The following is a 144,179-nucleotide window of genomic DNA, read 5'->3' as shown; positions in this document are numbered from 1 at the left end:
TCAAATGTTTGTCATTTTCCAGAGCTTTCAAACACATCTCATGGTTTTTATCAGCAGCTGAAAGTCAATTGAAAGCCAAGAAAATACTATCTCCAATGTCAAGAATGATGTGTTATGCTCAACATACAGTAGTGCATACTTGTAAGTCAATGAAAATCAAACACACTTCTTATAAGTTACAGTATTTGAAACAAATATGAACCTGTACTGTGCTCAATTTAATGTAAGCAATTGTTTTGTAAGGTGGGTGGCAATTTTTCAAGTGAGAATAATGTGTAAGTAAGATAGCTCCATCTATGCAAAGACATCAAGTGAGATAAACTCCCCTCATATGCATGATGAGTATGAATGGGGCCAAAAGTACCATTAAATTAGGATTAAACTACATCTGATTTTAGAGTTCTTATTAACTGAGAGATCACTTATCAAGGTCAACAAAATGCCACTGCTTGCCATTTCTGTGTTAAAAGTTACCAACAAAGTGACCAATGAATTATCAGAAGACAGCCAGGCACAATATTTCTCAACACACTCACACACATACACCCTCCATGCTGCCCACCACACCATCACTACCATCACTGTGTGTGTGTGTGTGTGTGTGTGTGTGTGTGTGTGTGTGTGTGTGTGTGTGTGTGTGTGTGGGTTGAACACAAGCATAATTGGAGTTGAGTACAGTTCTCTGAAGCACATTAGCACAGAGCCCACAGTGTACCAGGTTCCACAGAGGGCAACACAGCTGCACAAAAACAGGTATATGGAAAACCAAGCTGACAGAAAACAGAAACGTCTGAACAGAACAACATGGAGGGGCGACGGGCAGGAGGGGTACCTCCATCCATGAGCGGGGACCACCACAAAACGGACCCAGAGTATCCAGCGGGGAGAAAGTTCTTCAGATCTTTAGCCAGTATGCTAAGGGATTTCTGTGTTGCCCTACACGGAGGGACTGTTACAGCATGCTAGTAGAAAAACAAAAGATCCATCTTGATTCAGTGGTTTTAAAGAGACATGAGAAATGGTGATAGACTGATCCTTAAGTTGTCTTTGCCTGAAGGGTGTGCGGAGTGTCGCCATGAAAATCAGCCCTCATTTGACTCTTGGTGTTAGCTATTAAAAGAATGATGGATATGTTTTGACAGTGATAATAGCGCCCTGAAAGAAAACGGTGCACATTCATCAATTACATTCATAATTCTTACATGAGGCAGTTGTAAGCAATTACGGCTACCTGGTTACAGATCAGTATCAATGACTCCATTATGATTACCAAAGAACTCCAAGATTCCAGTAATGCTGTGTCAGTCTTAATTCAGCCTTCACTCTAGTTTGGCTCCACAGATCAAGAGCACAGCCCACATCTCAGTTTACAGAGGGTGCATCCTCATGGGTACAAAAATAACCCCAATAAGTTAAGGTTATGAAACAATCCGGGTCGTAGTTTAAAAAAGCCAATATTAACTGTCAGAAGGAAATGGGAAACAAAGCGGCCTCCAGTGGCAAGTCCCAGGTTTTGTTTACAAATCCATCTCTACGTAGGTTTTGTGGCTCGACAATAACATCATCATCCAACTTCTAAAGTCTAAATTGCTACGGTCTCTAGAGGCTCTTTGTCATTTGATCATAAATAAATGTTGTTTTTGGACATTTTCTGAAATTACTGATGCTGTTCCATTCCAGGTTACCTTCAGTCAGCATTTTTTGCATTCAAATTTGAATACTGAATGCCTCTACAATAGTTGAGCTGTAGCCTAACACCTCAATCTACATAAATTTACATTATTCTCCATTTGATAAAGCACCAGTTATTCAGCAAGGGTCATTAAAGCTTTTTGATTTGTTGTTCTTAAAAATCAGTATCAGGTAGGTGTTTAAAGACAAACCATGTGCTGCAGTGGAAGCAATGTTCATGTTTCTGGCAGCGGTTTCTTTTGAATAAACAGAAGTATATAGAAAAATAAAAGACCCACTGTTCTACAGATCTATAGCTACCTACAGAAGCTACACTGGCATCAACAGAGAATCCAAGGAAAAGACAACACAGCACAAGCCACATTGTTTGATTGACAAGTGAACTCTGGGAAGTACAGCACAGAAACACCACAGCAATGAATGCTTCACACCAAAGATGCTGCCAGAACGACAAAATAAGGCTCTTGTGGATTACCACTTGAACTTTTAACCAGATGAGCACAAACAGACACAAAAACCAAATGAAGTGCACTTCTTTCAGCATGTTATATCATCATCGCTGCCATAACCATATGGTCATGAAACCAGAGTGCAGCTACACATTTTGTGATTACACACATATGGTAGCGATTAAGCTCATGCCAGTCGGGCTAGCCTCTTGTGGGTAGACCTCATGGTAGTCACACCAGTTTCACTGAAGTCATAGTGCCAAGTATGGTTAGTGTCACAGCAGATGATTTGAACCTGACGCAGCCATGTCTTCACAGAACGAGTGCTGAAACCGTCTGGTAAGCTGTATGGTTATGTGCCGGATGACGGTGAAGTCGGATTAGTCCAATATCATTGTCTGAGTAACAGTTTCCAAAGATGTTAAGAGCAGCTTGATGAGCTTTTTCCTGCTGTCCGTTTTCCTGTCTAAAGGTTGTGGTTCACCACGGAGGGCGGGACCAGAGAGTTTGATTTCTTTGCGACAGGCACTGAGTCAAGTGAAGTGATGCAGGCTGGCATATTCATCCAAGAGTGCGGTGGCTGGATACGTGCTGATTTGCAGAGGCACACTAACATTTCCTCTCCTAAAATAGCTTCTTTCATAAGAAATTTATAGTCTCTTTCCCAATCAGTTTTAGTATGGGCCAGCAAAGGGATGACCAGCAAACATTTTGATATTGAACAACTGCACCACCTTAGAAGATGCATGTAAACACAAAACTCCTGAAACTCCTGTTTTATTTCTCACATCAGTGTCAGTCAATGCTTCTCAGAAGTTTGAAGAACCACCACATACACAAAGCAAGTTAACTCCCACAGATCCAGCTCAGCTATGTCTCGAAACTATTAGATTTATCAGTAATACCCACAGACCAGTGTTTCCCAGACTGAGTTCAGGAGTCACTGGGTAAATTTCTGCTGATGAACCACTTTGATTAAACTTCTTGTAACTCACAGGCATATGCAACCTGTGACCAGGAGTCACAAGCTGGGAACAAAGGTTGGGAACTACTGCCATTAATTTCAGAAAAAGAAAGATATCATATCTGGGACATGACTTTTGGATGACTGGATTTGGGTTTACAGTTTCCACCTTCATGGATGCTTAAATGGAAAGAAAATCCAAAATAGTGCAGTAAGCATGGAGCCTGGATAAGTGCAGCTGAAGTTGTTTGGAATGGTGACATTTATTAAAGAGACTGATTACATATAATTTTTACTTTTGTTGTTGTACACATTTTGTCATGCATGTTTTTTTTATCCACTGAAATTGTTTGTTGGGTTGGAGTTAGAATTTGCTGAGTTAGTAAGGTTGAAATTCCTTGATTTCCACTGTTCACCAATTCTCTCAATCTGTCATTGTTGACCATTATCATCCATCATGACTTGATTACTAAATGTCTGTTACTGTATGTTGTTTGGTAAACAAACTCTTGACATAAAACAAGTGTGACTACAATCACTGCATTATAATATTGTTTGAGAATAGCCCATGTTTATGCAGTGACAGCTTAGACATATTTTGGCCTCCTTGCCAAAAACTGTTTCCGTTTCTCTTCACCAAATGCAAGTAATTTTCCACACTCAAATTTCAGCGTGGAAAATTACCAAATTACCATAATATGGAGACAGAAGAAGAGTGTATCCTACAAACAGGAAAAGGTGTCACCCTTATTAAAGACAAATGGATTTATAATGACTTATTTTAAAACAGCAGGAGATGAGTACCAGACTGCTTAAATAAAGGCCACATCTACAGCTCAGGTAAACTACATTACCTGACTCATGGCAGTTTTGTTAGGCAATTTTCAGTAAAACACACCTCACGCATCTCCTCTTAAATAAATAAGTAATGGAAAGGGCAAGGAAGAATTAAGGGTAATTAAACCTAGAAACTGACAACAAAACAAACTGCAGAGAGGGAAGTTGCTTGGTTATTACTAGGGGAGGAGGCATGTTTCCTGTATCCAAACTTATCTTTCAGCTCCCTGCCACAAACTTCTAAACAGTGTCAACTGGTAAAACAGAATGTTTGTCTTGATGCTCCATAGTCAATTGTTCTTGTTGACTCATGCTCCTACTCCTCAGCTGCAAAGTATGCCACCATGCCCTCAGACACCCCCTCCACAGCCTATTTGTTTAATTTTGTTTTTGTGGAAAGTGACGGTGATCGAATTTCCACTTTTGCATTCAAAGAACAAATGAGAATATTTGTTCCAAAATTAGATAAGAACCATCCGAACTCTTTTATTGGCCTCTTCTTTTTTCACTCTCAATTGAAAATTAAAATGTTGTGTGATAACACATGACAGTGTTCTCCATTTTTTAGTTGAACTTTAGAAACTGATTTTTCCCTTCAAAGACTTCCTTTTGCCCCTAAGTGACATTTAAATGTTTTCTTTTTCGCTTTGGGGTAACATGGTTTTCAGATCCTTTTAGTTTTGGTAGTTTTAGCACAGTAGTAGTTTTTTACAAATAGACTGATCCTTTCCGTTCTTGATAAATGATTTGGCATTATAGCTTCTAATCTGCATGTCTTTCAACAGATGTAACAAGTGAAATTTCTGTGGCAAGTTGATGCATCACGCAATACCTTCTATTCATATATCATAGCAACCACAACAGATACTAACTGTGCAACAAACTCCTTCACCCGCTATGTACTGATATCAATCTAAACTCTGGCAGTGATAATTTCCTCTTTAACAATGCCCTTAAGATTGATGTTTATGCAGAGCAGTCCAGAATTACATTATCTAAACTAATAGTCTTGCTTTTAATGACACCAAACCTTTTATTCTGTGCCAAATTACACTAGTCGAACGCCTTTCGGGTGTTTCTTCCTACTATTGGGTTTCCAGCCCTTTATTTAGTTCAAATCAACATCCCCACCCAGAACAAATGGTCTACCTCAAATGACTCTCAAAACAGATCACACAGGATGAGTCCAGGTCTCCAACCGTGTTGCCTATAACCTTTTATAGCCCTCCGAGGAGCCTCTCCTTGTCAAGTGTTTCAGCGGACCAAAGGCAGATCAAAAGTTTTGATGTTTTTCTTTGCTGTGTGTTTCCTGTCCAGCCAGTTGACCAAATGACTTCAACTGAAAATGGTAAATGAAATAATAGTAATGTGGAGGGCACCAGAAAACTTGTATCTGTTGATTGGTACTCAATATCAGACATTTAATTCTGTTTAATTAGAGACTTTTCGAAGGGAACAAGGCAGGTGGGTTTTAGTTACACAAACATTTCTCTGAAGCAAAACAGGAGTCTGAGATAATCTCACTGGTTGAATTAAACCTCAAAACCACAGCAGGCAGAGACAAAGAACACAGTCAGCTATTGCATTGACTATATGAATGAAAGTGTCTTATCACTCATTCATGAAAGACTTATGGGCAAACTAGGGAAACTACTCTAGATTGTATTTAAATTGCAGCCTCAGGCAATGTGTTTCCTTCCTCTTCTCCTCCCTTGTGCAGTGCTCCCTGGACACCAGTCTGACATTACTTAGCCAGAAAATTTGAGGTTCTTTGGCATGCCCACTGAGGCTTGATTCAGCCAATGGGATTATTTAAAAAAGTTTGTATCTTATACCTACAACTTGTATCTGAACAGTGGTGATTGTGCAGAAAGGTGCAACCCCAAGGGTCTGTCTGTCAGATGCAGAGAGAGAGAAGAAGGAATGGGGAGGAGGCAGGAGAATCTCCCTCAGGGAGGATACGGCAGGGCAGGAGACAACATGGCAAAGGCAGCAGAATCGCTCAAAGCACATGGCCGACTGCCAAGGGTAGTTTGGCGGACCTCGGCTGACACAGCACTTCACTGCAGCGGCCACACAAGCTCTCTTTGGTTAAGGCTTACAGGGCTTTGCGCTGAAACAAGCTCCTCCTGTGTATGTAAACAGTGCACACACATCAAGCTCAGATGCAGTCAGACATGACAATACTCTTACAAAACCAATATGTGCACACTTGAGGGGCCTATATTAAGCTTTTAAAGTGCCATGCAAACACAAGGCATGCTGCCAGATAAACTAAATCGATGCCAGAACAGAGTATTACACAGACCACACAAAAACACACAGTGCACACCCAAACTTGTGATCATGTCAGGATTTTTATGGACTACATTTATTCTCTAACCTCTAACCCTTTCTGTCTCTAAAACACCTAACCACAACCTGTACCTTCTAAAAAGAAGTGAGAACATTGAAAGTTTCACTCATATTAGTGAAACAATGCGTACATAAAGTATTAAGGAAAGCACACAAATACCATAACGTACATACAGACTATTGAAATAATTCACACACATCAGTGAGCCACACTCAGTGACATGCACATTTCCTTGTGCTTCAGAATTTAGTCAAATTTGAAAGTCATACATGATTTTATGCAGACATGGACAGCTGTGGACGTGGAAAGCTGCAAACTTGCATGTGCCTCTATACATACTACAACTAGGGGTGTGCATAAGCAGATGTGTTCCCCACATGTGCTCTAGAAAACATGATGGTGACCTCCTGACAGCAAGAAGAATGGCTCCTTTTTTCAGTTTGGCTGAACACCACAAAAAACTGCAGTACATACATGCAGCACATGAAACAAACATCCAGTTCACTTTTCTAGTGCATGTGTAGTCGGCAGGCTTGCAGTACTGATAGTCCACTGCATGCAGACATCCACAAAGTTGTCAACAAGGGCCCTCCTGGTCAGATTATGAAATTTACATAATGCGGACCCTTGTGGCTACACGGACGAACAAACAATGAATTGATCGCACAATATACACTAACCTTTCCCAGCATGTCCTGGGTTTGTTTAGGGCTCTGCTCCTATATAGAAATGTCAGGAATACGTTGAACAAGTAGGTATCTGGGATACACCCTGATTTAGATGCCCTAAATCCACTTTAGCTGGTTACTCTCACTGAAGAGCAATAGTTTCACTTCAAGCTACTTCAAGAGTCCATCCTATGAATGAAACTTGTGGCAGGTGGCACATGAGGGATCTGAGAGACTGCACTTCATAAGGCAAATGCTTTCAGATACGGAGTTATTGTATACAAGTGACTTTGTGTATTTGTAAGTATCTTAATATATTTTGATACACCTTTACGTATGTGTGTGCCTCATAACTGTATTCAAGCCAAGTGTGTAATTTAAACAGTGCGCAAACATGCACGCACACATACACGACACACACTTTCTACACATAGTGCAAGTACAGTGTATCCTGATCCAGAAAAAACGTTGGTTTTGTAGCTAGATCTCTTCAATGAGCATAACAAGATAAGACAAACAGTTTGATTATATAAATCGAGCCTTAATCTCCTGGCATGTTTGAAGTTTGAAACCTGACAGTTTATGCTGTCAGTGTTCTTAAATGGGGTTAAGTAATGGGGAATATTTGTAATGACAGCAATAATTCCTCTGCAGCAAGTGGTTATTAACACGAACATTTACAAGGCCTCCAGTGACTAATTGTTCTCTTACTTCTCCTCCTAAAATGTATTTTATGTTATGTTGAGGGCAGCATTAAGTAATACTGCACAAAATAGAAACAGTCAATATTCTTACATGTTTTCTCATGTTTTATATTCCTCACATTATCTTTGGTTACCGTTGATATGTATGACATAGGCATTTAAGCTTATTCCAAACCAAAAATGGGGCAAAGAAAAGTGAGCCAAATAACTCAACTTTGTGAATATATTGCCTTACATACATAAAACACAATAAACCGCTGTCTATGTTGTGTATAACCTGGGTTGACCTTAGCTGTGCACATTATGGTGAACACAGCAAGGATGAGTTTTTTCCAAATATTTACCTTACATTATTGAACACACTCGACTAATTCAAGTCTGAGTTTTAAGGAACCTCTACTGTAAACACTAGAGTTTTAGATAATTTATCACTGAGGTGACAATGCTGACAAGAGTTTTAAATGAGCCATAAAAAATACATCCGATGACTCCAAATAAGTTTCTTTTGGCCTTACTACCTGTTTTTTTTACATCATAATTGCAACAATAATAGCTTCAGGGGAGAAGCTATGGCTTCTCTGCAGCGGAGTTTTTAGAGGTTTGGTTATTGTACAATGGCCAAACTGATCACAGCTCAGGTTTTGTCAGTTTTGCAACAGTGACATATGGCTTTGAAAAAGACAGACCTTACAATGGAACAACAAAAGAGGATGAATATATTGTTAACAGCAGTGAATGAGCAGGTGGATGCTCAATGTCCTACTCATAGGATAACATCACAGGCCACACAGTCAATGGTGGCCACAGACTAGCTTTATGTTAACGTGAACTCAGTGACAGGTGACATGGTGAGTTTGCCAGTGAGGTAAGGTAAGCTAATATTAGCTCACAATGACAAAGGAGCAATGCTGTCACCAAACTGCTTCATGGCCAATTACATGCCAAAGGAACCTTGCCGCTCTGGTGTTTGACACAACCATCCGGTGCTGTGCTGTTTTAAGAAACAAATGTCCACTTCCAGTGTTCGCTGCCAGCTGGTAGTGCAACGACAAATGATGGCAATAATTTAGAAAAAGCTCCTCCCAGATGTGAGGGCAGCTTCAGGTCTTATAAAATGAATAAGTCTTGCTTTTACAGCCACCCACTCAACGTCTGCCGAAAGGTTTCCCTTCCGTTCCACAAGTATATTGCTTATTTGGAGAACCTAATAACGATTATTCAAGGTGGCAGGGTGGCCCAGTGGTTATAGTGACCATCCCATCGTGTAGGGGACAAGGGTTCAATTGCAGTAACAGCCGTACGTCCTGGCCAAAAGCCCCTCTGCAAAATGCTGTAACCACTCATTCAGTCACTGAAAGTCACTCTGGATATGACTGCTCACCACATGTTAACATGCTCTGAATTAAGTTGAGTGTTTTTTTAAATTTTCAAATTAAATCTAGAACGTTAGGCCCTAAAGAAACATTATGACTCATGGAGCAGATAAACATGCAAAAAGAATTTATCACAACACTGCTGTCACCTAATATTAATACCACATCTCATTGATGAGAAAGACACACTTTATGGAATCAGAGTTCAGCTGTGAACTAGGTGAAGGAATAAGAAAAACAATGTAGGCATGAGTTTGGATGGAATAAGATAATGTCTTTATAATATGTCACATAGCTCAATGTCATAGTGAACCAAAAAATAATGAAAGCAGACATGGTTTTTCTTTACACTTAATGTAAATGTTCCTAGTGTATGGGGGATAAAAAAGACTTTCTGCAGAGAGCACAGGGTACAACCATTTTACACAATATTGATATAATTTTTGTTGTGAATAGCTGTCATCCCTAATTGTAATCACACTCACTCATTTTACTGTACTGTAATGTTATATGTACTGGAGGTTGTACTATATGAACAGAAGTGAAGTGCTAATTATGTAAGAACAAGATATTATGTTACAAACTTATTGTAACTTATGGTTTGCTATGCAGGACATTGAATGATGGAGGAGAAGAAGGTGTACTCATTGATCATACCTTACTTTTTGAACAGAAACAGATGCAGGCTCCCTTTGCATTGTAGGATAAGCATAGTTGAGGCAGTCTTTCTATCAGTCCTCGATTATGGTGATATTATCTACAGTCATGCTGCTGCCTGCTTCTGCTCTCAAACCCCTAGACTCAGGTTATCATTCTGCCCTCAGATTCATCCCTGAGACACTCACCATTGTATTCTGTAAAGCAAAGTTGGTTGGTTCTCTTGAGCGCAGAGGCATGATAAACACTTGAACCTTTTCACCGATAAAGCCTTTACTGGACATTCGCCACCAGCAACATCTATGCTGGACTGGACCACATAACTCTACCAAACTCGCTCTACTAACTGTCCTGATCTTCAAGTCCTGTGGGTTTACTTTGAAATTTGAAAATCTGCCCTTAGTTTTTGTGCATCAAACACATGGAATTATCTACAGTACACTCATGATCAACATGCTCACCACCCCTGGACAATTCAAGACAACAATCTCAAACTACTTCACCTCAGTTTGCTTTCACTGAATTTGAACTTTTAACTTTCTATGTACCTCGACATCGTTGCAAATGAGGGCAACCTCAATGATATTCAAGGCTTAAATAAATGAGAAAATGAGAGACGGATACAGACACATTCACACATACATACAATTTAGATCCTTCAATCAACCTAATCTGTATATTTTGCAGACTGGGCGAAAAACTGCATGAAACCCATGCATAAACATTTTGTTTACAAGCTATCAGACAAGACCCCTAGCAATTAGTGTTATTAATTAGCAAGATTCCTATCATGTAAAATTATTTAACCGTTCCCTTGTGTATGGATCGCTTATTAAGTGTGATGTAAGTGTAATGTCCTAGGAGGATCTGGAAGAATGAATGTTTGATTGCAGCACAATTTTGGCACTTTGCTACTGCTGTAATGCCTGTAGGAAGGCATGTAGACTGAGCAATCAGAGCAGAGATACTGACTTAGCTGCTATAGCAAAGTAAACAGAGATCATATCTGCTTTTATTTCCAAGGGAATTCTGCAAGTCAGAATATGTGAGAACCTAAACTAGAATGACAGGTGTTGAGCAAGAAAGTAATCATTACGGTGCTGATCTTAAACATCAAAAGCCAAACAAAGGAGTGTGGAGTATATTGCGCCAACAAAATGCCACAATATAATTTCAAAGCCTAAGGGTCCCGCAGAGAAGAAAAAAAAAATTGATGATAACACAAGAGCTTCCAATATTTCATAAGTTGGAGTCTGGAAACATTTCAAAATTGGTTCTTTTTAATAATTGATATTTAAAGCAAACAATAATTCAGTGTTCACATGCCCAGGGGACAGGGTATGTGAGGATAAAACTAACCAAACAACAGCCACAGTCACTTAGTAATTAGTAATTGTATGGTGGCTACTGTTTACATATTTAAGCAGTTTCAAATGCTCCCACATGGTGATACAGATCATGTGTAAAGTGCCTACAATTGTAATAGACAGGAAAATGAATTTAAGATTTTTAGTATTTTAGTTACTAATACTTAGCGGGTAAAGGTAGTAGGATTTCCATATTTACTGAAAACAAAAAAACACACACAAGACATAGCAGGACATGTACCTTGAGTCACAGCAATGTAGGACATTACTGGATTTTACAAACAACAGCAAAGCATGGGGCCCACTCATGGAAGAACAAGCATGATGTATGAGTTGGCCAATTATGAACATACTGTTGATATGTGGAACATCACTCTCTCCCACTGATTTGTGCTTTTTTATGCGTTTGTTGTTTTAGTTACAAATCCTCCAGATTAGTTGGTAATGAAAAAAAGCTGACAAACCCGCTCAGAAAGGGGGACGAAAGGAAATGCGGATGGGAAATGTGAGGTGGGCCCACGCCCTTGAGTATAATGCCTCAGACATGGACTTTATGGCCATTACCAGTCCCTAATTTGATTCGGCCTTATGATCCGGAACAATCAGGAACAGGCTTGTCTTTAAGGACGACGGTGAAACCCAGCCAACGGAAAAGTCAGTCTGCATAGCAACATGGAGACGATGCAAAAACAAGTTCGCTCAGACCCCTCATATGTCAGCTGAAACGTCAGGAGGAAAAAAACCTGACAAAACACACACCTGTAACCACTAGTATGGAAAAAGGCAGGAAGAAAATGCAGACAAAACTTCCAACTGGCCACTAAAAACCCACTACAACACAATTAATAGGACTACCTTACAGTAGAGAAGTCTATATGGCAGAGCAATATGTGAATCTCTTTGTAGCTACTTAGAACATGATGGAAACTTGTTCCTCATCCTCACTACCATGGCCATTTTAACAGCTTTTCCATGGGAACGCTCCCCAGTATACCCCAGCTGCCGGAAAGGAGCCAAGAGATGCAGGGTTTGAATGTGGGATAGGGCGAGCCTCCATTAAACTGGTGATCCCAGCATGGTGGTAAACCTCGGTGTGCTTCACTCCTTCCTACTGTAAAAGCCTGGTTAAGGCGTCAGGCCTGGCTAGGAGGAGACAGTCCCTTGCCCCTCCCTGGCTAAATACTGCACCTCCAATCTGATGCTAAAGCTGGAGCGAAAGCTTAACTTTCATCCCAGTGCAAATACTAGAACCCTAAGGGATCCTCAAGGAATTGATAAGTCTTAATAGTGGCTTACTTCGTATTGTTCATTCAGCTTTCTCAAAAATAAAAATGGATGTACTTGCAGTTTACCCAATCTGGGTAGACAACTTATTCTGACAGCGAAGTAAGAAAATTGTGCTTACCTTTCACTTGTTGCCATTAGCTTGTTTACAGTGCTGCTGGTTTATCTGAGTAACTGCTAGTCCCATCCGTTTCAGTCATACAGTGTTGTCAAAGCCAACCTTAGAGAAAATATTACATATAATAAAATTGTATTTTTTAAGTTATTTTCCTGTTGACAGGTACATCTTTAAAAAGGTATTTTATATCTATCATCTAGCAAAAATTATGAAATAATAATACACATAATAATGTATAAGCTAGTATTTAAATAAAGAATGTCACAATGTGATTAAGATTTACAATAATTCTATTCCTTTATTTTGTAATAATAAGTAATGTAAGCAACATCTAATTACATTATAATTACTAATGCCAGTAAAGGTGTTTGCTGTCTTACCAGGAATTTGGTCTCTCTTGGCCTTTGGATGTGTTGGCTTCATGTGGTGTGCCCTAAAATAGGGAGACTAGTGAGGGAGAGGGGTGAAGAAACCAGCACACCAGTATTAATGCAAATTAATAAAAAAGAAAAAAAGAAAAAAGCACCATTTGCATGGCAGTACACTCAGTCCCAGGGCAGGGTGGTTTTAACAACTTTTTAATTTTCTTTTTAATTACTGTACAACATAACTTGCATCTTGCATATGAAATACAGTCTAGATTTTTTTTTCATTTGTCTATTGTAGCTTCAGTAGTTCAGGGCCTGTCCTATCTCGTGGTTTTGTGCAGCCTGTCTTTCCTATGCTGAGTGTATCTCCCATGCATCTTGCTGATCTCTGCCTGGGCATCTTCACTTTTCACTTTACTGGCTGAATAAGCATTATGATTTTTCTTGTGAATTAAGAGCAAACATATCAAATGTGCAGTATGGAAAAATATCAAATAATCACCTCTATCAAAAATATTTACCTGATTAACTGACAATGACACACTCCAGTCGCAATGCAGAATCCTGCATTTTCCAGCCTCAGAGTTGTTAACCTTTCTTGGCTCATAGTCTGGACTCTAGTTGGGATGCGAAGGGGAGACTTTGGTCTTGATGAGTTGTAGCCGTAACACAAACAGCCACTCCTAACTTGTAACTATCAAGCTAACTGTGCTCCAGGCATCAGCCTCATTACTCTCCAGCTATGCACACAAACTACTTACTCAGCTAATCCTGGAAGGATTACAAAGGACCTCCACTACTTTTGTAACAATATTCTGTTTCAAACTTACTGCAGATCTTGCACAGAGATGATAAATCGTGTAATTTGCTGGTTTACATGCTACATGCTATGTCTACATGCCTCTCAATGCCAAGTTTAGTTTACACACGTCTGCGCATGCGTGTAATGCAGTAGCACTGATCTCAGAACGGTAGAAGCTGAGACAATTATGGGCCGGTTTCACGAAGATAGACTTTGACTATGGCTCAAATATAGCAAATAAACTTAAGAAAGACGTCTAAATTCATTCGTTGCACAAAGTAGTTTAGTCCTTGACTACCTTAAATTGAACTGCGGTACAACGAATTCTGGGTAAATTGAAACTTTAAAAAAAAAAAAAAAAAAAAAAAAAAAAAAATGGCCGACCAGTCACTGTTTCCAACCGCTCAACTCTCAACTTTCAGGCCAGCTGAAAATGTTTGTGCACTGGAAGTGCAGTTACAAGGACGTTTTACCTGGGTAATTAAGCAAAGAGTGTAACAATAAAAAGAAAAACTTAAATTGGGCGACAGTAGACTGTTGATCCCACCGCTGACAGGAGCATCAAAGACTTTCAAAGTGTGGTAAAGCATGGCAAAAGATGCAAAGAAAGAATTGTTTAAAAGAATAAATCCTAAAACGGGAGGAGGACCACGGAAAAAGTTTAAACACTACAAATATGGAACTTATGATACGCGATGGGCAGTCGCCTCTGTTTTGGGGGATAAACGATGGTCGAGAAAGCGGAGTATGTGGGGTCAACAGCGCTGCGACTGGAGCCCCACCAACCCACACCGGCTGGCGCTGACAGAAGCTAACTACCAGTCGATAGGAACAGACAGAAAACACAGGTAACATTAGGCTAATTATGCCTCTAGTGATTTATTGGGAGACAGCAGTCAAAAGATACAAAAGTTTTACTTTGTGACGGTGGTTTTGGTATGCTAATGGTTGAGCCGGTAGCTAGCTGCTAACGATTTAAATGCAAGTTACATGTCAACAAACACGGGCTTCAGAAAAAAGTGGTACTGTCGGTGTTTATTTTTCTTAGCGACCCTGTCTTTGGACGGTCAGAATGAGACAACAGAGAAGGACAGGCAGGGGGCAGCATAAAGGGGGCCAATTAATCAGATGGGGAGTAAGGGTCAGCTGCGTCTGGTCCGAGAAGAGAGGTCTGTCCCGCAGTGTCAGAGGAAACTACTGCAACTAATCTGCTTCTGGTCAGCACGTCACTGTCTGTGACCATTGTAACTTTGGTCTTTAGCCTAAGTTAGCCTGGGGGGTAAGGTATCAATCTATAGGCAAAATTAAGACGGGCCTAACACTACAGACCAATCTAAAATATCTTTGTGAAACTGGCCCAAGACAATTTGCCAAGCACATAGGTCGCTATCTAGTCACTTGTAAAAGATCCCGGGATTAACCTCAATGTGCATGTAACCACCCCCCCAACAAGATCCATCCTTTCAGAATGGAACAGGTCACAACCGTGAAAATGACAGAAGCGATTCATACTATAGCTGGTAATAAGCTAGCTTTCTTACACAATACCATGCTGTCACCACAAGGGGGCAGTAAATTGCATGGTGAATGCAAACAGGCATCTGATTATTTATGGGATAAAAAGCTGCTCTGAGTTTGGATATAAGGAGAGATATTGTCTTAATTGATGCCTATTTTTAGCTTTAACTGGGCAAGCACTGCTGACAGCATGCCACTGCTTCTTACACTGATAAAGTAAATGGAAATAACTTTAATGTCTTGACGAACTGTGGTAGCTAGCTAAACAGCTGAGTGCATTATCTGAAAACTGTTAAACAATAAAAGTACAAAATGTACATATTTTTTCATATTGAGCAACCATGAATTAGCAAAAATTATGAACAAACATTTGTTTACAAGTTTAGACTTTTTCGTGCACCATAAGCAGAACAAAGAATAAACACCTATCTTAAATGCTGACTGGGTTAGCCAGAAACAGCATACAAATACAAAACACACATACTTTTCAAATACTGAGTGTTGCAAAAATGATTAACAAACATTTATTTAAAGTTTTAACAGTGTTTTCATGTACAGTGATTACCTTGAATAGTTGAAATGATGATAGCAGGATGAAGAAACCGAGGGACAGCTCTCGCCTTCATTCGTAAATTGGCCAGCAGACGTTGTGACTTGTCAGGGTAAGAAAAGCACAGGTGTTACTAATAACATTAATTATACCAGGACCCTGCAAGTGAAACAGCTAAATGAAATCCAGCCATAATTAATTTTATTATTGACACCTGTGCTTTCCTAATGTACCATGACAAAGGTTATATTGAGTGAGTCATTACCAGCAGATAAACAAGTAACGATGTCTGCCTATGATTTGTAAGCTGCAGGGCAAGTTTGTTTACTTTGATTGTTGATCCTCTGATGGGGCAGTTGCTGTCAATCAAACACAGACACTAACATGCCCTTGAATATTAATTATATTTCTTTAATGTCAGGATTTTATTTTATTTTTTAATTAAAACTGTACTTTTAATTAAAAAATAAAATAAAATCCTGACATTATTTTTGACTGCAAAAAGGGATGACTAAATGAGATTTCAGGTAGACATAAGAAATTGCAGCCATTAAACTATCAACACTGACATTGATCAGCTGCTACTACTGCCAGCTCCTGCTCAGATTCATTGTCATATTGTGCAAAGAGCAAATAGAATATGACTGATTTAAGCTCTGTCTTGCTACTTAATCAAATATTATTTTGTTCTTGCATATAAACCTTTGCCACATTGCTTTGAGGATGGTAGGAAACCTGTAGGTTGAAAGCATGTATTCCTGGGTATAGCTTTCCTGGTTATAGTTTTTTTGCCCGCTTACAGTGGAGAGTGGTACATCCCATGGTTTACCTGTTTAATAATGGTCATCTGTTCACTGTGGACTGTCTTTCACAGCTGTAATTGTTACTTTATGTCAAGTTACTAATACTGTACGTACTGCGTAGTTGGTCACTGAGCTACTCATTCAGAACCCCACCCCAGTTTGCCTTAACTCTAATCCTAGATGGCTTCACTTGCTGGTTGATGGCATGTTTGTGGTTATTAGTCTATATAATGGTTACAATTAATTTGGAAGATTTGTAATTCGGTATGTGCCAGTCAGATAAAACATCATAATGTCTATGAACATTGACCAAAGTTGACCACTCAGCCTGGAACTGTCTTTGACCTCTGAATTATAATACAGACAGAGAGGTCACTTACAGGTTATGGTGCAGTTCATTCACAGCCAGTATATAGTATGTGACAGGAGTTTATGAGAGCGGTGCTTAACGCTGCTTGACGGCCCTAGTTTTCCTTTAATGTAGCAAATCAGACGCCCTTTCACAGCGCTTGGGTTACTGTCTCCTATCCTGTCTCATTTTAGGCTCAGCTATAGAGACGTACTGGGTGAAAAAAGATCTTTATTGAATTAGCTCCTGACTGTAAAGTTAACTGCCATCAATCTAGACTTTTTTCTCAGGTCTGAGGCCAACAGGTTTCTCTTGATGGGTGAGGATCCCAGACCTCTGCCTTGTCATTGCGCAGTGCTTTTGTGTGCAGTCACAAAAAGGTAAACAAGGCATTCACTTAGGTAAATCATACAATTAAATCAAATTTACAAGATTAAACAATATTACGTCTGCAAGATCATACAAGATTAAATCCATGCATATTAAATGAAACCTGAGGCAAATGAGTTTATGAGCCAAATCCAGACTCCTAAACACTTCGAACGTGTTGTATTCACCAACACAAACACTCGCTCCACAAAAGAACACAAAAATTACAGAATATGCAAATCACACACATACTGTAAATATAAAGAGTCTGTATTTTGCTCTGTGCTAACTTGCACATTATAGACCTGTGTGGCCTTTGCGCAGGTCTACCTAACTTGACGTCAGAGATCACCCACTAAATAGGAGGCACATGGAAGTTAGGAGTGAGGGTTATTTTGAAAACCCCATCACCCGACTGGCTTGGTTTGTCTGATTTGGGTTAGACCTCACATTGTCATCACGCCACTGGTTTGAAATTGCCCTGGTGTGCAAGTGGCTATCACGGTTCCAAGTGGCAGCTAGACTCCTAAATGCAGGTTTCAGTGAAAGGCAAAGCCATAATGGCACCTCATTTCCAGTCAGCCAGATCATTCCCTTGCTTTTCCAACAGAGTTTTTTCACTAAGAGAATCTGGCAATCTGGCATCTGGCAATGTAGGTTATGGTGACATGAAGAAAAATCTTTCAGTGGTATTATCACCAAAAAAAAAAAAAAATCCACCCTTCTTGCTGACTGATCGTGCTCAGAAATTGGAGGTATGGCGTTGCCTAAAACTGCTTATCTACCGAAAGCAACTCATGATATACAGCTGCTTTTTGGGGGTAAAGCCAAGATAAACTTTGCTCTCCTTATCTGCTGTCCTTGAGGAAGGAAGGTGTTTTTTTTTTTTTCAAACTCAAATACACAGCATGAATGTATATTAGCTGAGAGGTAAGGGCACAGGACTCTCCATTGATAGGTCTCCAGGAGCAGGTGCAAAGCTCAGTGTCTTGCTTCAGAATAGTTCATTTGGGATTGCCACTGTTAGGTTATTAAACCTGCAGCCTCTTGGTTACTGGACAGCTGTTGGACCAAATCAAATTTGAGCAAAAATAGGCTTAGGTAAGAGGCTTCAGTGACAAAGTAAAATGTTGATTACTTTATGTTTTTATTTCCAGTTAAAGACATATGGAAAAGTTATTGCACATGTAACTAGAGCTGAAACAAGAAATTGATTATCATGTAGTTGGTCAACAAAAATTAATTGCCATCTATACTTACAATCCATTAATCATTTCAATAATTTTTCAAGCAGATGGATTCTATTGTTTCAGCTTCTAAAATGTGAACATTTCCAGCTTTTCTTTGTCACATATGACAGGAAACTTGATAGTTAGGTGTTTAGGACTGATAGTGGAATAAACAAGGAATCTGAAGAACCCACCCCAGACTCTGGGAAAATATTAAATCATTCGATTAATTGAGAAAATAATCCTCAGATTAATCGTTAAGAAAAATAATAATTAGCTACATTCCTTCAAGCAACCAATTACAAAAACATTTCAAGATAATGAGCCCAGAATGTAGAAAATACATAATAAAATCAAACACAATAATAAGTGGTCAGTAGTTGTAGTAAGTGTGAAAAGTGGTAAATGGTATTAAACGTAAAGTGTATGTTTCTTAGTAAGTTAATTTTACAAGTGCATAAGATATTTATAAATAATTTCTCAGGTTAAAGCCGTGTTCAAACAGTCATGGAACGTCCTCTCATTCATTTACTTGCACCTACAAACATGCATGCTCACATTCTTGGTAGACTGCGTTGTAACATTAATTCTACTTTTCCCTTGTGTTTTTTGAGACAGAGGATAGAATGATTATCATTGTAATAACTTATCAGAGATATAAAACTCTTCCTTCTAGTATTAAGCCATTGAGCAATGTTTTGACATTTGATGAGCCTTCAAAGTCATTGATTTATGATTCAAATCGATCTTCCTGTGCTGCATTATATTGTCTCACCGGTACCTGAAACAACAGGCCCCCACCAACATAGCCCCTTGTTTTTCTGTTTTGTTCCGTTTGTTTTGTTTTGTTTTTTTTAACCCAGTGCTGTTTTCAGTTTGAACACCCAGCTTTATATTTTCAGGTCTAATTTTTATTTTTATATCAGTTCACAAGAGCGATTTTTAATACCTGTTTTTCATTATTCAATTAAAACACTGTTAAATTACCCTGTCGAAGACGCTTTGCTCATTGACTAATTTTAAGCAGCTCCTGGTTAGGAACATTAGCTAGATGCCCTAAAACCCTTTACCAAGCCTTTGAATTTCCTTTGTGGTCGTCCTGACACACATTCCTTGTTGTTTTTGAAGCGTTGTAAAGTAGTGACCTCACGTGAAGCGTCTACAGCTTTGTATTTTAACTTCAGCTGCTGTTGGGTTACATCACACCCTGCATGCAGTTTGTCATCAAACGTTACGACAGGAGTGATTTATAAATCATTTGTCACACAGAGAAGTTGTTTTTTAGTCGTAGGTCAAGTAATTGTATCACACCTTAGTGTCTTGGCTGGTTACATTTGCTTTCTCCTGTAATGGTGTTGTATTGAGTGTCACTTTAGTTCAGTGGTGCTCGAGAAGCAAATAAACCCATTTTTTTCCTACAAAATTCAGCACGCAACAGTTTGTAAAATGAACACCAATTAAATGATGCTCTACATGAACTGTTTGATAGTAGTCTGTGAGTATACTTTTATGTAGCTCGCTCTATACGACTATTAAAAGATTGTGTTTCAGTGGAATGGTGTACAGTTGAGTACAGCAGCAGGTTGGATTCTGTTGAGTGCAGAAAATGGCTTTTAATACTTGCAAAACCATAAATGACATATTTTACATCCTCATGACTCACTGCAAGTTTTAAAAGTAATTACTCATAAATTAGATATTGGGGAAATACTGTCCTCAAATAAAAATATAATTAGGGAAACAGTGTGTTACAGTGTGTTTGTGCTGCTGCAAAAAAGGACACTTCATTTACAGTCAAGCGAATTATTTGGAACCTTGATCCAAGATTATATATCTGCGATGAAATGTCCTGTTTCCATGTGGTTTTGTCACAGCTTGTGCCACCCAAACCCCAAACACGCATTTTTCCACATGGTTTGAAAAACACAAGTGACACACCAGTGTTAGAGTGGCTTAGAAAAACATTTCTGCCACCAAGTATGTGTGGCAATGCTGTGAACACTGGAATAAATGCCCTTTAGACAGTCTGTATATTATTCACTTTTATGATTTTAGTAGTAATGGTAACATTGGCAGTGACATCAATAATAACGGGGGCGATTTTAACATCTCAATAATTACTATTATGATTGTTGCTATCTATAAAAATGAAGCCATTAAGAGAAACATGCTGCCACACCGATATCATTGGCTCAGTATTTAGCGATGTTAGCAATTTGTGTATTTGCCGTTACTGTCATTTCAACTGCTAAACACAAACCCAGCAATATAAGAGCCAGACAGCATCTCTTGTGGTCCAGAAAACAAAATATGTACAAGAATAGCTCCTGACCTAAGAGCGTCTTTCATATGTCCTTTCCTTGTGCCTCCAGATTGGAATGTTTTTGCGACTGAGACAATATGCCATGAGAGCAAAAAATTACACACAATCTGTGGAGTATTTTTGGCAATAGAGTTAGATATATGAACAGCAGGCTAAATAGTCAGCAGTGGCATGCCATTACATGTAGCGCAGCATTTTCTAAATTAAAATCTTCACAGGGAACAGGCATTATTGTTCACTTTATCTTTTTTGCTGTCTCTCAGCATGCCTGTAATTTGGCCGTGGTTTTCACTTGCATTGCTTTGGCTGTTTTATGATATCATGAAATGTTAAATCTCACAGACAATTTGAGCATTTTGTAGATGACTGAACTTTTTCCGCTTTTTAGTCATCTCAGTGTCTCCTCAAAAATCATCCTCAGTATATTTTGGTTATGGAATTACAATAAAGTAAAAACACAAAGTGCATGTTTTGGAACGGGCAATAAAACTCTATTGTTCATATGAGGATATTCCACTTGTGGCTTCTTCGTCCTTTGTATTTGGCTTCATGCATGAGCAATGCTGAACAATATTTTGGCGGGGTTCCACCGTTCTGAAGAAAAGTCATCTGCCAGACTGTTGCACCTGCATTACTGGGTCTGTGACACATAACTGACTGGCAGTCTTAAAATCCATCAAAACGCATGTGACATTGTGGTTTTATAACAGGGATTCCTCTGTTATTCAAAGTACAGTAATTCCTAAAGAAGGATCTCCAGGCATCTATCTTTGATCCGTGGGGGTCCCTGGCAATCACATTTGTGATGTGATAGTGACTTTTATCAGAGTTCTTTTCAGTTTAGATTTCGTTTATATTCCTAGATGAGAAACAAAGTGATTTTGATCAAAGAACAATTGAATTAATATGTTGGTGCAACAGAAAACGTTGACACCATACAGCCAGGAGTTAAAAAAGATGTTCCCCACACAAACCTCCACCTTAGCAAACTGTACTTCAACCACTCCTAAAGACTCAGTAGCTGAGGGGAAGATGGCCTGTGAGGCCTTCTGTCCTCCAGTGAGAAAGAGGTTGAGACCTGCGTTGTATCATAACTTAACTAACTCAATCACTGGATCCTAAAATTGAAAGTGAAGAGAAAAAGAAAATGGTCACTATGTAAAGTATAGAGTGAAAAAAGTGCATGTTATTCACAATTTTTATAAGCTTTACAAATTCCCCTAAATTCCCATTTTCTGTGCACAAAGTCACAAAGCTGAAAGTCTCATGTAGATAACTTAAAGGTTAAATGTCACTGCCTTCTGATTAGCTACAGGAACAGTGATGTGATTGGTGGATGCACATTCATCCCTTCCAATGGAAAAACTGTGCAAAAAAGATGTGTCTGTGTTTGTATCCAACCACTGACAAACACACAAACCAAGATCTGTGACTCACAGCACAGGTCTTGTGTTAGTTAGTGTCCATTTGAGAATGATTTTTTATGCAAATGTTCACCGCTTTCCAAGGAGCATTTGTGCCAAAAGGTATTTGCATCTGTGTGTGGGTATGAAACTACAGAATGATACTAACACATGCTGACATTTTGGATCATCACATGCACAAATGGAAATTTACTGTACTCACAATACCAGTTTTACACTTGAGAGATCCAGTCGAATTTTTTTTTTAAATTCACAAAACCTTAATTACACTTAGATGTAAATCTAATACGTGCTCTATTTACACTCCACATAAAACAAATGTTAAATTTCTTAGTTCATTAAATCTGCCACCTAAAGAAGGCCACAAAACATGAAATCAAGAGGGAAAAACTGACAGTATTTCTGGAGAAAAGTTAATTCTTTACCATGGTAAGTGTGTATACATGAGTCTTAAGTAACCATCCCTCGCCACTGAAGGTAAGCCTGTTATTGGCAGATGCGAAAGCCTTCAGAGCACTTATGTAAAAAGCATTAAAATTCCCCTCGCAATAAAACCGTTATTTATAGGACCATAACAGCCTTGTAGTTTGTCTTACACAAACCCCAGAGGAGGAACCAAGACACTCAATCCTCCCATAGACACTCACTGCAAAGGCTACTGCAACACATGGCCAGTCCGATGGTTTGTATGGCTTCCTAATGCAAACCAGTCAAGTTGCTTCATTTTTTTTTTAACCACATGAAAGCTGAAAAATCTATTGAAAATTAAGCGGATAAGACTTTGTGGGAAAGGCAGAGTGAGAAGTGGAGGGAACAAAAGGACAGAGCAAAATAGGTGCTCTCAGTAACCCATGTGATGTCATCGGGAAAAGAGTGTAACATTGTTAAACTATACAAAAAAAGACAAACTTGTGACACAACACTTGCGGCATTAAGGAAGAATGTGTCACTTACTTGTTAAAATTCAAAATAAAGGATTTAGCAATCAGAGAAAAATGTTTTGCAAAAACCGGAGGAGTCGTCACGGACACAAGGTCAGCAGAGTTCACTAGCTTCACATTGTCGTCGTTGAGATATGAAGTGGCTTTCCCATGAGACCCAGCATCCTCTACTCCCTCTCACTACAGGTACCTCAGAGTGTGAGTGGGATTTTCCAGTTGCAGTTGCTGAAAGGGGCAAACCCTCAATTAGTTCATATAAAGAGCTCAATGAGACTTCCTTTCGTCTTAAGTATGGGAAACAAAAGCATCTCTCCTGACGATAGCTGGCATTGCGGCACCCCACTGCCACAAAAAGCTGCAAAAGAGCATGGAGTCTGTCATTTTTGGACAAAATCTTGATGACAGGGCAAGCCCAGGTCTGGAAACTTGCACTTGAACATATCAAAATTTTTCATGGGCCATTGCATCTAACTTTCTCAGCTCACCACAAACATACCGTATGAGTGTCAGTAACTACATTAAATGTACAGGGATAAAATGTGATGACTGATACTGTCCATTTTCCCAGCATATTCTTGTGCAAAAGAGCTACAAGCTTCTATGTGCATTGTAAGAGACAGTCAGGTAACAGATATGTCACTCAACACCACTGGGAGCTAACCGATTTCAAATAAAAGTGAATAAGAGCATCAGGTACATCCAAAATGGTTTATGCATTGTTTACCACACCCACATCTATGACAACAAACAGGCAACGTTAGTACCATTGCAATGTTACACACTCTTTTAATAACATTTATATATATTTTTCTTTTTCATAAAGCTATTCAGCATTTATTGCTATGTGGGCATTAGTTTAGTGTGAACACAAAAAGTGTAGATCATTACCATATTTCAAGTGGCCCACTCTTGCATTACTTTGCTCCAGCAGCATTCATTTGATTTCACTGTGTTTTTATGTCTCCGTGACAGCCGTAGCAGGAGGCAGTATGTTTTCGGTTTGTCCGTCCGTCCCATTCTCATGAAGGCAATATCTTAGTAACGCCTTGAGGGAATCCCTTCAAATTTGGTACAAATGTCACTCTGACTCAAGGATGAACTGATCAACTCAAGAATACACACACATTTTAACTGCAACTTGGCTGGTTGGCGGGGACATACAATGGCGAAGTGGGAGTGTTATTTTATTCTGAATATGATATTCGTAAAAGTCTTTATGCCAACTGTCGAATCAAAGTAAGCGATAACTTTGTAACTGTCATGGTGCCCCTGACCAAAGCACATCACCCTTACAATTCCCCACTGCAGTGGCTTAAAGGTAGAGGACTGCTCACACTGAGCAGGGAAATGTGTCAAACTGTGCCTCTGTGCTGTGTTATAAGAGGGCAAGGCGGAGGTTAAAAAAGTATGCATGTTCAGTAAATATTCTCTGAATTAATAAATTCACCTCTAATCTGCTGTTTGACGTGAACTCCTTTGTCCTTACAGACCCAGTTGGTGAACAAACACATACATGCAGGGAAGTTTCATTTTCCTTACACAATCATTTATAGTAAAACTGCAATATTTTCATATCAGCCTGGTTTGCTAGATACTGTTGCCGGTTGATACAGTATAACACAATAGTGTTTCCCAGTTCATGAGAGGTTTTGAGTCTGTTGTTGTAGTGTCTGGTTGCTCTTTCCTGGGAAAATTCTGCCCAGCAATTCTTCTATTTATTCCTGGGCATTCAGGAATGAATAGAAGAGCTGGGTAATGATAATCACCATGGCTGAGCAGAAGCAGAAGAAAAGAGCACCAGCCACTAAAACTCAAACAAGCATGACAACACATTGCTTCGTTCAGAAATAATCTCTTAGAAGTGCAGTGCAGAAGCACCAACCGCTGGAAAAAGAAAAGATTTTGAGGAGGAAGAAAGAATAAAATATTACCTATGGGCACACAACAGACGAGCCACACACAAGTCTGAATTCGAGTCTGACTTTTTAGGCCCTGCTTAATTTTTTTTTTTTTCTTTTTTGGATTTACATTTGTCAGACATGAACATAACTTTTTATATTACACTGCAAACAATGTAGTTTGTCTCCTGTCCCGTGTAACATGTAAAATATGTTTTCTTGGTGATATATTGGAGGGATTTTTGCCTCTTATAACAGTAAATATCAGATATTGGTTCCTTCCTGAGAAATGCAGCAGAAAAAAGATTAAACTTTTTACTTTTTGGCACATTTTACCATGTGAAGTCATGGCAATATTTGGTGGGTTTTTTTTCATGAAAAGTTCAATAAGATCATGGATATTTATTGTAAACTTTAAGTTACAATAAGTGACAATTCTCCTTATCAGTCATGCCCTGGTGTGCAACCAAAGAAAAAGAGCAGTACATGTTGGGAAGGCTGACATACAGTATTTAGGATGGCCTAAGCAAGTGGATGTCAAGGGCAACATCACTGCTGCTGTCTATCACACAAACACCACCTTTGTTGCATACAGTGCACTTTCTAGATTCACGTTTTAAGGCTGGTAAAACTCTAGAAGTAAAATAAATATGAACATCACACAGAAAATTTGGGATTTATGAATTTTTCTTTCATACCATGGCTTATGCCTAATCTGCTCTACCCCATTGGGATTTTCACATACTCGCAATTTACTGTGAACAAAGGCTTATTTTTACAGGATGGTATTGATCCAGTAAACATGCGACTACAGTATGATGGGGTATTCACTTTTCGGCACAGCAAATACTGCCACTCTGTGTTCCAAAACAGATGGTGCTGCCTAAGATTGCAGCTCTGCTCTGCAGGGCCCGGACGGCTCCGCAATCATTCCACACCGCAAAAAAAAGACCGTTTTAATGAGGCCTTTTGTTTCACCTCACAGTGTGTACATCATTTTCTTAATACAAGTAAATCAGTCTCTCAATGGGGTGAGATGGTTTCACTTCATGGCTCCTCAATAAGTTGTCGAACTCCTGACACCAGTAAAGTAATGTGCCAATTGTGACTTGTTTTAACACACTTCTAGAACATTCCTGCTCTGGGTGAAGCCGTAACCGTTGCATTTATAATGGAATATAATAATATTATATAATATAATATAATTTCTCCTAAAATTAGATGAGACTACGTGGTATTATATTAGATTAACAGATTAACAAATTCCTGTCACCAGGTAATCAAGCATCAATGATAGGGTCAACACTGTATCAGAGGATGAGTCTTTAGGGTTGTACTCAGTTCAACTTCTTCTATACTGCACCTCTTTGTTGCTACAAAGAATTTTCTGAAAAGCTTTCTCTTACCGGAAATAAGGCATCCTCAGCCTTTTACAATCATAATCATTGTCAGGTAGTTCACTAAGCACCCGAATATTTCAAGAAAGATTCAAACTCAAAGTGTTCTCTTCTGTTCTGGACCTTTATTATGCTCTATTGATGCAATATATATTCTGGACTGACACTGTAGGAGTAATTGTTATTAATGTAGGGTTCAGAAGCTGTAACATTAACAGAAGGTTACTAACCACAAGAGTCTCAATCAGCCTTCTTTTGTGTGCAGAGATCTGGATGGAGGCACATACAATAGCCTCAGTAGCCTCAGCCAAGTACCTAGTGCGATGCCACAGGTCTCACTGCAGTAAACACCAAACTACAAAATGTAGATCTCCAAGATCCACAAAGCCAGAAACATCACACATGAACTAAAGCCATCCAAATCAAGACACATTAATAATTCCTTTATGATGAGGCTTCCATCTCTTAACCACCAGATCCAGTTCACTATGACTGTACCATGGTGACACGTGTCACCAACTCAGTTTTCCAGTAATCTCTTTGCGCACAGATGCGTAAAAAGATACGTTGCAACACAAACGTGTTACCTGCATTCTTTCCATCAAACCGCAAAAGTCATATTCATTAACCAGTCATTCAGTTTCAGTTTGAGAGTTAAAATCTCACTTTTAAGGAGGCAAAGACATCCGTTTATTTCTGGTGCAATTTCACTTGTTTAAGATCGGTTCAAGAAAGTCTTTAGATTAAGAAAACTCCATTTGATCAGACGAACTTCTCGGAAAATATGTAATTATTTAGTTCCGGTGGCACAATTTCAATTTTCAATATACCCATCAAGTAGCCTAAATATGGCAGTCTCATTCGCACAGTAGAATATATGACTTGTTAAGATATTTCGCAGGCGGCTGGCATCTTAGAAGTAATTTATCTGCCAAAGTCGCTCTTCAGCACTTAACCATCAGCCTTTGAGATCACCTTTGATTTCAGCTGCTGTATCTCAGCCAGAGGTATAAAGTTAAAAAAAAAAAGAAAAGAGAAAAAAGTGCATTTTGATAGCTCATAGCCTATCTTGTTTCCCCCAAAGCCCCGATGACCGGAGCTTGTATCATTTAATTAATCCCTGGCATGACGCGCTCAGAGGCAGGTAGAGAAAACAGGCTTTTGGCTGGGAAGGAGGACCATTACGCAGGTTGTCATGACATCACCATGGGCTGGCTATAAAGCGGTGAGGACTAATACACAGAGTTAGAGGAGCACTTGAGGAGCTTTGGAGTAAAGGACGGACTGAAGCCTCTTATGTTTAACAGCTGACTGGCTGCTGTTACTGTCCCTCTTTCTGAACTTGAGCGCAGAGGAATCTCTTAAAGAACACGAGACTTGTCAAAATGAACTTGTCGTACTTGGTAGCTTGTGGACTTATGGTCACCCTGCTTTCTGTAAGGATGGGGGCAAAACCTTTATCTCAGGCACAGCAGAAGGTAAGAAGAGGTTACTTATATTCTTAATATTGAGAACTGAGGCTTCGCACTATTAGCTGATGGAAGCTGAATGCTGAGTGAACAGCTGTTCTGTGGTTCGGGCGCCCAAGACTGTTTGTTTTACGCATCATATTTCATAATTTCAGTCATGCCTAGCAATTCAACGAAGGCAATTTTTTCCACTCTCTCAATCTAAAACTTCCAAGCAAATTTTTTTCTAGCACTTTACTTCTAAAGAGACAGCATGTTTCAGTGATGTCTAACATCATCTCCACCGTATTTCTGCTCTCCAGCATCATTTGTCACTTTTAGTGTTTAAGCGCACACATTGAAGTAATGTGGCAACTCAAAAGGAAACAAAAAGAAGAAAGAAAGCATTGGAATTAAAAAAGGAACACTTTGAGCAACATAACGAACGACTTTCCGGGATAAAGCTATTCAGGTTCAACTTTGAATGAATCTTTTCCAATTGTTCGCCAATATTAAACTACAGCAAGCGAAACGTTTTGTGCGTAATTACCCCGTGGAATCAACTGAATAACACAGAATAAGTATTTGAAATAAGAATTTTAGTGATTAGCTCACATGGCAAGAATTTCGGACAACTGCATGTTGATAGAACAGCGTTCAGACCAGAAGAGCCGGCTACAGGCACCTGTCTTATATGACTCATTACTGAGGACAACAGTTATGTCTAAAGTGTCAGAGATGGTCTGTAGCTGTACTTAGTAAAAATGAATGTTCAGGATTTTCTAAGGATATTATTTGAGGTTGAATCTTGTCAAAACTTCATTTTTGGCCAGACAGAACCACTCTCCATCTCAGTCAGTCATATAGAGCCGTGCGTAAAAAAAATGGCAACATTTTTTTTTTTACCTCTTGGCCAATGCACACGTGTTTGAAAGTGCTTAATTACGCACTTAGTTGAGGTTTTCTCAAAATCAAACGTCATTGTTCTGCTCAAACAAGCACCGAGCATGTATTTCCATCTTATCAAAAGCATATCTCTTTGCACAACGTATTTGCCTAAGGGAGACATCGTTTTTATCTCTGTTGCAGTCTCTTAGAAGTTTGCTGGGCGAGGAGCTGGCGGAGTTTCTGGAGTCGGAGGAGAGGGAGAGGCGGCTAGATGCTGTGCGCTCTCGGATACGGTTACTGCGAGATTTACGCATGGACACCCGCGCCAGAGGGATGTGGGCTCGTCTCCTTAACGACCAACCCGCGCCGAGGAGACACAAATCGGGAAACAAGAAAGGGGGCTCCACGTCGCGGAGTGGCTGCTTCGGACACAAGATGGACAGGATAGGGACCATCAGCGGCATGGGCTGCTAGGGCTGGACCTGCGCTGTGATGGTGAGTGGTCTTTCAAATCACTGTCTCACTTCAGTTTTAGATAGATAACCTGACATACTGATAAATAAACAGAGCCAGGGTGGTAAAAAGGAAGAGGGAATGTGGAGGAATGAATGGAGGGAAGATGAGAAGGAGGAGTAAAGAAACAATTAAGAGAGAAATAAAAGATTGTGCAGAAGAACGAATGAATGGATGATACAAGTAAAAGAAGGAAACTAAAGAAGAAGAACACATCAAATGTACAGTAGTTACCAGTGGTCATCTAAGGATGAAAGGTGAAAGTGAAAGAATAAGAAAGGGAGAAAACGCTGAAGCTGTTTTCTGTGTTATCAAAGGTCTGCAGTGGGTCAAGTGTAAAGATGCAGAGAAGGAAGGAAGGAAGGAAGGAAGGAAGAAAGGGAAAGAGAAAGAAATAACCAACAAAGAAAAGATGTTCAAGTCAGATTATAGTGTTTTCTTGATGTCGTCTCAGGACACTGTGAGCTTTGCATCCACACTTAGGCCAGTTTAGACTAATCAGCTCTTAGTGACATCAATATACAGTACAACAAACAGACAGTGATGACTTTCAGGTGATTAATTCAGTCTGCATCAAAGGTCAGCTTGATGGGGGGAATCACATTAAGCACAACACATTGAACACACGGCTGTCTGACTGAATCCTCATAATCAGAGAACTTGATACTTGAGATCATGTTAAGATGCATGGAGGGGTCTAGCAGTGTTCTCCTCGGACAGGAACTCCCTTAAGACTGCAGGAAAGCCCACTTAGACTGATGAAAACTGATGTATGGGAAACAGTCCAGTGGGTTTTTAGGAAGTCAGCTCTTGTATTTATGCGCATCATTATGAATGGTCCCATCTGCTTGATCTAGAAAAAAAGAGGGATATATCATGTTCAAGATAAAAGAGGACAGGGAGGGATAGAGGAAGGAAGTGGTGATGCAGACCCACATACATTTATACACACACTTGAAAACACAGCACCCTGTGGTGGCCGGGACCTTTCTGGGAAACCCATTCTCTTTACTCAAGTGATTTGAGGAAAACAACAAAGGGGCTGTGGCTGTGAGTAAAGTAATGAGGAAGTTAGGTGGCGCACAATTAGTCCTGAGGCCTTTTTGTGGTTGTGGCAAGCTATGAGTTCCTGATGGGGAGGGGGGGGGGGTGTGATCTTGTGACTAACTTTAATGAGTATGTGTGTTTTTCATCAGTTGACACCCATCTCTCCTTCCAACAGGCTGCAGCGTATCAAAAATGTTAACGTCCGTGTTGTACGTGCGTTTGTCAGAGGTGAAATGGTTAGGTGAGGAGTCAGGGAGAGCATTTTAACGGAGCATAAAGCTGACAAGTAAATTTGGAGATTCCCAGAATGATCTAATGAGCAGGCATTAGATTAAAACTGCTAGATGAGAGAATAAATGAGCATGTGTTTATTTGTTTTTTTCTTAAAGCTCAGTCTAACCTCACTCCTCCTTCTTTCTTCTCTCTCTCTCTCTAGATCTCTGGACGATAGGTTTGGACACCAGAAGGTTCAGTTTGTTATCAACTGAGGGGGAAAAAGAAGAAAAACTCACCAAGTGACAGATTTTCGGTACGAAAGGCACCTCGACCAGCATAAACAAAGACTAAGATAACAATGCTACAAAACCCTCATATAAATATATATATATATATATTAAATATGCAGGTATATATACATATATGTATACCATACAAAATGGTCAACGGATACAAACACAGATGCATACGACAAGATGGCAGGCAAAGGTGTAAAAACTACAAACTGCAAAGCTGTATATTGTTGCTGCTGCTGTACATTCATGTACTTCATCTTCCCCTGCATAAATGTATTTATGTTTAAAAAAAAAACTATTTATATGTTTATAAAAAAAGAGATATTTATAAATATGAGTTTTATTTATGTAACATTTTGAAAATGGACGCAAACTGCAGGTCAATTCTGTTTGTAACTTTTTTCTTTTGTCTCAAATAGTTGTAAATGTTTTCAAAAATGATAAAGAGAACATTCCATGTGCACTTACATGTATGCTCTCGGGGTTTTTATGTTTCAATGAAACTGGTAAATTTTAGTTACTGAACATTTTCTGCATGGCTTCCAAGTGGAAAAAAAAAACATATTCTGAAGAGCTTGTTGGATGCTATGAAAAAAGCTACATTGTTTTCAGCCTGACCACCATTCATTTCTATGCAGTTCAGATTTTGAAAAGATTTCCACAGGGAGTGTAACAAAAGTTTTCACACCACTAGGGGCATGTGTACCAGTAAAATCTTCAAACTGAGGAATGGCATCTACCGCGTGTAATAGGAGTGTTCTACAGGAGTATACTACACTCAGAGTTGACTATGATGGAATACCCTAAGTTGGATAGGTCATTTATTCGACCTGGTCCTCAGGCAGTTGGAGCTGTATGAATGGCATCATACCCTTATTAGGTGGCACTTTTACAGTTGGTGCAGAGCAACTGTTTAAGCATCTTTAATCGACATGACATACCATACAAACGAAATATCAAGCCACTTTGAAAATAAATCACTTACTGAGGTATTCACAGATGATTAATACAGAGAAAACATTTTGTACACACACTGTGACCTGGAGGGAAACTGAGATCAACAGTATAATAAAGCTTAATTACCAAATCGCCAATCATCTAATAGTAAGGAAGTCAGTGGGTCTCAAAAGCAGACAGGTTCATGAAGCTCTTTTGACCCAGAAGAAGAAGCAGAAGAGAGGAAGAGATTCTCTAGGCACTAGCACCTATTTGTAATGACCTTTAGGCTACTTCAGCAGCTTTAAGTGTTATGATAATGGTCTGGTATGGTACGGTATGATATGTCTTTATTAATATGGCAATTATCTAAAAGCAGAGTTTCCTAAATGAAAGGGATAAAGTAAAACATCGTAATCATAATTAGTTTTGTCCTTCGTGTTGAAGAACACATAGGAAAATGTTCATAATATTACAGCAGTTTTATTCATACGATTTTATTCATGAAAATGCAATTGATTATGATGAATATGACTCATAGATTCAGAGGTTACTGACAAACAAGACAGGGTGAGAAAACCCATTTTATTTTATTGTGGGAGGCTCAAATTCATTGTGATACAAACTTCGACTCATACACATACAAGCACATGATGTGGTCTTAATGGAAAAGTACAAAGATAACACTGTACTTGCTCAGTACACTGACTGTGACAATAGCAGCTAAGTGCCACATTTACACTGAAAAATACAAGGGCAACACACACACATACACACATACACCTCATATAGTTGTGGCCCAACTGAACACTGATCACAAGAACCTGAGAAAAGAAAGGAAGCAATGTGGGCAATCATGATAACACCTGTCAAACATGGATAAAAGCTTCTCACAAGCTGAAGCACACCAACAGAGAAGGGCATACGCTGAACAGGATAGTTGCTAAAATGTACCCCGCAGAACTAAAGCAGCACCGGTGCTCCGTGTTGTGAGCTTTGTTAAGCTGATCCCTGTTATATTCATTAAAAGTTTGCATCAAAGGCCAGCGTCAAATATAAATTACCTTGAGAGAGAGCACAACTGTAGATCCTCATAGGAGCTATGGAGTCTGACAACTGCTCTGAATGGTTGCATAACAAGAGGGTAATATGGGTAATATTTTATGGAACTGGTTTCTCCCTATGGCTCACACACCGTACCCCCACCCCCCCACCCCCCCACCCCCTACCTCCACAAAAAAACCTCCTTGCTGAGGTTTTTATGACCCTTCTTACAATGCTGGAGTATCTCTAGCCATATATTTTCATTTCAATATCACAAATCACTTTTAAAAAAAACTTCTTCATTTTTGTATATGATTATCTTTCTATTATTCCATTTTTTAAAAACCCTAGATTATTCTGAATCATGTTTTTGAAGTATTTCTGGCTGAATTGTTTTATAAAATGTGCCTTATATACAAATTTGAGGCTGTTGGTTTATTATGTCTGAAGCCTAATAATAAGTTCATGAGCAGAGTGAGAAGATATTCTTTAAAACTCAGAGAACTGCAGATATTCCTTGTTGAAAAAAAAATGTCCCAGGAGGAGAGAGAGTGAAAGTGTTCTAAAGACAATGGGTAGATCTAATCCTTGTGCTTACTTTTAGATGTTTATATGTTTCTGTTATTTTGTCCACCCCAAGTGATACTTTGATTATGCAATGTTGCTGTTTTTTTTGATTTTCTAGCGCTTCTCCAGTCAATAAAGATATAACAGATAAGCGTTTTTAGTAATTATCTCCATTAGCAAGGTTGCAGACGCTGGCAAAAATTATTGACATTTAAGGAAATATTACCAAGGATTTACCTCTGTGTGTTTAAATATTACTATGGACCATTTTGGGTGGTTGCCTAGAAATAAATGTGCATTTTCATGTGATAAAGGAAATCCCTTCTGAACTAAAATCCCTCAATGCATTAATTCCCCTCTATATGCTCTCTATTCATTGGATTCACTCAATTTAACCCTGAAAACAGCAGAGAATAGCAGGTACAGACAGGGTGGGTAGAAGGGAGTTTAAGGAGAAGAATTGCTTTGTTCATCTTGCAAATTCAACATAGTTCATTTGAAAAACAGCAAGAAAATAGTAATTAAACGCATGAAAGCAACAGCACTAAAAAAAGGACTGATATTGTATCACATAGCCAGGAGGAATACAACACACAAAGAGGCATTCATTTTCATATCAAATAAACACTGAAATGTTAGCGAATTTGAATTCTGAAACACATTGCTCATGTTGACTATGTGGTTCAAATCATGTTTGTCAAACTCGCCTCTACTGCTTGCTGCATCAGCAATCTAACATCGGTTTGTTTTATTTCTCTTTGAAAAATATCATGCTATGTGTGTGTGTGTGTCATTGCGTAAAAAAAAGGTTCAATCCGCAACTCATTGTAAATAGTTATTTAATAATTTGCACTTAAACAACAAATGACAATAAAATTGAGTAGAGATAAAGACAAAAATGTTGTAAAGACTTTGTGAAAGTCTTGTGAAACACGAGGAATACATGTTCTTGTATAGGCCTACATTAGCAAGGGATGTAAGCATCTTCGACAGCAGGTTGGGTGGACCTTTTTCACACTAGACATTTTGACTTGTTAAGGAACGCCGATGTAGCTCATGACATTAAAGATGGCTCTAATCCATCTTTATGTTCCAGCATGCCACATCAGTGAGCAAGGATGCACAATATCAGGGTGTTGAAAGCCTACATGCTTTATAGTATTAATTGCACCTGTGTTTATCATCCTATTGCAGATCAAAAAATAATTACGAAGGGAAAAAGATATTATTTTCTCAACATGATTTATTTACTTTACATACTTTACACATGGTTTAATAATAATAATTATCATACACCTTTTCTCTTTCAAGGGAACTCCCATCACATCAGTTCATGACCAGTAATTTAAATTTGTTTATATGGCAGAAAATACTTTATATATACAACACTTCATTATCATTAACATCCTACATTATGCATTATACGACGTACTTATCTCTCTGTGCGAATCGAGTAATATAGCTATACAATGAAAGCAACAGGGTGATTGAGGTGGAATGGTTTGCTCCACCCTGTGCTTTGTGAAATAAGTGAGGGATGTAAAATGCAATGCTGCCTCTGTGTGGTGTTGAGGGTTAATTACTCAAATGTGCTGTTCAATGTCCCTTGGGAATCAACTGGCTGACTGAAATACTTTATACCTTGTACACACACACAAACACACACACAGACAGACAGATACATAGAAGTTTTCTATGAAGTTGCTTCAAAGGAAGATTGTGTAACAGGATCAAAAGCTCCAGAACAGCTAGGTAGCGATTAAATGGACCTTGTGTTGAGATGTTTTGTCAATTACTGTTTCCAAAATGAATAATGAACTTTCAACATCAACATTTAAGTCAACATACACTAGATGAAAAATTTAAAATGCTCTGAAAAACGTTATCTTTTTTAACTTACTTAACTTTATTTTATCAATGATGGAAGAACATCTTATAACATTATGCTATAGTCAAACTATTCTAGAAAGTACAAGTAGAGATGTGCTATGCAGCAGCAAAATTGGAGTATTGTAGTAAAGCATAAGCTCAAATTCGTAAAACGCTTAATTAAATTCAAGTTATACCACTATTTCGTGTTCATCCGGGGTAATATACAGCTGGTAGCACATTGCTCCGCGTGGTAGACTACACACGTGGTTGATGGTTGATGGCAACTTGCCCAGACCACGTGGTTGATATAAACAGCTGCATGGGACATAAAGACGGTATAGTGATCATACAATGCACAGTGAGGTACAAAAGTCGAAAGCGTTCTCAGACTTTTGGACCCCACTGTATATAATTGTAGCATCTATGAAAATGTGTTTTTCTCTAAACATTTAATTCCTACCATGTGGAAACAAATTCAGTGTTGCTTGTTAAATTAATTTAGTTATTACTTTCGGCAGTAAAACATTGCTCTTTGATAATCCATTATTTTACTTATTTCATGTATGCGTTTATACGTGTTAACTATTTGTCGCTTGTTTTTGTACAGTAATAAAAACCCACGTCGCTTGTCTGAGTAGGCGAGGCGCGGGCACGATGCAAATATCCTAACTTGTGATTGGTGAGCAAAGTCATGTGGGCGGGTCGGCGTGGACGCGCAGAGTAGGAGAGTAAGGAGCGCGTCTTCGACTAGTCTGTCTTTCCTGTCCAATGTCCCACCGAGTCGGCAGAGCCACGTGCATGTGTTAGCCATTTCGTTACTTGTCTCCAAACGTCCAATTCATTGTGTTTCTGTGAAACACACGACAGCAACATGGTCAAGTTAGCCAAGGTAAGACAAAATTACGTGTATTTCACCGTGAAATTGCGTGTGTTTGATAGAAATGAAGCCGTGTGTTTCTGCGCGAGGCCTATACAGAGAAGTTACTGCGTTTGTGGGTAAAAAGGAAACTAACACCGGCAGAAAATATTTCCTCGACTCCCAAAGCTTGTGCTTTCTGCTAATTAATTACACCGTGTCTGTAAGAGTATGCTTGGTCGAAACAGTATGGGGGAAATTGCACTAGTCCTAAACGTTTCTTTGGTCGAGATCAGCCATGTTTGTGCCTTGCTGGTGGTTTTCTGGCCTGCTAACGTTAACCGACTACTCAAGATGGCATTCATGCGCGCTCTCGATTTATAAGCACGGGATTTAGAGATACATAGAGAAGAGACTGAATTAAATGAATTAATGCCTACAACTATTTGATAAGTAGGTTAAATAAAATATTTGTGTTATATTAGCTAACACGTCGTTGGTTAACTGTTAGCATTAGCACAGTGGTTAACGGATGCAGAACCGAAGCTTATTCCCTCCGATTCGTTAGCATAAGTACAGTTGATGGTGTTTACTTTATCTGGCCTTAACAGTTTAAATCGGTGCCGGTTGCAATTGTATTACAGCCGTCGTGCGTTTAAAAGCTCTACAGGAAACGGTAAAATTGCTTGCTAGCTTCCCCACCTCCTGTGCTCCACGTGGGTTGTGCGCCTGCTCCGAGAGAGACACGAGGTGAAAAACCAAGAGCAAATTGCCGCCCAGACAGCTTTCACTAAACGGGGTTAGTGTGACCCACCTAAATCAATTGGTAAAATGATTAATTCTAACATTTTTATAGAGGTGGGCTTACTTGTGGTCTTCGCTTTTAAGTACCACATGGTGTAATCCCCACCCCCATACCTCAAATGTTAGCAAACATGCTGAAGCAGCATGCATGGAGTACCATACGTCTGTATTTCATTCAGTAGCAAAACATGCTTTGATAAGTATGATTAATCTTAAACGATTTCCTGTAATTTATCCCGTTTCTTGCAGGCAGCAGCCAAACAAGCAGCGCAAAAGAAGAAGGCCCCCCCACCCCCTAAAGATGTGGAAGAGGAATCCAGTGAAGAGGAAAGCAGTGATGAGGAAGAGGTACAGTATGTTTTAACTTTGATGTAGTTTTCAAGAATTTGTGGGGGTTTTTTTATACACGTTTTTGTAAGTCATCTTAATAAAAGTGTTTTATTTATTACAGACTCCTCCACCTAAAGTGGTGAAGAAAGCAGCACCAGCTAAAGCTACCCCAGTCGTCAAAAATGGCACTGCTGCCAAAAAAGCAGAAAGTGAAGATGACGACGACGATGATGATTCAGGTAAACAATTAAATTCAACACACCTAAGATATTTTGATATAGGAGAAAAAGAATTTGCTCAGGTTTTGATTTTATTTTTTTTGTGTGTGTGGCTACTTCACTAACAGTGGGGATTGTACATGTCATATGATCTTTAAATGAGTTTCATATCATGAAAGTGAACCGATGGGATTTTAGCTTAGTACACCTTAGTCAGATGAAATTTAGCATTGCATTCATTCATGAAATTCAGCAGCTGGATTTCTACTGGTGATGGATATATTCTGAGTATTGAAGTGTGTGATTAAGTCTCATGCTTTCACTCCATTTACAGAGGAGGAGTCTGAGGAGGAGGCCCCACCACCAAAGAAGACCCCTGCAAAAGCAAAACCTGCACCAGCCAAGGCAGCCCCTGCAAAGGCTGAGGAGTCTGATGATGATGATGACGACGACGATGGTAAGACCTGCAACATTGTGATAAAAGAAACTGTGTATTGGTTTGTTTGTTTTTGTTTTTTGTTTTTAAACTGGTTAGTTTCAATAAATACTATTATTGACCTAGCCTTTGGCCATTATTATATAATTGGCTAAAATAATTTCAATACATGTCAAATATTTGCAACCTATGTGAAAATGACCACATAACCTCCATTTCTTGGCATGCATGTGGTTGTTAAGTACCCATGTGTGTAATGTAAGGAGGAAAAGTGAATGCAGCGCTATGTCTTCGGTGCCGGTGTGTGTTATCGTCTGCCGGTTCTATCCTCAATCGCTGTGACATTATTGCATTTAATGGCTGTTGGTGGAGTCTAAAGAGGTTTTTCCTCTGCAGAAAAGATGAAATGCCGTCCACCTTTTTATTGAAATTGACTATGTAGTGTGTATCGTCTAGATGAGTCGGAAGAAGAGGCCCCACCACCCAAAAAAGCAGCCAAGCCTGCTGCTAAAGCTGCTGCCAAGCCCACAGTGAAGGCCCAACCTGCAAAGGAGTCCTCTGAGGATGATGAAGATTCAGAAGAAGAGGCTCCACCTCCCAAGAAGGCTACTCCAGCTAAACCAGCAGCCAAACAAGCTGCAAAGGCCAAGCCTGCTAAAGAGGCATCTGATGACGACGACGATGACGACGACGACGATGATGGTTAGACTGAGCCTTTGATTTATTTTTTGTTTTTACCTTTATTTTGGTGATACTAAGTCAGTGTGGAGTTGCTGGCTTGAAAACCAGTTAAAACTGTATGATGATCAACAAGGGACTTAATACTGATCATGTATGATGTCACCTTTTTTTATTGTCTGATGCAGGTTGTCATAGGTTTGAATTTGGTCACACTGACCATCTGATTGAACTGTTAACAATGTTTCTGCTTTTCAGACTCTGAAGAGGAGATGGATACCACTCCTGCTCAACCAGCCACCAAGGCAAAGAAGGCAGGCATGGTTAAGGCCAAGGAGGAGTCAGAGGATGAAGACGACGATGATGACGACGATGATGATGACGACGACGAGGAAGAAGATGGTGAGTCTTAATGGAAACTTGAATGTGGGCCAACTGCCAAAACTTCTATGCTAAATCAAGCTAACAATTACATAGACATGTCGTCTAAAAGATTGACAATCATTTTTTAAAGGCACATTTAAGATTGTTACACGTCGCCTTTTTACTTCAAAAATGCGAATGGTAAATAAAAATTGAAATTCATTTGAAACATGGTTGAGATGGAGATGGTGCTATATTAAGAGATTAAAGAAGAAAAATACAAATGGCTTTGTAGGATAAAGAAATTTAACATGTTTCTGCTTGTTCCACCTCAATCTAACCAGTGCACATATTTTTAGACACTTAATGTCAATAATACATGAAGCATAGTTATGGTAAAGCTTTCAAGTCCAAAGTTTTAACACCATTTGCCTGTTTCATTCTATTTCTGTATTTGCTGGACAGCTATAAATTAAATAATGCATCACTCGTATCTCAATAGAAGCCCCTGTGACCCCTGGAAAGAGGAAGGCGGAGAGCAAGAAGGACACACCTCCTGCCAAAAAGGCAAAGTCAGAAGGTGAAGGTAAGAATAAATGCACTGACCTATTAATAAAATTTCAATATTTTATTATGATGATCAACAAGGGACTTAATACTGATGTGTGATGTCACCTTATTATTCTGAATCTGACACAATTGATGCAATTAATAGAATTTTACACAAAGAATAAAACTCAGTGGAACTTTGCTGTCCCATTTTCCAGGGTTCTGTCTGTTTGTTGGAAACTTGAACTCCAACAAAGACTTTGACGAAATCAAATCATCGCTGAGGAAATTCTTCTCCAAGAACAGTCTTGAGGTTGCTGATGTCCGGTTAGGAGGATCCAAGTAAGCAACTATTAAATATTAATAAATACTTATTATTATTATTATTATTATTATTATTACTACTACTTTTTTGTGTACATACAGTTGGTTAGTACAGGTTGGGTATGGACAGAAATGGCATTGTAAAACTGTTCAATTTTGTAACTTTAAATAAACACATTGGCTGGTACATTCTGACAATTTCCTTTCAATTCATAGTGAAGACAAAATGAATCCCAGTAAAAAGTGAAATAGATGGGCAGATGCAGCCCAAGTCATTGCTATATGAAACTACAAGTTCTTGGGGACGTTGTTTCTTTTTTTAAAACAAGAATGTATAATTGTTCTTCCATGGCTTGCCTCAACAGGAAATTTGGCTATGTGGACTTCTCAACTGAGGAGGACATGCAGAAGGCACTGGAGCTTAATGGCAAAAAGTTCATGGGTCAGGAGTTGAAGTTGGACAGGGCCCGCAGCAAAGACAGTTCACAGGAGGGGAAGAAAGGTAAATGACTCGTTTTCCTCTGCACATCTGGTGAAATTTAAAGGGAAAAAAAAAAACTGGATTATTTCCAGGCAGTTGGCTTTGGCAATTAAAAAAATTCCTAGAAGAGTGAAAATAAGTAAGTCCAATTACATATGCTGACATTGATATGTCTTCTAGAAAGGGACTCAAGGACACTGTTTGTAAAAAACCTTCCCTTCTCTGCGACGCCTGATGACCTGAGGGAAGTCTTTGAAGATGCGGTTGATGTCAGGTTACCTCCAGGCCAGAATGGTTCAAACAGAGGGTAAGAACAAGCCAGCATGTAAGACAAGAAAACTACATGAGTACTAAAAGGGTATATGAGAATCCTACAGTGTAAGAGACTGACTTGCCTTGAGATTGTGGTTGTAGGAAATGGGTTGTCCCCATCAGCTTCACAATTTTATAAAATAACATTTTATAGAATACAATTGAATCTAGTTTTTGTGTCTTATTACTCAAACTTACCATCCATTTACAACTGAGCTGAATTTCAGCTAACAATACTAATCATCCCTTCTCCATTGACAGCATTGCCTACATCGAGTTTAAAACTGAGGCTGAAGCAGAGAAGATGCTGGAGGAGGCCCAGGGAGCCGATGTACAGGGGAGGTCCATCATGATTGACTACGTTGGAGAAAAGAGTCAGAAAGGGGCGAAAGTAGGAGGTAAACTCTTCAGACATCATGTAAAACCATGAAAGCTACATTGGTATTGAAACTGAGACTTAATAAAAGGTTGTGGTGTAATTCATTACTCGTTTGATTATAGGAGTAGAATTTGTTATAGCAATTGAATCATAATGTTTTAACAGTAAGATGCTGTGTATTTCACAATTGGGTATTTGAGAAGTGTGGGCCGCTTCAGGATAGTATAAAATAGCTCCTATAGGTACAAGTTAGCCCTGAATGCTAACTTACTTCATTGCATTCAAATGTTTTGTATTTTCACCTTGATCACTGACACCACGGTGTATTATGTATTAAAAGGCCTTCATTTTTCCTCAAACCAAATTTCAAGTTATTATAATTACTATGTTGATTTCAAAGTTCTGGACATGTATTCATGTTCCATTGAGCCTCATAATGAATATTTCAAGAACCTGCATTTGAATATGGCCAGACTTGCTGGCGCTACTTTGTTTTTTTTGTCTTTGGGTAAAGATCTTCAGGAGAATCCAGTATTGATCTGGTTCAAGTGTCATATGAAATAAAGAAAATGCTCCATCTTATTTGTCTCACTAGTCCCCTTCCTCCTTCTCTCCCTGTAGGGGCAGGAGCAGCCAGTAAAACACTGGTAGTGAATAATCTTGCCTTCAGTGCCACAGAGGAAGTCTTACAGTCCACATTCGAGAAGGCTGTGTCCATAAGGATTCCACAGAAAGATGGTAGAGTCAAAGGGTAAGTGTCTGTATTGACTGGTAAAACGGTCTGTTATATTGGATTTGATTTTTATCCTTGGCATTAAATCTCAAACTGCTAGACCTTCTCATGAGCTCCTCTTAATCTTACCCATGATTCTGCATGGATTCGCACGAGAAGCAGAGCCAAAGCACAGTTAGAACAGGCTTGCCCTGGTCTCATATGGGTGTTGCTTATGTCTGGTGTGCAACAGATAGAAAAGTCTAACTTGAGGAATTGTTTCACAGTAAAATTGGATCACAAACAAACATTGGAATGTTTTTGTTTTCTCCTTTTCCTAATGTGTTGCTTCTTTCCATAGTTTTGCTTTTGTAGAGTTTGAGAGCACAGATGATGCTAAAGAAGCTTTGGAAAATCTTAACAACACGGAAATTGAAGGCCGGTCGATTCGACTGGAGTACAGCCAGAACAGCGGTGGCAGAGACGGGGGAAGAGGAAACTCAGGTAACTCTTCAAAGTGAAAATTGTGGTCTATCTGGTGTTTGACCCGAGTTGACTTGGCCAGATATGATGACAACTTGACCTCCTGAAATTCTGTGATGATTCAAAGATAGTCAAGTCCTGATCTGGTTTGATCATGAGATATAAGCTGGTTGTATCATTTGTATTTTTCAAAATAATGTGTTGATTTAAAAATCAAATTGAACCCTAAAAGTTGTAGATTTAATGATGGCTTCTCTTTGCCCAGGTCCAACAAAAACCCTCTTCGTCAAGGGACTCTCTGAGGACACGACAGATCAGACCCTTAAAGATTCCTTTGATGGCGCCGTAGCAGCCAGGATAGTCACAGACAGAGACACAGGCTCATCTAAAGGGTAAGTTTGGAGAATTGTAAATACACCGTCTGACTGTTCACGCTTCTCGTGAGCACCGCTCTGTCCACTAGTGACAGTGTACGGATTCGCATGAGAAGCAGAGCAAACTCGCAGTTAAACAGGCAGCTACCTTAGTGGGAGTTGCCCATGTCTGATGTGAAACAAAGGCAATACAATGACTGATTGGAATTTAAAGTACTGTGAAAGGCAGTCATACTTTCTTAGGTTAAGTGTTAAATCAGCTTAAACAATCAGCTCAATTTAATCTGATTGTTTAAACTAATTAGTTTTTAATGTTAGGGTTATAATTATAATAGGAATTCCCCTTTTCGGTGACTCCAAACCACTCTTAAGTTTCCACGTTACTTTTGATGAAACATAAGTAAGCCCTTCTGTCTTGCCTTGCAGCTTTGGCTTTGTGGACTTCGACAATGAAGATGACTGCAAGGCAGCCAAGGAGGCAATGGAGGACGGTGAGATCGATGGGAGCAAGGTGACCCTGGACTATGCCAAACCCAAGGGTGAAGGAGGTTTCCGCGGAGGCCGAGGTGGCGGTGGATTCGGTGGCGGATTTGGTGGCCGCGGTGGGGGCAGAGGAGGTCGCGGTGGATTTGGTGGTTTTGGAGGCCGTGGCGGCGGTGGTAGAGGAAGGGGAGGCCCTCGTGGAGGTGGACGCGGAGGCGGACGTGGCGGCTTCGGAGGTAAAGGAAATTATTGGATTTGAAGTGGAAAGCAAAGAAGTTAGCAATTTTTGTCCACAAAGCAGTGGATAGAATGTGCTCAGATACTAGGCTAGATTTGTAAGCAATAAAATGTTTTCTGAAAATATTTTTTAAAAGGATAATCAGAACACCTGCCAAGGCAAAATATAAGAAACTAGTGATAACTAACTCTACTGTATGCAAAATGCCCTTCAGAGTTGAAGCAGAATATTCTTTATATTTTTAGCATGTTTGGTGCTGCTGGCTGTTAATCAGTTGCCTTTGTTTTCATTTTAGGTGGAAGAGGTGGTGGTGGATTTGGAGCCAAACCCCAGGGGAAGAAAATCAAGTTTGATGACTAAATCCTTAGTCTATTTTACTTTTTGAATGGACTCTGGTTTCATCAATTTTCAGAGCTTTTGGACATTCCAGAAAGCGTCATTGATATATATTTAACTGTTAATGGGCATTTTAGCCCTTTATTTAGATCCCTCAACCTTCCCCACCCTTGTGTGCCAGAATGGTACTTTTGACCTTCTCAGCTCAAGTACTACGTGCAAGTACTGAATGTCCCGAATGCAAACCTGCACCTCTTGCCCTCATTAGCTTACTTGCTTTTCCGAAGGAGTGAAATGGAATGGGTCTGGCAAACAAGTTTGCTGTGAAAAATATGCGCGTCTTTGTCAGATACATTGTGTAAATTTAAACAGTTTGTATGATTTCATTTTACCTTTTGTAAAAAAAAAAAAAAAAAAATACACTTGTATCAATATGTTTTTGTTTTTATTTTGTTTGTCATTTAGTTTGCTTTAGGTGCCAAGTTTTACTGTAATGTGCAAAGCATATTTTGATAGGTTTGAGAGTTGGGTGTTAAGAGAAAGGCAAAGATGTTTTCATGTTTGTTTTGGTGGGGCACCAGTCAGTGCCTGAGTCCGAGGATGAATGACCTTATCTATGTAACATAAAATATTTGTAGTGCATTGACTAATTTTTCCCATCTGAGAATCTCAAGATTTTCATGTGATTGAATAAAACCTTGTAGGTGGTGATTTTTAAATGTCTGTCCTCATTGCACTCATCAGTCCCACAGGTTTGAATATAGTTTCAGTCGATGTTGAACACAGTTGTCAAGTATGGTACATTTACTGAGTTGCTACTTTATATCTCCCTCACTTAAAATCTTATTGCATCTAATACAATACACCATCCTTGCAATAAATCCTACCTTTTTGAAGCTTGTCAAGATATGTTGTCAGTTGTTGAGTCAGCTCTAGTAATTATGATGCAATTGTTTTGCATCATGTTAAATGTCCAACCCAGTGACAAATGGGAATGGACAGATCATGAAAAAAATGCTGTTTATCATTTATTCTAAACCTGTCTGCTCTGGAATCGATTGGAAATTGTTGGTTTACAAGCATCGGTGACAACTGAACTGCCCGATTGAGTTTTGTTGCGTTTTTAAATTGCTACATCACTTGCAGACAGGTGACAAAGGGAAAACAAACATTAGTAAGGTGCTGGGCCATCATGTGCTGTCAGAACAGCTTCAGTGCATCCTAGCATTGATTCCACAGCTGGAGGGACAGAACGTCTTCCAAAAGATATTCTGATTTCATGTTTTGATAACGGTGGATGAACACGTTGGTCCAAAATCTCTCTGGTGTTCAGTTGGGTTGAAATCTGGTGACTGAAAGCCATAGCATATAATCCACACTATTTTCCCACTCAAGCCATTCAGTGACCCCTCCAGTGCCCAGTATTTGCTGTGTTTTTCTATTCAGATTTTTCCTTTCATTTGTCCACATTAGTAAATAGCTAAATTATTAAACTGAAAACAGCTGATGGATGGCAAACATTTTCCACCAGGTGGCAGTCTCCATCAGGTAGCCTTTTTGTCTGACACCTCAGACAATGGCCACAATGGGGAAACTGCAGTAGTTGCATGTAAACGATGCTGAATTAGGCACTGTCATTAGAAAAACAGGGTGCCCTGAGTCTGGAGAGTATTGCATATACATTCTACCAATACATAGCAAATCTATCTCCAAAAGCTGACTCAGGCCATTGACACAAGTAAGGTCCTGAAGGTTTGACATCAGACATGCAGATTTGTTAGTGTAATTTTTCAAATCTCACAGCTAGCAGGGAGGCTGTGGGGCGCAGGCAACGGTCTAATAAAATGTTCTCATGAAGTTGTGCCCCTAAATCTCAGCAAGCATACAAGGGCTCTGTCACAGACCTTTTGAGCCTTTCAGTCACATATTGTAAATCCTGGCGGTGAGTAGTTCGTGAAGTGAAGCGGGTGACATTTTAGACATTGTGGATTGAACCTCTTAATAAATGTAAATTTAGAGCCTTTAGGAAATCAGACATAATTTTTGCTATTGTATTTAATACATGCAGTGTTCCCAGTGTGTCAGTGATGCCCCCCAGACTTGCTTGAAAATGTATAACTGATGAAGGACTATGAAACTGCAGTAGGTAGGCCACACCTCATGTTAAAACTGATTAGGGCTTTGCTACTGGCCAACAACCCTATCAGCACCTCAAACATCAGATTCAGAATCATCGTAACAGTAGAAGTAATCTCAGGCTTTCTGATGTCTCACTGGGAAGAGGACTGACCCTGAGCTGCTGGGTAGGTGTCTCTTGTCAGTGACACTACCAGACAGGGGACAGCAGTATGCTGTCATCCCATGGCCCCGCTAGCTGAACAGGGACCTTTGTTCCTGAAGGTGCCTGGGCGGGAAGCACTGATGATGGCACCACTGAATACCTCTATTTAGAGATTTGTTGCCCCCCGCCTTGAGCGGTGACAGGGGTCATGCTAGCTTTTCTCTGTGGCGTTATGTCAGCCATCTAGAATGACCTTTGTGCTTTCTTCTCTATCTCTGTATTCATCTTGGAGTGCTGTTTTCTCTTCAGCTTCATTTCATATTGCTGTATCATTTCTTTTGCTTTCATGCTGTTTTATTTTTTTATGTTTCTTATTAAACATAGTCATCCACAGGGGCATGCAGTAGAGCTTTGAACTGGATGATCCAATCCACATGCAACCAGTAATAAATAACAGGACTTGCAGGCAGCTGCCTTGTAATTCACAATAATTATATGAGGAAGAAGCTCACTGAAAAAATTAAAAAAAAAAAAAAGGTTTTGCCATAGTATAGGAAGGTGAGTGCTAACATTTTACTCTAGAGTTTTCAATTCTTTAGAGTCAATAGGGCATTGTAAAGAGGAGAGGACAGAGATTGATACTTTATCTCCTTTGTTTAGTGGCTGGTCTTTAAATGGGAGTATACTGCTCAGAATACTCTTCACAATGGATCTTTGTCAAGTACATGGTGTCCTATAGCAGAAGTCACATTGCCTTGGCCTGTTTTCCATTGTGCTATGTGGAGTCATGATAATTTATTTTATTTACACTTCCTGGATATACATGATAAATTCTGGAGAACATGTGTAATCATTACCTGACCTCACCCATTAAGCTGAAATTCAACGGAATTATTGGAGACTTAGATAAAAAGATAGATAAGAAGGTAACTAATTAACAAATTTTTTTTTTTTTTTTTTTTTTGTGGCCTGTGTGAGCCTCTTTGAGACCATGCGGTTAGTCCAGGTGAGGTGGCCTGTATTGTTTGCTTGTATTGAATTGGTTTGTAGTGTGTCTTTGGCTGTTTAGGTGAGTTTGATTGTTTGTTTGTTTGATGTCTTGGAGAGTGGGGGAGTAGGGGGGGTAGAGCACAGCCTAACCCGGCGGGGGAGAGTTTAGCTCAAAAGGCATCTCTCCTTGACTCTACCTCCCTCATTCAAAATGGCCGCCACTTTCTCCAACTGTTTAGGGGAGTTTGTTTGCTGAATCTGCTTAATCTGCTAGTGTGTTTTGTCAGAGTTGATAATGGTGTTGTTTGTGGTAGCATAGGCAAGATAAAGAAAATAGTCGTGGTGTGAGGAGCAGTGATGGCTGGCATTAGGGGAGTGACCCTAGGATGCCAGTGATCACTGTCTAGCCTCCTGGAGGTGTCGTGGGACCAACTAGACGAAACACTGGTGAAAGGAGGTTCCCACCTGATGACCCCAAAGACATGTTAGTTATCACTGCTCATTAGTCTGTATAGCTAAATTAATAGTTATCATAGGACATGTTAAGCTTAGGGAGCTATTCGCTGAGTCTGGTCCATTTTCTGTAGCACAAGCTTCTTGTGTTTATCTTAAATTAAAACTGTTCCCAGACAAGAAATAGGCACACAACTCCGTTTAACCACAATGTGTTGTTTTTATGTAAAGGAAGTGCCAGCGCTTGGTTAGCGTAGCCTAGCACAAAGACTCGATGGATCTAACTCTTGGCAAGAAAGTGCATGTCCCTTTAACTGCAGCAAGCTGGTAATATTAAGTGTGTTTGGGACACAACCTTATTCTTCATTTTTAATGCATGATCTCAGTTTCTTCTCATCCCCCCCATTTATCATTCACATTCTCTTTACTGATGCTCATGGTGCTTTTTTTTGGCTCCTCCATTTCTTTTTTTCCAAATGATTTATAGGGTAGGATGTAAGTGTTTTTGCATGGTTGTGTAAATTTTTCAGGACAAAAGTCGACTTGATATTTGCTTGAAGTCTTGCATAATCCATCCATTAAACTATACTATTTTTATTGGATATAAAATCACATTCAGTTATCTGGAACACTATGTTTATTAAAGTGGTCTGCAGCAACATACTCTTCAGTACGCATGATTTGTAATAATTGGCACTGCATGCTGTGTGTGAGATGCTCTGTGATGCCTGAGCTGATAGCTGTAGCTGTACTCAACAACCTTTAGGTTGAGGAATGTTCTTTTTAATTTAAGCCCAAGCAACAATATTCCCATCTTTAGCCGTGCCAAAGATGGTGCTCCAGAGTCGTTTGAAGAAAGTCGAGGGTTAGTGTGAAAGCTTGCAGCCCCTTCCAGCTGACCAACTGACCACGCTGACATCAAAAGCTTCCTCCAATTAGTGTCAACAAATATGCCGCTCGCGGTCTACAGGCAGGTTGGAAAGCTGGGTGTGTGTACTCACATACAGTCAAATATCATCACTGAAGTGGGACATTTACACTAGATGACGGTAAATTTTGGCTGGTGGTTGATAAGTCAGTTCTCTCAGCCACAAAGGCAGTTTTTTTTTCAGTCTCTTCGTCACATTGGGAATGATTGTTTAAAGATCATGTGTTACATGAAGGTAGAGCATAAATTAAGTCTCCTAACATTCAGTGTGGTCTTTAATAATGTCTTTTGTCTGTGGGTTGGACAGACAAAAGGAAGTGGATGAGACATTCATTGGGTAACCATTCTTAGTTTCCCACAGACACATACAGTACACACTTGAGCAATGACCATTGTTCACTATGACATCCTACCATAAAACTTCTGACATCCTATTGTACCTTTTTTTATAACCTTTATTTGTTCAGGGTAGATACACAGGCACACGCTGACTCATTACTCTGACTTTCATCATTTCTTGGAGACTTACTCTAACCTTAACCTAAACCTAATCTTAACCTAACCTTGTTAGGTTTTTAGGAATTTTGAGGAGAAAGTGAAAGTGGTGGCCCGACAAGTTGCAGTTCCTGCAACGCTTTTTGAGAGCTGCCAAGTAATGTATTCCAAAACTGCCAAAGTACGGGTTTAAGAGATTGTTCTTGAACCATGGATAATAAAACTACTGTTTGTCAGTGTTATCTATGTGAACCACAATTCATGGACATTTGTTGGAAAGAATTTATACATAAAAGCGAAATACAAATCTTATTTGAGCTGTGACTAAACACTGTTTGGACAGCGTTGGAGTTATATGCAATGGTTGTACTTCCTTACCACTTCCTCTCCTATCAGCTTGAGTCTGGCGGCACTGCACACACTGTTTACTGACATTGGTATTACACAATATCTGGTAAGGATGTCCAAAAAAATTAATTCTCACACAGTAACATCCTTGTGTGGCTTGTGCTTCTTTGAACGTGGAGCTGTAGGAGAAGATTTCACTTCGACTGATAACCGACTTGTCAACCCCAATTCACATCCTCATGTTGCCAGTATCTGCACGCCCACGTCTTGAAACACAGACGATTGAGGAAATTAGAACCTGTTTAAAGCTCACACACTTTCTTACTATTGCTGTGTTCAATGGTTTGTTTTTGTTTAACAGTCTCAAATGGTAGGTATATTCTCTGTTGGGGTCAGATTGCATAAACCACGCTGATCAGAATAATAGAGATCATTCATCTTATTTTCACTAGGTTTGACTCCACATCACTGTACATTGAGTTTAACAAAGAGAACAGTTGAAAGAGATAAACCTGTTTAAGCTATGCATCTGTATCTGGCGAGTGCACCCCTCATGAAACACAATACAGAGAAGATCCCCTTTCTATAATGCTTTCTTGTCTTTTTCCTATAAGAGATTGTGAAGAACAACAGGAATGCGTTTGTTTTGTTTTGCAATGTCTTCTTCGTCTTTTTGGGCCAACTTAAATCTCTAAACAATATCTCACAGTGTTAGCTGGCAATATCAGTCTCAGCAGTTGCGTGCAGTGAGCAGTCACACAATATTTGACTGGAACACTTAACATAAACAGCATGAAATTTCACACCAAGTCAGAAGCATGTACAGCTGCTTTCTTCAAACAAATACAAAATGTTGGGTTGAAAAAATATTTCCCAAACAAATAACCAAACATTACAGTGGAAAGTTGTGTCATATTTATTTTTAGCTTCTTTCTCAGGTTTGACTCTTGGACCATAAATTTCACTGTGAGCACGATAATGCAGAACTCTTCAAAGTGATTTACACAAGTAAAAGTTCTCTGACATTTTGTCACAGTTGCAGAGAAAGCAGAACACACTCTTTGGTTAAGCTGCTGAACACTCATCAAGCAAACACTTCATATATTGTTTTGATTAAACCATTATTACTTTCATGGTTGTTTGAACATGCATGTTTTCTTCACTGTTCAGTTGTGTAAGTGATACCCATACATCAACACTGGACACTATTGTTGGGTGACCTGATATGGATTTTCACATAGATGTTTGATGCTGATAAGGCCAAACACAAAAACAGCCAATCTAGGACAGATTTTCAAAGACGACTGCATTGTCAAGATGTTTATTTACAAATGACATCCTATGTACATTTTGATTTTTTTTTACACATATTTACATCACCGAGACATAATCATCACCCCGCTACACCCGCAACGTTCAGCTTTATAATCATCGAACATCCCATTAATATGCTCATCTGTTGCTTTAAATTAAACACTAGAACGCCACATTTGCCCCCCTTTTATTGGGGAGGCGATTAAATTAACATGACATATGCTCGTACCAGCATTTGTTTTAGTTCACAGTGTCGTTGTAAAACCTCTACCAAATTCATGTCAAGTATATCAGCACATTCAAATCCATGGACAGCATACATGTAAAAAGTTTGCACAATTTTTTCTTTTTTTTTTTTTTTTAAGGTTTCCAGTAGTATAGGAGCAGTAGAAGTCCAGATCAAGTCAGTCACATTACAAACAAACGAGTGCAAGGACCTCTATGATACAAAAAATGATTCAAATCTTTCCTTAAGAATGTGTACTGTGTACGCAGATAATGGTATCAAGGTTACATTTAAATAGAAATTGTGACCAATGATGAAATGAAGAGTTTTCTGACCAAATCACTGAGGTAGAGAGAGTTGTTTCTTTCTCTTACTTGAAGCCATTTGTAGCCAGTGCAGCATGCCATACTGGTCCAAGTGAAGGCAATACATAACACTTAATACATACCCAAAATGCTAGCATGACAGTAGCATGTGCAATGACTTTCGAACACTAACGCTACAAACTAAACCAACCATTATTTCCCTCTGACCAATATGAAAGTACAATATGCTACCGCAATTAAAACATTTTTCATGGTTTTATTTACCACTTGTCCCCCACAAGAAAGTTAAAAAAAAAAATCTTTAAGAGTATTCACATTAATGGTTTTACTATCATTGGTTATTTTGGGGGGAGCTCGCTGCCACAAGGCTCAAGGCCAAGAAAAACCTTCACCATTTCTAAGCAGAAAAAAGAGGAAGAATAGGTGTTGGCCACAGTGGAAGGGAAGAGCTGGGTGTTTGTATGAGTGCTGTAAAGTATTTAGCATCAGGGCCCACAACAGATTATTAATACAAGAGAATACAAAGCCTGTAACTGTAGAGTAAGTAAATGTCCTCCTTATTGTGCCCATTGATGCAGCAGCCTCTCCACATAAAGGAGATACATTGTACTGTACTTCCTACAGGTATCCACCAAGGTTTAGCTCAGCTCATTGGTGCTGTCCTTACCTGGTGCTTTCGTGAAGCTATAGGATCTCCACTTTCTGTGCGCAGACCAGGTCACTGTTAACCAGATTCCACATGTGCATGAGGTCCGACGGGAGCAGCTTGTGCACCACAATCATGCTCTTAAAGAAACACGGTTCTCGGTTTAACTTACTGTTCTTATTTTTCACTAAGCCAAACGTCTTAAAGGCATTGTGTTTTACAGGTGTGACCTGAAGCACCTCCAGACACATGCCCAAGAAGACGTCATCGATGGGGTAAAGCTCCAGATTGTCTGCGACCCAGTGGAGCCTCCTTGCCAGAGTCCCATCCATCAAAAAACCCCCTCCACCTGCATATGGAGGGTACAGAGTCTTATTATACAGAGCTTGGGGTATGTAGTATTTGTTTTCTTTTCTACGAATGGGCTTAGCCTTAAAAATCACATCCCCTACAAACAGGTTCTTTTCATGGTCGCTGCTGTCCAGGAACTCAAAGATGTTCTCCACGCTGACAAATACATCGTCATCCCCCTTAAACACATAGCGCACGCTGGGACAGTAAGTGTGGAACCACTTGAGGAAGTGAGTCTCTTTAAGTGTGAGGTTGAAGAAGCTATCCAAGAAATCCCACTGGAGGATATCCCCATAGATGTAGTCCTCGTACTCCACAAGCTTCTGATGGTTCGCTCTCTCTGCCTGATTGGAGGGTTTCCCAAGAAGGAAGAGGGTCTTTATCCTCTTGCCATCCACCACCTGCTCTTTGCCCCAAGTTTTTCGAATGACCTCCCTGCGGTCATGCTGGGTGGCCACTGATTTGACTACCATGAGCAAATATATCTCCCCTGTGCAACTCTTCGGGTGGTTGAGAAGCATGGGGAAGTAGCGACAGTGTCGATAAAGCATGAACTGCTTGAAATTGTCCTCCAGGCTCTGGAACCAGTCCTGGCTTGTGAGGTTGAGGTTGGCGCTGCAGTTGGAGCTGGTTACATCCCAGGTTCTGGGGCTGCTGTTGTCAGTGCTTCTGGGCTCCTGTGTGGTGGCAGCTTTAGGCTGTGGCTTGTGTTTACTAGCTTTCCAAAAGGCTTTTTTCCCCAGTTTCATGCCAGATTTCTCTTCCAGTGCAGCTCCAGGCTCCACTCCCTCAGAGGTATCCATGCGAGCCTGCCTCTGGAGTTCAAAGGGAGCCCCCATATTGATGGTCCCTCTCTGGACAACAGTCAGCGCCACCGCGGCCAGGAAAAACATGACACTCACCTTCTTGTACACCCTCCAGCGATCTCTGTTGTTAATCCTGAGTGAAGACAAAGATCACAGATGCCAGTCAGATAGGGGAAAAATATCTAACCCAAACAAAAGATAAATATTGAATTGTATTATTATCATGCTGTGTTGTTTTTAGGGAGTTTAACATTCACACAAGTACCCGAGTATCAAACAAGAACTGAATTTAAAAAAAAAAAAAACTTAAAAAATGACTCCCCTGGTCCAGAGCCTGAAACAAAAGCATGCACTAAAATGGGAATGGGTCTCTTTGAGATTCTGATACTAGCTCTAGGGCGCCCATGGCCACCAGAGGGCCCACAAGAGTGCTCAAAATGTCCCATAGAAGAGCGTGAATTCTTTTTTTTTTTTTTTTGTAATACATCATATAAATGGTAATCATACAAAATTGCAATGTTATGTTAATGGACTGGCTAGCTAATACTACTGGGTTCAACAATTCCTGCTGCTTCTGACAGACCAAGACAGCCACAACTGATACAGTTGATTATGGTTGTGTTAGATTTTACAGTAAGAATGATCAAGCATTGACAATAGTCAAAAGTATTGGTGGCACTGAGGCAGTCAGGGGCCCCAAAATCTAATTCTGTTTAGGACCCCATATAGGCTACGGCCGGCCCTGTGCTAGCTTCCAATTCCAAATTCCAAAACCACAGCTAAAAAGCAGTGAACCTAAGCTGCTTAATGTTCCAGTGTCAACATAGTTCATATAGATAGAAAAAAATATTGATAAAAATCAAGAATAATCCATACCACAAAAAGAAAAAAATACTGAGATTAAACTTCATGGCCATATCACCCAGCCCTACCTGAGGGGAAATGATTACAGTGTGCTCTCTGTTAGTAACTTTTGCATACACAGTGTACAATAAGTCATATAAAAACACAGACGACACTAAAATGTAAATTTTTCCTCCCTATGAGTTGTAGTGGTTTTACCACTACTTTTCCCAAACAAATCAGCCTACACACAGCTTTGAGATATGTACTTCCCTTAGTTTTTTATCTTACCACAGCCAGATAAAGTATTACTTGTCACGTTTTATTTAACCAGTGTCACTTCTGGAGGAAGATGTGGAATGTTCTTGCAAAATGAAGTAACCCATGCACTTCAAATTCTCACATTTCCATCATGTCATGCCAGGGCTCGTTGCATTCATGACCCCACAGACACTCCCAGGGGGAGTGGGCCCCTCAACCTTTGAAGGAGAGTATTTTTTTCTCTCTCCCCAATAACCATAAAACAAGGTAAATCAAAGTCAAGTCTGGGATCAGGTTAATCCAACACGCGGCTAAAAAATGGGTCAATTTAGTCATTAAATTAGAGACAGTTACACTCTATAGCCTATCTTGAAACAAAGGTAAAATTAAAAAAAAAAAATTAAGACCCTCTCACTACTTAAATAGGCTACCTGCTACATCACCACCTTCAAAGTTTGTCTGAATATACGAATTAGCCCAATGCACACCCACTCTTTTTTAAAATGTTTTTTTAAAGATGTTTAGCACAATTTGCACTTAATTGCGAGAATCATTTTCTTCATGAGTGACTTAAATACAGTTAGAAGATGTTTCCTTATCTGCTACCTTTGCATGGACAGTCAAACAAACGGATGAAAACTGTCAGCCAGGGATCAGGTAAAATTAACACAGTAGCCTACAATGATTCAAACATTAAAGAGGGTGCCACTTACATTTTGTCTCTTTTGCTTTCGACGATCTGTGATGGTTGCTCTCAGGAAATCAATGGCTCAAATAAAGTGCTGATTATCGAGAGCAGTGAAGTAGAATGGCTTGACGTTATGTCTCCTCGGCTTTTGGACAAAATGATAAAAAATATAATATTAATCCTAGTTGAGTTGCAAATAGTTGTTGCGAGAAACGAGCGGGGATCTTAAGAGTGTTTCTGCCTGATGATGCAGACGTGCGCTGCGTCATCCGCGCTGCTGCTACTGCAGGCTGCTCTCACTCCCCCACTGAGATCCATGCGCTTTTAAAAGCTCACACCAAACACACACACACACACACACACACACACACACACACACACACACACACCACACACACACACACACACACACACACACACACACACACACACACACACAGGACGCAGACGATGAATGAACAAGGAGGCAGGAGTCCGTCGTTTACACAAGCATAATACTTCAAACCCCAATGTGAACACTGGATTTCTTCTGTTTCTTCTACATTACTTACGTATGTGCGATAAAAATAATGAAGTTTACTTTTGTTTTCATCGTAGGTTCTTATTGAACATCATGTGTTTGCCATCTACCATATTAAAATACCCAGAGTCCAAAGTCCCCACCCGTCTGTAAATTGTCCTTTGTTACATTCTAAAACATTAATTAAAATATAAATTTGCTTATAGAACATATTCCGCAGCTTTGGCTACATGAGTGCCTGAATGCTGTTTCAAAGCCTTAAAGCCAGGAATATACAGGTAATTGCGATGAAGAAATATTGTGTGTAATTTATGATTTTGAACTGAAACACAAACAAGTCTAACACTGAAAAAATCTGACCTCCTGGGAAAAAAAAACTCGGCATTTGTAATTTTTGTGTATTTGTAGAATGCAAACTCCTCCCCTTAGGTCATTAACCCCCCTAACTCAACAACACTGTACATAACCTCTGATAGCTTCAGCTTCACATTTGTTTCTCACTTGTATAAAACTGGTGAAATAAAATACACACACACACACACACACACACAAATATATATATATATATATATATATATATCTTCATTTACAAGTATATGTCTTGCATTCAGGTTTTTACTTAAAGTCCAAAATGTACTTAAAGTATCAAAAGAAAAAAGTACTTGTGGGCCAAATGGACCATTTCGGTTACATTATTATGTATACTATATTTCGGGATTGGTGACATGAATGTGTAAGCATCAGTCGTTTACTGTTGTAGCATATTGAGGAGGAGCTAATTTTAAGAACTTTATTTTCTCCTGGGTACTTGAGTCCATAAGGATATTCCATATATTATAACATGATCATATTCATGTGTAAAATCTCCTGTGAAGTAATCAATAACTAAATCCACAGATAAGGTTAGTGTAGTAAATGGCACAACAATTTCCCATGAAACGTAGAAGAGTTGAAAGTACAAGTACTTAATAAGCCTTAAGTGGTTGAGTATATATAGTTAGTCTTTCTTTCTACCACTGTTAACATTTGACCTTGCTGTTCCAGAGATGTTCACATGTGAGAACCGATCAACGAACACAAAACACCTTTCCATACAGTGTGTCAGTCCTGAAGAAGTACTTTTTAAAACCATAAAAACTGCTGTGGTAAGGTCCAATCTCCACTTTCACAACTCAAAGACAATACAGCCACAGTACTTGGCCTACATGTAGCTGTGTACTACGCCGCAGACAGTTAATAACAGGCTACTTTGTTTGCTAAATAACAATACACTCTTGCTACTGTAACTCTGTATTGTTTCAGGCCACACAGTGTGTCACTTTGTTTCACTCTTAACCCCCTGATTTATTATCCTAACCGACATTATTGAAATGAATCATTTTAATATTCAAAGTTATATTAAGGCTGAAAGGCTCATATTCACAAGGCTGTCCTGTACAGCGACATCGTAGATCATTGTTGCAAACAGCTTATTAAGACCCACAGTTCAACAACTATAACTGTATGTTTATTGCTGTAACCATGACGACGAATGTCCTTTAACCTTAAGGAAATTATTATTTTAACCTAAACTTCAAGCTTTTCCTAAACCTTTTTTTGTGCCTAAACCTAACCAAACTGTCACTGTTCCATAAGCTTAACCACATTTCTGATTGTGACTATGATGAAGAAGGTCCAGTACTCCTGCTGCCGTATATGGATGCCATTTCAGGAGTTGCTCCTATGGGGCATATCTGAGGGTAGGAATAAATGACATATATAGTGATATATACATGGTTATATGGTATATGGTTGTTCAGAATTAAGGTTAGTTGCTTGTTAATGCTCATCTGCTGCTCAATGTGTATTAGCTTTTTAGCCTCTTTTAGCTCTTTTTTCCCCCACATTTGATGTATGGTTAAGTCTGACATGCTCTCCATACCCCTAACCCATTTCCAGCAAAATAATGAACCTACCATATGCAGCAGGTGCAACGATGTTGAAGACCAAAACAGGGCAAAAAGGAGAATGAATACTTGGTGACTGAGATTTATTAGGTGGTCCAAAATATGAATCCAAATGAGTGCTAATCTTACTTTATGTCTTTCAGAAGTGTAAGCATAGGCAATTGCTTGCAAACAAATTTGCCATAAAAACTTTAAAAGCAGGGATATGGTGACAACTACACATTTGTCAACTTGTTTCTGCCACACTCTCTATTAGCCACAATTTGATAATACAACTTTAAGTAAAGGCAACTATAGAAAGTGACCAAACACCTCAAATCAAAAGGTCTGTCATGAAGTGTTTTACAAATTAAAAGGATACAGTATGAATACTGACGCTATCTAAACACCTAACACAAAGGAAGAATTGCGTCTTAATTTGAGTGCGTCAGTTGTCAATATTTGCACAATGGAAACTTGGGAATGTGCAGTTAAGAGGTTTATATGAACCTTTGGCTTTTAATGTTGGCCTTCAGGCAACAACCTCAACAAGTACTGCACCACAATGAATTGCAAAAGTATTAGAAATGTTATTCAGTCCATAAAGTGGACTTTCTTTTATGCATCTGACATCAGCAGACAGAATGAGCTGTCACAGAACAAACAGGTTTTTATCACCTAGCCAGCCTTTCACTGCAGCTGTGTAACTAAGGATTTCATGTATTTGACAGCCTATAAAAGTGACATACCGTATGTCACTTTTGAAAGGAGCGGTCAAGTAAGGTGAACGCATTCCTACAAGACGACTCACAGTTACTGGAAATCAAAAGAAAGCCAGAGTTATGTTTTCTCTCATGTGATACGGTCTGAGGAAGCACAAAGATACCGTATTGTGGGGCCATATCACCAACAGAGGAGTTATGGGAAGGTCTCTTAGCCTGAAAACTAAATCAGGACTGGTGATGGCCGAAATGCTGATTGCACAGCTATCACCACCACAACTGCACTCAACCCTTACTGTGGCAAACTGTGTTCTTCCGCCTCTTTATGGTCTGGGAGAACAACAAAATGTCTTTCTGTGCTTCAAAACAGGAATTTTTCAGTTTGAACACAGCTGCGATCCAAAATCTCTCCTTCCTATTCTTCTCTCTCCATTTCCTGCATCCAACCAGCCATCCTTCTCAGGGCCATGTGCATCCTGTTGCCTGCTGGCTGTGTTTTTTCCCGTTTTGATTTTTTTTTTTTTTTTTCCTCTCTGTGGATTCGTGCTCTGCAAGTGCTGCGGACAAGTGAAGTGGTGATGGACACCACTGTCCCTCAGTTTTACCTTGGCTGGAAAGGCAACATTTGTCACTGATATCTAACAGAGGCAACAGCCAGTAAGGAAAACTGAGCTCTGTGACTCATTGTCGCGTGATTTGTGTCAGGATATGACCTTTGTTACTGCAATTTTGTTGATTTTAATGGGGTCACTCTTAGTGATGTACCCAACTAATGGTGTTTTAGTCCTTTTGAAATGAACCAAACTCAGTCCTCTTACAGTGGACCAAAAGTGGACCGACAGGAAAGGAACTCAGTTCTTTTTGCGTTCACAGCGTGAAAGAGGACTCAGTTTTATGGTCCACTTCAGCTCTGATGGAGCCTCAGTCCTCTGTCTGTCCACACTATAATTCCTCTGGAACTCTTTGAGCTTTACTCTGGTTGTTTCATGTGTTCTAACCCTGCAGAAGTAGTCAGTAGTGGCATCAGCCATTTTCTATGGTGTGGTCTGCGGGGGCAGCAGCATCTCCACTGCTGACAGGAAAAGACTGAACAGACTGATCAAGAAGGCCAGCTCTGTTCTGGGATTCCCCCTCGACCCATTGGAGGTGAAATGGGCAACAGGAAGATCATGGCTAAATTATCATCCCTGTTGGAGAGCGTCTCCCACCCGCACTGAGCAGCTCCTCCAGAGACAGACTGCTGCACCAGTGGTGTGTGAATGAGAGAAACCACACGTCTTTCCTTCCTGCTACTGTCAGACTATATAACAAACACTGCACACCAAGACACACCAAAAACGTACAATTCACCATGTGCAATAATAATTCACACACACCAACTGTGGAATTTCCCTTTTCTGCTGCTATTTTTGATATATTTTTATCTACTATTTAGATTGTTTTCTATTGAAATTTTGCAGTTTTCCTCCTTTGTACTTTCCCCTTTGCTGCTACTGTGGGACTAATAAAGTAATATTTTATCTTATCTTATCTCCTCAGACCAAACTATTCCTCGTCCACCAGTCTTGCTATCGTTACCAGCGGCCATGGGTCCATCCATGTTTTTTCGGGCATCTCTGTGCAATAACATGTGATCTGTCTACAGCAGGGCTTAAAATACACAAGGCCAAAAGGCGCAGAGAACCTTGAGCGCTTTGTGCTCACAATGAACAGGTTAAACGAACTTGAAGCGAACTGAACTCAGGAGTGTTCACATAAAGTGCTGAGTCATCGCTCTAATTCGTTTTGAAGGCTGAAAGTGTGAATGCACCCAAAATTATCACTTCACTGTGTAGTTGTACTCAGCTCTACAGATAATTTTTTTGTCTCTTTCAGCTTGTTTTGGTTTTAGGGCTAACTCCAAATGAATGCTAATGTTGCTCCCTGTCTGTCTGATGTGAAAATAGGCAAAAAACAAACAAAAAAAACATTACTTACTGCTGAACCTTAACTTAAAGTCCCCCTCCACTCAAGAATGTGTTTTAGTCAATATTGCTTCCCTTAAATGTTTGACCTTCACTGTACAGAATGATGCATGTTCAGAGTTTGACACTAGAAGGCTGTTTTCAAATGAATCTGTTGAAAGTGAAACATTTCTCTTCGCTTATCTAAAAACCAAATAACTGGACAAATGAGTTAGAAGGTATGATTAAGGTCTAAAGATCAAGACCAAGATATTATAAGGTTAATGATTACAGAGGTATTCGGATAAAAGACCACCTGTATGCTGGGAAATGGTGGTAGAGTTGTGAAATCTCAACATGTGAAATTATACAATATGACTCAGCCTTGTCATACTTAGCTCTCCTTCCATTACTACATCAGTGGTAACTTTACACACCTTTTCACCTTATTGCTTATGCAAGAATGTGGGAGTCAAGGTGGGATGGGGGCTGGAGGGTTGGAGGGCGGTAAGAAAAACACACTGTTAATAAGAAATGGAAAACTTTGCTGCTACTTTTGACATAGAGGAAGTATGTGCTAATCCTTTGTTGGGTTTGACACACCTGAGGGACTTGGGAGAGGATTACCTTTGGACTGTCCGACACTCGTCAAGTGACTGACTGGAACGAACGGGCCTTCATCTGTCCCTCCTCCCTTTGATAAGTGAGGGGCCCTGGCTTCTGGCTCCTCAGTCACCATGAAAGAATTTACTGGCATGATAGAAAAAGTGGCTCTGCCGGGATCTTTTTCTTCCCCCTCCTTTTCCACTCAGCCGCCACTTGAGGATGTTCTTCCCTGAAAAGACTGATAGAACAAAGGAGGTGTGATCAAGCTGTCTTATGAATGTCCCTGTCAGCTGTGGTTAAAGGCAAACACTTGCTTCCTTTCTAAAAAAAAGAAAAAAAAAAAAAAAAAGAGACCCCTATTGGTTTAGTAACACAGTCTAGTAAGATCAGCAGCAGCAAGCTTCACAACACAGTCTGAAATACTTGTTCTTACTCAAAAATCTGTCATCCTTATGCTTTGCTGATATTGCCAACTCGAGTTTCCAGAGAGACTTTGGTAGTGCTGACACACCTTCCTGTTTTGTTGCAAATACATTAGTGATTTAGGTCAACTTAAGTGTCCCATTGGCAAAGTCATAAGAATGACATTAATGATTACAGGATGTTATTTTGGGAAACCTGGTGTGTTCCTTTAGTGATTAGCATACTACAGCATCAAAACACTTTGAAAATTTGACCGAACTATGTCAAGGTCCACTTACTCATTATTCCAGAGCTTTTAATGTCATCAGCAGAGGTTGTTTTGTCAATTGCCATCTGAAAGTTCAAGCATGAACAATCAAGCCTTGCCTTACTACTAGTGTAGCATCTTTTTCACCTATTACCCACTGGTACATCACAGTGTTGCTGAGAACCGCAGTTGTAGTTTGTGTTTTCCCCAACGACCAAAAGGGGCCACAATGAGCCCATCCCACACTTAAAAACAAACTTTGCTAAGCGAAACAAATGTGAGATTTATACTTTTACACAAGGAAAGACTTCAAGGATGAAGACTAATTGTGTTTTTGTCAAATGTACATCTGGTGAACTCCCCCCACTTCCGTTAAAGAGCAGCACACAGTAGCTTCTGTAACCTTTTCTATGAGACCTGGGCTATATCAAGCAAAGCTTGAAGTCCAGGATTGAAGTCCTAAAAGTGCTCAGAATAATGGAAAGTTTGAAAAGCTCCAGTTTTGTGACATCTGAGCAAACTCCATCTCATCAGGTCAAAGGCTCCAGAACGAGAAAATGAGTGGCTCATGAGTGGAGATTGTTTTAGTCTGTGGCGTTTGGTGTCAGAAGTCAAGTGTCGTGCTGCAGAAACGATAGTGTCGTCCACGGTAAGTCACCCTCACTGGGTGCAGATAAGCCCAGCGGAAGGCGGCTACCCTGGCTTGCTGTTAAACTGATTCAGCTGTGATAGTGATTAGTCTTTTATCCTCCTCCTGCTGAAGAATCACCAGCCTTAGACTGGCATTTACCATGTCCCACAAGACATTCTAACCCACAGTTTGGATTTGCACATAGTGTACATAGAGAAATAGTGTAGCTGCATTCATGGTAAATGTTAATGGGTAGTTTGTGAGGACATTCCTGAGAAGGTCAAAAATATAAAAGGTGAATTCCAAATAAGCTTTAGACTTTTAGCCGCGTTGACCTTAAACATTAGAATGTTTTTGAAAATACCCAAAGCTTTGGCAAGAATGTCTCCTGTCAATATTTAATGGTGTTTTTTTTTGAAAGAGTGTCTTTTGCTTAGTTGGTGCAAATGACAAAAATACCAAACATGGGCCTGAAAGGAAAGGCACACAGCTTAAATGTTTACGACAAAAGGGCAACTGTGGGAGTCATTTTGATCTATCTATTCAAAAGGACTGGTCATGAGGAAACAGGAGGCGCAGGAGACAGAGACACAGTCTCTTCTTGGTTGGCGTCACCTTTTATCAGTTGTACACATGGCTGTCTACTGATAAACGCATCTGAAAAGGGTGCCGTGATCCTGATGACACTCAGGGCTCTTCAGAGGATGCCCCTGTCTCACCAGATTAATTGCACAGATAATGGGGATGTGGAGCAAATCCACTTTCATTCACACTTTGAAATGGTTAAACTTGGATCTCTTTTTTCATTCTAATGAACTCGGCTGCAAAGCAGTGTTGTGCAGAGTTGACGACTCGGATCTTTGCTGTGAAATGCTAAGATCTGAGTCGTCAACTCTGCACAACAGTCAACTCTGTGAGTAAATCTGCCATGATCACCCATGGATGTGATGACAAGAATACTACCTTATCTGGGATTTTAACAGGGACACTCTAAAAGACAGGACCTCAAGGTGAGGTAATAAGGCAGACATACCTAAAGGCCTTAATCATGTCAACTTTTAACCTAATTAGATAAAAATTAAAAAAGTAAACCTGAAGCTTTTCAGGGATTTCTGAAGAGTTGACATTAGAATAGCTTTTACAACTTGGTTGAAACGGTTTTATAAAACTGAAATAACAAGTCCCATAAGCCCTGGAGGTGAACACAGTCATGGAATAAGTCTGATTCCCTTCCACATCAACCATTTGATATTTTTCTTTATCTGGAAGCCCCACCCCCTAGTCTTTATCAACACTTTTGTTTGGATAGAAAACAGCAGCTTCCTCTCTGTCACCGTTACAGCCTGACAGTACCAGCGTGGCTCGAACTTGGGGTTGCACGGCCACCTGGCCGCAAGTGCGTCACTGTTTCATGCGCAGCCTGTTTCCTCACATTGTGCTGCTGCTCACTGGCAGCATCCACAATATTCATTTCTGAATATGTCATCTCTCAGGGGCCAATGTGAGAGTTAGTAAGAACTGCTCAGCCAAAACTAACTGTGTCAATCCTTTAGCCTTTATATATCAGGAGGAAGTTGACTTACCATCTGTCTGTTATTAAGAAATGTCCTGGCTAGGTGTTAACAAGTTATTTTGGGTGCTAACGTCTTGATCACAGGAACATAACTTGTAGATTCTTGTGATATACTGCACAATGAGTCTTTTAATGTGGTAGTTTAGCTTGTGTGTGGAAAGACATAGGCCTTTTTCCCAGCAAACATTGGCATTAAGGATGGCTCTATTCAACTGTCCCAGTAAGTCATGACAGTGTGACAGTGAGCCAGCATGATCTACAAGAGGACGCCGAGATTGAATAGGCTAAATGGAATTCAACCATCGCCCACTTCATGATTTACAACTGTGCGTATCTGACTGTGTGACCTGCCATGAAAAAGGTTCACTGGACGGTCAGCACTGATGTCACAAATAGCAGACGACTGGACCTGCGGGAACACCAGGAGAGCAAAAGTCAAGTTGTTGAGTCATAAATGAATGGATTTCACTTGCTTCCTCTCAGTCTCCTGCCATTTCAGGTTTTAAAACTTGCTTCAGGTGGCAGCTTCTCTGAGTTTGGGTTGACTGACTATTAACATGTAAGAAATTTGCTTTCCAGCCACAGCCAAAATGAAAAGACGAGCGTTACCACAAGAATTCTACAGCCAAGATCGAGCCTGTGGCAGTAATTTCAAAGACTGTTGACTGTTTACTGTTTAGGATCCCCATTAGCTTCCACTGATGTGGTAATTAGTCTTCCTGGGGTCTGTTAATATGCACAAATAAACACAAGACAAGATCTACCCACGGAAACATGAGGAATATAAAATGGAATAAAATAAATGAATGGATAACATACTCAGTTGAAAAAAAAAAAAGACCCCAAAAAAGATGGAAGTTAGATATTCATGCAACACCATATCAAATAATATAAACAAAATTCGCTTGCAGTTTGAAACTTTTTGGATTATAAATTGATTTGATGTAGATTGATAACAAGTTCCAATCTGAGGAATCTCTGAATAAAACCGTAACTAATTAGTTTTCGATCTTAGAAGACATAACTGACCATTCTCAGACTTTCTACTGAAATTGTGGCTAGTGTGTTTAAAAGAATTCAGGTTCAGAAGTTGGTTTTCTTGATGAACAAAAGCATACTTAAATGAGGTTCGGTTAAGCCGGGCAGTAAGGAATGCATTTTCCATTTTGACAATAGTTTGAGCCACCAACATACTGTAGCTGTTTAAGCGGCGTACATCCTGGATGGTGACAATCTCCGCAGTTTTGTTTTTTACCAATTTCCATTTAGTAGATTTAGTATCTTCTGCATTTCTTTTAAAAAGCCATTTACAGACTTTCATCAGTGATCAGTACAATGTAACCTGAAAGCAGAGAGAGGAAAAGGTGCTGCCAGCAATGTCACATCACCTTAATGCTTAATTATTACTCTTAACAACAGTATGAATCACATCATTGCACTCCACCCTGTTGTGCTTTCCCACCTGCCTCTTCACCACGCTGACTGTTTCCAACAAAAACAAACTAAACAATATCAGACATACCACTTCCAAAATCTACACCTGACCCCTTAGACCTCAACAGCAGAGCCATTACACACACTCAATCAATCACTTATGTCAGATACAGGACTTTAAAAACAGAGGAGGGCTTTGTCCATTCTGCCATGGCAGCCCAAATAAATCTATATATCTATCCATCTCTCCCTGTAGTAACCTAGTACTATAAATTAAGTAACAGGGTGCAGGAGTAAACAGATTGCAAGTATCTGGCAGTAATCAGTGACATCAAATCTGAAGTGTTTATCTTGAACGCTAATCATAATTGTTCATGAGAACTTTAATGAAGATTTAAGCATGTCCCCAAATCAAAAGTAATCCAACTGGAAAATTCAATAACTTTATAGCAGGTAATAGGGAATTTATTTTACACAGCAGAATACAGGTGACATGTCACACATTTATTTAAAACCACTCAAAAACGTATCAAAATCAATTACCATTACAACAAAAATGTAGTAATGAACATAAATACACATCACAACACCTGGAAAACAGGTTAAAAGGTACAATGCAAAATTGCTGGATTTGGACATTAACACAATTTCAAGTTTTTTGTCAGACATTGTATGGACAATAGTCGACTGTATATCAATAATAATAATCTGTTTTTAATATCATTTAAAAACATACACTAGCCTGACAAGTTATGTCAGGACCTGTGTCATTCTTGTAAACATTTCTGGAGCATAAGTTAAACAAGAGCAGCTACTCTGATATGAGCTAATGTTTTATATTTGAAGTAAAGCTGGTACAATTATTTATTCATGTGGGCAGATATTTTTCCACCAGTCAAAAATCAATATATACAGTACGTAGTGAAATTCAGAGGATTATAGATTTGTAGATCAAGATGAGAACTTTACGAATGAGGTTTTGTGTTACCATTACTGAAAAAAAAAGTCTTTGTGGTGCCTCATATGAGATTAATTAATCCCTTTGCGGTAATCACAGAGAGATTAATAAACATTTTTATCTCCATACCTGATCATATCAGGTTTCCTAAACTCTTAATCCTCTGTTTACATGTCATTAAAAACAACTAAAACTATACTGTGCTTAAGTTTGAACGCTTCATCTTGTCTCCAGCTGTAAGTGATGATATTGAGGAGTTATCCACAAAAAGAGGCATCTCTGGGATGTGTGCCAACTATCCTCTTGATGAGAGACTGGAGAGACTGATGGCTTACTAAGGCTACAAGGTGCACAGGGTTGCACGGCTGGGGGTTGTGATTATTGTCTGACCTCATATTATGTTACAGAAGGAAGTCTGTGCTGAAGCCGAAGGGGGGAAGAAAATGCAGAGCCACAATCCTTCACATTGTTCCTGCCCCTCCTCCTCCTCCCTCCTCCCTCCTCTCCCTGCCGATCCTCGACCATCTCTGTTGCCCTGACCCTGATCATAACCTGGGGGGATGATGTTACAGGAAGCCTGATGCTCCAGGGGAGATAGCGCTACTCCACGGTGACAGCTCCCTCTTCACCTCCTCTTTGACTGGCTGCCTGGAGGAGGAGAGAGATGGGGGAGGGATATGGGGTGGTTGGGGAGAGAGATGGTAGAGGACAGCCAGATTACAACTCATCAATAAAAAGCTCATATTCTTGTGATATAAGATATGTGACATCTAAAAACACTCAGCTTGGAACAGTTATTTATGTCTGATATAGTTTTTCCACAAAAAGTTATATTATCTTGTTAAAAGCTCTTAAAAGAATATCTTTTCCAGAATCTATGAATATGATTTTTTTTTGTTTTCAAAGGTTTACCAGCTGGTAACTCTCTTACTTCGTGTATGTGCACCGGAACCTAGATTTTAGTTTAATCATAGCCCTCCTACATAAAAATCTGATTTCCTCATCACATTTATCATCCAGGGCCAGAGTGACAGTCCTAAGAGATACTACTGCACTTCCTATAGCTCCTCACAGGGACCTGTCATCACGTGAAGTCAGCGTTGTCAACATGACTTGGGTAGAATAATGCAGTTTTTTCCATCCTCCCCACATGGCATGGCAGCAGCGGTTGCCTCTCCTTGTTTGCGCTGGCTGAGTGGGTGGCCCACTCAGCTACACAAACGCACCCTCTATCTCTCCTCAGCGAAAAGGAGTGTCTCTGTCAGTCACAGCGGATGCCTTTACCAAATGTGGGGGTCTTGCCTCAGCGTGCAGATGGTGTTTCCTCCCTGCAGCCAGACTCCACCAAGCAACAAATATTACACATAATAACAGTTGACAGTCAGCAGAAGTTGCTGTGAAAATAAACTGAAAAGATGGTTATGGGCTCAAACTATGGTCAATAAGATTTTGATCTTGTAAAGTGAAGTTCACTGATGTCAGTGGTGACGCTGTGAAAAAAGAAGTGCTTTTGTGAACATCTGTTCACAGACACAAATCAGAAAACTGTGTAAAACTCAGCACTCCAAGTACGAATTTTGATCTTGTCTTTACACCTGAATCTGATTGGCCAATGAAAATCCAATCACAAAGCAGAGTGCAATCAGAGGGAAGGTGGTTCTGTTATCTTCATCTCCGCTGCAGGTCCTTAAAGGTGTCGTAGATTTTTAAGATGGATGACTGTGTGGGCTGCTCCGCTACCTGTACATACACAGCATATTAAATGTTTACCATTATTTTCTACAGCATCTGTAGAAAATAATCTTTTAACAGATTTTTTCTAAAAAAAAAACCCAAAAAAACCCCTGAATTTTATCAAGCAAAACAAATAAAAGCAAGAGCTTCCAGGAAGCATACCAATAAAAGCAACAGAAACTCACAGTGAAACTGGCCTTATTTTGTTTGCCACGCCATGTGCGTATGCTTATTTCCCTTTAAGCAGAGCTATGATTAAGTGACTTCCTTATGAATCAATAGATGTCTGACACTTGCCAGACCTCAAAAGTACAACACACACAGGATGTGGTAGCTTTGAGTGACCATTAGGCGCTATTACATGCTTTATGGTAAGGGTACCCAGCGTAAGAGCCGGAGGTAATCGCTCATCAAATGCAATTAAGATGCATGAGAGCATCGGGAGATGTTATCACCCAACTAAGAGCACCAGAGCAACTGATCAGGCCATCTTCGCTGCAATGACTCAACTTGTATGTTAAGGATGTGAAGTTGACAGCAAATAAATACGGGACCGTGGTTAGGTTGGGCTGACTGGTGCCTTTGTTCAACAAAAAGTAACAATTTGGTTTTCACATTTCATAAAAGATGATTTTGTTTTTTTTAATGTTGTGTAACAGTGATGAGTGACGTATTGTTCTGTTTGCAGAAATTGCCACCTGAACAGACTTCAGCAAACTAAATTTATACTATGATTATTGTTATTGTTATTATTATTATTGTTAAAGGATCTATGAGGTTGTTTTATTTTTGTCACCTGATAAGTGAGTGGTAGAATACTGACAGCTACATAAACACAGAGTTTAAGCTTTGAAATAAAGTAACAGTAGATTTTGTTACAGACTTCCAGTTAAAACTGCTGAGATCCTCATGTGTAACTCTAACCCTGAGCTGCAGGGAAACAGAAGCATGATTTGTCATTATCATTATAAATTCCACTGCTTTTGTGTACACTTCTGGTAAAACAGGTTTGTAAAGAAGGAGGAAAACTACAATATTTCACAGATGTAAAACAGGTGAGAGACGGAGAGGGAAAGAGAAGTGCCAAAAATGATATAATGTCATGAAGCTGAAGCTCAGACAAACTATGACACTGTGGCATATTTATATCATTCAGCTGTCAGACTTTACAGCTCTTGCTACTGCCGTAACACTGAAAATTTCCCGGCTGCGGTATCAATAAAGGATTATCTTATTTATGATGTAGCTTATCAGATATCATGTACAGAGCTGTATAGACATATAACAGTCAGCCTCAATCCTGTGCTTATTTCAGCTGATGGCAATGTTGGCTGAAATGATGACTGATATTGACTGATATAACTGGTAGAGGTTTTACTGTAACATTTAGCTATCTCTTCAATACCAATGGTTATATTACATCATCACAAGCAAAGCTACAAATCTATGAGCACGACTGCTTTATGGTAATATTGCATTTAGAGGACTCTTGTATCAATGACTTTGTCAGATGTGCCAGATTAGCCTTAGTGATTATTTTCTGTGGTTAGATTGCCAGTGGAATTTATTTTTATTTATTTATTATGTCACAATATTAGTATAGAAATATAAAATGTCAAATGTCAGGTGGCGGCTTGTCAATGCAAGATTTTTTCCCACACACAGATTTATTACCCACACCTACCCATTGTTCAACTGGCATGCTGGAAAAATGGGACAAGGACTGATAAACAGTCACAGAAAAGTTCCTGATGTCCACTCAGACAAGCTTAGTTCATCTTGAATTACAACTGAGTGTTTCGAAGCCAACTTGCTTTTCTTATAAACACTGGACTTCCAAATCACGGCTGGCTATTTTCCAATGTGACTGGCAAAGTAGACAAAGTTACCAACTGGAGCCAAAATTCACCAACACTGGCTGGCATCCCGTGTTCATTTCCCACCCTTAACATATGCTTACCTCCACTTTGGCGTCCCCCTCCTCCTGTGGAGCTGGCAGAGGAGCCTGGCCGGCTGCTCTGCTGTGGCTCCGACTGAGAAAACTGGGGGGCCAGAGCCAGGCCGCGAGCCTTGTTCTGAGCCTTGTTCTGGCTGGCTGCTGTGTCAGGTGTACGGGGAATTTTGGGCTGGCTTGCAAATGCAGGGATATAATCACCACTGTTGACAGGAAACAGAAGAGGAAGCAGGAAAAGAAATAAATGATGAGTAAAGCTTTATAATTTTTTTATTTACTTTTTAATTACAGCTCTGATTTCTCACTTGCAAAGGTTCAGGTCATCTTTTTATCTGATGTACAGTCATGAAATCAGATATCATAGTTGTCCTGGGTACTTTACCAGCCTTTTACAAGATTTTTGTCCTTGAACCTTGATAGCATCACTTGTTTCCGTCGACCGCCACCATTTCTGATGATAGCGTGCAGATATCAGCAGGATCATCTACAGCATACAAGTTCTTTAGGTGCTGATTTATCTTGTATTATAATTCTATAATATTGTGATTTTATTTATATTTAATTAAATTTTTTCATTTATTTTACATTTAGTTTAGAGACAATGCAGGTAATTTATGCTATGAATATAATAATAATCAATATTATTAGTAAGAGGTGTAAAATAAGAGACAGTGTGCCTTCAGTTTTAAGATTTCAAGATACATATTTGGGAATGATCAAAGCAGATCTTATAGGCACGTTTCAAGAGTCCAATGTTTCTTCCCCAGCAATTCACTATAGATATGATATTTAGTGAGATGCACTTGACTGCTGTTTGTACTTGACTTTGCCATATCATCATTCATAGCATTGCCAGTGTTTTTACTTTCTGTTCAACCTACTAGGTAAAATAGAACTTTAAAGGTAAAAGTTAAATACACAGTAAAATTACACTGTATTTTGCTGATAATTTTCATCAGCTGATAAAATAGTAAGCACTGGAAAAAAGGCTTTATTGTGTGACTAAAACCACAAATAGGAAAATGTTCCAGTGAATCTGATGAACAGGATCACAGCGAGCAAATGGCACTTCTGCCTGCAGCCACACACTGAAGGCCCAAACTCAATGTGGTTATCAGCCACGCACCAAATGACTTAAATCCTGTGGAGAAATACTATACCCATACTATACCCATATCCTACCCTTAAAGTCAGCAACTTGAGCAGCAACAGGGTGACAAGAAAAACTTTCATGTCTGAATGAAAAAAAAAACCTCACCACAGGTGTAACTTTGTGTATCTGAATTAGTCTGAAGCAGAGCTTTGCTAAGAAATAAAAATAAGTGTTCATTAACAAAGGCAAAAACATGCTCATTTGATATTTGCCCAATTGTATTGCTGTATTGCTAAGATCCTATTCACCTAAATATCTATGACTGTCCTGAAATCTCTTCTCACTATAAAAATCATCAGTCTCCAGACTGGGGGTGAGATGAGGCTACTGAAGTCTGACTCAGCCAGTCTGTATTGTAGAGGTGTTTTACATTCCTGGAGGATGGGGGGGAGGATAACTGAAGTGGTTCCCTGGGTCTCATTACTGTTGGTGGGATTCAGGAGTCAAGTTCCTCTGGGATTTTAAAGAAGAGGAGAAGCAGGGGAAGATTCATTGAATAGGTCTCTTTGTGGGCACTGCTCGTTTAAACGCATGTCACAGTCTCAGAGACCAGCTTGGCAGTGCTGAGTCATCGATCGGTCGAACAACACTCTTGCCAAGTCTCTCCATAGACACACAAATACACTGACACACATCTCAGAGTTTTGCAGGAAGCTCGGCTGAATCTTTTTGCATAATTTCCCTGATCCTGAACAAAATGTAGACTGTAAGACTCCCCATTGTGTTATTACAGTTTTTATATTATTGTTGTGTTCAAGTGTTGTTGTGCGTCTTTTGAAGTCAAATAAATAATGTGTGTAGTTAATGTTTGTGTGTCAGTTTACCTGGCAGAGTGTCCATTGTGTTCCTCCCGGAAACGACCTTTTGCAGCTCGCTCTTCATACGGCCCGTCCAACTCTGACTCCTGGGACAACCGGCCACACTCTGAGTCTGAGTGTGTTTTTGTGTGTGACAGAGAGGAAGGAAATATTAGAGCTTCATCACACTAATTTTGGATTCATACCAAAATGGCTGGCTTCCAAATCTAAAATGAACTCAAAACTTTAATAAAACAATACAGGTGTACTGTTATACACTAACGAACACATGAGCAACAACTTGATGCCATGCTGACATGGCTTGTTTTATGGAAAGCCAAAATGCGTCATTAGCCATTTGGTGCCCATTTTGCTGAGTCTTTATCCCTTCTGCTTTCTGAGGAAGTTACTGGAGCTTCCTTGCCTGGAAGTGCCTCATGTTCCTTGTGGACACTGGGCATCACTTCAAATAAATACAATATAAATCAAATAAAGAGCAGCAGGTGGAAGGGAAATTAAATTGTCCCACAAATATGCAGTTGATTTACAATGTGCACAAAGTGTATTAAGCATGAGAAATCTGACTGCAAACATCTGATGAACAGCCACAGCATTTCGGCATGGTCACAGCAGCATTATTTTACTATTTTGAATTTCTACTTCTAGTCAATGTGCAAAAAGCATTCGAGTATTGATACACAGAATTTGGAAGATGTACACAATACACAAAAATGCACAGATCTACCCACCGATGCTGTGACGTAGAGAGTCAGCAGTGCTGGGGCGACTGCCGGAGTGCGTAGGAGGTCTGGAGCTGTATCGGGAAGGAGGTAGGCTTCCTTCCTCGCTCTTCTGTCTGCTCAGAGGGTATTCCCTATCCCCGCTAACCTCACCTCCCTGACTGCCAGCTCGATAATCCCTACACATGACACATAAACACAAACAATATAGCACATGTTTTGTAGGAACGTGCATGAGGACGTTCACATTATCACATCTTAATGGCTTTATTGCCCTTCATCTGTGTCAAGTGAGAAATACTGTATAATAATTAAAGATTAGTGTTACTATCGTTAGTAAGTCATAAGATTGTATAAATTACTTCCTGTGAGTTGATACAGTCTTATCTCCAGGGCACTGATCCCTCATTGCTGTCATATCCATTACTCTAAAATAATACTGTCTTTTATCTGTGTTGTCTAGCTTACAGTTTGTATTGACAGTGATCTGCCTTTCATTACAAAGAAACCCCCGTTCCAGTCCCCTCCTGCTGACTCATTAACAATAATGTCAGGCTTTGTGGTGATTAATGGCAAAATATATTTTAACCCATTCTTGCTATGACCTACTGCACTAGTTTTAACGGCTATAGGAACTTCATTATCCATGTGGTTTAACAAAAGGGGCAGCAAAATCATTGTCAAAATGACCTTTAGGTTGAGCTAGGAGCTATTTGTGCTGTTGTAAATGGGTCAGCCTTGAGAAGGAAGAGGCCAAATGTCTGGTGTCGCACAGATGCTTTGCATGAGCAGGTCAGCTTAAGGCTAATTTGGACTGTCTGACAGTACCTGTGTGTGTGTAAGTTACTTACACTGTGTTGATATTACGATGAGAACTCGGTGTGACTGGTCGTTGTAGGGGCTCATCAACACTTGGTTGCGGCAGAGGGGTAGACTTTCTCTTCACTTTTGTCATGTTGGTCATAATCTACAAACCACAAACACAAGATTAGTTGCATAGTAGCAACACAGGTTTGAAACAGGGATACCAAAAATCCTTAAAGCTATAATAAAGCTATAATATGCAAGATGATAGCATATTAGCATAATGACATGAAATCTTGCAATTTCCCAGGGGCTCAAATATTGTGTAATGTCCTGTAGTGTGCGCGCGCACACACACACACACACACACACACACACACACACACACACACACACACACACACACACACACACACACACACACACACACACACACACATTTTCAGATCCACTTTTTTAAGGTATTCTTTCCTTTAGCTGCTTCATCTTGATGCAGAAGGAATTGTACAGCAGACACAATCTGCAGACTGCCAGCCTTTAGTGAGTAACTGATGTTGTTTCCTTAAATGTGTATAGGCTTGAACTTGGTGCCTGTTTAGCTACCAACAACTTGCTTGATTAAGTTGTGCAGAGTGATATTATACTCTCTTACTCCCAGGTACTCAGTGGTGAGAAGACTCTCCCCAGACAGTTCCCTGGGCTGCGGTTGGAGAACTTCCTCTTTGTCAAGGTCTGTCTCCATTAAATCCTCCTGTAACAAGATAATGACAATGAATCAGTTAAAAAAATACATAATTTGTGGTGGACATAAGTATGCAGTGTCAATAATTCAGATTTTGTGATAATATACAATCAAATAATGAAATCAGTACAGCCAACAACATGGCCTCTGCTTTGTTTCTGCAACTTTTATGCAAAGCATCCCTGGCTTTAACACCAATATGTTATGTCTAATTTACTCAGCTATATTTAAAATGAACTTGTATGAAATAACATTGATGTGAGTTGCATACAATGCTTGGCACCAATCCAAAAGGTACCAACAAGAGAGCAGTGTAGTCTACACCTTTGGCAAGTGGGCAACATTATATCTATTCCCTGCTATAGCCATGGTAATTGGATAGGAGGTACAAAAAACACCAGCTCTGAGATCAAAAGAATAAAGGCACTTACACTCAAACCCTCAAACACACACACACACACACACACACACACACACACACACACACCCGCACGCGCGTGCACACACACACACACACACCTGAGGGACTGTAGCCATTCCCACTTTAACTTACTACCATATACCTTATCTTGATAACCCACTGTCCCACTAAATCCAATCTGCCAGGCTCATCACCCCCTACACACATGAACAAACACACAGGTGGGTGACACCCAATATCTGTGTCATACTAAGATTGCCATCTACGAGTTGGGGAAAGGTGTCAAATATGAGGTGTTCTTTTCTTGTTGTTATTTCTCTCACCCTCATTTTTGCTCTTTTGATTTGTTTTTGTTTATATATTCCTAAGGTTCTGCTGAACTAATGTGGAAATGAGAATATACTATGACGGTGAAAAACATCATCACATCATTGTCTAAAGAGAGGAGGACTTACATCATTGTCATCCTCTTCCTCTTCATCGTCTGATTCTGGCCCCTCTTCCTCAGCTGGGTGGAACAAAGGTCAACGATTAAAGTCAGTAAAACTTCCAAAAAACATAAGCAACAGATGTCATTCACTGCTTCACTTTGGAATATAATTCCAAAAGGCTCAATTTTCTGCTTTGTAAAGCACCTTCTAACATTAGATTGACTACTAGCACATCACTACTGTCAGAATCAGAATCACAAGGAATTTGTCTCCGGTTTTACAATGCTACTTGGTACATACATATAAATATAAATATATATACAGTTAAAAACAAGACAAGACAAGAGTGTTGGATGGAGACAAGAGTGTTGATATAATTATATTGTTGTATTTTATGTTTCAGGTATAAACAATGCTGCCACTAAACAACAGCTCAGACTGCAACTCTGCAAAAGAAAAAAACAATTATCGCAATATTTGAAATGATTGAATATTGGCCCATGCCTAGCATACATATTCATTAAGTATCTATTGTAACAGTAAATTTGAATTCACTCACCTGAATTCAGCTGCTTAATGATGAACTCAATCTGTCTGTTGAGGTCTGGGTTCTCCTCTTTGCTGTAGCATCGAAGAATCTCCTCTACACTCTACACACATGAGGGAAACACATGTCACACTGGTTTATGCACATAACTTTATAGCAGACAGACAAACGGAGGGGCCGTTGCTAGCTTCAAAATCAAGATCAGTGACTCAGTATTCAAAGGCAATATACACTGTAATAACATTTAGCTGTTGGCAAAAGTGCTCAATTCAGTGGGTGTGAGCTAATTATAATGCATTGTAAAAAAAAAAAAATATGGTCTTCAATTACATAATGATAACTGTCTGATGTCTGAGGCTTCCGCCTAAATATGATATTTGCTGGACAGGATGGACCCAGCCCCTTCCACATGCTCCTGCAGCTCCAAATGTCATTGCATGAAGAACAATTACATAAGTTTTGAGTCAGTTTGAAGCACTGACACAAATACAACCCACAGGCTCAGCATTATCTGGGTACAGTTACTGTGTCTTATGACTATGAACACCTGTTGGTTCACCATCAAACTGGCTGTGTGATGACTTGAAGGAAGACAAATGCAGAGCAAAAAAACAAACTGCGTCTGTTTCCTCAAAACAGGTGAAGACATTTAACTGCTATCTCACCATCTCTCTGGCTTCCTGCCTCACAGATGGAATACACAGGATACTGTACAGGGCTCCATTCACATATGGTCGGACCTGAGGAAAGAGACACAGACACAAACACACAACCTCTTTTTTTATGGTCTCAGGCCATATGGTAACAGATTGTATGAACATGTAGCAGCTAGAATGATACAAAGGATACAAAGAGGAAAAATACAATAGATGTGAAAACCAGTATATATATACAGACCTGTCTGCTAACATATATATACAGACCTGTCTGCTAACATAGACCTACAGTAATTATAGTAGGTAAAAAGATTTAAAGCAATAGTGAAGCTGAAACAGCTTGACAACATACGTTTTTTATAACTTATGATAAAAATGAACAAAGTCAGTGTTTATTTTTTTCTTACTTTCTAGGTCAGATTGTGATTAGATCTTAGTTTCCATTTAGTGCTGACAAATGCTGCCAACTGCACATCTATTGTTTTCTGCCCTATACTGCCCGTGTTGATATATGTTGGATCTATGTTTTATACCCTCTGTGAGTGTGTGCCTCCTATGTACATTGTGGATGTAACAGCTGTGTGCAACTGTTGATGGATGTGTGTATCACCTCGTGATTCTCATGTCCAAGGAGGTCAGTTAGAACCTTTAGAACATGCTTGGCGTTTTCTGCACACTTCCTTTTTCCTGTACAAAGACAGCAATCCAACACACATGCACAGACACACAAACATAGATACATGCTTCAATTTAAACAACCCAAAAGTCTTTTTCTGCTTATCCTACAATGAGTGGATAAACTTTCACTCAGATAAATAATTTCTTCCAGCCTAATATATTTAAATTTTCTTTGCATTTCATCTTCCTGTGTATTAAATAGTAAAACTGCTGATAAATCAAATGCAGTGCAGCATTTTACTATGGCAATTTTATAAAAAGCAGGCCCCCGAGCAACTGAGAAAAAAAAGTCTGTGTTCAGTGCGTATGTAAAGTAAAGGGGGCTGATGTGAACAAAGATACACTCTAGATATGATATAAAAGGAAATAAATAACAAGCTGTAAAAGCAAAATTTTTTTATTGAATTCAAACTTAAACAATAATGGCCTTTACTCTGCCCCTTAATCAAATCATCAAAAAGGAAGAAAGCTGGACAGAAAGTCCATGTGATTTTAAAAGAGATAAAATTGATTTACAGTGACATCATGGACTGCTAATATGCTCAGATTTTCTTCCATATTTTTCCTGCATGCACTTCATGAGACTTTTGATATAGTATTGCAAGGCCATTCGGGTACTGTATTGTATGTATCTTTAAAGGAATAATTTGACATTTTGGGACATACACTCATTCATTTTTTGGTGAAGAGCTCGATGAGAAGACTGATACCGCTCTCATGTATTGTAAATATTAGGCTATAACTAGAGGTATGGCTAGAGGCTATATATATGGTTGACTGGCAACTACTTGCTGAGTTTCAACTACTTGACTGTTTCTTGCTGTTGCAAGAAACAGTCCCAAAATGTCAGACTATCCATAAACCCACATTGGCCTGCACCTCTCTGTGTGTGCATTCCCCACAATTAGAAATTGTTAAATGTGGGTAAAATTGAATTGTTATCATTTAGATCAATTTTAGATCACCTTTTTCAAAATTCACTGTGCGTTTTTTCTGTTGGTCAGTTTTAAACAGCCACATTAATTGTACTTTGAAATATACATAAATACATCCACCGGGTTGAAGGGGTCTCAGAAGGGTTTGGTGTATGCTGTTATTCAAGCTCTATATACCCGTGCCTCGCCTTTACCTTTCGTGCGCAGACATAGGTTCATAAGCAGAGCTGCAGAATACTCCAGGGTGTAGTCAGTCAGGCAGTCTGAGTCTTGTAGCTCATCCACCAGCCAGCCTATCAAATCATCTGCTATCATAGCCGTCTGCTGGCTCCTCCTGCCAATACATGATGAGGAATGATGGATTTAAAGCAAATTAAACACAAATTTTTGTTTCCCTCAACATGACAAGAATTTTGGTTCATGCCTAAAAAGAATTGCATGTAAAGTTGTTATTGTAAAGGTTTCTGATCATCACATGTTAAGAGAAAATGTAATCGTCAATTTACCTGTTTGAGCCCTGTGTCACTTAAAATTTGAGAGACACAGGTTTATGATGATTCTAGGCCGTCTACTAGTCAAAGTAATAAGAAAATCTCACTTTGAGGAAGACATCTGCTCTCCAATTGATTGCTTTATGTAGTCTCCAAACATGCACACACAATTACAAATTATTTAAATCTATCCTGAGTAAGACTTGAAAAATAACTTAATTTCAACTGCCTCCTGACTGGTTGTTCAATAGAAAAACTGGTATGTAATCTGGTTTCTAAACATGCTGTTAAAATTTACCTGTGGATAAGGGCAGTGACTGGTTAGCCTCTAAGGAAAATGAAAAGGCAAGGCTTTAAAAATACACTTATTTTCAAATTTACCTGAGACTGAGTTTCTGCAGGGCCACTAGTACGTTCTCTCTCGACAGGGAGTCTTTTTCCTCCTTCCTGAGAGCCTCTGTCAGAAGTTTCAGAAGAATGGGGATTTGGGAGAGGTAAACCCGACCTACAAGCGTCAACACAAAACGGAATAATAATCAAGACTAATGTTATACTCTCACTGGACATCATACTCTGAAATATACAACAATGTTATTTCAACTTACAGGTATTTTCAACAATGAAAAGACATACCTAAATTTGGTAATTAACTTCAGGTACAACTGTGAACACTAGTGAGGACATTACAAATACAACAGCATTAACTCCTAAACTAAAAAACAATGGATAAAACAACCCCCACCTGTTACTGAGGAGAAATCTAGCTCCAGGGAGTTCACAAATGACCAATGTCACCTTACATTTTTTCTTAGTATTTAAGTTGTTCAAACCTTTTAAATTCAAAAACCTGTTTTCCTTTTCCAGTTGAGACTGATTCTGAAAAGACATTACAGTGATGCTACCACTTCAACTTTTCCCTGTTGTTGAGAATAATTGTTAACTAATTACTTTCTCATAAAATATTGTTACCATAACCACTTACTACGTAACAGTAAGTCATCTGTCTCAGCACAAATGATATTTTTCCTTAGAAGATGTCCTCCATAGTTACTGGCATGCTGCTGCTGCGGATCATTAGTGGTTTTTAAGATTCAATAAAAGGTCTTCCATGAATCTATATGTCCTCGAATGCATCCAGTTAGACAATGACTCATCTTACAAAAGAAATAATTATGCTTGACCAAAATGTACTGGCAGTTGAGCACTTACCCTCTGCAAGGGAAGCGAATGCATTGATGAGACGAGCCATGTATTGGCGGACAATCTCGTTCTTCGACCTCATTAAATGAAGCACAGATTTCTATGAAAAAACACAAAATGTAAGGTACTTTAAAACTATCTTTAGTGCTAACAAGCACAATCAGTAATATTTTATTGGTACTTTGAACAAAATGATCATAACTTATGAGCAGGCCTTACAAGTCCTGCTGATTTATGCAAAACACTCGTGTTATCTCAACAGCTGCCGATATTTCAAGATTTAAAAAAAAGGAAATTTGGACTGTGAAAAATAATTATGAAAACTGATATAAAACTAAAATTATATATAAAAAAATATACTGTAGCTAGTGTTGCCAACATAGTCAGTGCCTTTTATATAGTGAATATAGAGAATGTCTTACAACATTAGTATTTTATGAACACCCAACAGCACCCTTATTGTACCTTTGCTGGACAGTTTGTCACTTTATACAAAAATGAAAATTTGAATGAAGCATTCTAGCATTCTATTAATATTTTACTTCTAGTTCAAGTGGTATGGCTTAAGAAACCACCCAAACAGCTTTATGGAGCTGGCCTGGTCAAACCTAAAAGGGACATGATGGCCCGGCGATGTAAAACCCATCGCATTGGGTAAACTCACTTTTCAAAAGTCATTTTCGCTTTTGGCTATTGTTGAACACAGAACATTTATGGTTGTGATTTGATTACAAGAAACTGACACCCTACTACTGTTATTGTGGCTCTCTACAGTAAATGACCCACGTGTTGTTCAGAGGTGGCTTGGAGCACCGTGGCAAGTACATGGACAAAGAACTCATCTGTGAAGTGAGGATCATTTACTGTTCTGTAAAGGGATTATCTTTAACATGGCGCCCCACAGCTAAAGGCTAGGTGAAGGGAATTTGAAAAGAAAACAAAAGAAGAAAAAAAACAACAATAAAGCGTGTAAGAAAGAGATTCTAAGGCCTCTGAAAACCTTTTGAGAAGGTGAAATCTGGAATATAATGTTTCTTACTCCGCGCCTTTGTTAAGATAAAAGGAGAAATTGCTCAAGAATGGTACTCAATCTGGAACATTTCATACAAAGTCTCAGATGAAAAGACTTACATTGATAACATTTTGGAAATTTGGATTAATTGCCAAGACAATGATTAGGTACAAGTGGCTCTAACTATAGATGACTTAACCATAGAATACATGATGATGGCTAAGGCATTGTTAGTACAACAAATATTTGAAATGGTGGAACTCTGTTAACATTATTTTATTGTATAAAAGATCTCCGGTTGATGAAACAATTTATGGCAAACATTTCTGTACAGATTTTTGTGACGTAATAGAAACAGTGCGTCCCTAGGGGATACATCCAGCTCCAAACCTCTCATTTTGATGTTTGTGGTACATATTGACAGGTCAGTGATAATGATCACACAACAGCCACATGTGGGTGGATTTACATTCTTCCATTCTTAAAAGATATTTATCAAAGTATAAAGGGATAGCATGTCATTTGGACAGCATCCCAGACGGATATGGATGATATCTGAGATGCTATGTCTGGTTTGTCTCCTGTCTATGACCTTCACCCACATTGTAACATTAAGCTGATAGTGAGAAACAAACCTGTGTGCACCCAGCAAAGGTGCCAATTCACCAGCTCAGATGTGCATGAAATCAGTGCCTTGGGATTAATTATACAGAGTGGCCAGTGGACAAGAAGTTATTTTTTACTTTGGCTCTGATGACTGCATGGAATATAGTTTGGGCTTTGAAATGTGGGGGAAATAACCTACATAATAAGAAAATCTTTCAATGATGTAAATATTGTTGCTTAAAAATTATTTTCAAAGATAAGTAAGTTGACCCTGATCACATGAGTTTGCATGGCAATGGAAGATCAATCACTGGCATTTTCAGTTTATGTCAGAGGCCATGATTTAGACGGAAAACCTGCACTACAATTAACAATATGAAAAACAGCACAAAATGCGATTACAATAAAAAGGTCTAGGTCCCACCTGTTTAGTGCTGTAGCGTTCCAGCAGATCATTGCTGATATAGGCTTGAAGCACGGTGTCTCTCTGTTCACCGGGGAGTGAGCGAGTCAGTCTCTAAAAAAACGTGAGAAACAAACCCAACAATGAAGTCTCTAAATAATACAAACTGACTGTGAATAGTACTCTCCTCTCCTTCATACTTACAAAATGCTGTACTTATGAGGCGCCCTTGAGCAAAACATAGCTATATTGGACTGCTATGTAATGGATTGCTTTGCTAGCCTGCCTTAAAAATATTATATAAATCTAACACCTACTATATATTACACTGACCTCCCTGTAACATGATGGCTCGTATTACTACCAGGGGCACAGTCTAAATAAATAATATACTGTATAGCTCTGAAGAACAGGAATGATTCACGAAGGCTTCACTACGGATCGGGAATTGATTTGATTTCAACGACTGTAATGACTTTTCCCTTTCAAGATCATTATTAATACCCTAATATTTTACTATAAACATACAACCACAGTTTAATCAGCCCCAAATAATGTTTAGCACTCGATAGCAAAACAAAATAAAACACGCTTGCAAGGACAAAAGTCAAAAAAATATGGACTACAACCTTAAGAGAGTGGGAAAAGGCAAGATGCAGTGGCTGTAGACATTAAAGACAAATGACTGTGAATGTGTGCAAAATGTGACACCTGACATAAGAGGAATAGGATTATGAATCAACTCACCCAGCGCAGTGCCTGAAGCAGCAGGGACGTGAGTCTGTCTGAGCCTTCAACCAGGTCTTTCTTCAGCTTCTCATAGTCCAGTGAGGGCAGCATTGGCACCTCCTTGGATCTCCTGGAGATTAATCAAAGAGACATGTCAGCCATGTTTTGTCAAGGCACTCATCAAACCCTGACCAGCAAAAAGCGCAGTCAAATTTAACACTTACTGTGGTGCAATGGATGCTCGTAGCATAGAGGAGGCCTACAAGAGAGAGCAAAATCGAGAAAGAAGACAAAGAGAAGCAGTATATATATATATATATATATATATCAGAATTTGATTATTTCAGACCACATTTATCACATTTCTATTTTAAAGTGTGGAAAACATAACCCAAGCGACTGTTCAAACTAATTCTGTCACATTCCATCGTTGTGTCTCTCTGGCTGCCATATTTACCCAGTAATGTTCTCCATCTAAAAACAACCAAGTTAGCTACTAATAAGTCATTAGTATTTTTTTGGACATGCATACATCATGCTTGTTGTACATGCTGAATCCCCGGACATACAGTATAGTGCTGTTTGGCAACATTGCCCATGCAGTCAGTGACAAATAGGAGATATTTCAACAATTTTAAACTATCACAGAGGGCAGGTTAGTATGAAACAGCCCCCCCAAATCCATTTTCACACCTCAGTTCACTTGTACTCTCGGCCTGTATGTAGTTATTTGAGGAAAAAGGAAACAGAGGCTTCTGAACAGTATAGTATAGTGGTGGGTGTGTATGTTAAGGAAAACTAATTACTACTGTTTTTCAGTATTGAAAGGGGATTTTAAGACTTGACATCGAATCTGAAGCCTGGGTGGTTCGGTTTAATGGGAGCAGCGTAAGGTCAGGGGAGCGGTCCGTGACGTCTAAGGTATCAGGTGGTGTAGCCACATTTTTGCTTTGGTGTGCAGTAGGTAATACAGAAGTGGGGGAGAACATTGAAACCAAGATTCTTCCCCAAATTCCTTTCTGTCTAAACATTTCAGCTGCCCTGACGAAAGCTGAAGGACATGGGGAAACGTTTCCCTGAGACATTTGACACTGATCTAAGGCCTGATTAAGAATGGCATCCAACTTAGGTTCATCACACATGCAGTATATATTATGGACAGCGAGTATTCTCAGTCTCTACAGCAGCTTTATAATAGGAGAATATAGAAAGAGTGGGTTCAAACTCAATCATTTTTTTGCAACAACGTCAGAAGGACGTAAAAAACTGCACAGCAAAATTCTCCCATTTTCAGTAAAACTTTGATTTTAAGGTCACATTTGCGCTCAGATTTCAGCTGGCCACCTACACAAAGCAAAGGCTTGACCTGAATTCTCTGACAATGCACAGTTTACATAAGAGGTGCCCTTACTCTCTTCACATTTTTAGTGTGCCTTCTCACTATTTACTCCTTTGTGACACTGGGGACAACTGAAGGCCATCTATTGTTGATATTATTGTCTAAGTAGACGGCTCTGCTCCTTGGTCACATCCAGGTTTTATCCTTTCAGCAAGCTAAACCATAGCAGAGTAGAAAAAAAAGAAAAACGTCCGTGACAGCCATTTCAATAATATGAAGGCAGAAAGAGTCTGATAATTATAGTCAATTATGGTGTTATGTTGCGATAAGTGGAACAGATTCTTGCCTATGTGAGGACAAACATGGTCCTGACTCAGCTCTCAGCCACAACTGAAACAAAATGCTTTTAATCCAGGTTATCAGGAATATTGACCATTGTCCACAAGCTCCTGACAATCAGTGGGAAATTAATATTAACTACTAAACGCTGCTAAGCAAATGCTGTGGCTGTTCATTCTGTTCTCGTTAAACAGTTAAAGTCCTGTTCTGAAATTCCATGGAAATTATTTAAATTAACATTATTATATTATATGTTTAACCTGAGTGCCTGCTATTAATGGTTTTAAGAACCATCACAATTAAATAAAGTGTTCTGGTTATGTCTTTTCAAATGACTGTAACTTGATCCACCCTGTCTGACAACCTGGGCGTGAGAGAAGGGCTTTTACATCAAAGCACCTTGTGTTGGCCATTCTTGTCCTGTCACAGCATCTGTCCAAATTCTTTCACAAACTGTAACGTTAAACAAATAGTAAGGGGAGAAAACTGAAACTGACAGCGTTTACCTTAAAAAAGAAGACTGACAGCCGATAAGCAGAGTTGAAATGAGGAACAATGACTGTAGTCTTTGGGAACAAGTGAATTTAATGATGAGGCGCATCCTGAAAGAGAAGCTCTTGTTTGGCTGAACAAGTAGCCTGACAAAAGGGGTCATTCTAACTATAAACAAGGCCAAACTTTAAACTAGGACAATCTAGTAGGAAAATGGCAGGGGGTATAGACTGGGTACAAAGGCAGGCCAAGAAATGTATAATTAGTAAAGAAATGGGAGGCAGACATAAAGACAAGGAGAGGAGAAGGTAGAGGAGACACGGCGAGTTGCAAGCAAGATGAGAGGTGAGGACGTGAGCGGTGACATGAAGTAAACTTGAAAACATATGAAACTTACATAGCCATCATCATAGGGACTCATAGAGTAATATCCCTTTGTGGACAAAAGCATCACACACGCAAAAACACAAACACACAGAAAGAAGTTGTTCAGTTCAAAACAGAAAGAAACCAGATTTCACAAGCCAGAGTTCAACACAATGAATGCTACTGATAGTAAGCGAGATTGTCGAGGTATCAGAGTTTTGAGTAATTCTCCAGTTTTTTTATGTATCTGTGTCATGGAGCCACACTGTAACAGCTATCAAAAAATGACAACAAGGATAAGTTAGATAAGATATGTTTCACCAGCTATTTGCTGCTTAATTTATGATGCAATCAACCATAAGGATAATTTTTATTCTAACAATTATACTAAGGTAGATTTAAAAAGTGCTTGATGAACTTCAGATTTTGTGGTGTTTGGAATTGTTCGTTTCCACTATTCAGAGTTGTGCCATGTGTATCTAACTTTCCAACAAGCCTTCCAAACAACTGTACTCAACCAGGATCCAGTTGACTTTTTCCAGGATACAAACTGAGGGATTATTACATGGCTTAAAGCTGGCTGCACAGTGGACAAAGCGGTACTTTGTGGCAGATAAACACACCTTTTTAAAATATCTTTTGAAATTCCTTTTCAAACACAACGTCGACTTGACCAGTATCTGTGACGTAATGTTCTGAGAGCAGTTTTCCCTGCTTGTATTTAGGTGGAAGACTGTGACTCCTATCAGCACTCCTCCCGACTTGACATTTTCCATGCTTTTACTAAAAGCATTGTGCCTTGAGGCCTTGTGTTTTTTATTCCTGAACCAGTAAGGTGTGAGGAGAGAAGGAGGAAGAAGAGAGGAGGCTGTGTGCTCTCACTCACAGTGCCAGGTCTGGTGAAGTCGGTGCTCTGTACCACGCTCTGCCTCATCTGGCTGCTGAACAGGCGAACACACACACTCTGCAGGTACTCAGGGGAGATCTGCAAACACACAGCATGCCCCTTGAGCTTTGTGGGTAGAGGGAAGAAGAGTAGGCTTTCCATTTTTGTGTCTCTGTTTAACAGCTGTGTCATGTAAATACAGAATGTGTATAAAAAATGTTTCCATACAGAGTATATTAACAACCATGTGTGTATACATACTGCATATGTGAGAAAGAACCTAATTAAAGCCTTTATGTGTCCGTTTAGTGTTTGTGTGTGTGTACCACTCATTAGCTCATTAGTGTTAGTGTGTGTGTCTTTTTGTGTGTGTTACCTTGTGCCCATCTCTGTGTAGTTTGTGCCTGTAGCTTGTGTGTTAGAATGTGTGTGTTTGTTTGCCCCACAGTCAAGCTGACCTACCATTTTTCCGCTGACAGTGGCTTCCAAAGAGTCGACCAGCTCAGCAGTGATTCCAATCAAGTTGTGGTAGTCGGCCTGCATCTTGTTGAATTTCCGAACGCAGCTGCCGATGCGTCGGTCTGATTCAACCAGTTGGAGCTGCAGCTGCTGCATGGCCTCTGCACAGTCACACACACATAGACAAAGGTTGCAGAAAACAGACACAAAGAAATACACTACATTCACAGCATGAGGGACATTCCTGTGTAACATAAGGTTAAAGTGTTTGTCATAAAATATGAAATGTTTCATTTGAAAATTCAAACAAAAATGAATGGATGGATGTTTATGTTAGTCAATATTAGTCAGTTGTCTATAAGAGAGCACTGAGTAATTATTAACCTCTATCTGCAACCACGTGCAACACTGACTTGCAATTTACTCACAAGAAATTTTCAGTTTTATTACAGAAAAATTAGTTAACAAATTAGAAATATGAATGATACCAATTATCTAGTGATGTATGTAATGAAAGCTGCATAATAAGGTCCACCCCTGTTAAGTGTGATCTGAGGATTTCAAAGAGTGAGGAGCTTTTGGTCCTTTCCAGAATATGGATTTGAGAGTTCAATGACAACCAAAAGAGTAACTAGCAGTAACTCGCACTGACAAACATAAGTTGCTGTGGTTTCTGTATTTTCACGATAGACATAATATGATGGAAGGGCAGATATAATGAATGCAATACACTGCAAAAAGTAGACTATTGAAGAGGGATAAATGTACCTTTAGTGCTCCTTCCACCCTCCTTCTGCATGACGTCTGTTAAAGATTACACACTGAAACTCAATTGAATACACCGACAGCTACAGACACACAGTATAAGATTATGTAAATGTCTTGCTTAAGTTTGACGTGACATAAGACAAACACACAGTATGTGTATCCTGCTTGAAGTGGGCAAAATCATCACAGAAACCATTTGTTTAGAATTAAGCTAAATCGGTTGACTGACTGAAGCAATATAAGTGTTCAATACTTGTTTGTTTTAAAGGAGGGATAGGCCTAGTTTACAAAAGTCAACCCACAGTTAATTTCACCTGTCAGTATGTTGCTGCCTGTTAAAGTGTTGGCACATTGAAAGATTAAGAATGCTAGATAACAAATTTGATTTTCCTTGGTCAGCCCTCAAGATAATAGTTGCCATGTTAAATGTCTATGCTTTGATCATTGGCCAGTAGGGACAGTGTTTAGTTTCATGAATGTGAAAGGAGGAAAGTCGATCCACTGGGTTTCCAGTAAAAACAACAATTTTTGTTATCCTTCACTTGCCCTTCTACTCTGAAGGGCTAAGCGTGAGTTAGTGTCACATTAGGTCGTGCCATGCTCAAACATAGCATGCATTTATAAATGCAAAACAAGACAGGATTTGGTTGTAGGATACGAAATGACCAGATCTGGGCAACAGTACGGCTTTTAACGAATTCTTTAGTCACCTACAGAAAGGCTTTTTATTTGAGATTTAAATGTCCAGCTCAACCAGGAGAAGGAATGGAAACCACTCTGTGCTTAGCCTGTGTTAAAAGCTCCAAGTTATTTCCCCCAAGATTTTGTTGTGTTTTCCCCACCAGCTGATTTATTATTTAAAGCCACTTTCTAAAGACCTTTGTGCCCTTTGTTCAGTCGACACAACTTTTAATTAATGTTGCTTAGTGAGCCACATCTGTGAGAACTGCCAGGTGCTGCATGTAGTTCTCGAGAGTTAAGAACTGGCAGTTTAGTAGGACACCACTGCCAATGAACCAATTCAATGGCAGTGTTGGACTGAGCATTTCATGGATTAAACAAATTGTTTTTCACTGTTACTATTTTGCGTTGGTGGCATGTTGTGTCATTTGTAATACAGACAGGTTCTGACACTATTAAATTTGCATAATTTGCATATTCATCTCACGCCACTGAAAGCAGCAAAGACAGTAAAACATAGACCGTATGTCATCACTTGATCTCAAAACAGAAATATAAAGTGACTCATCTGTACTCTGATCAGAAAGATATGAGAGGGTGCCATGATAAAGGATACATATAAATTCAGCAGCCGTGGGCTGTTGGACGGCTTCAGTGTCACTGACAGAAACTGTTCCAGCTTAGCCTTCAAATGTGGTATCCAGGAATCCTAAATATACCATTATATAGGTTGGAAGAGAATGTGGTTATGTTCATTCTGAAGGTGACACTGAGTAATAATGTTGCATGTGTAACAACTAGTTGACAATGACCAACTGGATAATGTTCCATAATCAGCCGAGCACCTGGAAAAGATCTTTGAAGGAGGGGTGGACAGTGGGGTTGGGAACGAAAGGCAAGGCATAGTAAGGCAGGAACTCTGTGGTCTGGCTTAGTGCTGCTCCTCGAGTCTCCAGGTACTGCTTGAAGTGTGAAATCCTCTCTTCAAACTCAGCTCTGTCCTGAAGACAGATTCAGGTACTCAAATGAATTGATTTATTTCAGGTTGCTCATTACATTATTAAAACACTTCCTCTGCTGAATAGACACATTCTCTTCAGTTACATGATTCTTTCTCTACCATCAACAAAAACTAAAAAAAAAAGCATCTGTCTTTAAAAAGTAAACCAAACAAAACAAAACATTGCATTCATATAAATATATAAACTGCAATGACCTACATAATGAAAGGCATATTACAGACAGATGACTATTTGTATGGTGCAACAGCCTTATCAAGAGGTCAGTGAGAAAAGCTTGTAGTGCAGCTTAGTGGACATTTTGCAAAATAGCAGATAATGATATTTAGTTTTACGGCACAGTTAGATTTCTTTGCAGATGCTCTCATAAAAAATGAATGCTCTTGTTAAATGAGAGTTTATAAAAAAAACGAAACAAAAAAAGTATGATCTACATACATGTCTACCAGGGTGCCTCCTCAGTGGGTAGATGGTGAAATGGATGTAAAGGTAGAACTCCAGGCTCTGGGCTTCTGCATCTGTGTCTTTTACCTCAGATGGAATATTCTCTACCCACAGTTCAAAGAATACCTTGTGATCTCCATCATCAAAAGAGCTAAGGAGGTCTTTCTAGAAAAATCACAGATAAAGAAGAATGGGTTGGGAAATGCAACAATTTATTAGTTTTTACAATAACATTATTTACATACGACATAATGATAATTGATTGATAAATATGTTTTAAAACAAGTGAGTTTGCCAGTCTCAACTCTCTGTACTCTGAAACATCCAATTCAGTTGTTAGGGACTACTCCATGAGGCAAGCTACTGAGTTTCATAAAAGTAAAAAAAAACATAGGATAATATTTCTCAGGCTGTAACAACTGCATATTAATAATTAGCAGTGTGTGGGCAAATTTCTGCTTTTCACCACTCTTCCTTTCATTCCTAGTTGCCACCTCTAAAAATAATCAACCAACCTGCAGGAGCATCAAGTTATAAGAATTGTATCATTTACCTGAATGACACGAGTCTTTGAGTCTCTGAAAGTACTTCCTTGAGGCTTTGAGACAAGCTTGCCTTTGCTTTTGCACTCCTTGTCGAAACTGTGCACTGTTTCTTCAAATTCCTCAAACTTAAGGTACTACAAAAGACACAAAACAAGCACAGGTGGCATTAACTCCACTGCAGAATGGAGCTGTGACTTCAAGTCATCAAAATTAAACAAGCTGCACAACTCTTCTCTCTCTCTATAATATCATGCTATATCCATAGTGGTTTCTTGAATAAAAGTTGTGCATCTTTCTTTTTTTTTTTTTTTTTTTTTTTTTAAATTTGAATGTGTTACCTCCTTAATCATCCCAAGAAGATCTGCTTCAGTTGCCAAGATGTCACCCATCTTGGCTGCCTCCCTGGAACTCATGTGAGTGCCCAAAACTTTCAAAACACCTACAAACAGCAAACACCTCTGCACTCATTAAATGGCATTTGTACATCCAGTGAGTATTCTGCAGAGCCTGCAAGGACATGACCGCACATTGCACTATTAATAATCATATGATACCACACAAAGAAGTTCATTGCTAAGCCCTTTTGTTTTAATAAGATGCAACTACTTTAAGAGTCTTTGTGTCTCAGTCTAAAACTCAGGTAAAGCTGCAATACAAAGGTTTTAGTAATATTTTTAAACAAATCACACACACATCCTACAGCTACAGCTTGAACACAGAAGTCAGATTTGCTCTGCTTTCGAATTTTAACATTATCTTCAACAGCCAAATTGAGTAAGAAAACATTTGGCAAGCTAGTAGCTACTTGCTGACAAGCTAATCAGTTACATTATCTGACGTCGAGGGTGGACAGCAACATCATCCTCAACATAATCATACATCACTTACTTGTTGATGAAGGCTTATGTCGCTTGCACCATGTTCATCCGTAACAGAAACCTGTACAATCCATTTTTGGCAAGGCTTATGGGCTTCATTTGCACTTAATGCTAGTCAGCTAACCATTAGCTAGCAACCGTACACACAGAGGACGCTAAAACACCTAGCAACCAAATGGTTGGAGAACGCATGCTGGAAAGTTGAGGTAAGTGTCGTAACACTGTACATGCTTTGGGAAAGCATGTCGTTTCATTAAAACCCTTTTATATACATTGTATAGTTCTACGACGAAGTGTTCTGCTTGTTTCTTATTTATCTAAAATGTGGTTATTACTGCGCGGACTCCTGAGTAAAATATCCCTAGTTTCAAAGTGTAAACTACAATAATGTCCGGTGTTCAGTAACGATAGATGGATAGTTATAACGTAAGTTAACGTTTACTTTTTTTTTTAAAACTATATTGCATATTTTTATCTGGCATATATAATAACAATATTCACATCTATTTAGAATATCAATATTGTTAGCATTACTAGCAATGAGGTCGTATTTTCAACCGGAAGCAGTTTGCGTGTCAAAGGTCGCGCACATTGTTCTTGCGCGGTACAGTCTGTTTCACATAGTAATGAATGAAGTGTTACTCAAATTAGATTTCTAGCACACAACCATAGAGGGAAATCGATTGACTACGACATTAAAGTGTGCACGGAATAATATAATATAAGAGTTCCATCTTATTTGAGGTAAGCTTGGGGGGAATTATGTACACAGCATGCTAACGCTAACAGCTAGCCCGAACAGGATACGCTGCTGAAGTTGTAGTTAACGTTGTAACTATGAAGGAGGATATTATAACTTTGGCTAAAACTCCGATTATGCCTGACAGCAACCTTGTTAGTTTAATGTTGAGTAAGTGTATATTAGTAGCCAACAACTTTTTCAGTTACACATTCATAACTAAGTACAGGATAAAGGTTGTGACAAACGTGTCTAGTGTTAGTAAAGCAGCTGGCAATGTGTGGTCTAGGGATTCACTTAAAGCCTATAATGTATTGTAGCTGAAATACAGTTGTAGTCAAAATCCCATTATTGGTGATTCTTCATCGCAGCATCTTGTTTGAAGTAATAAGGTGTAACTTGTTTAAGGTCATTTTTACAGGTTGTCTTATATTGAGCAGGTTCAAGCACCGCAATGCCTCAAATCATAAACACCCAGAAAATGCATTTAAAACATGAACACTAATTTATTTGTCTCTGCTCTGCTCTTTCTTTTCTTTTCCTTTTAAAGAAACTTAACTGAATAATTTCTCTTATTCCTTTCCAAAGTCATAGACCAGAACAGAGATGGCTGGAATTCTGTTTGAGGATATCTTTGATGTAAAAGACATTGATCCAGATGGCAAGAAGTTTGACAGAGGTGTGTGAAATGTCTTTATTAAAGAAGGCTGAAGGAGTTGGGAAATTAAGTTTATAAATACCAGTCAACAGCCATATGCTTGTATATTGAAGTAGTCTCTGTTCTCTATGAATGTATTGGAAAATTCTGCAGATAATCAATCATCATGCACCTTACTCTTTAAAAAAATCTCAAAAATCATGAATAAAGCATCTATCAAACTAAAGACCCAGATGTTTCTTAGTGTTAGTGAAAATCAAAACAGAGGTAAAAGGGATGTGATAATTTGTTGCAGTGTCTCGTCTACATTGTGAAAGTGAATCTTTCAAGATGGACCTCATCCTGGATGTGAACATACAGATCTATCCTGTTGATCTTGGTAAGAAAGTAACCTTTTTGTCCTTTGCTTAGTTTTAAGTTAAAGATTGGAAGTCATTAATTTGTTGATTTTGTTGATAACATAATCACAATTTGACAGTATACTCTATTATGAGAACATGTGGCTACATTATTTAATTTTCATACTTCATCTGAATAAATTTGCACTTTTTAAAAGTAAAGCCCTCCTCTAGCAAAGTGTTTTGGGTATACTCACTGGCTCCCGCAAAATCTGTCACACATTTAGCAGAGTTGTGTAATATTCTTTTCTACTTCCAACCAAAGGAAATCAACTGAACTGTAGAGATCAGTGAATCTTGAAATACCGGCACATTGAACCATGCATCAAAAACTCATCACTAAACCAAAGTGTCCCAATAGTCCAATGACATGATAAACTCAGTGTGGTCTTATGCGTGCATTTCATCAAGGTGACAAGTTCAGACTGGTTATTGCCAGTACGTTATATGAAGATGGAACCCCAGATGATGGAGAGTATAATCCTCAAGATGACCGGCCGTCTAGGTACGACATTTGCTCTTTTAATATATTGACACATATAATATTACCAACACATGCTGTTTGGTGAACATTTTTATTAAATGATGTAATAACATTTGTCCTTCTTAGTATGACTGTCTTGAGTGTTTTTTGCTAGTTTAGATTTGTGCTCTCATTTCACTTTGTTTAAATTTCCAGAGCGGACCAATTTGATTATGTGATGTACGGGAAAGTTTACAAGATTGAAGGTGATGAGACCTCAACAGAAGCAGCCACGCGCCTGTGAGTGATGTTATAGTATATGTGTTAATACAGTGACTTAGCCAAGAATGCCATTAGTATAATTGCAATAACAATTGGCATGGACTGGTAATGAATTTAGCATTTATGTGATAATTTACCTGCCATTTTTATTTTATGAAAAAGTAACATGGAAATTGTGTAAGCCAATAGTTGAATTCTAGTAGTTTTTCACTAACATAAATTCAAAAAGCAGAACTGACTGCTTTTGCAGCCTCCATTTTCAAATATAATGATAAATTTAACTGAGGTAACTAACCATATTTTACTTTGCCTGAAGAAAGCACTATACGTGCTTTGTAAGTAAATTATCATTATTATCCTATGATTAACTATTAACAGAAAGTCATTACAGTGAAGAGGGAATGCATGTGCCTAGAATCTGTTGAGACAATAACATTTACATCAGATGGGGATTGTGTTTGAAAAATGTTATAATCTATCATTTATTAGTTTTAATCCATGGACCTGTTCCTTCTTTCAGCTCTGCCTATGTGTCTTATGGTGGCCTCCTCATGAGGCTGCAGGGAGATGCCAACAACCTTCACGGCTTTGAGGTGGACTCCAGGGTTTACCTCCTCATGAAGAAACTGGCCTTTTAAAACCCAACTGTGCTCACCCACTTTCCCTGGTTCTTCCAATGCCACAATCAACCTTAAAGTCTAACTGAGCTGCGAACTGAAAACATTTATATTCCCAAGTCTGGAGCACAGGCCATCTCTAAGAGCAGCTCACAGACAGAACACATGGAGGCTGTAGAAAATATATTTTGTTTTTTTATTCTTATACGTTTCCTCCATGAAGATGGACTACAGACTAAAGACTGTGACACTTAAAAAGTACTGCAGCTTCCATCTGCTGGCAAACTGTAAATAAAGATTTCTTTTATACAAAAGGATTCTTTGATGTCAGTTGTTGGTCATCTTGGATCATATATTATTTTTTGTCTTGGCATATTTTTTCCTTGAGGTTTTCTTCCTATACCTCAGCAGCTGCTGAAGCGATCTTTCAAACATGTTGAATTTTGTTTTTTTTTTTACAAGTTCATCTGTAAGACTTTTTCTCAATATCTAGACTGCAGGCAAGTTGTGTGCTCTAATAAAGAGGGCAGGCAAAGGTTTCTTCAAGAAGGTGTGCTTACTGGGCCATGTAGCTCACAGGGTAATGGTCTTTGGAAACAATGTAATGGATATACAATATACATCAAATTTATATTTATTCTTAACCTAAATTAATACAATGTTTTTACTTGTATCCCTAAAATCAATGAAGTACTGATATACAACTCCGAAGGCCAGAAATGCTTTATGAAGATAGAAGATACTTCTCTTTTATAGTGCTACACAAACAAAAATGTAATACCTTTTAATTGTTGTTTTGTTAGTTCTTAAGTTCTCAGCCTCAACTCGAAGTCCATAGGGATTTAGATTGGCTACACACTGCTTTATTTTATATTTAAAACAATGGCACAGTGGACAGCATCTCTTTCCAGAAACAGGTTCCCATGTAAGGGACTATGGGTAGTAATTAAATGGTAAATGGACTGCACTTATATTGGGACAAACCATCAGGGGCAGTTTTGGGTTAAGAATCTTGCCCAAGGACCCCACCGCCCCTCTCATTAATGGACGATCCACTCTACCTCCTGAGCCACAGCTGCCCCTTTATTACAATTCCAATGAGAAGTGTTCACCATGAGGACAGTCTATACAGAGTAACAGGAATGTTATATGCAAGGTGCTGCTTCCAGTGAAAAGCAGCTTTGAAATCATTGTTTTAGGACTCGAGTAGCTGCTACCTTATTTGGTTTTAATCACTTCTCTTTTGTTTTATCTAAATCTGTTTTTTAATGCTTTGCATTCTTGAAAAATTTCCAGACCAAACAGCCTCTTAATGCTGAAAACATTTGAACTTAAGATGTTGACTTGATGCACTGACAAGTATTTTAGGAAATTAAATTATTTTGCTCCCAGCTCACAGATGGGAAGTTATTATCCGGGATGCCATAGGTTACTGTTCTATATTTGCGTGATTTGAGGCAAACTAAAATGTGGACTCTTGGGAGACAGAAAATTGAATTAAGGGTGAAGAGGCATCGTTTGTGTACAACACAGGCTCCTCAATGTCAGTGGTAATGGATGTCACAGGATGGGGAGTAACACTGCCAATAACTCACACAACTCCTGATATGTACTTGAAAAGATTTAAAGAAACATTTGAATGTAGTGATGCTGTAGAGTGAGTGTGTAGCCTTAAAAAAAAACTACAGTAATGTATATTGTTTAAGAAAGAAATTCTTAAACAATATACAACACCTGTACACCTGCTTATTCATGCAATTATCTAATCACCCAATCATGTGGCAGCTGTGCAATGCATAAAATCATGCAGGTACAGGCAAGGAGCTTCAGTTAATGTTCACATTAAACATCAGAAATTGGGGGGGGTGATCTCAGTGACCTCTAATGTGGCATGATTGTTGGTTCCAAATCAGCTGTTTTGAGTATTTCTGAAACTGCTGATCCCCTGGGATTGTCACATGCAAGAGTTTACTCCAGAGTTTTCTCAGAATGGGGCAAAACACCAAAGACAGTGAGCAGCAGTTCTGCGGTCGGAAACGCCTTGTTGAGGAGAGACGTCAGATGGGAGTGGCCAGAATAGTTGGAGTTGACAGAAAGGCATGGTCAGAATTTGGCAACAACATGAATCCATGGACCCAAACTGTCTTGTGTCAACATTCAAAGCTGATGGTGGTGGTTTGGGGAGTGTTTTCTTTCTTAAGGCCTCTTACTTCTTAGTACGAATCACAATTTACCATCTTCTAATGGCTACTTCCAGCATAATAATGCACCGTGTGGAAAAAAAAACAAAAGCCGTCTCAAACTAGTTTCATGAACATGACAATGAGTTCAGTGTACTTAATTGATCTTTGTAGTCACCAGACCTGAGTCCAGTATCCACATCTGTGCAGCTGACAATCTGCAGAAATTATGTGATGCAATCATGTCAGCATGGACCAGAATCTCAAAGGAAGGTGTCCAACATTTTGTGGAATCCATGCCATGAAGAACTCAGGCAGGTTTTATTCCTAATAGTGATGCTTGGTGTTTGGTGGTATACTGCATGCTTTTGAAAGTCAATAGCAATATTTCAGTCATGCAGCTGTAGATTCTGTAGCCGACTGTTCTAATGATTAGTGACTTGAAATTTAATAAATTTCATGTCCAAACAGTTAAAAGCATTCAGTGTTTTAATCAAATTAGTTATTTTAGGGTGGAAAGCCACAGAAACACCAATTTCACGATCATGGGATGCAGACATGTCTACCTGGTGACAAGTCTACCTTTTTCAGTGTAACACCTTGTGCAGTTTATAATAATGCGGTAGGCCTTTTTTTTATTATTGTGTTTATTTATTGTATATGAACATGTGTTAATGTCTTTCTTTAGGTTTTAGAACGTGCTTGACCTTTTTTTTTTTTTTTACTTTTTTATAATTTTCATTCATTTTATTGTGAAAATCAAATTAAACGTGTTCAAAAATAATTAATCACAGGCGCTCTTGTTTTGTCTAAATTTCATTATTACTGAATCACAGCACACGCAATAGTCACATGGAGCACTGGGTTCAGTTCTTGGGGCTCGGCCAAGGTGTTTGCTATGTTGAGACAACCGGAAGTGATGTAGGTAGATGTAGTTTGGATTTATATGCGCAGGAGCGTCCCGGGTGCGTTTGCTTGTGCAATGTTTGCAGGGCTGCGTTCTCAAGTTTAACCTGCTGAAAGAGTTTGCGACACCTCACGAACTGAAACCGTCGCAGTGCATTTGTTAGGACATGTAAAACAATATGTGTCTCTTTTTTAAGCGTTTTTCCTACTGGGAGCTGACAGGCTTGGTAGCATTCCCTTGCTGTCGGCTGTAATTGGAAGCATCGCACTCAGGATTATGTCAGATGCGGTTTTTTGTAGAGAGACAAGAATTAAAATGTATCTTGAAGAAGAATGAACGTGGACAGTCGAAGTATAGAAAGGTTATAGCAGACAAATACGATGGATAATCGACGAAAAAGGAAGCTGACATTCTTCACCATTGGGCTCATTTTTCTTCTTAGCGGCGTGGAATATGGTAAGATGTGTTTTTGGGATGTTATTGTGGCAGGTCCATGGACATCTAAATGCATTAATGCATCTGATAACAAGGTAGTCATATTTCATCACATGTGTCAAGTTATTGTAGACAAAGGCAGTCATATATTTTGATTAGTAATGTAGGAGTGTTAAATGCCATGTAGAGTGAACTTTATTGTTCACTGTCACACTTTGGGACTATGGAGCAGACAGTACTATAACTTAGTTTTTTGACAACTTGATCTGCTCATCTTTTTTTTTCTTCATGTCTGAAGAGGTGTTTTGAACACACATATGAGCCTATCTGGGAAAGAATACTTAGATTTACTAAGTACAGAAGTGAGTCAAAACTCCCCCCCTTGCAGCTTCACCCTTAAAAGAATTTTTCTGTTGATTGTTTTTTTCAGGTTGTTAAAACCCATAAATATGAGCCCCGTCTTCTCACCTGATTCATGCTCTAGAATGGTTAACATTTAACCGAAACTTTAGTCTTAGTCAGCACATCAGGCCTAGTTTACTCAAATTTTACTTGAGCCATGATTACAATTATGTTCTCAATACGTAAAAAAAAAAAAACAAGACAAAATAATTATGCCAAAAATTCTACCTAAAGCTCAAACTTTCAGTTTTTGTTGTGACTACAGCTTTATTTGTTGTGTGTTTGACTTTATTCACTGAACATTTTGGTGCTTTATTTTGAAAGGTGTTTAACAATCATTTGCACTTACAGTGGGGTCGAAATGTCTGAGACCACTTTCCCATTCACTTGCATGGGAAAGTGGGCTTAGACTTTTGGACCCCACTGTATTTATGAACACATGTGATGGGAACACCATACAAGTTAAAGCAATCTCAATGAGCAGCACCACTAACCACACTCTAGTTAATGCCAGCCCTTGTCTTACACTGTAAGTAAGGTTCAGAAAGATGCATACAAAATTGGTTACAGCACTGTTGTATTAAATTGCATTACAGTGTGCTGTAATGCAATTTAATACAACAAATACAACAAATCTACATGGGGGTTTCTATAATTTTCTGCTTGCTCACTGTAGATAAAATGTCCTAAAACATGTGACAAAGAAGCAAGAGTCCATGCGCATGACAAGTAGGTTCATCACTCCCACATACAAGTGTCTCAGTCAGGGTGATGCAACCATGGCATTCCTCCAGATGACAAGAAAATTTGAGCAATTATTTATTAACTCTGGAATTTGCTGAGAACATGCTTTATTGTGTGTCTTCTGACCCAGAAATTGAATTTGGATTGTATTGGGTCAGCACTACCCTTTTTCTATGTGATAAATAGGCTGGAAGCACTGACAGGGAGAGAGAGCTACCACTGCAGCCAGAGTTAACCTTTGCAGTGTATTCTTGCGGTGGCTCTTTCATTATTGCTAGCACTGACATGGCAAACATTTCAGACAGGCCTTGTTTCACACTCATCTTAGCTTGCTTCTAGATCTTAAGTCAAAACTGCATGCAACACAACACTAAAGCATTAATAGTTAAACATACACATTTTGATGGAAGGTAAAAAGTTAATCATGAATTTATGGTTATCACGGAAAATACGTGTGCAATGATAGTGAGATGATTTATTAGTGATATTGCACCACCTGAAGTGCTCAGGGGAGTCGCAGTGGTTGCAGTAAGGTGAGATGCCATGGTAATGGATCTTTGATGTGATGCTCTGTGATTTTGCTCACTTGTAGGTAGTCCAACAGAGGTACAGTGTAGTTGGGATATTTCCAAAGAGTCTGCATGGCTCCATAGAAGGGAAGACTGACTCAGAATCTGAATCCACCTCCATTTAAGCCAGTGATTCTGGATTAAATTCAACAGCTTTACAATAGACAATGTTCACATTATATGTGTTGTGTATTCCAGTTATGGCCCAAGACACATAAGGTGTTTTGAGTCCAGTTTTTTCATTTCAATAAGAGTATTTCAAAGCCTTTAGCTAATACATATTAATAGATAGATAGATAGATAGATAGATGGATAGATAGATAGATAGATAGATAGATGGATTATATTTACAGATCATAATATATGTTAGTTGTTTTTGAATAATAACAATAAACTTGAGACTAATTCCCCTCACATCTGTCTCCCCAGCTGTGATATTGCCCACAATATGGAAGTACTTGCAGACTTTAGATGCAGCACCTTACTTCCTGGGTTTGGCCCTGTCCGCATTCAGCTTAAGTGGCCTCCTGTCAGGGCCGCTGTTTGGCCACTTGTCTGACAGTACACGAACAACCAAGAAGATCATCTTGTTTGCCAATGTTTTTGAGATAGTTGGTGAGTCACTCATATTTTCTTTATTTACATCACCACTCAGTTTAGCCTGGTGGTGTTGCCTTCAGAGTTCCAAGCAAAGCATGTACACGAGGTCCATTTGAAGTGCCCATTTTAAATGTCATGCATATGAACCATCAACCTTATTTTTCTACTCCTTTTCACTCTCCAGGTAATTTCATGTATTTCATGGGCTACTCCAAGTGGCTCTTACTGTCAAGCAGATTGGTAGCGGGTGAGTATGTGCAAAGAAATACTGGGACTGGAAATCCATTTAGTAGATTGGATGCCTGTAGAATACAGCAAACCGCATAGCTTGGCAAGATGAAGTACTCTCATCTGAAAACATACAAGTTTACATCATGTAATGACGATGTTTATCCTTTCCGACCAGGACGCAGAGCTCCAGGTTTCAATCTCAATGTTTTAATGCTGATATTTTCTAATGAAATATGTATTTTCTTCAGGCATTGGCACGGGTGCTGGCTCATCTATCTTTGGCTTCCTGACCCGAAGCACTGCTCCAGAGGACCGTGCTACAGTATTTGCTGCTGTTATGGCATGTCGACAAGCTGGCCTTCTGATTGGTCAGTGCTCCTCTGCTCTCTGATGGCAAACACCAGAGACTGCCTGCTGATCATTTGATTTGAATGTTATGAATTGTAATGGCTTGTATTTGTATTCTTTACATGGAAAATATCACAAGATTCCAACAGCTTTCCAGATTTGAGTGGGCAGAGATTACTGGCCATCTAGCCTCCTGACACATTTCACATAATTATTGTTCATGGCACATCTGTTAAATGAAAGGTCATGGGCAACTACACATGATGAATCAAACAAATAGGCTGTTTGATTGTAGTTCCTCTTGAGATTTATTTGCTCTTTACCCAGACTATGTAGAATGATTCATTTGAAGGTTTTACATATAGTTAAAATGCATGTTTTAACTCTGTGGTTGATACAGGTCCAGCATTTAACATCTTCCTGAGGCTGTGTGATTTCCACATGGGCCCTTTTGTGGTTAATAAATACACTGCACCTGGGGTAAGAACCAAAATATGGCAATTTGACCTTTGGGACATATTCTTTTCCCCAACAAAGAAAAGCTGTAACACTCTTCTTCCGCCCCCTGCAGTTGTTCATGTGCCTACTGTGGATTCTCCTTCAGCTGGTGGTGGTCTTCATGTACTGGGACCTACCACCTCTGGAGAGAAGGAAGGCACAGGAGAGTTCGACAAGCAAGAGCGGGGAAGAGGAGAATGAGCAAGGGCTTGTGGAAGACGAAGAAGAGGACAATGATGAGGGAAAGCCGCTAATGAGGTCCCAAGAGCTGGTGGGGTCTTACGGCTCAGTGGTGACACCCAACCCCTCAGGAAACAACATCTCTGCTGCCTCCAGTGCCACGCTGAATCACATCTCCCCACCTCCCTCTCCAACACCATCAGACACCCAAGAGTCCTCCAGCCCCTTTAAGAATTTCAGCATATCCCGAGGTAAGTGACAGTTAATTAGCTAAATAAGTCATTTCTCCTCTTAAAGGATCAAAGCAGTCTGTTTACAAGTTTATCTCCTTACCTATAAACCATGTATAATTTACCTGTTGCTGGCAATTTGACCATTTTCAAATACATTCTGTACAGTTTGAGGTTTCTGGCTATATTTTCCCACGGTGCCAGACTGTCAATGATTTCTTTTCATTTCTGTAAAGTGTAAAAGTCTACTAGCAGACTTTGAAAACTTTGGATTGAATAATTGAGTAAACAGGTGAACGTGGAAAAAAAAAAGAAAAAAAGAGTAGCATTGTAGGTCATTCAACGAAATGGTGGAAATTCCAGTACATAATTTAATTTATCTCTCTCTCTTTGCTCGCTATTCTCCTACTCTTTGCTCTGACCTTGCGGTTGGTCTCCCACTCTTTGGTCTTTGTTCTCTCTCTGATTTTATCTCTGTCTCTGAAGAGTTCCTGAGAGAAGAGGTGGTTGTGCTGCTGGCTGCTCAGTTCATCACCCTCTTCAATCAGACTGCATTGGAGGTGCAGTAAAGCCACACAGACAGACACACATAAATATCATTTATGTTCCCTTTATACTTCCTTAGTCAGTCTTTAATCTAGTGCGGTGATCTCCAGTTTTTTTGAAAGATATTGACTTGAAATAAACAAACCCATGTAATTATATTTGTAAGCAAGAATAAAATATTTTTACGGCAAATGTGAGACTGAGAGACCAAAATGTCTTGTGTCAACTGTGCCAGAACATGTTCACCATTCCCTCCTCAGACCATGGTGACTCCATTGACTCAGAAGTACTTTGGCTACGGGGAGCTGGAGAACAGCGTCATGTACTGTCTCTGCGGTGTGGAGGTGATCGCCGGCTTCCTCTTTGTGCGTTGGCTGAGCCGGCGTGTCGCCGAACGGGTGGTCCTGGCCATTGGTTTGATCATCTGCAACATCTCTGGTGTCTGGTGCCTCATCTTCCTGGCTAACCCACTAGGTCCGACAGCACTACATTTTAAGTTGCTGTTGTTATCATTATTATTGCACCCCCAGATCTTTCCCAAGCCTCTCTTCTCTGATCTCCCTCTAAGTCTCAGTTTAACTGCAGAAGGTGCATTATTTACTCATGTGACTTTTGAGACCTTTCGTTAAAGCACATATACAGAGTTATCTGAATAACCCTGTAAGTATTCAACACCCTGAAATCTGGGTACACATACTCCACATATACTCTAGATCCAAAGTATCTGACAAGCAAGCTAATGGATATAGGAATCTTTGTGATCAAAAATGCCCCAGTAAAACATGTATGTATCATGCTTAATAAATGTTGTGTTGTTTTCTCTTCCATTGCACTTTGTGTTTTCTGCAGGTGGTTTTCCATGGCAGCTGACCGAGTTCGTCATTGGGGTGTTTCTGCAGGTTTTGGGTTTGCCATTTGTCGCTGTGGCTCAGGTTTCCCTCTTCTCCAAAGTCACTGCTGAGAGAACACAAGGTGAGAAACAGCACCATCTAGTGGACACAAGAGCGTATTGCTTTTTGAATAGATTTGATTTTTTTCTTTGCTTTTTATAGCTCATTGTAGCTGCAAAAAGTCCTGAAACCTTTTGTTTTTTGTGAGTGCGCCTTTAGTGCATTAACCATAGTACACAGTCTTTGATTGAGCTTTTGTGAATTTGTGTCTTGTCTCGGTGTTGCAGGATTCAGTCAGGGAGTGCGTCGCTCAGTGGGAGGTCTAGCTACCATCCTGGGCCCACTGTGGGCCGGTGGCCTCACTGAGAACATGTATATCATGTTGGGGGTGATGATGGCACTGCTGGCTCTGCTAACGGTAAGTTAAGGAAAATGAGATTGTGAGAGAAAAAAAAAACTAGAAAATCAGCATGTCTGTAGTTATGTTAAATACATGGACCCAGGTTTGTAAAGGAATTATAGCTGTTATTGTTTTGGGGAATTAACAGTTTATGTAACCATGTGAAGGCTTAGATGACTATTTCTCCACTCACAGTTTTGGCAGACATTATTGTTGTGCAGAGATTCAACCAAATCTAAATGAATGGAACCTTATTAACCACTAAGGCTGGGTATTGAACCATACTTTTTGAGTTTTGACCAACATGTATCTGTAGCATTTAGGATCAAGATACTAAAGCTGGTGTCAAATGCGTTTTCAGGTTTTTTTTTTTTTTTTTTGAATTGATCATATATTTCCTGATCTCAGAAAAACGTTCTTATTTTAGAGTATATTTTCTACAACCAAAGTTCTTTCTTTAATACTGATTCACTGAGAATTTTACCATATTTTGTTAACTGAAAAAATTGACTAAATTGTTTATATTCCTCAAACTAATGTACTGAAAAAAAATACAAAAACACAGGTTTTTTAATGGCACCAATGTCATAAATTTTCAAACTTGTCCCCAACCCATGAACAACTTAAATAAAACAAATGTAAATTCACCATTCAAAGGAACATTACCTTCCCTAGATTCCTCTCTGCAGTAGAATTACTGATTTTCATTTATTGGGCGTGAATGATGCGACTGTATGAGAGGATAATTAAGATTAATCCCCACACCCTCTTTTCACCCAACCCATTTGCTGTGCGCTCATATGAATAAAAATAGCAAGTACTCTTTGATTCGCCCCCATTGCCCGTGTGTCAATGTTTAAAATCAGACCCTGTAATTTGTGTAAATGTGCATCTCATTCCTTTTTCAAGCAGAAATTACAGTGAGAATCTAATTAGAACAAATAAGAAACAAACAAACCACAGAAAAGGGTTTAAAGTTAGGAATAGGAGATGTGAGCTGACATCTTATAGCTAGCAGCTCCCCTCGGATTAGGGAACAAACAAGCATAACAAAATGCTTATAAAGCTTGTAATGAAGCGTGGGCAAACCACAGCCCAACAAGCAAATGTTTCCACTATCACAGAGAAATAAGGAAAGAAAACCAGGCTGTGTGCCTGTGAGAGAAGCACTCTCACAAAAAAAGGTAAAAGGAAGCCAATCTTACAGTTCTTTCTTCCATATTGGATCGACCATAAACCTCCCTTCACAGCCCTTTTATAGCTTTTCTATTTAATACATTGTATCTTTGTGCTACAGTGTATTAAATAATAGTGTCATGTACAGTATTTTTCCTTGGTTTCACAGTAGCTCTTCTTCTTTCTGTTGTCCTTGGTGAAATCTTGAAAAGACCTTTTAGGAGTCAAACCTTTTGATTTAATCTGCAGAAACTTTGGAAAAAAAAAAATAGTAAAACAATGAACAGAATATAGACAACAGAAGAAATCATAGTAGAGAATCACATATTCATTTCCCTTGCCTAGCTTTCTCACTGAACAGCTTATTACATTTTATATTAATACTGATCTAATATTTTTAATGCAGATGATGCTGGCTTTCTCATATGAGCGTCTGGTTGAGCCTGCTGCTGAGGAGGAAGCTGACAGCCCAGACAGCTGTGGTTAATCCAACAGGAAAAGTGGATATGGAAGGTAGCTATTTGCAGATACAGTGCTAACAGACCTGTACCACATTTATACAACAAAATTGTTGTTTTTTTCCAGAAATGTACAATATGAGTTAGCTAGTTACTTTTTTTGAAATATGGGCCAGAAAGAAAATACCAGTATTTTAAGCTGTCTTCCTCCTTCAATCCTTAATTTTCCTCTTTCTGTGCACACACCCAACAGCACACACCTTACCACCGCCAGAGTGTTTCCCTAAAGCTTGGACTCCTCAGCTTTTGTGTGCAGAGGCAGATGAAAACACTGCTTTGCTGTATATGTATATTTCCCATGGAAATATAGAATCCTGATCGCACCACATGTGCAAGCTTTGGTTGATAATGGTTCCCGTCCTTTTGTGTTCTGCAGCACCAACTTGGTGCATTACACATTCTGCTTAACCCGTTAAATGACTGTTAAATTAATTAACATGCAAAATGGTTGTGGATTCGGCTGACCTCTTACTTTGTGCTGTAGGAGAATCAATTAGCTGTTTAGCCTTTTATACTTATTACCTCATCTTCTGCACAAACAGGCATTCAGAATATTTATCAGCTCCCTGAACAGAACCTTTTTATCTGTAAAGAGTTTCTTTGGCATGTAGAAAAACAAGGCTTTATTCTCCTCTTAAGTAAAATACTCAAAAGATTTGGCCAGACTTTTACTTAGCAGATACATCAGATGGATTTTAACCTTGATCAAACATTTTGACAATCTGCTTCTTGATTGACAATCATTTCATCTACATCTGATATAAAAAAGGTTTCTCCTTGAACACACCTAAATATTTACAAAAGCTCTCGCATGTGATTTTTGTGATTCTTGGTTTGATTCTTAGCAAATTGTATTTATGCATTTCAAAATTTCAAAGTGGCCTCTATCATTGAAGCAATGTGTTGGGTCAATCTTTGTAAAAGAACTACTAACACTAACCCAAAAGAATTGAATTAATGTGGATTTTAATAAAATTCTCAGGGAAACGTCAAATACTTGCAGTCTTGGTTGTGAAAACGGTCACATTAGGAGATATTACACTTTGGCTCAACATTATCTATTGGTAAATTAATTCTACAAATATTGGAATCTGCCTTATAAAAAAATCTACAGATATCTCTCAAAACTTAATTGAAGGAGGCTATTAAATTTTCAGATCTGCCTGGTGTAAAGGCTGTTAAATGATGAAACAAGTTTCCCGCTTTGAAAAGAGCTGAGCAATGCAAATTTGTGGTACTTTGATGGCGATGTAGTACATACTTTCAACACAGGTGGGTGCTCTCAGTCTTTTTTCCAAAGTATATGTTCCCCATTACTGATGAGTCTGATGTGTTGATGTGTGATCCTCTTCAGCCAGAAAATTCCAGTGCACTATTACAAAAAAAAACACATTTAGGGAAAAACATCTAATGGTTGTGTCAGGTGGTAACACAGAAAAACACATAGCTATCAGTCTAACAACAGTTTTTTTCCCTAAAATGCTTTAGATGTTTGTTTTTTATAATTTGTTCAAATTTTATATTCAGACACCAAAAATCTGTTATGAACTGAGAATATTTATTTCTTTATTTATTATGTATTTATTTATTAGATCTTTTGTGGGCACCTAACATGTACATTAATTTTTTGTACTCCTTGTCTCTATACAAAAACATAAACTTTCACCATACTTGACTGGCTTGTGTTTCGTTATTCTGCAGGAAAACCGAGTGTGTGTACACAGTAATTATAAGAGCAGAGAAAAAATACAATAATACTAAAAATACTACTAACAATAATGATAATAATACTTATATTATATAATTATTATACTTTATATAAATACAGTATAATTCACATGAGTTGAATTTTCATATATTTCTTTACTTGCAAGTTTTTTTTGAAGGTTTTTCACCTCGGAGAGGAAACCTACAAACTGACTGGAGGTTTATCAGAAATATTTTAAAATAAAGCCAATATTTAAAGTTTTTAAGGGAGTACATTTTTATATGTATTATTTACTCATCAAATTTAGAATGTTATATTTTGATAAAAGTAAAATAGTTAATAGTTATATAAAATAAATATTTTTGTATTTTGCCAGTAAACTTCATCCATTTTTTAAAATAATTTAGTATTTTGGTATTTTTACATATTTGATTATTTAATTTTTAAGGAACCATGAACAAAATATTAAACATAAATATTATTTAATTAATTTTTTTCTCTCTTTTTGGAAAATAATAGGGATAATTGCTTTTGTATTCAGTTATAAAAAAAAAAGATTATGCATTTATATATATTTTTTTTCATTTATCTTACAAACTCTAACTTAAAGAATCTGTTTCTGAAAATGTATTTCCTCAAGCATGACCTTGTATATACCACAGCATTTAATATACCATTGAGTAGAATAGATTTCACCAATGCACATATTTTTTAGTATTTTAATATGTATATTGTTTTTAACAAAATATATAAATGTATCATAAATAAAATTAAAATAAATAAAATTAAAAAAATGAGGCTAAATGAACATTGTAGAAATTCAAATGACAAACTATATTCATGTTTGCTGTATAAAAAAATGTAAAACATGCATGAATAAACATTCCCTTATCACAATATTCTCAGCTTGTAACAGAATAGATTTTGTTTACTAAACAAATAATTGATTTAGTCAAATTATTATTAAATCTGCAGAACTTGAATTAATATAATTCCGAAGTGTTTTTGCCATCATATTTCAAATCAGAAATCTGTATTTCATATGAATATATATATGTATCAATTTTCAAAACAGTTGTTGGTAACTGAATTTATAATTGTTCAAAAATAGAAAAAAAAAGTTAGCTAACAACAAATTTAGTTAAATAAACTGACAACAGGGATACATGAAAGACTAAAACATAGCCTACTTTATTTTTAAAAGCAACACAGAAAGCAGCTACAGGTCACAACAAGTGGACATGGCCCCACCGGGGGTCGCTGTAACCTAACTGACCTAACCTATTTTTCTATCATGACGACATGTTGTCTCATTGGTGACGTGGTAGCGAGGGGGCGGGGCCTCTACCATGAACTTTAGTTGAACCCGTTTTGATGTTGGGCGGGGGCATGCTTAGAAATGTTACGACACAGGGCCAGTAACAGAGATATTTTGGGGTTTTGATTTTTTTATTTATTTATTTTTTCCCTAGCTTGATTCCCCCACCCACCCCTTCACACCAATCCACCAACCCCCACACTCATCCATCACACACACACATACGAACACACACACACAAACTCCAAACACACTTGGCCTGCAGCAGCAGTCTGACCGAACAGCGACCCTGCATATCAGGGTCAGAAGTGCAGAACACGTCGTGTGTCATATTAACAGTAGTTGTCGGGGTAAGTTTGGTAAGCTTGCTCCTCCTCCCTCCCTGCCAATCACAGAGATAGGTTACGAGGCATATACAGCCAAATTCGGTGATGGTAATGGACATGAACTTTTGGTGAACTGCGTTTTTCCTAGACTGGGGGGGGACTACGAGGGCAGGTGGAGTTCAGTGGGACTTTAATGTTTTGTGTTTTTTTTTTCTTCAATCTCGTTCCCCAGGCTTGATCACTGATTGACCCTCACAAACTGGGCTTGGATAGATGGTAGGGATGAATTTGGATGATGCGCTGCAACACTGGTGCTTGCGGGACATTGCAGCTTAGTCTAACATACATATTTTACACTTGGGAGTGTGGACAGAGCCACACCGCAGCACCAGCCACCACTTTTCCCACATATCGCCTCTTTCTTGCCCTTTCACGTGCACTTTACAAGACCCTTTCCGTGTTCGTGGGACAACTTAGCAGGTCAGGAATAATATCTTCAACTTGGTCATTATAAGACTTTCATGAAGTGACCTGAGATGGGTAATAAATGGAGAGAAGTGCTCTCAAGCTTGAACTTCTGAGCTTTTGAGCTGCCAAGTGTATGAAATATTTAGTCGTGCACTGGTGTCACGGATTCTTAATGTTTGTGCAAAAACTTCTCTAGCCACAGTCAAATCAAAATGGTGGCACCAACAGAAACCTGTGAAAGTCTGTGAGTGTCCCTGCATGGATCGCACTTGAATTCCATGTTAATAATACATGTGTCGCTCCGAAGAGGTGCAACATCTCGAAAGCAAGGCTGGTTATGGGGAGGAAAAAAAAAAGAAAAAAAGGGAGACGCGGAGTGCTTGAGTTGTGGTATAATGGGGAAAAAAAGAGGATGCACTGCGACAGACACTCTGCCACAACAAAGGGTAAAATACAAGACATTCTCGTGCCAAAGTTAGACTTTAGCCTAGTTTCTATAGTTTAAAAGGTCATCTGTAGAGTCTCGTTTTGTTTGGTTTCTGCAAGAAATGGAACTCTTACAGAAAAATTGAGCTCAACTTCTGACACCCAGGGCTGTGTGACATGCAGAGGTTTTTTCTTTTTCTTCTTCATTGGTCCTATCAGGAAAGCAGAGTTGTGTAATGCTTCATCTGACTGAATGATTAATTAAGTCTGTGTAGCCTATAGCCGGGGCACCCTGGGCTGTGTTGTGCAAGCTAGCCAGCTGCTACTGCACAGAGTTCTGTTTTGCCAAATGGGTCACGCTTCAGCTTTCTTCAGCGCTGAAAGTTTTCTTCTAACTACATTCTTCCCCCTCTCTTTGATCTTAAAACATTATACACTTACTCTGGATTTGTAATTCTGATGGTCTTTTCGACCTTTGACTTCGCACTAGTTCTGTTTCAAGTCTTGACCTGTGTGGTCGATGAGATGAGAGCGGCACATGAGGGATTAAGGATACTTATGTCACTTTTTACACCTTTTCAAACCGTTTAATTAGTTTTCAAACTCTGTGAATAGAATACTAATTTCTACTTGTCATTAAAGCACCTTTTCCCCCTTTTTTAGTTCCTCTAATGCATCTCTGTCAGTCCTCAATTCCTCACATGAAAATTTTAGTCAGATATGTCATGTAGACAGGCCTGATCTGGAAGCATAGAAATAAGCGTTAATTGTTGAGGTAAACATTGGTGAAAGGAGCCAAAAAAAAAATTTTCTGGCTAAGAACTGAGCCCCACAAATGAAGAAACAAGGTGAGAGAGGAGCTTCTTAACAGAGAGAACATGAGACATATATCATTGCTGTATATTATTCCTTATTCCTTCCTTTGCCATTAAAGTTTACAAAGCTAGTTTACAGAATCTCTTGAAAAACAGGGGTTGTTATCTTTTGAAGTTTAACTTTATTACTGTTTCTGCAGCGGCGCCTCTGGGAAATATCATCCTAACCTAAATTTACACGTCCCCGCTTTTCATCACAAACTTTCCTCAGTTCGGTGTCGCCGTTTTAATTGTCGTTCTGATCACGACTATCCCACACCCGCACCCACCAAGCTAACCACAATGTACCTCCGCCCTCATCTGTCCCCTCTGCTCCAAGAACAGAGATTACTAGCCCATCTGTATCACCAGAGCCAGGCCACGCTAAGCCGGTGGGAGCCCTGCTCAGCAAGGCACCGCCGCAATTGTTAACCCTGATTAACTTGATGTGGCGTTCGGTAGAGGGAACAGTGTGAAAATCAAGCCAGTGCCGTGACCTAGTGCCCTGCCGCTGAACCGAGGGGGAATTGGGCAAACTTGGGGAGGGTGGATGAGAACGGGAGCCGGGAAAAAGAGAGAGGAGTGAAAAGAGAATAAGAAGAGAGACAGAATGATGCCTAAAGCCGCTTTGGGCTTCTACCAAAGATTGCACTGGAGGAGCTCGTATATGCACAGAAATATCTTCCTGTTTTAGTGCAGTGAAAACAGGGTGTCGGTTACGATACAGGCTCCTGCAGTACAATATAAATTGGTATGACTTTCAGTGACCGTGGGATGGGCTTCCTCAGGGCTGCCGGGTACAGCAGAGGACATTAAAGATTTAGTTATAACTACTATAGTGAGATTATCATTACACACAGAAGACAGTGTAGATGTTTGCTGAACAGCGTGAACTGGAGCATAGTTTAAAGATGGTAACATATGGAAATGCATACACAGTTGACTTTACTTCATGAATTAATGTTTCAGTCATGTTTTGTCTCCAAGGCACAACAGGCTTATACTACTTCTGCTTTTAACTTGATAAGAAATTCAGATGATGTCTGTCCTTTTAAATATCACTGCAGCCATAAGTCATTTATTCTGGTACATTTGCATTTGTAGGAAAAAATAATTAAATACAATAAAATTCCCTGTCGGATAACATTTGGACTCTTTATATTGGCTTTGACTTGATATAACACTTTTTTATTAAATCAGTGCTGTGCCATGGATAATGCTCTGTTATATGTGTTTCAGTCTGATCAGCTTTGGAGGATTCCTCCTCTCAGATGAGCCTGAAATGATTACTGTTTGCGAAGATGCATTTGAAAATCTAGTTTTTATAACCTAGAAATGCATCACTGACAGTGGCTCAGTTGAAAAGGTCAAGTTAAACCGTACGTCAACAGTAATGCCAGATTTGATATTTTGCTTATGACATATTGCTGGACCAAGTCGGCAGGAAACCATCATCAGGCACGTTGTCTGGCAGGATTTCAGCTTGTGTGTTCAAATGTGAGCTTAAAATACAGAAACACCCAAAATAGAATATTGTCCAGTGTGGCTTTACATAATGACCAAAAATCTACAAGCTCTGTTGCACCTCAATGAAGGAATATTTCAGTGATGTTTTTTTTTTTTTTTTTTTTTTTTTTTTTTACACACACAGTTGAAAGGCAATACATTTATTTTTTATAACTAGGTCAAATGTAGGTGAAAGAAAGAGATTTATGAAATGAATACAGTTTTTATTCAATGTTAAGCAGAGGCATCAACTGGGAACTGCCAATGTCACTCTAGTTAAAACAGATGAAGAAATGATTAAACATGGCTGTGGGGTTGAGAACGCCACATCCAGTGATGACTGACCAAGTGACATTCCCTCTCTGACTAATGCACGGGTCCTCTGTGCGGCAATATTCGTCTGGTCTGGATGGCCGTGACCTGTAAAAGACTATGACTACAGACCGCAGGGTCTCTTTCTCCTTCTCTATCTGTTGTTATATCTTACACATTTGAAACAGGGTGAGATTACCACTAACACTTGATTGAGTTAATTGATTGGGACAAATTATTCATGGTAAACTATTAGGGGGCAACATTTCTACTACATCTATATGATTTTAAGCACTCGATTGGCTAATGAACTAAACGTTACTTTGTCAGTCCATTTCTATTTCATTTTAAAGATTTCATTTTCAGTTTAGGTTTTTCCAGTACGTAGAAAAGGTTAACCCTCAGGATTAGGAGTGCAAAATTTTAATTTGAAGCTGTGTTAGATGTAGTCATGTTGCATTGAGTTTAAATTATTTTAAAATGTGCAGAAATGTTTTCATCCAAATATGCTAGAATGTTTATATAAAATCAATAAATAGGGATTAACAAAACTATGCTGCGAATAAACTACTCACGTAGTTTTCCTGTGTAAAATGAGAGGTGCAAAGAATTCCGCTCAACATAGCTGTCTCCTGTCTGTGTGATGTTGTGGTGATGTTGTTATGGATTAGGATGCTTTAAGAAAATAATACCTTTGCGCAACGGCAATGACACCCACAAACAAATGCAGAGATAATAACATGTTGAACCCTGTGACAACCCCAACAGGCCCCTCCCTCTCTGAGCTACTGGCCCTTTCTCCTTTGACCTAATAATTAAGCTGCTTTTTGGCATTATAAGTTGAGAAACAGCTCTGCCAATCTGCAATGACAAATCTCTCTCAACTGAACCACTGCTTCGTGGAGGCTGCCGCTGTCGTCCTTGCAATGCATGGATGCTTCCTTGCTCCCATCGTTTTGACTCTGAAATCTTTTATCCTCCCACTGAGAAAGTAATCCTACATTTGGAATCTGTGTGAAAATGAGTACCACAATATCATAAACAGCCAAGTGCTGAGCATGTTTCATAAGCTGACCATTTTGATATGATGTCATAAATGTGAGAAATTTTAATGAGTAAAATATAGAAGCTTTGGCTACATGTATGAGTGACTGTGGCGCTGTACTCGGAGCCTGTATCTACTGAAAGTCATTAAAATTGGAGTAAAGTCAGAGAAAAGATGGAAACATTGTGGTCGGATGGTACATGCTGTAACAAAGTGTGCACCTTTTACTTAACATCAAATATGCCTTTCATTAACAACTAACATGCCTGCAAACTATGCCGTAGGGTTACAGATTTTTTAATGTACATATTTGCCTTTAAGGCAGCCATTGATTTCCATTGATTTCCCCATGGCATAAAAATCACTCGCAGACTTTTGAAACTTGCTTACGTTACATTATCCATCACATTCAACATCAAGTCTGAACTGATTCCAATAAAGCTCTTTGATTGGAACGTGTGATTGGAGAAGTCTGGAGAGCGTTACCTCACATCGATAATGCAACTTTGACAAAAAGTGACAGACAGCAGCATGGTTTCCAAAAAGGTCCACATGAAAATAAAGTCAAAGGATTTGTAGTTAAGGTACTGAAATGCGCACAGACATTATTATAGTCCTTTAAGCATTAAACTGAAGCTGTGATAACTTGACTGGTTTACCAAATAGCTGAAATATTAAATATTCTATACGAAAACACTATTCAGGGAAAATATTTTGTGCATTTGTGTCGAATACAGTACGGTTGGACAGATTTATTCGAACAGGGAACAGGAAACGTAACACGAGCGCTAACCTCAGTTCAGCATGTTTGGTCAGGTGAGAACTGATGTTTTTACAGAACCAAATGAAATCACTGAAAAGCCCAAAGAGACGTCTTCAAAACTTAAATTTTGTTCATTAGCAGTGAAAATGTAATCTAAACTTACTTAGGGAAACAATCACAGGCAGGGTATGTGAAGGCAGTTGACATATTTTAGGCAGTGGCTGCTCATACTCGCCTACCCTATGAACGTAGCTTTGATTATCGCTCGTACTAAACTATTCCCCAGTTTCTTCTGAACACAATTTTTAAAAAAAAGTTCATAGACAATCTCAACTACTTGAGCTGAAGTTGCATGGCCAGAGATCAGATTCCTGTAGACCTGTAGGTGTGATTACACCCTGGGCTCAACAACAAACAGTCAAGGACATCCTTCTCCAAATGCATCTAGTCGTGTGAAAACATTGCTAACGTTGTTGGCGCAGTTTTTGGACAGGGGGTTTCTCAGCCTGCTCTGGGTTAGACAGGGCGAACGCTAAGAGAAACAGACAGGAGGGTGAGGGAGGAGGGAGAGACTGTGTGAGGCAGGAGCCAGCAAAGGAGGCTGGAGGAGCCTTGCAGAAGGGGGTGTCCTGGGACATGCTAGTATTATAAAGCAGTGACCCAGGATAAAGCGCAGGGGACAGTAGCAGTTTGATTTGATCGGGCAGTGCTGTGTTGTTAAATCGCTCATTAAATCCAATTAGGGGGAGGTAGAGGGAGACAGAACAGAGGGTGTGTAGGGGCGGTAGAGTCTTACAGCTCCTGTGGAAAATTGCGTGCCAAGGCGAGCAGGTGACAAACTCCAACTCTGAACTCCTGACCTAGCCGTGGGACTCCCCACTTCCTCACTCCTTCTCACTCCTCTCCTCCCCTCGTTCCCTCTCAGTTGCCCACTCGCAGCTTTCACCTGCGACCCCTCAGTCTTTGTACTGCTACAGTGAGGTGTGAGGGTGCTGGACATCCTGTGACACAGCGATGTGTGATGTCAAAGAGCAATCACTGACCGGCCTTACATGCAAATTAGACTGTCAGGCCAATTAATGTCTCATGAAATTAAAGAAAACTACTGCCTGAGTGTTGCTCTCATGTGGTGCCGAGTGCATTCACGCCAGAGCAGTGCCAGGACAAATGCCACACAATTACATAGCATAACACCACCCTGCTGTGGCCTTACAATAACCTCTCTCTAAACTTTCAGAATTTTTTTTTTTTTTTTAAATTAAATAAAATTAACCATGGACAAATGCCCCTAACCCTCCTTGATTTGATAATCCATCCCGTTCCTCCCACTCTTCATTTCACTTTCTTCCCTACTTAATCTTTTTCTCCAGTTTTCATGGTTTATAATGTTTTTGTCTCCGAAAATTGAGCGCAATGGTTTCGGGCACAAACAAACAAGGACGGATTACAAGAGACTTTGACAACTTAGTCATTCTCTTCATGAGGTCTCCTTTGGTTTGGTGATCTATGAGTTCACTCTTGTTTACTTCCCAGACTGTCACAACACTGCTGCTCTAAAGCACATTGTTTGTCCAACTCTTGCTCCTCTGTTTGTCCCTTATCTGTGATTCATGCGTCATGTCTTAGCGTTGCCTGTCCTCTCTTATCCAAATCTTCGCCACCTTTTTTCAAAGGTATTTTACCCTTTTCCTAAGACCTCAACTTAGAAAAAACACTTTCTTTCTGAGTGGACCTAATGCTTATATAACTGAATTGCAGTGGATACAATATGAAAAACACACAAATTGCCTTGGACAGCTAATTATTTTGTTTATGTGTGACATGGCTTTACAGCTGTACACTGGTAAGTAAAAAACCTAAGATAACAAAGTACCACCTGTCATGCCAGTTTATGGTATACTGTAACAGCATAGGAGAAACTATGGTTCTTAGTAAATGACAATGGGCTGGAAAATGTATTTATGCTGTTCACTATATGTGAAATGTCTGGCAAAGGGCTGGTTAAAAACAGTTGGGACTTCAGACATACTGACATGATTAGTTAAGGGCATATTTTGAAGAGGTCTAAAAAAGTTTCTAGTAATCTTGACTAGATTACTAGATTACTCTAGTAATCTGTTTTTATTTTAAGTAATTCAACTGTTCTATTATAAATTATTTGTATAGAGTAGGGCTGAACAATTAGTGAAAATATTATTGAAATTGCAATAAGGCCAAGTGCCATATCCAAATCAGAAGAGCTGCAATTGTTTGTGATAAAATGTGTCACAACATACCATATATGAAGCATTGTGCTGCCAAAGAGATATCATCATTTTTTTCAGAGGAAATAAAATGCAAAAATGACCATTTCAACTGAAATTGTGACTCCTATCGCAATATCTGCAAAAATAATCGCAATATGTTTTTTGAGTTTTTTTTGCATATTGTTCAATAGACCTTTTTTTATTCATTTAAAACAGTTGTATGTCCCACAGTGTAATAGCTGATTTTTCTACTATATTCTCTACTAAATTCTGGTAGGAAGATGTATTAAATGGCTGTATTTATTCGTTAATATTTCTTGCCCTAAACATTTTCACATTTCAGGACATGCATGCCCAAAAACATATTTGTATCTGACTGTAAAAAAAAAAAATTGCTATATGCAACTTTAAATTATGAAATGTAAACTGATTCAGGCCCCCAAAAAAACATTAATGAGGACACAGCCTGTGTGTCCTCATGAGTAGCTACAGTTTACAAATGTGGAACGGCCTAATGAAATAAAATGTGTTACTGCTACTGTGTTTCATAAAACAGTAGTGCAACACTTGGAGGAAGTTGTAGTTGGAGAGTTAATGTTTCTCATGTGTTGCTGAATTTGTGATTTCTACCAATTTTCTTATCAAATGATTTAAAGCTATTACAATTTATTACTGTTTACTTGTAATTGTCTTTGTATTGATATTTAAAAATGTTTAAATTACTAATTAATCAATCTGCCACATCTAGTTATTTGACTCATTATTAATAAAAAAAATACTGAAATATGGTGAAGTTTTAACTTTCAATTGTGTATTTCATAAGGGGATCAAAATAGGTAGCTATAGCACTCTGGCATTGTATTGTGTGACTGCCACACTAACGTTAACTAACTTGGCTATCTATAATTTACAGTGCATCATGGCTAACAGGTTACTCTGCCCTGTGGCTCTAACGCATTTCTCAGCAATGGACTGCAGAGTCTCTCCATGGCTGTCTTAGTTTTTTTCTGCCAGAATGTTTGAGGAGGGGTGATATTGTCTTGGATACCTGATTGAGTTAATTGAGGGTCATAAATGATATATGTCTCTAAATCCCTTTGATGGTGGCAATTAATCAAAGCTTTTGATTTCATTAAACAGGAACTTTTTTCACAAAATGTAAAGGGCCAGGAGTGGAACCTTGAGAAACACTTCAGTCACACTGTGTTAGCTGAGGAGCCATTTTAATTAAAAGTGCATTTATGATATTTCTGATACACTCAGGCTCCCAGAGAAAATCTATTTTCATCTGAGGGCAGACATGTGACACTTACTTTTATAGATATTTAATGGCAAATTTTGTCTGCACCATTATCATTGTATTGGAGTGGAGTCCAAGCTGATTTAGTTAGCATGCCAACCGAATAGCCCCAGCCTGGTTGGCCCAACTCGATACTTTTTGATAGTGAGTTGTTGTAGCCTGTCGCGGTGGTTCAGTCTGCCCTGAAGAAGTAGCGCTGCTCAGAGTGCGTATTATAAACTCCTGTATCGTAAACGCAATGATGGCTGAAGCTTTCGGCAAGACCGGTAAATAAACAGCTGTTAATGTTAATGGCAAAACTTACAAATAGCTTTAAATGTACATAGTACTATATAGTATTATAGTATTAGTATAGTATTAGTATTATATAAACTTGGAATGCAGTCCTTGTTGAGCCTGGTTTTCATTTAACAAATTTGCCTTTATTTGCATTCTTATTTGATGCACTGTGGTTAATTCTCTATTATCTGCATTCTGATCTTGGTGTTCCTTTATAATATATCCGTTTTACATGTGTAGCATCAAGTATGTTTATCACAGACTGTAAAACATTCACTCCTGGGTTTGCCTCATGTTCTCATTTATCTTCTTGTCCTTACTTTGTATGCAGACATTTACTGGTTCCTTCTGGGTCTGTATGCAGATTATTGGGGCTCTTATATCTTTAAAATCCTCGGTTGAAATGACTTTTTATGTCCTCAGGTGCTGCTTTGGTTATCTGTCCCTAAGGTCAGACTGGGTTACTCCTGGCAGAAAGGCTTTTAGGTTCTCTCTTTCCTTTTATAGGAGCCACAGCGAAATGATTTCAAACTCAAAGTCCTGCTTTGTCGTGATGGACTTAAACTGGCAGTGAAAGATCTAATGGCACACCCAGTATGTTTAACGATCTTAAAAAATGGAATGATAAAACTACCTTTGGCCTACGAGCCTGCTGATTAAGTAGGAATATTATTAACTGATGGAGGCAATTTGTTCCAACTTTGATACACTGGGCTTTATTTGTATTTCATATCCTTTATCTTTGCCATGTGTACATATGGTAAATGTGCAAATTGTCTGCTGATAAGTTGGAGTGTACTTTAAAACTTGTTATGCACATTTGTGCTATGACTTTTCTGCTTGTTGTCATACTGTGCTCATTGTGATTTGTAATTTTCTTGTCAATTTAAAGTTAAATAAATATCAATAAAACAATAATAACTTCACTCTCTCACTCTACAAAATTCTTATTAAGGGTATAAGCAAAAAATACACAACATTTTATAAAATATAGTGTTATAGTATAATGTAACGCATTGAAATAAACTGTTAATTAAATATATAATGAAATGACATTTTGGTAATAACAGTATTTACAATGATATTTGATGTTTACTGCACAATTGCAGCTACAGTAAATCCAATGCATTTTATATTTAATTGTACACAATATTTTATCACTATAACATTTACAATAACTAAATGATTAACTTCAGTCATATCTCATATAAGTAAATGAATAAATAAATAAGTTTAAAAATGAATTTAATAGATTCCAGTTAAATACATTACGTTAAATAGTATTATGTCTAAAATGTACTCGCCATTGACTCTCAATATTTGTGATTTGTGCTGTAATACATTTTATTTTAATAGTCACATTTAGGTATTTTGTACTTATCAAAAGACATTTTCTCACTGCACGTTTTTCCTTTGTTAAAATATAATATTGGTTTAAAGTGTGCGTTTCCATGGTACACACCAATGTTGGTGTCATAGAAACCCGTCGCTCATATGTCATCAAAGGATTCAGACTGTATTACAACATTTCGTCTGTGTCATTATGTAGCACCCGACCATTTAACTATAAAGTTTTGAAAACTAAGTCTTGTAGCCAGAAAGTCAAGTGTTCCCACCCTTAGACTAACAGCCCAGAGCAGAACAGTCTCCACAATAATCTTACTGGATGCCCCAGTTACATTGGGAGATGTGTCTTTGTGTGACCACCGAGGAAGTCCTCCAGGCTTCTGGAGTCACAATAAAAGTCAGCAGAGCTGTCGTAACCTTTTCTTGACCTCTGCCATTCTGTGCTGCGTTCACTGGGCTCTTGATCTTCAGTTCTCTCGTCTCTTGACTTTTTCCAGCCCAGAAAACAGACATACATAACAACTGACAAACTCCTCTTCATGTGTAGCACCACAAACGACCCAGAGAGCGGGCTCGATGGGGTTTCACAGCATATTCGGCGTATTGTCTTGCCTTCTTTTCCTGAATATGTATCAGGATGGCTGAGGGGGACAGTTATACCAAATCTCTTTGTCAATCCCTCAGGAACAGTAGAGAGATCTTTCCTAACAGGCTCTCAGTCCCAGAATAGATGACAACTTTGACACTGATGTATCATGTCTCAGTAGTTCAGACGTGGAAGGCGGCCTGCATACTGCACATGCAGCAAGCCAACAGAGGTGCACGCGGAACGTAGTGGGGGGGAGACCTATTTAAAAACAATCCTATCTGTGGATCCACTGTGGGCTAAACAAAGGATTGGGCCTCATTAAGATAAGAGTGTCCACGAAAGCAGACCAGTTGTTATGTGAACATGCTGCCAGTGAGGCCACCGCGAGGCAATGGCCCATTTATTTTCTCTCTCTCTCTCTCTCTCTCTCTCCCTGAATAACTGTGTGCCGTTCCAGTGCATCATATGTCTTTGCTAGTAGCGAGCGTTCTCATCAGCGTATCCCTTCCATCCCCCTTCATCACGTCCATGTAGCTGCCAGTCATGTGTATGTGTCAGGAGCGGGAAAACAATAATAAACATTGACAAACGGGCCCGGCTGTTTTCCTGATGTGCCACAGAGCAGAAGTAACACTGGGAGGTTGGGTAGAGCAAACTACTCCAAAAAAAAAAAAAAACCCAAAAAACCACTTGTTCTTGGAAATTCAAAAATAAAACTTGATTTTTGTTTTCCAGGTCAGCTCACTAATGACAACAGCATTAAAAATGTTCTGGATTGCAGTTTGGTCAGTCTGTAAACATCAGCATAGTCCTACTTTTGTTTGCTTGTTATTTTATGATTTTTTTTTTACTGTTTTCACTATAATTATTTTCAAATATAGTAATCATCTTCTCATTTGTCTCCAATGAATTCTCCGGTTACACATTAAATGCAAAAGATGGAGCAGCACTTTTTAAGAGATATTTATTAACAATTATAAATCTATCTAAATCATTATTATCAAGGCTATATGTGACAAAACAATTTGGATCCTATAAATTAAGTTAACACATTAATATAAATAATAATAATTAATTAAAAAAAAAAACTTTTATTATGTACATTATCACTAAAACGTCATTAATATCATATTAAGTGCAATTTACTATAACATTATGCATGACTAATTAATAAATATTGAATAACAGGTGCTCTTTGAAAACAACATTTCCTCCTTATGGTTTAAAAGATTACTAAGCTATGTATATTTAAAGAATATACAAACAAAATGTTTTTTTAAGGCATATAGGCTTATATTATATTTTTTCATAATAAAATTAAATATATAATATAGTATAGTATAATATGATATAACATAAATAAACGTGATTAAAATGATTAAACATGAGTTAAAATGTCCAAAAGTCAAATCCCTGAAAACACAGTCTACACTTGGCCCTGGTGGATTTTAAAACATGAGAGCCATAACTCAAAATCTGATGTCTAGACCTAGTAATTAAAGCTGCCTAAACGGATTTAGAGGGCGAAGATGCTCTTTAAGATATGATGAATTAATGCACGACTTTCAGAAGAAATATGTGTCATCGGAAATAGAACAAATATATGTTAAGATACATTTCTCAAGAACATATTCAGTCTTCTTTCTGGTATGCTATAACCTGACAACTAGATTTACCAAATCTTTCTGCATAGAAATGTGCTTCCTATATGGCCTGTAATATTAATCTTAAAGTTTGTTTAAATTCTCTAAAGTAACTTTTAAATTATGTGCACCTAAATCATCCAGTTAAACAATACATTAAAAATAGATTAAATATATTTTAAGAGGAAAGACACTCATATGGAGAATTTTTGTAACCTTGATTATTCAGTGGTAAATATTATGTGTAAAAACATGAACTCGTCAGCCTTTGTCCTCCATTGTAAAGTTTATATGGCAATTATTAATTCATTTATTAGTAGGTCCAAACTGTTAATATCTAGAGATAAAACGAGACTAGACATCAAAAACGTGTCTTATTTATATCAATCAAAATATTCAGGTGCGCTCTTGTTGAAAATTCTGAATACATGGAATGAATAGGGGGTTTAAAGATGGATCTGTCTGTATTATGAATGCACTTTCTATTCCTTTGGAAAAATACAAATATTCAAAATATAGGGAATGGTCTCTATCATCTGTCGGAGCTGTGCTTGTGTTCTATAAAGTGAATGGAGCCTTAGTAGCAGCTGAGACTGGGAACTTGAAAACAATGTCCCCTGACATCATCACCAATGGATAGGATGCTTCAAACTAACAAACAAAAGCTTTCAAGTCATGTAGTGCATCCGACATGTGTTTAAGCTTTATTATTAGAGAATAAAAAGAAGCTTAGCTGTTAACTCAGACACCATGAACTCTGAATGACACAGGGTTCACGGAGAGGTTATTGGTTCAAATTAGCTGAAAGATCTGCAGGGCCGACTGAGGCTATTTGCTATATGGCAGATATGCTCCACTAGGGGGCAGTGCATTACCTTGTTTTTTTGGAGGGGGGGTTGCTGCTGTTAAGGGCAAAGTAATGAATGAATAGAGAGAGAGTGAGAGAGATATGACCCTCTGATGAACTGCAAATCTGCTGGGAGCTCAGCGGGGCATTGCTGACTGGTTAAATGCCAATGCTCCACCTGTGAGAGGAGAACAGTGACAATGATGCATCTGTATGCGTGTGAGCGTCCGTGAGTCTTTGTACATGTGTTTGTGTTTGCATTTGTCTGTTAGTGCTTACATGAGCTTTTGGTGAGTTTTTGGGTGTGGTTAATCAAGCTAACGTGGCCAGCTGTGCAGCAAACACAAAGTCCCACATTTCAGGTTTGGCGACTTTTTGTTGTATCCTTTCTCATTCCTACAGATGAAACCCAGCGAAAATTTTCCTCACAGATTAAATTAAGACTATTTAAACCTTTTGCTGCCAGATCACTTCTCTAAACAATCCTGTGGCCCCTCTTTTCTTGCTTCACTTTCTGGACTTTTTTTTTCTTCTAACCTCCCCTTTTTGGCTCTCTCCCTTTCTTTTCTCCACTTTATTTCGTTTCCTAACAAAAGCCAGGACCGGGAGGCACATGATTAGACCGCCACTAATTGGTATCAGATTCACAGGTTTGGATCAGCACCGTGCTGGCTGGAGCCAAAGTATTGCTCACATCTGCACAGAGAGTGGGTCGCTGAGAACCCAAGTGTGTCGAGCCGTTTGGCCCACCATCAGTTTCCCCTCACAGAATCGTAGGCCTGCCATCACGCACAGTGCTAAGGGGCCAGGCGAGCTGCAAGCACACGCATGTATGACAGCTTTCATGTGAAGGCCAAACTCTGATCAGAGGACCTCCGTATTGACACCTTTCATGGTTTGTTAGCACCTTGACAGTGAAGAGGCACGACAGCTGAGATGTCTGCGGTGTGACGGAAAGAACTGACTGGCGCGGGGAGAAAGCTGATGTTGAGGAAGGTGGGGCGGACATGGGGATTAGGGAGTGGGGTCCGCCTACCATATATTCTGCATTCGTTGCCCCCAGACACAAAAACTCACATGCACAGACTCACGCGAAAAATATAAACATAAAATGCAGACACACACTTTCACTTGTCACCGCTAATATACTCTGTCAGTGAGCAGCGTATTTTCTGTGGGGTTTTTTTTTCGGTTAATGAAGGAGGAATTTCATGATTGGCCTCGCCACTGAATATGTTTTGGCAAGACAGCCCAGTTTGTTTCGACTTTATCGCAGTGACATGAGTTGGCAGACCGGGGGGGGGCTGGGGGTGCAGTGGGTACAGTGGGTGGGGGCTCGGTGGATTGCATTGCCCATAAGCAATGATGGGGGGTACCAAGGAAAACAGAATGGAGAAAAAAAAGAAACAAAAAAAGGAACAAGAAGAGTGCGGGGACACCTGCTTGCTCACATAACATGTTCTCCTTCCCCAGGGGACATCTCTGACCCAGAAAACAAGTACCTAGCAGGTTGTCAGTGGCTAAAGGATGGTTTGTGGCCATTAAGCTAGTGGAGCGATAGCATGCCCAGCACAGTACACAGACTTTGCCAGCAGCAGACACTTGGGAGGCTGCCATTGGATATGAGACAGCAGCCACAAGGGGTTTCCTGCCAATAGTCCAACAGCGCTCCAGCGTCAAACACTTGGCAGCTTCAGCACCACCTCTCTTTTGGTTAACCCTTTATTTAACCTGACAAGTTCAGCAAGAACACATGTTTGTTTACAACGAGCGCCTTCAGGGGCGATTGCAGGAGGAATGGTGGATACACAACTGCCCACTCGTACCTGTCAGGCTGTGTGGCTGTGCTACCAAAACATTTAGATTTAAACGACGAGCAAGAGCATAGCAGGAGACCTAGTGCCCTTATGCAAAGTCTTTCCATATCCATGATGTGTTTGCCATGTAGGAGATAGGGCTGATACATAATAATCAGTACTTATGATGATACGTAGGTCAAATGTTGAGATTTGGGAGTTAACAAAAGATGAACAAGACAGGGACAATGATGAAAAACCTTGTTCTCAAGCTAAAAACACAAATCACAGTAAATCATTTCATAGTGGTATTATCTGTCCCTGCCTCTGTACTAAAATGTCAGTCTATTGGGTTGTTACCATGAAAAAGTATTCTAAAACTATCATCAATAATTGTCTAAATCTATTATTTCAAGGCGAAAAAGAGAGGCTAATTTAGAGACTGATGCAGGTCATGAAAAGTTTTACCACTGTTGAGATTCATACTGGTTGATAACAGTCATAAATAACTTAATATTCATTCATGAGAGCGGACTGCATTACTTATTCATTCTGCAGATCTTTTGAGTTGATTGGATGAGTAGAGCTGACGACTTTCCCGTTAGGAACACGGCATCTCTAACTTATCTCAGGCTTCTTGTTACACCCCCTGCTGGTTCTCTTCTGGCAGCTTTCCACCAGTCTGACGACCTCTTACTGCGTCTCTCCCACTTCACGGCTGTTTCCCACTGCTACTGTCTGGTCTACCCTCCTGCTGCTCCTCATCCAACCTCCTGACACATTTTCCAGCCAGCTTCCTCTTGCTCCTCTACCACCTACTCATCGTTCCTCTGTCAGTATAGGTGATGGCAGCCACCCCCTTGGGGAGCGCAAGTTGGGAAGTTCCATGTGATGGGAGAAGAATTGGAGGTGATTTCAGGTGAGTTGGAGACGCTGAAGGGATGAGATGGACTAATGTATGTTGATGGAGGGATGTAAAATCTGGTGAGCAGAAAACTTTTTGGATAAAGACAGTGGAGAGCACACACATCCAAAAACTTTTGGATCAAAAATTCAAACTGAAGGCAGAAATCATAGAAAAGATCTCAAGTCAAAGCCAGCCAAAGGTATCTGTTCGATCAAAATGTTCTCAAAATGTTTTCCATTAATTTATTGGGAGCTATCAGAATAGCGTTTTTAACAGCACAGTATATCTTTTGCCCTGATAGTTTGTTCTGCCTTCAGAAATACTTTATTTACCATCGCACAAAAGTTGAAGCTTTTGTACAAAGTTCCTTTACATGTTTAACTGAGGCTTTTTGGAACAATACACAATGTCTCTGCATTGCAGCACCACATATTCTCACTATGTATTAGAGACCGCATAGGGAAACACTAAAAAAGCAACCTAATTGCTTTTCATATTTCATTTCCATCCTCATATTTGGCAAGCAAACAGCCTAAAATAGCACCAGTGAGCACAGATATGAGGCATATGGTTACTTCCAACAGCGACTCACCCCAGACCGGTATCGGCCAGCTATTTGTAGACAGCCTTTTATTCCAACCCTCCATCAGATAACAGAACAATACAAATCAGGAACTTTGATTGGAAGGGACAATTTCCCTGCTGCACTTTCGCGTGACATTACAAGGCGGGTGTGTGTGTGGAAAAAATGACTTTCAAATCGTATCGTTTCCACTTGTCTTGACTGACATTCATCTTACTTGCTCTTTAATTAAACCAAAGTGAGGTCAGAAAGATTGTTATGCCACTCTTTAAAAGCTTTTTGTGGAAATACAATCCTGTGACCGTTTTACTAAGCTGGAGTCACCTTATCCTTGCTCTGTGCTCCATGGCAGCCCTCTCACACTCTGAACTTCTTCCAAACACAACAACCAGGGCACTGTACACAGCACGAGGAAAAACTGATATAACGTGATCTCTCTCTTTTTTTCCTTGTCACTCCTTCACTCCCATTGTAAGTCTCTCCCTCTCCCCTGCCGGCACATCCAATCAAATTAAAACTGGATGGAAGGGAAGGGAATTGCCGTTATGGGGCCCTGTGTCTCTAAATTCATTGAAGAGAGAGACCGGAGACGGGAGTTTATAGCCACCACTTCACCCCCTTTACTTCTTGTAATCCTGGGTAGAAACCGAAGAGAGGAAGAAAGGGCAGCGTCTGCCGCCCAGAGACGTTACAATAACAGAGAGAAAACCAACCGGCCTGAAACACAAAAACCCTTCCATAATCTAGGCTACGGAGGAAGGCCTTTGGAGCAAGTGACAAGACTGGTGTGTGTGTGTGTGTGTGTGTGTGTGTGTGTGTGTGTGTGTGTGTGTGTGTGTGTGTGTGTGTGTGTGTATGCATCTGTGTGCGTGGACAGCCCAACCAGTTCCACTCATGGGTAACAGATGGTGCCTTATCATTGGCCAGGATCGGCCGTGCAGCACACATTCCTAGACATGCCGGTAATGCCTTTTGTGATGTTCAGTTAATGCTAACTTCACGTAGAATTACACACCAAATTACCGTGAGAGCGCACGCATTACTCTCTGCGTTATAAGTATCATCAGACAGAGCACACTGGGGGGGGGGGGTTTGTTAAGATAATTGTTGTCTAATGATCGGACAACCTATTACACCTTCCTGTGTGCTTTCTTTTTAATTATACATCCACACATCTGTGCCTGCAGTACGTTACCACCAGCACGACCTATATGTGTCCGCAAATGAGTGCCCATCATATAAACAGGTTTCCTCACCTGTTCGCCCAAAAAGCTGGCCTTTTAGCTGCCTCCCTCCCCCGTCACCCTTTTAATAATGCTCTTTTATTCTTGAACACATTATTAAACACTGTCACTCAGGCTAAATACCAGGAATAGTTGGATAAGAGCCTAAACAAGGATAGGAGGGGGCAGAGAAGGGGGGAGAGGGTACATAGAGTACTCTGAGTGATGGATCTGTTTGAGTCCATAAATGCTGGTGTTGTGAATAGAGAGAGAAAGGTAAAAGCTGGGGGGCTGAAGGAAGGCTGGATGGAGGCCAAATGCATAATGGTTGGGGTGAGGAGTTCATGCTGGAGTGCAGCAGGGGGCCCGGTGTGTGACTGTGGCTGCACGCCGTGATACGCCGGTCAGTGAGGAAGATGATTGACACCTGGTATAACTGACTGGATGATTGACAAAAGCAGTGGGCATGTTAACGTCTGTGGTTGGAACGATGCTGGTGGTGATGATGTCCTGCATTTGTGTGAGTGCAAGAATGTGTAGCTTAACAGATGCCTGTGAAAGCTTTCTGTGGTATGAACGTGTCTGAGTCCATGTATTTGTCAAGGTACATTCATGAAGGTTCAGCTTCTCCCATACACATCTGGGTTTTTTTTTTTTTTGTTAGCAAGAAAGAACTTCAAAGTAATGCAACACATCCTCCATCAGCCATTCTGGAGTTCTGCTTGACATGATAGTGATACGGAATGTTTGATTTCCGTCATGCACAGAATGGAGCATGATTTTCTGTGGCTTTATGAGAGGAATAGCTAATGGCATTTTGGGAAACAGGCTTATTTCCTGCCTTGCTGAGAGTTAGATGGGAAGATAGATACCACTCTTAACACAGGTAAGCTACATCTGTCTAATGTGAGTTCAGATGTTAGTTTGTTAGTAAGTAGCTTATAAGCCCAAGCAGGCATTCAGGCCAAAATTGGCAATGCATTCAAAAACTCATGAGGAGCTGTGTTACTGTGGGTGTGATTCTACAAGGTGATTGTGGAATTCCTGTTCTAGTAATATACACATGATAATACATATAATGTATCCAAAACAAAGTACATCTACCAGGAATACTTCTAAACATTTGACTAGGCTAAAACCTTTTTTCTTCATACATTGAAATGAATAAGGAGGCTGTAATATTTTTTTTTATGCCAGCTGTTATTATTTGTTGTTGACAAATTTGCCAATCAGTTCACATTTATCAGAATTAAGAAAAAACCTAACAAAGCTTAAATGCTGGAACTAGGCACGGTTAGTAAGAGATTTGTAATGGAACCGTAAAAGCCTCTGTATAGCAATACTCCACTAGTTATAGCCTAGTAGCTGACGCACTGACTGATGGCAGCACCAAAGTGCCCTTGTTTTGATATTTAATAGCCCTAGTACCCCCCAGTGAGAGACAAAGCACATGATAAGGCTTAACCGGGGCTGTGACAGGCTTAGCCTACTGGTTACTGTGAGGAGTGACAGGCTGATGGGAAAATGAGTTTCCAAAGCATTGTGAGAGTAGCCACAGTTTGCTGATGTCACCAGTGCAGGGCTTGGCACAAAGACATACACACAGACACACACACACACACACACACACACACATGCGTGCACACATGCACACACACACAACCACACACACACACACACACACACACACACACACACACAAGGATCACCTGCCTGGAGACAGGGTGGATTATGGGGAATTAGGGGGCACTGTATGACTTGGCACTAAAACTGGGGGTCATGTTGTTGTCGGTGCAGGATCTGATCTTCTGCCAAAACACACTGGCACACTCTTACATTAGAGAGCACACAGACGACTGAGGACACACCGATACGGACACATGCACAAGGTTAAGACAGACATGCTTGTGCGCACGTGCTTGTCCTGACACATGCATACTATGCACACTGTACGATGCGCTTGTGTGAGCACAGACACACACAAATACGCGGTTAATTCTGTAACACATTAGGAGACGCCACACGTTGCATATGCACATTCTCTCTCACACACACACACACACACACACACACACACCCACACACCAGATCCCAGCAGTGTAAGTGTGTCCCCTATCCAACAGTAGCAACTGTAACAATGACAAGGCTTAGCGGTGCAATGGTAGCCCCCCTGCAGATTGACATACGAGACTGCTGTTCATACAGTGCAACCATTCACAGCCGCAGAGCTTGATAGCTCTGTTTTAGCCAACACTAACCTGCAGCTGTGCACTTTTATAATTAACAGTGAGGCCTTTACATGAAACGTCAATCGTTATTCAGGCTTTTAGCGACAAGCATGTCCAGCTAATGTAAGCTGTAATGTGCCGCAGTGGATGGTGGGTATAATATGATATAAAGAACCTGTTTGATTTCAGAATGTTTCAGCCATGCATAAAGATCAATCCTACACTTTAACTTACTATATTTGCAAATGCATTTTATGAATGAATACATGTCTGATCTAAAACAGCAAATGAAGTTCCTGCAAGTTAAAGCAACATAAGATAAAGAGCATTTCAAATTCACTGATCTCACAAACTAATCCTAACTCAAAGGTCACTGACTTTATTTTTCTAGAACTTTCAAACACATGTTATGCATCATCATGTGGCCTACGGTGAATATAAAATTTGGGTCACATGGTTGTTTTGTGTGTACATGTGTGTCTGTGTGTCATATATGGCTGTGAAAGCTCCAGAAAATAACAGTAAGTGGACCTTGTGTGTCAAACTACTCTTCCCAGGGTCAAAATGAAATTACACTCTCAGCATACAACATCTTTTAATAGATTTCTTATGACTTAAATTTACAATAAAATTTTTTTTTCGTATACAATAAACTGTGACAATCCAAACACTTCTCCAAGGACTGTAGGTAACCTCATCCGACAGAATAAAGGCATTTCACAACTGTTGATTGTTGTTACATTAGAGGGATTAAATTGAGAACCTGAGGTAACTATTTTTTTCAAACTATTGTAAAAGAAAAATGAACATTTCACTTTTTGAGCTGAATCGCCATCCATCTCATCCATCTCACAGCTGTAAAACACAGATGGCATGCACAAGAGGGAACTTGTTCTCAAGAATAATAGTGTGGCCATGTAAGCGCACTGAAATGAAGTTGAGAGCTGCTGGATGTCAAACACACACACACACACACACACACACACACACACACACACACACACTATACACGCAAACATACTGTATAACCCACATTCATAAAGCTCATTCATACAGTACAAATACACAAACACTCTGTCACAATAGACAGACACAGTAATGTATAGTATTATGTAGTGACCATGTAGAATCACACACGCACAGTTGTGGACTAGGTACATACAGGGAGCAACACTTGTGCACACACACACGCATACACACACACCACACACACTTACAGTACATCAAGTCATGCATATTTCTCACACCCCCCTGCCAGTTGTCAGTCACTGCCTTTGAGCACAAGGCCCGAGGGACTAGATTAAATCCTTCTGGAGACAGGATGACGGGGTACAGAGGCCTGTGCCGAACACACACACTAACTACACACACACACACACACACACACACACACACACACACACACACACATACACACACACAGTGAATGACGGCATGTCCTATGCTAACTATCTCTACGTGATGAAACTCAGAGGTCTCTGTTGAGATCTTATGACAGATTTGCAAGAAGACACGATGTTTTTGTCATAAAATGAATTACCTACCATTCCTATGTCTTGACTCAGAATATAGAAACAGTGAGTCTCTGCGAACAGAAATATTTCAGCAGCTCCAAATCCTTATTAATTCCTTGAACTGTAACGAGAATCAAACAAACTAGAATGTTTAAACTTCTAGTCGACTGTTACTGAAACCAGACCGGAAATTAAAAGCTCACCAGTAAATATTTTGTTGTGATTGCCTGCGAATAATGAGAGACCAAATAATGTGTGCTCGTAAACATTTCATTGCCTTGGCCTCCAGGGCTAATATAACCACATGGCTGATTTAGACTTTATCTGTGTAATATAACAAATCACAAATTAGTGGCTCAGTGTTGTGTGCTGCCATGCTTGACAGGCTCCTTCTATTCCCGTGTTAATGATATATTGGCAATGGCTAAATCGATTTCTATATGTTTTTCCAACCTCTTTAACCTCTTTAAGCGCATTACACCTACATGTGATATTGTCAGATGATTTGGGTAGCTGAATACTTGAAATCGCCCAGTTGCTGTGTTGTGATTTATACAGTGCTCCTCCACTGGCTGTTGACAAAGTGTTGGCAGCTGCAGATGAGTTACAGGCATATTTTAGAGGATACTTTGTTTTTGCTTGTCGCATCACAAAGTGGCAGCAGCTAGGCAACCACGAGTGAAAGCCAGAGTCTCCAGCTTTGAGAATGAAAGCTATGCAGAGGCAAACAGATGGTGATGAGATGGTGAAGTTTTTTGGCATGGTGCTTCGCAATTTTTGATGCGCTCTTTTGTTGTTCTTGAACGCCGACGTCAACTGTCTTTCCTGGCTCTGCTGCAAGTGGCCGTAGCAGCTGTAACAATATTGCAGTGACAGAATTATGAAGGGTTTATGACCTAGTTCCTGCAGTGAAACGGTGCTAGTTACTTCAGGCTGTGTGAGTCAAACCTGACTGAAATGATTGCAATGTGTGTCTAAGAATTAACAATTTTCTCATGTAAAGGCAAAAATAGCTTTGTGTGCACATGAAATTGGTTGTTATGCTTTGTTTCACTCAAAACAGCTGAAAGGCCATATTTATAACCGCACACTCATTGCATTATGGGTAAGATGATACACATTTCAATCTGCTCAAAACCAGATAGTGCTGCACGGCTGCTGTGGGAGCAAGAAAAGTATTTTATTGACAGATGACATAACGTTATGGCTGCGCCCCCCCCCCCCCCCCCCCGCCCAATCTCCTCTCTCAGATGAAAACTATGCTGTGGATTGATGGAAGCAACATCTGAAAAATCCTCCATTTTCTCACCCAACAAGCATTAACTGAACTGCTCCCAGAAGAGGGAACTTGCTGTCAAAGATACTTATGTGGCAATATATTTATGGCACTTATGGCAGTATATTTCTCCTGGGGAAAAAAATAGTTTTAGCATTCAAACTTGCATTTGTCTTTAGTGCTGAGTGTATAATAGTTATCTAGTTCCTGAAGAGACTTCTAGCACTGCTGTGTCCTTGGCTTTGGAATCTGTATGTGTGACTCCTCTGTGCCATTCACCTACAGTATTATTATATTTTTGATGAACAGGCCATGCGGGCGCAGTCCAAACTCAAGGGCACAGCCCATCTATCTGCCATCTGTCAGCGACCTGTCATCCGGCTTTAGTAATTACACCAGCATAAATACGGCCAGGAGACAGCAGTTTGACGGTTGAATGAGATCTATGTGGAGTGTATTCCCGTGTGTCTTTGGTGAGTTATCAAAAAACACCTCAGGTCTCGACGTATTCCTCTCAGGAAGTGACCACAACTTTTACAGGCCAACTTGAAAGTGGCTCCGGCCTCTGACCTTTAATCCCACAACATGGTTTCTTGATTGGGTGGTGACCTCCAGAGCAGGCTGAGATTCAAGACTTGGATGGATGGGGACTATATAGAGACTGTGCAAGTCTAAGTGAGTATATGTGTGTGTGACTGGAAATGACAAAGAGGCTGAAAGAGGGAGAATCTGTGCTTTAACCATATGTGATTTTTTGACTCTCATCTTTGTGTTAAAAGGATATTCTGATGACTTTTATTTCGTTTTTTCTCTCTGGTCTCTTCCACCAGAGCAGAGGGGTCACGCCAGCAAGGCAACATGGCAGAATAAAAGGGTTATGAATAGCTTCATTTTCTTTAACTTTCATTTATCCAGGCAAGATTGACTTAACACAGTTGTGACATTTGTAGAGGTCGCCTGACAACAGCCCGTTTGCAGCATTTAAGTATCTTGCTAAAAGATGCTGCAGTGTCTTGCCAAATGATGCTCCTCTTCAGGTCAAAGAGTGTTTTTCTTTCACATTCCTCTCCCAAATTTTCCTTGAGGTGTAATCTGACATCTTTTGTTGATGAAAAGATGGTTTCTTTGAGCTCTAAATTGCCACTGATTCCCAATTCATCAACTAGCAGCATCTTCTTTAAAGAAAATATGACTTCCTTCAAGAGGCATTTACTGCCTCCACAAGGCAACCAAATAGTGAAACAGCCAATGAATAAAGATGAAGAGAAGACCGTTTTATGCAAGAACATCCATGACCGGATAACCTATGGGAAACAATTCGTGGAAGCAATAAAAAAGGGCCTATAAAGCAGTTGAGGGAGATCAAGGAAGCAGACATTTGACTCCGAGGCTCAGTAGGGAGGGTAAAACACCTTAAATCTTCCATCCTGAACACTCCACTTTAGACTGCAGATAGATTATTTATCTTTATGTGTCGGCAGTAGTAAAAGATTAAAGTTGCCTGCATGCAGTGTGGGTCAGTTCTAGGTGGTCTGGCTTCACAGACCTCACAGACATTGAGGAACACTGACTCTTCTTCCTTGCAGAAAAAAGCCCTCACAGCAGGACCTTTGTTTATATTATAGATTATTCCTCACCTTGACAGTACAAAATGAATTGACAGAGTCTGTTATGGTTCATCTTTCATATAAACTGCAAGATGTCTACAATCTAAACTGGTCAGCTTCATTTTTTTAACAATGAATTTCACCTCAGGATGACTGAACTTAAATGTAGCCACTAGACCTAACTGTTTTTCTCCTGGGATCTATCTAGCCAAGCAGTTTTTCAAGGTGAGGTGGCCACTACTGGTGTTGATGAATCCATTGTGGACTGAGGGTAGATTCTTCATCTTTAGTTGGGGGTGAAGTAAAAGAGTACAGCCAGTAAGCAATGAAGGAAGAAACTAAGTTGTATGGATTCACTGACACGGCAAGTGTTTGAGCAATGACTGACCAAATATGTTGATGGTACTGACGGTGCCTCTGGGAAAATTTGTGAATGTGAGGATCTATACTTTTGATGTTGACTGACAGGTGAACACCACACCTTCCTACCCCCAAGGGTCTGGTCTTTAAGTTGTATACAGAGGGCAGGCCAGTGAAAACAGCATGGTGTTTCCACAGCTAATACAGTGCTAGGGTTAGGGATTTAATGTGGGTTAGAAATGTAATGTTTACTGTCGGAGTTGAAGGCAGACAGCCACAGAATCTCTGGAGGCTACTACCTAAAGCTTCAACTACTGTAAACTAACAAGCTAAATTACAGGAGATTACCTTTAGACTGGTGTCCACGTAACAGCTCCTGTTTCTATACTTTTCACTGGATTTAATAAAAACTTCACACACAAATTTTGTCACTTAAATCTTTTTGCAGTTCATTTTCTTCCACAAACAGCCAATGCACTTGATGAGTTCTGAGTTCTTTCTATTTTTCTCTTCCAAAACCTCGTTTTTGCTAGGCTGACAGTCTACTGGTAGAGTTACACAGTGAAATTTCCGCTACTGCGTGAACCTTTAAAAATGGCCTAATGTGTGTAAATCAGGTTTGTCCCCTGGATTGTGCTTTCTCTTTCCCGCCCTTAGGTGGGAACAGGTTTGACTAACTTATAGCTGAAGGACTGGACTCATCACCCACATGACATGACGTCGTCCTATGAGGCTGGTGGTAACAGGAGCTGGTCAGGCTAGTGTGTGTGCTTAGACACTCTTCTCTTAGGAAGTTATGGGTGAATGAAAAAGTTCCCAAATTGTTACACAGCCTAAAACAACACATTTTCTAATAAATCACCCCTTGACATCTCCACTGTTGGTCTCCTGGCCTCTACCAGATGTACTGAATCAGTTGCTACTTACAAATAAGTTCCTGTTCCCCCATGTGTGTCATCAGCTCTGATCTCCTAATCTCTTCCCACACACACCCTAATCTACCAAACTGACAATTTTTCACATTTTTTTTAACACGATTTACTCCACCTAGCAGAGACTTGCACCCGCTAGTGTCTTTTCTACTGTAAGCAGTAGTGCCAGGATATTTCAGTATCTTTTTTTCCCCTTCATTTATACTGGGTGTGGACCTTTAAATGTATTTAGTATTTTGAGTTTTCCCGTACAGGGTGTTGCACATCTTTCAGGTCACAAGAATGTAAGAAACACATGATATGCCAGAATAGAGTTGAAGCAAAAAGATATGCTTCAATATCCCCCCAAAATATTAAGCTGCAGGCAGCATATAGTTGAGTCATAATTGTGTCAAACTAAATTTTACCAACTCATAGATGTTGTATCACGATAATAGCAAAAATAAAAAACAAACTGAAGTCAATATAAATATTTAAATCAACATGCAAAAAACAAACAAACAAAAAAAACGATAATTAATGGTGAGAAACAGAAACTTAACTAAACCGCAGCAGGTAGAGAGTCTCTCCAAAGTCTGCAGGCAGCAGGAATAAAGAGTAATATCCATAGGCTAACAAGCTAACAAGCTAACAGGCATGAGTTGCGTACATGAACAAATCCAGCATGCGCTTAAGCCACCATTTGGTCTCTTCGGCATTCTTCAATGTACTGGCTACAGTTCTGCATGTACAGGAAGTATCGAGGGCAGCGATCGTACAAGAACTGGTATCAGCAGCAGCTGGTTCGAATCGAGTTACAGGTACGGGTTTATATGGGTTTGTAGTACTCAGGGGTCTGAGCAGTGAGCAGCTATGGTAAGCCCCAAGTGGAAAACTTGATTCAGTCAGTCACCACCTGCACTGCTTAAATCAAGGTAAACTTTTTCACACAGCACTCAAGTGGGTTTGTAATGATTTCACTGATCTGTCTGACAGCTAGCTTGCTAACAAATAATAGGTGAGTGAGCAGGAGAAGGTGAAGGCTTGTCAGCGTTGGACTTAGGGCATAGTGCTATTTCCCGAAGGTATGTACCAGTGTAAACTCAATTCATATTGAACTCAAAAAATACGAGTTCAGTCTGAACACAAATCTGCACTGGCGTGCATCCACTGTTTCACACTCACACTTCTGTATCCTGTAAAGCTTTCAAATGCTGACTCATTAGTTGCTCTACCCATTTGTCCATTTTCCTCCTCACTTTTTCCTTCCTCCTCTCCTCTCGATTTCAACTTCTTTCACTCTACTCTCCCACTGTGTCTCCAACCTTTCTTGCCCTTCTCCCCCCTCCTAGCCACTCACTCTTGAATTCTCAAAATCTACCTTTGCTCCCCCCCTTCTTTTCCTCTCACCATCAGCACTCTGTCTCTTCTCCTGTCCTCCTCCTGCGTTTGTTTACCAGCGATTGCTGACCCAGCAGCCCTGCTGTCTCTCCACCACCTGCATTTGAACTGTGAGAGGCCAAGGACGACAGGCAGGGGAAAATCTGACGTTCTATCCTTAATCTGATGGAGGTTTTCCTTAGACAGCTTTTTACTGCTATTCTGTATTTGTTGCATTGCTTATCTGGCCGGTTGTTTGAGCCTGTGTGGCGTAACAGAAGGCTGACTGCTCAAACTCATGAGCCCTGTCTGAAATGCAAATAGAAACCTGTGATTAGCTCAGTGTAATGAATTTAAAATGGCTTATTTGGGATATGCAGTGCAAGGGCTTTTCACACATTTATACTCTCGATTTAAGGTGAAACACTGAATGACAACTAGAGGAAAATCTTCTTTGGCAGTATGTTAATTTTACCATTCACAGTTAAGAAGACATCCACTGCAGATTACTATGGTTTTAAAGCAGAGAAACTGTATTCAGCATATGTTAATCTCTGACAAAAATACTGTGTGTCACAGGATGAAGTTCACAACACCTTTAAGGGATTGACTGCAGGTCTGGTGTCCCTAACAAATACTGGAAAACAGAAAAAATTGCCTTTTACTGACCACCATTAGTTACCTCAGGAAATATTCATATACAGTATGTCTTCAAACAGCACACAAGTGACTGCTACTCTCATTTCTCCATTGCTTTCTGCACGCGCACACACACACACACACACACACACACACACACACACACACAATGAGCACACGAGACTCATCATGAGAGAACAGAAAAAAGGCCTGCAGTGATCTCCTCTGAACGAAACAAGTCAGTTAAGAAATGGACCACTGTACGAAGAGAGAGTATAGCTTGGGGCCTTGAAGAGTGGCTTGATGGCAAACAAAAGAGCAACAATAACAACAACCACAGCCCCTGAGAGCCTTCTTCTATCCTACCAGAATTATTCATGAGTTCAATACAGTGAAAATAAATACTTATATTGAAAGATTTAACAATGAAATGACTTCCTGGTGGTTCAGAAAAAGCCTCCTGTGCCTATCAAATATTCACAAAACTTTTAGGAGTTTGATGTTTGGTGGAGAGGGCCTTGAGTAAAACAGCATTCAGATCTGGAGGTAGACTTGTCCTGTAGTGTATATTAAAGCAGTGTGATTCCAAGAACCGATGCATAAATGGCCTGTTTTTTCCTATGCATAAATTTAAAGTATGAATTTAAATGCTTTTCTTTGTATTTTGTATTGACATCCAGTGTAATTTCCTTTGGTATAGCTACTTCTTTTTCTTTTCTTAAAAAAAATAGAAAAGAAAAAAAAAAGAGAACATTTAGAATATTTTTTCCAATAAAAATGTTAATGGAGTATCAGCATTTTCCAGCAGTGTAGATATCCTATCTCTGACCACTGCTATCTCTGGTTTGTGTTCGTTTAAATCAATGCTGCAAATCAAGGCTGTCAGCTGTGTGCTAGAGAAAATTAATCTTTCTAACTGAATGAACATGTTGACTTGACCGTAGTCATTAAAATCCTCCCAACACTATATCACTGTTTAGGCTTTTGTAGACTTTTATAGACTTAAACACCCCGCTGCTGTGTTCGCAGAAAATGTTTTGGCCGTACATCCAAGCCGCGACCTGCAGCTTGGGGTAATGAATTCTATTAAACCGTTCCCTCTCTCTTATTAAGATCACATTAAAAGAGGCCAAAATCTGGAGCAAAGTACACAGAAAGGAGGAAAAACAAACCACTCAACACAGAATGGATCGGTCCCCTTTTTTTATTTTTCTGGAACCAGAGACGGGCTGCTCTTTTATTGGCTGTCAGCTACCACCCCACTACAGCAGGCAAACAGAGAGTTGAAAAGAAGGAAAGGGAGAGGGGACATTTCTACATTGAGAAGTTAAGAGAGGCTCATCCGGACGTCCTGGGTGAAGCATGAGAAAGAGAGAGAGAGACAGGAAGAGAGAGAGAGACGAGGAGAGGGAGAGACAGGGACAGAGAGAGAGAGGGGGATGGAGAGAGTGTGGGTTGAGTGCAGGGTTCTTCAAATGTGTATGCATTTTAATGAGGTTTTTGTTACTGGACTGTGCACATGTATGGGGAGTTTTTTGGGTTTTTTTTAGGTATGAGGTAGGTGTGTGTGTGTGTGTGTGTGTGTGTGTGTGTGTGTGTGTGTGTGTGTGTGTGCGTGTGAAGCAATCTTTGTGTTTACAGATGGGTCTTGGGAGGCAGCACTTAGAACACAAAGCAGACCTGCTATCGTCAGTTTTCACCCGCAGGCTGCCAGGAAAGTTTAAGTGATAGCCTGTCTCTGCAGAACATTTCCCAGATTAGATATGATATGAAAGACAATAAAATGTGTCACTTTTAATGTTCCTGGACAAGTGTATGCACTGCACAACACTGTTTTGAGTAGATTTTGGCCGCGTCGGCAGGTTGTGTGCATGCATGGATTGTGATTTAGACTTCACACAGTTTTTCTCCGTGATTTAGTGGAGTTCACACATTTTTCAGGAAGCGAGTAAGTGGGTGGCCAGCGCCAGAAACTTGTCATGCTTCAACACATCAGAGATTTTTTATTGTTTGACAAGAAAATGCTGTGTTTCCATGCTTGTTGGTTAGTACCGTAGATTGCAGCGGCATGCGGTGATGTTTACTGATAGGCCAAATGGTTCTTCAGCTTCTATGGTAATCTTCAAAAATATTTACCATTAACTGACAATGACACACTCCAGTGAATTTTCCTGCCTCCTTATGTGGTCTGTAACTTCTCAAACGTTCTGCAGATCTTTCACAGAGAACCCTACAGCTTGATTAACAGAAAAGTAAAGATATGAATATGATAACTAAAAAGCATAACAGAATTAAAAGGCTTGGGTATCATGTTACATGGCGTAAACTGAATAAATATGTCTGTGAAAGCTTTCCTTGCAAAATACATCCCAACTCCTCCTCGTCACATGTTGACCTAGGTGATTAGTAAGACAACTTTGAGATGATAAATACTGCCTCTGAATTCTGAGGAAGAAAAGACTGTTGAAGTAATTTTCTAAAGTACAAGTGCAATTTTCATGCATCTGTCAATGTGTACATATATGTCAATGTGTACATATATGCATATATCTGTATATACTATCCATATATGTGTATATAATGCATGTAATATCATAACTGACCTGAGAACGGTGAAAGATAGCTAGTCACTCGTCAAGGATCCCAGGATTGTTCACAATGCACAGTATGCACAAATGCCCAAAAAATGTTGCTCCCTCCTCCTGCTTGACAAGCCCCAGCCTTTACCATCAGGACATGGCCACACCCACAAAAATGACAGAAATGATAGATACAATGGCTGGTAGTCAAGCTGGCTTCCACAGACAATAGCCTGCTGTCAGGGCAGCCATTGGGAATTATGGAAAGGGGACAAAATTTTCCAAATCGGGCCCCACATCCACACCCACTCAGCACCACCACTATCCAGGTCTATCTCCGTGTTTCCTGTCAATCTCACATGTTGCTTCGGCCCTAGCTCCCTCTCCCACAGCAGCATGCTGGCTGCTGTCCTCCTCCTCCTCTCCTACATCTCTCTCTTAATTAGCTGCTATCCCTTCCTGACCCTCTCTTGCTGCTTTAGCTGCCACAGCAAAACTGGAAAAAGCCTTGAAATATTCAAAACAAAATAATTAAAGATAGCTAATTACACTGGTTGGTAGGTGCTTTCTACAGTTTCTAGGTACTCTGTTTCACTAATACCTCTGCAGACTTTGTGCCTCCTAAGGGCAACAAGACAGTCTTTTTGAGTTTAAAAATATTTTTCAATATTCATCTGAACTGAGTAAGCAAACACTCAGTGTCAGAGTTAAAGAATTAACATTAACATTATCCACTTGCATGAAACATCCATATTAACTAGCAGCTACGCCAGGCGTCTTCTCTGAGGGAAAAAGCTAACAACAATCCTTCTCCGCTCAAAAATTTGCCTAAAAATTTGCTTGAAAATTTGCTTGAAAATTCTGGGGTAGTTGTGAGTGAATTAAGCAACTATGCCAGAGTGATATGGTCTCAAATTTTACAATGAAGCATTTTGAATTCGTTACTGCTCTGATTTGTGCCTGGTCGAGGTGTCTTGGGTATTGTAGTATTTAAACCTGCCTGCCATGCCAAAATGGCAGACAAAACATTTATTTCTCAAAAACGAAGGTTAAGTAATTAAAACTGGTGGCCATAACATTGGATTGTTACGTCATCTGGGAGAGTCACGTTTTTCTGTTCTCAGTAACATTGAGAACATTGTTCAATGAAAAAAATTGAACTGGGAACACCCAATGAGGAATAACATGTTCTGGTGTTGTTTAAAAAAGAATATACTGAATGTTTCTTAAACTTGACTGATGTTGCTATTACTTTTCTTAAACTTGTCTGTTAAACTTGACTATATATAGGGCAGCACCCTCCCTCTTGGGGATCCCCTCATCTCCACAGCCTTCTCTCTCCACCTTTCCCTACTGTTCAAAATGGCTGCCAGCAGAGACTGCAGGTAGAACACCTCACTACAGACTCAAAGTGTGGCTTAAAGCCCTAAATGCTCAAGGGGATGAAATGTCATTCCTGATTTTCCTTCCTCCTTCTTTCTAATAAAAGTTGGATGAGATTGAGCTACAGCTCAGCCCCAAATCACTTCATTGATCTTTTCTTCTACGAGACCTAGATTCGATCCATGTATTAGCTGTAAAATTTGTCTTCTGTCTCAGTTATACTGAGTCTTGATCCTGGCTCTCTCTATTACTTTAAGACATATGACAGACCTATGTGTACTTAGCTCTACAGAAGGCCTAGTGAACTCCTTCCCTTCGATTGCAAAGATTGAGTAATCAGGCTTACAAAGCAGCCGTGAAGAATGAGGCAACAAAGGCGGTCCCTGTTCTATTCAATTATCTTTCACCCCCGACTTGTCTCAGTGTGTCCACTGAAATGGTTGTGATACCCTACATCTCTCTTACTCTGTGCCCTAAACCCACAATCTCTCTCACGTTCACAGCCACTCTTTCATTCTTGCTCTTTGTCTCTCTGTTACACACAATAGGTCTCCTCAGTCTGGGTCCTGTTTGATGTTGGACCCCGAACAGCCGGGCCCTCTCTCCCCTGCTGTCGCTGTCTTTATTCTCCCTTAAAAATTCACCCACTTTATTTTTTTATTTCAGTCTAGCCGAGGTTCACTCATCGCCTGCCTGTCTAAGCTTGTCCCCTCTCCGCCCTTTTTCATGATAACGGGAGCCTGCTCTGGTCCATCACCACCTCTCACTCAGGCATGGCCCAGGACCGTGTGATTGACACGACCGCTCTAACTTCCCAAGCGATCCCCAACCCCTTCCATCTGGTCCCACCCGCATCCTCTGTGCCTATCCTTTCCCTTTCCGCAATCCACAGTGGCTGTCTCTCCCAGCCTATGGCCTCTTTCCATCCAACAGTTGAGCATCATCTGTAGGAGTTTCATAAGATTAATTAATGTCTCAATAAAAAAAAAAGAATCTGTACTGGCTCTGTCTTTCTTTGAAGTCATGTCATCAAGCATTTCTGCTTTCTTATCTTCTCAACATGATAACCTCTTCTCTTTTAGGATACAGACCTTTCAGATTCGTTGTGCTCAAGCAAACAATCTTCCATTGAACAAAGGCGGTTTAATCTCGCACCAAGATTTAAAAGAAACTTAATTCAATGGAGCAGAGTAAAAGGATCTCAAGATGGATGTGTTTGCTGTACAGTTTAAGAGCTCAGTGCAAGGATCCTACTTGTTTCATTGTAGTGCTCAAGAATAAGACTGGTGATGTTCTATATTTATTTTAAGCAGATGCTATTTGCACCCAGGTATAGTAGCCAACAATGTTATTTGCACCTGGGGTGGATAGCCAATGTGGTTACCCTTTTTTTTAATGGTGCACTGTGACTATTTTCACCCGGCTGGAAATAGAAACTCCAATTTTTATACATCAACAAATCGTTTCAAAACGGCTATCAAGCTTTTTGCACTCTCTCCAGCTTTTCAGTGGCCTGTAGTGCCTTCTCCAGTCTTTTTGTGGCTAATTCGTTCTTACAAAAGATGTAAAACTTTCAAAAGTCACTTTCACGAGTCACAAATTTATAGTTTCAAGAAAAGATTTAAAACAGCTGGGCACTCAGCAAGCATTATATTTACAAGAGAACCATTTTATGTTGAGGATTAATAAACATTTGGTTTGTTAGTGAGTATTTCCGGCAGCAGGATGAATGTGGGATTGACTCAAAACAAAGTACTGTGCCCGTGCATGTTCATTGCAATGGAACATGTCACTCAGTGCAATGGTGTGGTTCATTAATATGTATTTAATACTTTTGAGGTTTGTGGTACAGAAGATTGAGTTATTTCAGGCCTTGGCTACGCAGACTTGTTAGTATCAAGTCATTGTTGGTTTCAATATTTTCATGGGATTTATTGATGATGATGAAAAAAAAAAAAGAGAATATCACCAGATGTATCCATTGAGGGTAAAATTTTCTTGTCCATTTCTGTATTGCAGATTAAATGGAAGTTATGTTTAAAAAATGCCAAAGTCTTTAAAAATATCACTCGTAACTAAGGAGGAAAACATCAACCACACCTCTGTAATTCTCAGCTTACAGCTTTACAGTTTTAGTGCTACTCAGCTGCAACATACCCACACGCTTAAATTGTTTCTCCTCCTTCCCAACCCTTGGGTTGATCCCTCGGCCGATTGGCTACGCTGTGAGTGATGTGTTTACGGTGAAGGCTTCAGCCCAAGGCACTACAGCACACAGATATTAATTCTACTGACGGCTTTATCTGCTTTGGGACTCCATGTGTGTACCGTGTGTATGAGTGGATGCACATGGGTGTGTCTTGTATGTCTCTCGGTTTGTGAGTGTGTGTGTGCGTGTGTTTGCAAGCACTTTGCTGCAGTCTATGTTGCCATCCATCTTTCACCACGTAGCCTACAATACACACTACTTGTCTCCATCAAATATCTATCTCATGCCGATTGTCCACCTGTGCTCTGCTTATATAATATGCATTTGTATGCGGCCTGAGATCATTTCAGTAATGGCCAGCCATTCCACGTAGATCAGCAGTGACATGTGTAATCTATCTGTATGGCAGCAGCTCCCACAGTGCACCACAACCCATTTACAGTCCATAGGCTCCTCGATAGCAGAGGCTGTAACACCAACATAGCAGAGCCAAGATGTTTTTATTTAATGTTTCTTCCATGATAGACGTCTAGAGACATCAGTCTGCACTTTTGGAGACATTTTGACCTTTGATAAAAAATTAGCAAGGCCAGATGTGGAAATACATGTTATAATATTCAATTTGAGATGGAGTGCTGAAGGTAAATAAAAGCAGAGGATTGGTTGATATCATTCCATCACAGAGGAAGTGAATGCCTGCAGTCATCACTGTAGGAGAATCCCATTTCCTAAATGTCCCGACAGATTGTTGATTGAGTTGTTTAGCCATAGAAGATGGCACCACTTACAATATAAAGTGTTTGAGTGCTTTTCCCCCCTTCCCTTCATTCGCTCAGCAACATTTCATATGCTGTCTGCTTTTTCTGCCTTATAGGAGTCCATGTCCCATGGCTAAATGTTTCATTTAGTTTCAGATGACAGCGCCCATGCAGCACCTCCTGGTTTGGACGGTTTGCAGAGTGTATCGTCTTACCCGTAATGCAGCAAATATGTGGCGATGAAAATAATCTTTCAATTGTTTTGTCTGGGGAAGAAGGAAAACAAGAAAACTCGAAAGCATACAGGAATACACACACATGCATACACCGCCAAGCTGCCTCCACCCAGCTACACACCACTCCCAACAAAGCTATCTGGTGACACCCGGGAACGATAATGTTTGTTATTCATGCTGGAGCTTCAGATCGGAGGAGACAGCTGTTCTCCTCCTAAACAATTTTTGATACAGAAAAGTGGGAAAGGTCACAGATTTCTCTCTGCAGTGGTTGTCGCCTCTGAGCTGTGATCATTATTCAGCATCTTCGCTTCCTGCAGATGACTCTCTCTCTCTCTCTCTCTTCACACCCGTGGAAACATACATGCCCTCACAAACACATTTTCTGCTGAAGGCAAAATAAAAAATCTCACGGGTTGAGTCAAACCTCAGCGGACAGAACCACAGAACCATGGATTTTCTGGCTAGCCGACTACTTTAGCAGATGTCTATATCAAAGCCCCTCTAGATGTTGCATCAACAGCATGTGAATAACCATGTGTCCACTGTGCAGTATAGTGGGCTACTTTTTAACTTTCTCACTAGAAAAATTCACACTAGACATATTCAGTTGAATTAAATTCAAGTTGTAACTAATTGCTCTACTGCTGGTTAATCATTTGCTGAACCTTTATAGATTAGTGAAATATAGGTAAACATCCTCCCTCAGTGGTTTGTTGTTTTAACCAGTCATTTAATAGAAAACTGGACCACTAGCAGAACTGTAAATTACACTTGAGCAGTACCAACTACAACTGAAGACTTTTCCAGAGAAGAAGACCATGTGCACTATTGAGTTTTGCCTGAAAAACCTTTAGCTTTGTTGTCCTTTTTGTTAATCATTTTCCTTAACAGTGACTTCCCAGCGTTATGACTACTACACTACATCATGCACACACACCCTGTATAACTGTGACAGTAACTCTGAAACGGGTAAAAAGATAGAGTGCATGTGTAAAATCACTGAAGGCAGAGGGAAATATACCTGTCACAGCAGTGCAAGCAGTACGGTGCAGTTTATATTCATACACATTGTATAAGACATTATGACACATTATAAAATAATTTTTCCTGGTACTGTATGTATTTTAATGATTGTGTTAAAATGAATAATGTGTCCTATCAATGTGATTTCTATTCCACCTTTGTGGTGGACGCCGACTGGGAACTCCTCAAGCCACCATTGCTAGTGTTCTTATGAGGAGAAGCTACTATTTGAGCAATGCCCTGCATATGCAATACATAACCCTTTGGCTTTAAGACGTCATCCTTGAAACACAGGTTGTCATTTGAAAAAAAAGGGCAGGTTTTGCCACTCATCTTGTCCATCGTAATAAAAACTCAATAACAGAGAGTTACCAACAACAACAACAACAACAACAACCAAAAACATTATTTTACTAGCATCTTGAAAATGAGGTTTGCTGTGTAACTAACAGCTAACAATAGCAGGCTTAAGTCACAATGCATCAATGCGTCATGGCTTATGGCTGACCTCAGCAATTGAGACAGCTGACAAGCTGAGTGAAGTGTTCTCCATAATTAATTGAATGGTTTGCATTTGTGTCCAGTGTTTGTCAAAAGTGTAAATGAATGTGATGTGTGAAACACAGAATGCAGGGTCTCTCTGTCAGATCTCTTTCTCTGTCATGTGTTTGGGGAGAGGGTTGCAGTTTGTCATGGACTTCATTGAGGAGAACATATGATTTACAGTATATGAAATTATTGTGAGTGACGTCTCTCTTTCTGCCCA

The 144,179-nt window shown here is 39.4% G+C and overlaps 6 protein-coding genes, 1 long non-coding RNA gene and 2 other non-coding genes across 15 annotated transcripts; 6 read left to right on the top strand and 3 right to left on the bottom strand.

Annotated features, from left to right (window-relative positions):
- Positions 1–12,491: 12,491 nt before the first annotated feature.
- LOC130171096 (uncharacterized) lies at positions 12,492–13,556 on the bottom strand. Its single transcript, XR_008828077.1, has 3 exons — positions 13,359–13,556; positions 12,850–12,916; positions 12,492–12,571 (listed from the first exon to the last, which is right to left on the bottom strand). It is a non-coding gene; the product is annotated as an uncharacterized LOC130171096 (long non-coding RNA).
- A 14,125-nt stretch (positions 13,557–27,681) lies between these two features.
- nppc (natriuretic peptide C) lies at positions 27,682–31,315 on the top strand. Its single transcript, XM_056378908.1, has 3 exons — positions 27,682–27,918; positions 28,978–29,271; positions 30,773–31,315. Exons 1-2 carry the CDS (start codon positions 27,826–27,828, stop codon positions 29,248–29,250), a joined length of 366 nt encoding a protein of 121 aa, XP_056234883.1. The 5' UTR covers positions 27,682–27,825; the 3' UTR covers positions 29,251–29,271; positions 30,773–31,315.
- Positions 31,316–36,001: 4,686 nt separating this feature from the next.
- ncl (nucleolin) lies at positions 36,002–44,342 on the top strand. The gene is made up of 16 exons (XM_056379184.1): positions 36,002–36,156; positions 37,177–37,275; positions 37,379–37,496; positions 37,810–37,932; positions 38,368–38,613; positions 38,848–38,991; positions 39,455–39,538; positions 39,720–39,843; positions 40,191–40,327; positions 40,487–40,613; positions 40,880–41,016; positions 41,619–41,748; positions 42,071–42,213; positions 42,458–42,584; positions 42,993–43,285; positions 43,583–44,342. Exons 1-16 carry the CDS (start codon positions 36,139–36,141, stop codon positions 43,645–43,647), a joined length of 2,115 nt encoding a protein of 704 aa, XP_056235159.1. The 5' UTR covers positions 36,002–36,138; the 3' UTR covers positions 43,648–44,342.
- On the top strand, positions 38,121–38,258 carry LOC130171570 (small nucleolar RNA SNORA57). The gene has a single exon (XR_008828161.1). It is a non-coding gene; the product is annotated as a small nucleolar RNA SNORA57 (small nucleolar RNA).
- LOC130171568 (small nucleolar RNA SNORA75) lies at positions 41,831–41,964 on the top strand. The gene has a single exon (XR_008828159.1). It is a non-coding gene; the product is annotated as a small nucleolar RNA SNORA75 (small nucleolar RNA).
- Positions 44,343–50,425: 6,083 nt separating the features above from the next.
- b3gnt7 (UDP-GlcNAc:betaGal beta-1,3-N-acetylglucosaminyltransferase 7) lies at positions 50,426–54,873 on the bottom strand. The gene is made up of 2 exons (XM_056377673.1): positions 54,605–54,873; positions 50,426–52,920 (listed from the first exon to the last, which is right to left on the bottom strand). Coding segments are annotated over exons 1-2 (1,254 nt in total). The 5' UTR covers positions 54,607–54,873; the 3' UTR covers positions 50,426–51,668.
- A 10,169-nt stretch (positions 54,874–65,042) lies between these two features.
- On the bottom strand, positions 65,043–90,003 carry LOC130171465 (lisH domain-containing protein ARMC9). Of its 3 annotated transcripts, none has more exons than XM_056379495.1 (26): positions 89,821–90,003; positions 89,271–89,439; positions 88,941–89,066; positions 88,382–88,552; positions 87,770–87,925; positions 87,541–87,633; positions 86,244–86,268; positions 85,479–85,636; positions 85,017–85,115; positions 84,162–84,197; positions 81,819–81,853; positions 81,613–81,724; positions 80,887–80,979; positions 78,854–78,944; positions 78,026–78,149; positions 77,348–77,487; positions 76,151–76,227; positions 75,550–75,624; positions 74,897–74,987; positions 74,362–74,414; positions 73,396–73,494; positions 72,791–72,906; positions 71,949–72,118; positions 71,227–71,332; positions 69,256–69,452; positions 65,043–66,209 (listed from the first exon to the last, which is right to left on the bottom strand). In XM_056379495.1, exons 2-26 carry the CDS (start codon positions 89,343–89,345, stop codon positions 66,187–66,189), a joined length of 2,541 nt encoding a protein of 846 aa, XP_056235470.1. In that variant the 5' UTR covers positions 89,346–89,439; positions 89,821–90,003; the 3' UTR covers positions 65,043–66,186. The 3 variants fall into 3 exon arrangements, with proteins under 3 accessions (XP_056235470.1, XP_056235469.1, XP_056235471.1); XM_056379494.1 differs by having other exon boundaries at positions 89,271–89,371; positions 89,821–90,002; XM_056379496.1 differs by lacking the exon at positions 84,162–84,197 and having other exon boundaries at positions 89,271–89,371.
- Positions 90,004–90,383: 380 nt separating this feature from the next.
- On the top strand, positions 90,384–93,516 carry polr2h (RNA polymerase II, I and III subunit H). Its single transcript, XM_056377622.1, has 6 exons — positions 90,384–90,554; positions 91,138–91,228; positions 91,503–91,586; positions 92,017–92,110; positions 92,285–92,368; positions 92,871–93,516. Exons 2-6 carry the CDS (start codon positions 91,156–91,158, stop codon positions 92,986–92,988), a joined length of 453 nt encoding a protein of 150 aa, XP_056233597.1. The 5' UTR covers positions 90,384–90,554; positions 91,138–91,155; the 3' UTR covers positions 92,989–93,516.
- Positions 93,517–96,090: 2,574 nt separating this feature from the next.
- mfsd8l1 (major facilitator superfamily domain containing 8-like 1) lies at positions 96,091–140,116 on the top strand. Of its 5 annotated transcripts, XR_008828124.1 has the most exons (13): positions 96,091–96,510; positions 98,634–98,819; positions 98,989–99,051; positions 99,284–99,403; positions 99,784–99,863; positions 99,955–100,312; positions 100,778–100,851; positions 101,098–101,311; positions 101,687–101,809; positions 102,015–102,145; positions 103,710–103,816; positions 123,265–123,513; positions 139,924–140,116. XR_008828124.1 is itself a non-coding variant. In XM_056379273.1 (12 exons), the coding sequence occupies exons 1-11, from the start codon at positions 96,435–96,437 to the stop codon at positions 103,788–103,790; spliced, it is 1,506 nt and encodes a 501-aa protein (XP_056235248.1). In that variant the 5' UTR covers positions 96,091–96,434; the 3' UTR covers positions 103,791–103,816; positions 139,851–140,114. The 5 variants fall into 5 exon arrangements, 4 of the variants coding, with proteins under 4 accessions (XP_056235248.1, XP_056235249.1, XP_056235247.1 ...); XM_056379273.1 differs by lacking the exon at positions 123,265–123,513 and having other exon boundaries at positions 139,851–140,114; XM_056379274.1 differs by lacking the exons at positions 123,265–123,513; positions 139,924–140,116 and adding an exon at positions 116,880–117,298.
- Positions 140,117–144,179: the final 4,063 nt, after the last annotated feature.

The sequence above is a fragment of the Seriola aureovittata genome, chromosome 6 (assembly GCF_021018895.1).
Source record: "Seriola aureovittata isolate HTS-2021-v1 ecotype China chromosome 6, ASM2101889v1, whole genome shotgun sequence".
NCBI classification, from domain to species: Eukaryota; Metazoa; Chordata; class Actinopteri; order Carangiformes; family Carangidae; genus Seriola; species Seriola aureovittata.
The sequence above is the reverse complement of the archived record's forward strand: the minus strand, read 5'-3'. Positions and strand labels throughout refer to the sequence as shown.

Coding starts and splice junctions, on each gene's coding strand:
- ncl (XM_056379184.1), top strand. Junction 38,614..38,847: donor TGACGACGACGACGATGATG/GTTAGACTGAGC, acceptor TCTGCTTTTCAG/ACTCTGAAGAGGAGATGGAT. Junction 40,614..40,879: donor CAGAATGGTTCAAACAGAGG/GTAAGAACAAGC, acceptor CTCCATTGACAG/CATTGCCTACATCGAGTTTA.
- polr2h (XM_056377622.1), top strand. CDS start 91,156: ATGGCTGGAATTCTGTTTGAGGATATCTTTGATGTAAAAGACATTGAT. Junction 91,229..91,502: donor TGGCAAGAAGTTTGACAGAG/GTGTGTGAAATG, acceptor AATTTGTTGCAG/TGTCTCGTCTACATTGTGAA. Junction 91,587..92,016: donor GATCTATCCTGTTGATCTTG/GTAAGAAAGTAA, acceptor CATTTCATCAAG/GTGACAAGTTCAGACTGGTT.
- mfsd8l1 (XM_056379273.1), top strand. CDS start 96,435: ATGGATAATCGACGAAAAAGGAAGCTGACATTCTTCACCATTGGGCTC. Junction 96,511..98,633: donor TCTTAGCGGCGTGGAATATG/GTAAGATGTGTT, acceptor CTGTCTCCCCAG/CTGTGATATTGCCCACAATA. Junction 101,312..101,686: donor CTTCCTGGCTAACCCACTAG/GTCCGACAGCAC, acceptor TGTTTTCTGCAG/GTGGTTTTCCATGGCAGCTG.
- nppc (XM_056378908.1), top strand. CDS start 27,826: ATGAACTTGTCGTACTTGGTAGCTTGTGGACTTATGGTCACCCTGCTT. Junction 27,919..28,977: donor TATCTCAGGCACAGCAGAAG/GTAAGAAGAGGT, acceptor TCTCTGTTGCAG/TCTCTTAGAAGTTTGCTGGG.
- LOC130171465 (XM_056379495.1), bottom strand. CDS start 89,345: ATGAGTTCCAGGGAGGCAGCCAAGATGGGTGACATCTTGGCAACTGAA. Junction 80,980..81,612: donor TGCTTCAGGCACTGCGCTGG/GTGAGTTGATTC, acceptor ACGTTTTTTTAG/AGACTGACTCGCTCACTCCC. Junction 74,415..74,896: donor CATTAAGCAGCTGAATTCAG/GTGAGTGAATTC, acceptor TGTTCCACCCAG/CTGAGGAAGAGGGGCCAGAA.